This window comes from Lethenteron reissneri, chromosome 48, assembly GCF_015708825.2.
Source record: "Lethenteron reissneri isolate LAM-NWPU_2019-01 chromosome 48, ASM1570882v1, whole genome shotgun sequence".
In the NCBI taxonomy this organism is placed as follows: domain Eukaryota; kingdom Metazoa; phylum Chordata; class Hyperoartia; order Petromyzontiformes; family Petromyzontidae; genus Lethenteron; species Lethenteron reissneri.
This window is the reverse complement of record NC_083826.1, coordinates 884,786-1,028,964: the sequence shown is the minus strand read 5'-3', so window position 1 is coordinate 1,028,964 and position 144,179 is coordinate 884,786. Positions and strand designations below refer to the sequence as shown.

At 51.8% G+C, this 144,179-nt stretch overlaps 2 protein-coding genes and 1 long non-coding RNA gene across 11 annotated transcripts; 2 read left to right on the top strand and 1 right to left on the bottom strand.

The window, feature by feature from the left end:
* Window positions 1-29,560: 29,560 nt before the first annotated feature.
* On the bottom strand, window positions 29,561-116,083 carry SARDH (sarcosine dehydrogenase). Of its 5 annotated transcripts, none has more exons than XM_061571712.1 (23): window positions 115,612-116,078; window positions 114,286-114,379; window positions 112,588-112,700; window positions 110,770-111,634; window positions 108,966-109,144; window positions 105,342-105,521; window positions 104,143-104,266; window positions 102,708-102,808; window positions 101,849-101,953; window positions 100,757-100,886; window positions 94,713-94,799; window positions 91,666-91,756; window positions 91,169-91,310; window positions 82,387-82,470; window positions 77,481-77,594; window positions 76,837-76,975; window positions 71,896-72,009; window positions 69,356-69,503; window positions 68,254-68,347; window positions 66,360-66,522; window positions 65,623-65,791; window positions 56,108-56,243; window positions 29,561-32,004 (listed from the first exon to the last, which is right to left on the bottom strand). In XM_061571712.1, exons 4-23 carry the CDS (start codon window positions 111,116-111,118, stop codon window positions 31,876-31,878), a joined length of 2,778 nt encoding a protein of 925 aa, XP_061427696.1. In that variant the 5' UTR covers window positions 111,119-111,634; window positions 112,588-112,700; window positions 114,286-114,379; window positions 115,612-116,078; the 3' UTR covers window positions 29,561-31,875. The 5 variants fall into 5 exon arrangements, with proteins under 5 accessions (XP_061427696.1, XP_061427697.1, XP_061427699.1 ...); XM_061571713.1 differs by having other exon boundaries at window positions 114,286-114,360; XM_061571715.1 differs by lacking the exon at window positions 112,588-112,700.
* On the top strand, window positions 59,642-67,907 carry LOC133354674 (uncharacterized). The gene is made up of 4 exons (XR_009756610.1): window positions 59,642-59,959; window positions 64,375-65,724; window positions 65,928-66,011; window positions 66,270-67,907. It is a non-coding gene; the product is annotated as an uncharacterized LOC133354674 (long non-coding RNA).
* Window positions 116,084-118,052: 1,969 nt separating the features above from the next.
* Window positions 118,053-143,744, top strand: LOC133354769 (zinc finger protein on ecdysone puffs-like). 5 transcript variants are annotated; one of them, XM_061571874.1, is made up of 19 exons: window positions 118,053-118,393; window positions 119,908-119,981; window positions 120,343-120,546; window positions 120,857-121,611; window positions 122,672-122,776; window positions 124,217-124,370; window positions 125,852-125,939; window positions 127,259-127,329; window positions 128,308-128,357; window positions 128,753-128,908; window positions 130,394-130,539; window positions 131,594-131,684; window positions 132,304-132,417; window positions 133,175-133,531; window positions 134,098-134,155; window positions 136,071-136,192; window positions 139,867-139,953; window positions 140,601-140,679; window positions 141,409-143,744. In XM_061571874.1, the coding sequence occupies exons 2-19, from the start codon at window positions 119,918-119,920 to the stop codon at window positions 141,570-141,572; spliced, it is 2,865 nt and encodes a 954-aa protein (XP_061427858.1). In that variant the 5' UTR covers window positions 118,053-118,393; window positions 119,908-119,917; the 3' UTR covers window positions 141,573-143,744. The 5 variants fall into 5 exon arrangements, 4 of the variants coding, with proteins under 4 accessions (XP_061427858.1, XP_061427857.1, XP_061427856.1 ...); XM_061571873.1 differs by having other exon boundaries at window positions 122,657-122,776; window positions 128,756-128,908; XM_061571872.1 differs by having other exon boundaries at window positions 122,657-122,776.
* Window positions 143,745-144,179: the final 435 nt, after the last annotated feature.

Below are 144,179 nucleotides of genomic sequence, written 5' to 3'. Positions count from 1 at the left end.
CGGGTTGTTACGCACGTATGTTGAACTTCTTTCGCATCGTATGAAGCCAACCGTGCTAATCGGAGATGTCGTGAGTTGATATTCTCAGCCCTGCGAAAACCACGTTGAGAACTGTCGAGCAGACTGATTGGCTAATAGGATTATGATGCGACAGTTTTTTTTTATCTGATGATATTTGTTAATGGTGAAGATCTTGCTGCTGCTGATGTTTCGTCCCATCCACACTCTGTTCAACCACAACACTCCTGCTCACCCACTCACCCAGTCACTCGCCCACCCACCCACTCACCCACCCACTCGCCCATCCACTCACTCTCCCACCCACTCACCCACCCACTCACTGACACACCAATCCTCCCGCTCACTCAACCACTCACTCACCCACCCACTCACTCACCCACTCACTCACTCACACATCAATCCTCCCGCTCACTCACTCACCCACTCGCTCACTTACCCACCCACCCCCACCACAGCTCACGACGTTTCCTTCCACCATCGTCTTTTCCCAAGCTCTTGTAATAATAATAACAATCTTGCTTGATTCAAGAAACGAGTGGCACTCTTATCGATTACAACTTCACAATCGCTGCTTGTTGCTGGCCACGTCGTGTTTTGGGGCCTTTAATTCTGTGCTCAGCAACCTTGACACAAAAAAAGACCGTACAAAAAAACCCTTCATGTTAAATTCTATTACGTTTGTCACCGAATGTAACATTATACAGTTCGAATGAGGGATACATTTGTTGGTTTGTTTGCCCTTCTATGGAGGTGACAGACACTTATAGGCGTCTGCTGTGGAGGTGACGGGCGCCTCGGGTGAATACGAGGCAATGCAGAAAGGGACCTTGGGAGGAGGTCTCTGACGTCACCTTCCAGAGGACATCCTCTGCGCTGAAATGGTGCATTGCTTTCTGGGACGTTTTGTCTCATGAAAACACGAGAAATGTTGACTACCTCGCCTGGTATACAGGAGGTCGTGAGTTAGATCCCGACCCTTGACGTCTGTATATTTGGAGTTTGCGGTGTCTCTCTCTCTCCCTGTGGTAGCTTGATGTTTCTCTGGATCCTCCGTTTTTTCCCTCCACATTTAGAATCAACGTCACGCATTTAGAGTATTTGGCAGCTATAAATGTCCACACGATGCTAAGCCACTTCGTTGAGCTATCATTTGTGGCCAGGTCGCTTCTATACAGCTCAGTGGGCCTTACTTGGTAAAATACGAAAAATAGTTTGTAGTTTTATTTATAAAAACAAATTGGATAAAACAATTGTATTACCGCTGTGGTGAATCATCTCAGAGTTATGGTTATAGTTCAAATTAGGATTTGCTCAGTGGTCAGAGCTTGCCATAGTGCGAGTTTGTCCAGAGCCAATGGTTGCATTTTCCCCTTCCAGCACCTGGGAAGTTTTTATATGGAATTACCAAAGCATGCCCTCACTTAGAAAATGTAAATTAATGACCCTGTGACATCGCTGTAAGATGTAGGAATCGTATGAGGGGCTAGTTTAACAACTAATATCGAGTGTAACTGTTATTGAGCCAAGCATAGCAATGTTGAGAAAATGTACACCACAAATTACCGTAAAAACCTTGCAGGATCCTCCTGAAAAATGGCCATGAGGATCAGTCAGGCGCTTCTGGGTAAGCGGAATGATGATTATCTCAATAGTCAGTTTAACATGTCGGCTTTCGTGACCAAAATCATCCATAAGACAGGTTTTTTTGGGTTTGATAGCGTAACTTTATAGATGTCGCTAAACCCACCACCACCCGACACAGCCAATTAGTAAGGTTGGTCACGTAAACAGAACGTGCCAATTCGTTACTCGTGTAATGAGCGACTTCCACGACACGTCGTATCGAGGGTACTTCTTCATTATCTCTCACACTGGGCACAACACAGGCCAACACTGGTCACACTGAATATTACTCGAGGCAGTAACACCTCTACCGGCTACACGCACAGCCGATCACTCGGCGAGGTCCCCCCTCTCGTCTCCGCCGCTGGCTGGCGACGACGGCGATGGAACCCACGCAGGAGATCTTCCACGTGGCCGGGCGACGGAGAGAGATGTCGGTGAACAGCGACGCAGCCAGGACTCAGGCCCCCCCACACGAGCTCCGGGTCCGCCCCCCCCCCTTACATCCCCCCAGGCCCCGCCCCCCCCTTACATCCCCCCCAGGTGTGGCTAAGCCCCGCCCCCCCCCTTACACCCCCCCAGGCGTGGCTGGGCCCCGTCTCTGGCCACGCCCTCTCGTGGAACCTTCCAGCAGGTTCCCGGAGTATCTCGGCTCGCCCCGCCTGTTACCTTTGCCCCAGATACGCCTCCTTCCCTGATTGGCTGTTACCTCTATGCCTGTACCCGTGATTCCCTGCCCAGGCCAGCAGGTGTCACCCTGTCACAGCACACCGGTGTGTAGGAGAGCAAATCCACAACGTTTTAGATGTTGTGTTTGTAAATGTTGTGGCTTTTATCTACAGCACACCGGTTAGTGCTGTACTAGTGACGAATTGGCACGTTCTGTTCACTTGACAAGCCTTACTAATTGGCTGTGTCGGGTGGTGGCGGGTTTAACGACACATTTATATATTTACGCGATCTAACCCAAAGAAACCTGTATTATGAATCGTAATAATATTACAGTCAAACGCCTACGTTTAATGTCATTCGTAAATATTCACATTCACCTCGTCTCTTGTAATCGTTTCTGTAAAGATATCTGTTGTCCGCAAAACAAACACAAATGAACACCCCGTGAGCAAGTGTACCCCCTCCTCCTGCTGCCGCTGTGGCTCGTAGTGCCGACGGCGTGGGCAGCTTCAAGCTCACGTGGCTGTCGGGCCCGTCTCTCGCAGAGTTCGTGTTCAATGCCGCACGGGGCCGAAGCAGGAATTAATTTGCCGGCCGAGTCAACCTTGGGGCGGGGGAGTGGGTTGTGGGGAGGGCTGCCCAAGGCAAAGCGAGGTGCACGTACTAATTGGACACTGGTGATGTGTACCGTGGCCTGAAGTCGACCCCAGGTTACCCAGATTGCAGCGCAGTGTGTCAAACGCCATCTATCACTACCCACAAATATAAAATAAGATCCCAAGCACGGCCTCATCGGCTGCTGTTGGCCAAGTGCTGTTATCAGGCGCCAATTACGGCTGGCATGGTGCACCGAGGCGGTGATGTGGCCAGCAGCAAGCCCAGACGCATATATCTCCCCAGGTATTCATATAAGGCTGAGTCGACCTAGAGGAGGCCAAGAACCGGTTGAGATAATCGTCACCGGTGTTGGCCGTGAGCGAGAATCGAACCCGGGTCGCCGGGTTCCTAGCGCAGCGTAGCGCTAACCGCTACACCACCGCTCCCCCGCACTCACACTCAAAGACAAATGTCCCCCAAGTGCTGTTTGCGAGCACCTATGAACACACCAGGCAGGCACACCACACACAGGCAGGCACACACGCAGATATGCACACACGACATCTGCATCGTACTCACGTGTGCAGCGCTCACGAACGTCCGTCTCTGGAGAGTTTCACAGCATGGGGCATGCGTGTAGAAATGGGGGCCGAGCACGTGGTGGTGGTGGTGGTGATGGTTGATGGTGATGGTGGTGATGGTGGTGATGATTGGTGGTGATGATTGATGGTGATGATGGTGGTGGTGGTGGTGATGATGGTGATGATGGTGGTGATGGTGGTGATGGTTGATGTTGATGGTGGTGGTGATGGTGGTGATGATGGTTCATGGCCCGGGTAACACGACACCACTCTAGACCACTGTAGACCACTCTAGACGTGCAGCAGAAGTTGACGGCAGAGAGCAAGTGGGATTCAGAAACATCTTTTGAAGTCTTTTTTTTGGCAATTCAGTCCCGCTCGCGATATCGCCACATCACAAGACGAGGCTTACATTTGGATCTCCCTCAGAGCTGTCACAAACCTTCGTGTTAGACAGCGGCCCACGAAAGTGGGAGTCATAGAACTACCGTTGAGGACTCCGAATTCGAGTCCAGCAGCTCTGTGCTCTGATCTCTGAACCATCGCGGCCACCCTCGTCTCTGCAGACGCCTGAGCGTGATGTCCTGGGGGCTCGTGTTGCTCCATGTGTCACACACACACTCCTTCTAAATAACGATTGGCTCGCATGTGCCGCTGTGGCTCAGGAATTGGAGGACTGAGCGAGCACCGCTGAGATTCTGGGTTCAAATCGAGGATCTCAGTGGTAGTTCTGCGATTAAAAGGAACGTTCGCACAGATCCGAATCAGAATGTTTTGAGACTGCAGGTGGAATCCGATGAGCTGTAAAGCTCTTTACTCACAGATGTCCAGTAGGGGCGGGTCAGAACGTTACAAAAACAAACAATAGAAAAACACAGGAGTGCAAAGTATAGGAACGGTAAACAAGTCGCTAAACAATAATAGAAATAAAACAAGACAATGTTGTATTTTAGTTGATGCTCTCAGCCTGATGCCGAGTGATTTCACGACAAAAAGAAGCTGCATTCAATTTGGGTTGCCACTTGAGTTGTGTAAATTCCAGCTCTTGAGAATAAAAAAAAATCACATTAGTTTGACTTTCATTGTTTTTACGCAATATGCAAAACGCACAACTGGAAACCACAGACCAGTGGGCAGGCAGCCAGAGCCGTTGCTGCCAACATTTGCCCAAGCTCTGTGGTTCTCTATTTGGATGTTTGGCCAGCTCCAACTTCCCACGCAACATTTTCCCGATGCCGGGCACGTGGGGGGAAGGTGTGGCGCGTTCCTCGTGCGTGGGTCACAGACGGTCACAGCCTGTTGGGATCTCGGAATCAGTTCCGCGACTTCTCAGTCCTGCGAGAGCTCCCCATCGACACGCCCCCCCACACCATGTGACGGGCAGAGGAGTGAAAATGGAAGCAAATTGAGAAAGCACAAAATACTTTTATATTTTTAGAAAGGCTAAACGTCCCAAAGCAGGATCTTCCTGAAAGGTGTTTTTAGACTCGGCCAGGCTCTCAGATAAACGACGTCACTGTGTTTTGTCCATTACACGAAGCACATTGTGCAACATTATGCACTGCCGTTGCCACCTGTCCAGATCTGACCTGGAGTCCGTGGATTTGCAGCTGCTGTTGTGTTCGGGTGGCAGGAATGAATGTTCACCCCAGACATGCACCCTTCTAGCGAGTCGTGATCAGAGGTCGCAACCGGGTACCCGATACCCGTACCCTACCCGATACCCGGCTACCCGTACCCGGCCGGGTACGGGTACGGGTACCCGTTTGCGACCCTGGTGCGGCCGGGTACGGGTAGACCGTGAGTCACCGGTGAGTAACCGTTTGTCACTCATTTCCCAACGTCTTGTCTCTTGGCTGTTACCTCTGTGCCTGTACCCGTGATTCTAGAATCAACCCACCCGCGCCTGCAACATGGCTTCATCCCAGAGGTCGCAATCGGGTACCCGATACTCGTACCCTACCCATACCCTACCCGGCCGGGTACGGGTAGAGTACGGGTACGGCCGGGTACGGGTACCCGTTTGCGACCCTGGTGCGGCCGGGTACGGGGTACGGGTAAGGAATAAAAACCCGTTTGCGGCCTCTGGTCGTGATGCAACTTGCCCATCCCTGCGATTACCCCTCCAGGCCGACAGGTGGCACCCTGTCACTGGTTACTCGGCTGAAATTAAGCCTTGTCCACTTCACCGCCCAACATGTCGACCTTGCTACCCACTCAGCGGGTAATATTTATGTCTGTAATCACGTTAATGTGTTCGTGACTCTCTCAGTGTGTCAGCCGCAGCACTCGAGAGTAACTCATTGGACTGGGCTGATGATCCCTCGTGACCAGAATAAACCGGGGACCGATGGCATTGAATTTAGACCTTTGGTGACCGATGACCTTTCAGAACGAGCCCTTCCTCAACTCTGCACAATGACAATGGTTCAGTGTGTTGTAACCGACAGACTCGCATATGATCAAATGACGTCTTGTTGTGTCGCGTTGCCAATCGGGGTCGCCACCTCTTCCGCTGCGGAGAAAACCTCGGCACGTCTCTTGGCCTGGGTCTATCAACACCGCACAGTCTCCCGTCATAAAGTTAAGCACAATGCCGGCACCAGATCCCGGTCCAAATCGATCGCTGCCACCTGACACACAGACGCCAATTCCCTGCGATGTACAGGGTCAAACCCAGACAAGCTGGCGGCCCTCGTGACAAGGCAGCCGTGACAACATCGGTGCCACCACCGTCCCCATCGCATCCATCCGTAGGCCCTGACCTGTCGACCCTTCCCACGGTGACCACAATCACAACTCACATCCCTCACCTGGCACTCGCCCCTCAGCGGACACAACGCCGCCACTCACTCGCTTGACGCACACTCGCAAAACACACAACTCACCCCCACTCACCTGGAACTACACACTCACCTCACCAATCTCTCACCTGACACCACTCACCAGATACTCACCACTCACCTGGCAACACATTGCCCATCTCACACCGGTCATCGCCACTCGCTTCTCCATTACAGTTTGGGACAACGCGTAAAGTTTTAACTTCTGCTACTTTGTAGACGATCAACACGTTCTGGAAAAAAATCCAAGAATATTTCAGATTCATACGAATTGTGACGTCACGGAAACGTGACGTCACGCCCACTGCCAACAGTGACGTCACTTTTGTTATCGCGAAGGCATGTTATTTACAAAACGGCAATAATTCGATAATCTGAATATTTGATAAAAAATATTACAAAGTTGTTCGTAAAGATTCCGAAGCAAAGCCCGACTATACTCAACACATTCATCAATAACACGGTGGCCTCAAAATGGAAAATATAAGAGGTGACGTTTCGGGCAATTACCCTTCTTCATTGCCCCGACGTAGAAAAGGCATCCCACGTGTCACGATGTGGATGGCGCACCTTCGTCCAGCAGGCGGCGCGTCACTCAATGCGATGACCACTTTGGCCTTTTAGAAGAATTTACTGCATTAGGTCAAAAGCCATAGGGCGTACAGAGGTCAACTTCAACACCGAAGATTCCTGGATTATTCTGGTCAAAACAAGAGGGCTCAATTTAGCTCCTCCCAACTCCATCATTCACCCTTGTGAACTATTTTAATTTTTACCACGAAGGGCCTACTGAGCAGTATCGCTCTTTTTCAGAAGCGACGTGGCCACAAATGACAAAAACTCTGAACGCATGTTTCTAAATGTGGAGGGAAAAACCGGAGGACCCGGAGAAAAAATCCACACGACCATGGAGAGAGAGACACGCAAACTCCAAATATACAGCAGGCATCAGGGTCGGGATCGAACCCAAGACCGCATGTATACGAGGCGAGGTAGTTAACACCTCGCCTCAATCACAGTCCACTAACTGGGCCCCAGGTTTGTTGATGAGAGTCACGGTCACTCGTTGTACACAGATCATCTTCCTGCAGCGTCTGGCAGGAGAAGCACAGAAGTGATGCCGTGGAAGTGACGTCACTTCGACATCACATTCCAGATCATTTTGAATTAGTTGTTTTTCTACAGATAATTCAAAATTTCGTATCCACGCAATGGACAAAGAGCTCCCGTGTAGCATGAACAGACTGTTGGGCCAAGTGCTGTACTCGTGTGCACAGACACGAGCTATTCGCCTGGCCAGTTCCTGCACACTAAATTATTTCACGACTCCATCTCCATGCTAAACGTAGCCTCGAATGCATTCTCGCCCATCGGCCATCAACCCTTGGGATGCAAATCTTCTGCCCAACTCTATTTTTCTTAACAGTCAAAACGATGTAATGTCAACCTGCAATGTCAACCTGCGTATGTTGTCTAATTCCACGTGTTCCTCGCTGTAGCGAAGCAGCGTCATCCCAGCTTCGTTGCCCACTTGTAAGATGCTGTGGTCGATGACACATCGTCGTGGTCAATGTCCAAGTTTCTGATCCAAATCTTACAAGCTGATGATACTGTTACCCACGCAAGTATTCAACACAAACCACACACCCCTAGACAGCGATTACTCCTCACCCGTGTCGCCTTTCAGCAGCCTGTGGTGGCAAGTGCTGTGGTGAACCTGCAGCACCTAAGAAGGCCAACACGGGCCACGAGGGAGTGGCGTTGCCAATAGCACGTCCACGGCCGCCTTTGTCTCCCCAGTCCTGTTTACACATCGTGCCAGGTTCTCATTTAAGGCCGAGTTAGCCTAAGAGATGCCCACAACCGGTTCAATCAGAATACTCGTCAGAATGGGAATCTTTATTTGGACTGCTGGAATCCGATGAGCTCTGAAGCTGTTTTTCACAGAATATTTGCAATAGCTATGGGTCATCGCAGATACAACACAATACCCACAACACACACGGACGCACATGCACCATACTGTGCACGCATATATTACACACAAATACAATAATACACACACACAATATCAGCACACATGCAGAAACATACTTTACAGGGAAAACATACAATGCAAACACAGACTCACATTACACCCAAATAGACACAACGCACAATGCTCACACGCCGTCACACATAGTACACCGATCCACAGACACGAGCCGCATGGAGACAGGCACACAGACTCACAGTCGGCACATACAAGACACACAGACCGTGCCTACCACACACGGAACACACACAGACAGATGGCAATCACACAGACAGATGGCAATCACACAGACACACAGTCGGCACATACAAGACACACAGACCGTGCCTACCACACACGGACCACACACAGACAGATGGCAATCACACAGACAGATGGCAATCACACAGACACACAGTCGGCACATACAAGACACACAGACCGTGCCTACCACACACGGAACACACACAGACAGATGGCAATGACACAGAAAGATGGCAATCACACAGACTCACAGTCGGCACATACAAGACACACAGACCGTGCCTACCACACACGGAACACACACAGACAGATGGCAATGACACAGAAAGATGGCAATCACACAGACTCACAGTCGGCACATACAAGACACACAGACCGTGCCTACCACACACGGAACACACACAGACAGATGGCAATGACACAGACAGATGGCAATCACACAGACACACAGTCGGCACATACAAGACACACAGACCGTGCCTACCACACACGGAACACACACAGACAGATGTCAATGACACAGACAGATGGCAATCACACAGACTCACAGTCGGCACATACAAGACACACAGACCGTGTCTACCACACACGGAACACACACAGACAGATGGCAATCACACAGACAGATGGCAATCACACAGACTCACAGTCGGCACATACAAGACACACAGACCGTGCCTACCACACACGGAACACACACAGACAGATGGCAATCACACAGACACACAGTCGGCACATACAAGACACACAGACCGTGCCTACCACACACGGAACACACACAGACAGATGGCAATGACACAGAAAGATGGCAATCACACAGACTCACAGTCGGCACATACAAGACACACAGACCGTGCCTACCACACACGGAACACACACAGACAGATGGCAATCACACAGACAGATGGCAATCACACAGACTCACAGTCGGCACATACAAGACACACAGACCGTGCCTACCACACACGGACCACACACAGACAGATGGCAATGACACAGAAAGATGTCAATCACACATACAGATGGCAATCACACAGACAGATGGCAATCACACAGACACACAGTCGGCACATACAAGACACACAGACCGTGCCTACCACACACGGACCACACACAGACAGATGGCAATCACACAGACAGATGGCAATCACACAGACACACCAAATGCAAAGACACAATACGCTGCTGATACAGGACACAACACGTACCGCTAAGAATACACAATTACATATAAAGACAAAGATCCCCCCCCCGTCCCTGTAGCCTACACAGATTGTCGGGGCAAGTGCTGTTAGCGAGCACCTACCAAGGCCAGCGCACTGGGGGTGGGGTAGCCAGCACAACGCCCGGCCGCCTTTGTCTCCCCAGTGGCGATGTTTATAGAGCGCACCAGGTACTCATTGGATGCAGTCGACCTTCATATACAAACACATGCCAACGTGTAGCAATTCTTTCGCACCGTACGTAGCCGACCGTACGAGACTTACATACAACCCCCTTGTCCACACAAACGCGCACACACCACCATCCAAATCACATTAGACACACGCACACGCACGTTCATATAGAAATCTTCGTTTTTAAATGCGAGATTTAAAAAAAGCATCATCTCAATCCAAGCTGAAACCGCGACTGCCTAGTACAAAGAGCATCATCTGCATGCTCCGACTCCACACACACACACACAAGGACTGCGTGTGCCCTGTGTGTGCGCGTGTGTACAGCAGCAGCATCGCGGGGTGGGTGACAGGGGAAGAGGCGAGAGGGGAAGAGACGAGGAGGATGATGATCTCTCCTTACCCGGAGCAGCATCTCGCGCGCTCTCTTAGCTCTGCGACATCCCGGAGCCAGAGACGAACGCGTCACGTGACGCACGCGGGGGTCTCGGAATCAGCACTCACATCGCAGCTGCAGCAGGAGCAGCAGCAGCTGTAGCTGCAGCAGTGCGTGTGGGTGCTGCTGCACGAGGCACCAGCAGCAGCACCACCACCGCCGTCGTCATCGTCGTCATCATCGGCAGCATCTCCCCTCTCCCGACACGCGCCGCGTGTGTCCGTGTTGCACCTTTGTCCTGATGATGGAATGCGGCGGGCGGCGTTGCTGCTGCTGCTCTCTGATTCCAGTCCAATGGCGCGAGCGAGTCAACGTCGCAGATGCATCCGTCCGGCTCACACGCTGCCGATTTCACGCGCTGATGATTGAACACGAGACATTCATTCGCCTTAAACTTTCACCGCGTTGTGCCGCGCCTGTGTATTTATACACACACATACAACAATAAGAATTATAATGCTCCTGAAATAGTCTGCAGGGTTTTTTTGTGGGTGAGTTTTCGCAGATATCCCCTTTTACATCGCCGGGTTCATCACGACTTCATCCAGTGGGAGACGTCGACATCACCTTCCTGCTGGGCGCTGCTGCTGCTGATGATGTTTTTGTTGCTGATGATGATGATGTTGTTGCTGATGATGATGATGATGTTGTTGCTGATGATGATGTTGATGGTGTCGATGTTGCTGATGATGTTGATGCTGTCGATGTCCACACGTTTCCTGTGTGCACGGCGTCTTCTTGTCCGAGCGGCCGCTTCGATGCAATCCTCTCGTCTCTCTCGTCTGTCTCTCTCTTTCTCTCGTCTCTCTCGTCTGTCTCTCTCGGCTCTCTCCTCTCGTCTGTCTCTCTCTCGCCGTCTCTCGCGGGCGCCGTGAGACGGCACCTCGCCCAGCCTCACTCAGCCTCACTCAGCCAGCGCGATGGCGGAGCCTGCGACTTGGGAGCCTCCCCAGCGTCCAAGACGACGACGACTCGAGGCGGACGACTGTGTGCAGGATGTCTGCCGCTAGCTCGCAGCGGGGGGGGGGGCAGCGGGGGGGGGCAGCGGGGGGGGCAGCGGGGGGGGGGCAGCTGGGGGGGGCAGCTGGGAGGGGGCAGCTGGGGGGGGCAGCTGGGGGGGGGGGCAGCGGTGCCTCCCCAGCACCAGCACGGCCGTTCACGGCTTGCACGCTCGCAGCAGCAGCACCACCAGCACCACCACTAGCAGCAGAACCACCACCACCAGCACCACCAGCAGCAGCACCACCACTTGCAGCACCACCAGCACCACCACTAGCAGCAGAACCACCAGCACCACCACTAGCAGCACCACCACCAGCAGCACAACCAGCACCACCAGCAGCAGAACCACCACTACCACCAGCACCACCACTAGCACCACCAGCACCACCACTAGCACCACCAGCACCAGCACCACCAGCAGAAGCACCACCACCAGCAGCAGAACCACCACTACCACCAGCAGCAGAACCACCACTACCACCAGCACCACCACTAGCACCACCAGCACCAGCACCACCAGCAGCAGAACCACCACTACCACTAGCAGCACCACCAGCAGCACCAACAGCAGCGCGTCTCTGTGTCCCTACCGCCCGTCTCGCCGCACCGCTGAGCGGGATTCGTCTCCACTGCGTCTCGACTCGCGGCGGCGGCGGCGATGCAGGGAGGTGCCCCGGTGCTGGGTGGGTGGGAACCCGAGTCGGGGGTGGGGAGCAGAGGGATGGAGCTGAGCCCGTCGTGCTGGGAGTGGTTCGATGTGGGGGGGTGGTGAGTGGAGGAGAAGGGGTGGGGTGAGCGGGGTGAGTGCGGGATGGATTGGTCCGTCGGTGGATGGGGTGAGTGGAGGGGTGGTGAGTGGAGAGGGGGGGTCGCTGGGTGGAGGAAAGGGTTGGGTTGAGGGGGAAGGAGGGAGCGGGTGGGTGGATGGGTGGACAGAGGGGGTGGGTGGAGAAAGGTGGTGGGTGGGTGGTGGATTGTGGTAAAGAGGAGCGAGGCATGAGATAGATGGGGGGAGGAGGGTGGGGGGTTAGGTGAGTGGAGGAGATGGATGGGCGAGTGGGTTGGTGAGTGGAGGGCAGCGGAAACGAGAATGGGTAGACGCGATGGAGAGGATGGGGGGGGGCAAAGTGAATTTTGATGACTCCTAACAATGATGACGCCGCCATACAGTCGCCTCCTGGATGGAAGTGATGAGCGGTGACACACATTGTGCAGCAGCGGGGGGAGCCGTGGAGGAAGGGAGGGATCGAGTGGGGTGATGGGAGCGGTGGACAAGGGGGAGGGCGAGTGGGGTGATGGGAGTGGTGGACGAGGGGGAGGTCGAGTGGGGGGTGATGGGAGTGGTGGTGTATCCCAGGGGTCAGCAACCTGCGTCTCTGGAGAGGCAGGCGCCTCTTTCAGGGCTGCCTTGAGACTCTTGCAACATTGAGGGGTTTTATTGGCGAGTTCGAAAAGCATGTCTTCTCTTGTTATTTTGGTTGCCGACCCCTCACCAAGGTGGTCCAGTTCACCATGATTCAATATTCACTCCATCTCCTCGTGAGACCGCAGGAGAGATGGTGGAGACGAGAGAAATAGATGCAGTGCGACACGAGCATAGAGAGCGAATGTGAGAATTCATGCAGATGTGATGCCGCCGCCACGAAGCCGTTCGGCAGGCGCCCAAATCCCCGACCTCGCCACCACCAAGCAACGGAGCCAACCCCGCGTCCCCCTCACCTCACACGAACACACCCGCACGCATTCCCCCCCCCCCCCATAGAGCTCCGAGGGGAGGTCACCTGGCCGACCGGTTTTTATCCGAGAAACCCTTATCGGGGTTAACTTTCACGGTTTCCGGCGATCAGGGAATTGGATGACCTCCCCCGTGCTACGTGGTACCGCGGCGCTGCGACCAGCCTTAATATCGTGTGGTCGCGGCATGGGGCATTCGGCCACCGCGGTTGAGGCGCATTTCCCCCCACACACACCCCCACGGGTCGACGGGGCAAGCAGGGGAGGGACGGGACAGCATGAATAGCGGGACCGCAGGAGCTGTTGCGCATAGTCATGGAGGGTTGGGATAATTACGCTTGAGCGCGCAGGCCCCATTGTTAGGAAGGGTAAGGGATTAACTAGGATTTACGCCTTGCACGCCGCACACTGATTAGCATATCAACAGCGCCCGGAACCGCCGTGCGCGGGCTCGAGGTGCACGAGCCCATTGTTCAGCGCAGCATCCCCTTTGAGGTAGGGAGGATAAATAGAGGGGCGGAGAGGGGAAATCGCTCTCTTCTCTCCAGGCCAGCGGACCAGCAGCAGCTCCAGCCAGCGACCCGGACGTCCGTGAGACGCATCGAGGTACGTTGTTAGCGCAGGGAGCAGCGAACCTCCGCGGGCGCCAAACAGGGAGTGGGGAGGTGAAGTAAGATAATAGCCGATAAATAGGGAATAGGTGCCGGTTTAGGGGAATAGGCCAGCCTCGTCGACTCACTGATTCAACATTAGTACCAGGTAATAAATCATTAATAGCGAAGCGTGGTCTCGCGTGATCTTGTCGTGCAGTGTGAGCGTGTGGGAACGCGTGTGGTACTGTGTGTGCGTAAGCTCGCGGCGTGCGTAATCGGCGTACCCCAGGTGCGCGATCATAACGTAAGCGGCCAGCAGGCGGCGAGCGCTGCGCAGAGCGGCGCAAGAGTGGGTATCGCGTGTGGAGCTGTATGCGTGTGCGCGCGCACGTTCACTACGTATATAATACAGGTGCGCGATCCTAACGTGAGTGGTCGGTATTGAGTGAGTGCCGCACAGAGCTGTGTGTGGGTGTGCGCGTACGTAATTAACCATGCCTATTACGCGGACCCGCGGGGGAGGGGAATCCTCGAGCGACGGCTCTCACCCCATGGGTGAAGAACCCAACAGCGGTTCGCCTAGTAGCGAGGGGGCGAGTAATGAGGTTAATAATGAGGTTAACCCGACCGTTAGCGGTACAGAGGGAGGGATCTCGGGGGCCAGCGACCCCGACACAGATACGAAATCGAATCGCGGCGAGGTGAAAGATGCAGACGAGACAGATGCAGTGCGACGGGAGGAGGGATGTAGCCGAGCTTGAGATGTCGCGAGTTGATAGAGATAACGATGGGAAAGGTATCGTGACATTAGAGAGATGTCGACAACAGAGATGCAGCGAGATGAGAGTTTTAGGCAACAGTGAAAGACGGAGTAAGATGAGAGATGGGAACTACAGACAATTTAGGGATGAGAGACGGAGCATGAACCATCATCACGCGAACTCCGATCATCACAGCAGCGGCTCTTGGCTAACCGGTCGCCGCATCACGCACTTTCAGATGCGCTTCTGCGGCCGTCTGGAACGCTCTTCCTTGTGATATTAGGAAGCCACTGGAGCGAGGCACTTTTAAATCATCCAGATTTAAAACTAATATATTTAGAGCTGCTTTTAGTGTTTACTTTGTTGCACTTCCCCCACACGTCCGATTAGCACGGTTGGCTAGTACGGTGCGAAATAAGTTCAAAGCTACATGCATTAATTAACGTGTTTTATGTTAATTTTAACGTTTACTGTGATATTAATTTGAGCTGATATTGGGTTCGGCTTTGGCGCACTCCGATTTTATTTTTCCTGAACTCGGGGGCCCCTTGAGCTGCTCGGGGCCCTGAGCCCTTTGCTTGCTTCGCTTGGGCTCCGTGCCACGAGCAGCAGGCGAGCGCGTGGGTGGTGGATGGACAGCGACTGGCTGCTGGAACTTTCTTTCGTGGTTCCGCTGGGGAGGCCGGGTGGATTGTGTGCTGAGCGGAGGGGGCGAGTCGGGGTGGGGGTGACCCCTTCTCAGTGAGCAGCCTCCTCACCCCCGAGAGGCTGACGCTTCGTGCAGAGTGGCACCTCACAAAAGCCGGCGTCTGCTACCGCTGTGTGGGTGTTTCTGCGAGGACGTCGCTCAGTACATCGGGTGAAGAGGTGGCTCCGGTGGTTATTGTGAACCCGGCGACCTGAGTTCGATTCCCGGCAACAGCTCACTTCAGTGGCGTGTCAATATCTACACCTATCCTGAGGTCTCATCCCCTTATCGCCTGCCCCCCTTTCCAATGCCGTGGCTTGATCTTCATCAAAGGGGGGGGGGGGGGGGGGGTTACAAGCAAGAAACATCACACGGTCACGGAATACATTAAACATCTTCAAAAGCTGGCTAGGTAATCCACACGATCCTAGCACAAAATGTTAAACTAATTATGATTAAATATTTGAACATGTTACGTGTCCGCGCGATTCCAGGTGATTGTGTAAGAATAACAGAGTAATGATCACACTATACTACAGCATACATATCGATGTCCCTTTATTTAACCAGCGAGAGTCAACCGGCACAAAAAAGTCCACGGGCTAACACAAGCCGGGGACGGTGCGCTGCATACCAACAAGGTGTTCGTGGCTTAGATATTCGTGCGTGTTGCTGCCACAGCGTGGCACTGACGTCCCCCTGCACACGTTCAACATTCACCCTGCACGGTATCCATGCCACAGCCTGCGACGACCCTAAAAACCATGGGTGCCACGGTGGCTAGGAGATGTTAACCACCTCGCCTGGTGTACAGGAGGTCGTGGGTTCGATCCTGACCCTGACGCCTGCTGCTGTATATTTGGAGCTTGCGTGTCTCTCCCCGTGGTCGCGTGGATTATTTCTGAGGGTCTTCAGGTTTTTCCCTCGACATTTAGCAACACGTGTCTTGACTAGTTGGCTTCTATAAGCTTAACACGTCGGCTTTCGTGACCAATATCATCCATAATACAGGGTTTTTTTGAGGGGTTAGATCGTGTAAATATATGTCGTTAAACCCGCCACCACCCGACACAGCCAATTAGTAAGGTTTGTCACGTAATCAGAACAGGCCACAGCGGGCCACAGGGGGCCACAGGGGGTCACAGGGGGTCACAGGGGGCCACAGGGGGTCACAGGGGGCCACAGGGGGTCACAGGGGGTCACAGGGGGCCACAAGGGGTCACAGGGGGTCACAGGGGGCCACAGGGGGTCACAGGGGGTCACAGGGAGTCACAGGGGGCCACAGGGGGCCACAGGGGGTCACAGGGGGGCACAATGGGTCACAGGGAGCCACAGGGGGTCACAGGGGCCACATGAGGTCACAGGGGTCACAGGGGGTCACAAGGGGTCACAGGGGGGCACAAGGGGTCACAGGGAGCCACAGGGGGCACAGGGGGCACAGGGGGGCACAGGGGGCCACAGGGGGCTCGAGGGACACGCGACTGGGAGCCGAGAGCTCCTGGCAGGATCGAGAGGGGGGCTCGTCTGTGGAATGAACCATGGGCCCCGCGTCTCGTCGTCTTCGGTCTTCGTGCAAGACATCGTCGACAAGGCAGCGTGTTAGCCGACCTGGGCCGATTGTTCAGTTAACCCCAAGTCGTTATCCTGTCGAGTGGTTATGTAGTTACGCGTGGTGGTTACCGCCCTATATCGTTATCCCGTCGAGTGGTTATATGGTGACCCTGTTGTGTTAAGAAATCAACGTGTTGTCTCCAAGTTCGAGTGTGCGCCCTGTGGAACCCACTACACCTGGTAATATAAAATAATAATATAGAATCGAAAATGTGCTCGCTGACAGGACTTGTCCCCAACAGTCCGCTCAGCTCAGGCTATAACGGGGGGGGGGGGGCAGGAGATCTTTGTGTTTGTGCGAGCGTGCGGTTTGTACGCAGCGCGTTTACACTGCTGGCTCGAATGAAACATTGCGACAACTTCGCAATTAGTGGCGGTCACACCTTACCTGGTAAAATAATACAACAACATTTTTATTTTTAAATTTCAAAAGTATGGGCTCATCGCGCGGGTTGAACCCACCGGCTTCGTGGCACCACCCAGCCTCGAGAATGACCTCAGCCGAGAGACTCCATCACTGGCCTCGACTCCGGCCTCGTCCTCAGAGGTCCCCCCCGGCCTGAAAGCCTCAAATAGAAGTACCGTCTTCTTGGTTCTTTCGGTAAAGTCACGTAGAAGGGAAGTAATTAAATAATAAAAATAAAACATAATAAAATAATAAATTAATAAAATAATAAAATAATATAATAATATAATATAAATAATATAATATAAATATGAAATAATATAAATATAAATAATATAATATAATAATATAATCTTTATTTTTATTATTTTATTACTTCCCTTCTACGTGACTTTACCGAAAGAACCAAGAAGATGGATCCCTGCAGTCACGAAAGCTTTAAATCGAAAAATAGAAGTACCGTCACCAAATAGAAGAAGAGGGGAACGCTGACAAAACCCACACTACCCATGATAGCTGTTAGGTGAAGTGTATTTCTTCCCACTTTCACAGCGCTGAGGGTCGAGCGAGTGACGGGGCCGCCCTGCTGATCTTGTTGGGTCTCTCGCTCCAGATATGGGCAATGGGAGCTTCATCCAACACCCTGGCTTCAATCAACATCACCGAGCAAGATCCTGCCTTGACAGTTGCATTTCCCCTGATGAGATTTCGTGGTGAGGTGAGCCACTGCGCGGAGGCTGAGACCCCCCCACCCCCAGCTGAAACAAATTGACACGTGGACTAATGCAATTACTCGTACGACGTATGTAGCACCCATTTATGTCCAGAATATACACGAAGTGATCACGAAACATGTTGCAACATACGGCGAGTGGAGGCGTCAGGCACAGAAATATACAGACGTGAAAAGACACAACGACACACACAGAGGCAGTGACACAGACCAACACAGAGAGACACGCACAGTCACACACAGACACAGAGACACAGACCAACACAGAGACACACACAGACACAGAGACACACGCGTGCAGACACACACAGACACAGTGACACACACCAACACAGAGACACAGGCCAACACAGAGACACACACAGACACAGTCACACACACCAACACAGAGACACAGACCAACACAGAGACACAGACCTACACAGTCACACACAGACACAGTGACACAGACCAACACAGAGACACACACAGACACAGTCACACACAGACACAGTCACACACAGACACAGCGACACAGACCAACACAGAGACACACACAGACACAGTCACACACAGACAGAGACACAGACCAACACAGAGACACACAGACACAGAGACACAGACCAACACAGAGACACACAGACACAGCGACACAGACCAACACAGAGACACACACAGACACAGTCACACACAGACAGAGACACAGACCAACACAGAGACACACAGACACAGAGACACAGACCAACACAGAGACACACAGACACAGCGACACAGACCAACACAGAGACACACACAGACACAGTCACACACAGACAGAGACACAGACCAACACAGAGACACACAGACACAGTGACACAGACCAACACAGAGACACACACAGACACAGTCACACACAGACAGAGACACAGACCAACACAGAGACACACAGACACAGAGACACAGACCAACACAGAGACACACAGACACAGCGACACAGACCAACACAGAGACACACACAGACACAGTCACACACAGACAGAGACACAGACCAACACAGAGACACACAGACACAGCGACACAGACCAACACCGAGACACACAGACACAGCGACACATACCAACACCGAGACACACAGACACAGCGACACAGACCAACACCGAGACACAGACCAACACCGAGACACACAGACACAGCGACACAGACCAACACAGAGACACAGACCAACACGAGACACAGACCAACACAGAGACACACAGACACAGAGACACAGACCAACACCGAGACACACAGACACAGCGACACAGACCAACACCGAGACACACAGACCAACACAGAGACACACAGACACAGCGACACAGACCAACACCGAGACACACAGACACAGAGACACAGACCAACACGAGACACACAGACACAGTGACACAGACCAACACAGAGACACACAGACACAGCGACACAGACCAACACCGAGACACACAGACACAGCGACACAGACCAACACCGAGACACAGACCAACACCGAGACACACAGACACAGCGACACAGACCAACACCGAGACACAGACCAACACCGAGACACACAGACACAGCGACACAGACCAACACAGAGACACAGACCAACACGAGACACAGACCAACACAGAGACACACAGACACAGAGACACAGACCAACACCGAGACACACAGACACAGCGACACAGACCAACACCGAGACACACAGACACAGCGACACAGACCAACACAGAGACACACAGACACAGCGACACAGACCAACACCGAGACACACAGACACAGAGACACAGACCAACACGAGACACACGCGTGCAGACACACACAGACACAGCGACACACAGACACAGCGACACAGACCAACACAGAGACACAGACCAACACGAGACACACGCGTGCAGACACACACAGACACAGCGACACACAGACACAGCGACACAGACCAACACAGAGACACACAGACACAGAGACACAGACCAACACAGAGACACACAGACACAGCGACACAGACCAACACAGAGACACACACAGACACAGTCACACACAGACAGAGACACAGACCAACACAGAGACACACAGACACAGCGACACAGACCAACACCGAGACACACAGACACAGCGACACAGACCAACACCGAGACACACAGACACAGCGACACAGACCAACACCGAGACACAGACCAACACCGAGACACACAGACACAGCGACACAGACCAACACAGAGACACAGACCAACACGAGACACAGACCAACACAGAGACACACAGACACAGAGACACAGACCAACACCGAGACACACAGACACAGCGACACAGACCAACACCGAGACACACAGACCAACACAGAGACACACAGACACAGCGACACAGACCAACACCGAGACACACAGACACAGAGACACAGACCAACACGAGACACACAGACACAGTGACACAGACCAACACAGAGACACACAGACACAGCGACACAGACCAACACCGAGACACACAGACACAGCGACACAGACCAACACCGAGACACAGACCAACACCGAGACACACAGACACAGCGACACAGACCAACACCGAGACACAGACCAACACCGAGACACACAGACACAGCGACACAGACCAACACAGAGACACAGACCAACACGAGACACAGACCAACACAGAGACACACAGACACAGAGACACAGACCAACACCGAGACACACAGACACAGCGACACAGACCAACACCGAGACACACAGACACAGCGACACAGACCAACACCGAGACACACAGACACAGAGACACAGACCAACACGAGACACACGCGTGCAGACACACACAGACACAGCGACACACAGACACAGCGACACAGACCAACACAGAGACACAGACCAACACGAGACACACGCGTGCAGACACACACAGACACAGCGACACACAGACACAGCGACACAGACCAACACAGAGACACACAGACACAGAGACACAGACCAACACGAGACACACGCGTGCAGACACACACAGACGCGGTGACGAGGAGACACACGAGGAGACACGAACAAGGACAATGACCCCCCGTGTCGGGCTGAACGATTTGGGGGAAATATCTAATTGCGATTTTTATGACATTGCGATTTTATTTGCGATTACATTTTTAAAGTCAAGCTTCAGTTCAATATTCACTGTGTAATAGATTTTTAAACATGTGATGGAGCATTACCACATGATAACATCAAAATATGAACTGCTCTATATATTCTAATGCAAGGATAAGAACTAAAAAAAGATATGAATTGCTTCCAACATGTATTTGTTAAAATGTTTTAATTGAAATAGAACAATCAAACATAGAACAATTGTTAAGTTAAATAAATAAAGTTATAATAATAAAAAATAAAACAATTCCAATAAGAAAGTAAGAGGACTTTTCAAATCGCAAAAAATCGCAGCCTTTACGATTTGCTAATCGCATGGTTTCAAATTGCGATTTCGATTTGAAATCGATTAATCGTTCAGCCCTATCCCTGTGTAGCCTTCACAGACTGTTGGGGCAAGTGCTGTTAGCGAGCAGCACCTATGAAGGCCGGCACGGCACACAAGGGGGTGGGTGGCAGCACCACTCCCGGCCGCCTTTGTCTCCCGAGTGACGATTTTTACACATTCCAACGCAGCAGTTAGCGTCACCAAACAATTTGTTGAATTGGATTTTACATCGCAATCATCGCCCCCCGAACTGCAACAATACCTTGGCAGGACCCTCCTGCGAGAGAGTCGTGAGACTCAGCGGTTTGCCATCCGGTCCATTTATTTCTGGGTGGCATGGACACAATCGCGCCACCGTGGCTCCATCTTGTGCCGTTAATTTCCCCATTCATGAAGGGGACGCGCGCACCGCGGGGCCTGTCGAGGTCTCCGACGCGGCTATCGGATTCCACCACCGCTGTCTTCAAGCTGCTGAGTCTGCGGAACGCCACCGTAGCCCCCCCCCCCCCCCCCCCCCCCACGTGGCGCTGCTGCCCAGCCTCGTGGCTCTGAGATTCAGGGCCCCGTCTTTATCGCACGACCTTGTTCTCGGCCCTTGATTGTGATGGATTCCTCTGTCAAAAAGCCGCCACCGCCTCGAAAGCTGCGTCAAATTGTAACGAGCCTGGCAGCCAACAGCTTGCGTCCCCCCCCCCCCCGCCCGTCCTCCACAGGTATATTCCCATCGTGCTATCGGCATTGTGTCACGAGACGGGGAAAAAATTCCAATCGGAACGGCGGCAGCAGAAAGCAGCGCGTCACCCCGTGCTGATGAGAGAGAAGGGCCGTCTGTAAAAGGTGACATCGCGAAACCGCTGCGGATACGTTTCTCTCCTTCAAATGTCCTCGCGCGCACGTTGTAGCAACACGCAACGCATCACACTCATCAATAACACGACGTGGCCTCGAATGGAAAACAAATATAGCGGGTGAAATTAATGACAATGGCAATTTTCGTAGCACGCAAATGTGCTTTGTTAATTGTGCTCGTGCACCACTTGAACGGCTACAACTGCTTTGTTGTGCTTAGTGTTGTTGTCCTTCCCCCGCACCTCCGACTAGCACGGTTGGCTACGTGCGGTGCGAAAGAAGTTCAACATACTTACTTGCCAACGCAGCAACACCAAATTACGTGTTTACTTCCATATGCGCAGTCTGTGATGCACCTCCTAGCATGCCCTGCTACAGGGGTGTGTGTGTGTCACACGGCAATCAAAGTCAACTTGCTCTGGGTCCCGCAGTTGCTCCAGGGCAGAGGCCACGTTGACGGTGAAGTCCAGTGGGGTCGAGCAGGCTGAGCTCATCGCCATTCGCTCCACTCGAGACTCCTCTTTAAGCTTGTGTGCTATGTCCTATGAAGACGGGCCATGGCCCGAAACGTCATGTCTCGAGTGTTTGAGCCGGCTGGCCGGCCAGGATTAGGCAAAGACTGAGCTCACAATCAGCCAGGCGAGCGGAGAGCGCCGTCGAGATGAATGTATGAGAACTAGGAAGAGGTTTGGCCATTTCTGGCAATATAACAGGAGGTGTCAAGATGTTCAAACACCAAATAAAGGAGTCAAGTACTGCATGAACCAGACGCACTTGTGGTGAACAGGCAAACAACCACGTGGATCTGATAATGGATGATGCGTTGTCCTTGAAGCTGATTGGCCTACACCAGACACAGCAGCCTTCCTCACGGCCCAATCTCACCACCAGTGTCAGAGCAGCGAACAACGCCAAAGGCGGACAGCGCAGAGACAACGCCACGCGTGTCAGAGCGTGTGTAGCTCGGGGTGAGCAGCGACAGCAGCCATACAGAACAAGGCTGAAGCTGTCTCTGGTGTAGGCCGATCAGCTTCAAAGGCAACGCATCAAATATGATCAGAGCCACGTGTTTGTTTGCATGTTCAGCACAAGTGCGTCTGGTTAATGCAGACAAGATTCCTTGCAAAAGGAATCTATTTGGTGTTTGAACATCTTAAAATCACCTGTTTTATTGCCACGAAGGGTAAAACCGCTTCTTATTTCTCATACTTTGATACTGGTAAAAAACAGGCCCCATGATAGATAGAATGTGTTGAGGTTTCTGTTTAATCTCGGGTGGCTAAACCTTGAAGTTGAACCCAAGAAGACCTCAGCGCTGCTGGCTCAGAGTGCTTTGGCGCAGGCTTAACCCCTTGAGCCACGCAGAAACCCTCCGTTCGCTGGCTTCCTTCTCTCCTGCACAAGCCACACCGATGAATACTCAACAGTGGCTGTCCTATAAACTGCCCCCCCCCCCCCGTCATATGAACGTAGACTTTCCAATGCCGTTTCAGAGGTGTCACACCACGCTTATTATAGCCGGATGATGCTTGAACTTTTTATTTTTAAAGAAAGTATTTGTCGAAAGATCCCCAACAGTACCTCCTTGCCGATGAGTATCGGAGCGCCTGTAAGGGCTTGCTGAGTTACTGTGCACGAGTAATATTTGATCGCCTGCAATGTCACGGTTACCCAAGCGCGATTTCACAGCCCTTTGTCAATCCACTGCTGGATGAAGCCCCCCCCCCCCCCCAACGATGAATCGGTTTTGGGGGTTGTTTGACTATACCTCACCTTGTCTACCAATCTCCCAGCGCCACGCGCTACAGTGACTCATTCAATCTCACTACAAATGGTTACTGTAACGCAATTTTTCCATAAAAGCGGTGTTCTTCAGGAATGCGACGAACACGTTATGGGAGAACAAGACTGTAATACAAGACTGTAATACAATGATCTCAACGTGCAGCGTGCTGCCGCACGGCATTCTCTTTCTAAATAAAGAAGTAAAGAAAGAGAGAGACCCACTCGGAGGCGCCAGGACAAGGAGGCACCGACAAGCAGGAAGGCAGCAACGGCAGCCACGCGTTGAGCCGGTGCCAACAATTTCCCAAGCTCCGCGGTCCTTTACCTATTATTGCATCATCAGGCAATTGCATATAATCGGCGGATTACTTTGTTACCATTACTTTTGATCGTAATATTTTTTAAAAGTACGTGTGTATATCTGACGATTGCAGAAGCAGATCGGGTCAACGTGAGGGCAGCAGGAGCAGCAGCAGCTCGGGTAACAGATCACGGCCACGCAGCCTCAGTCACAGATTCACAGCACTGTTGTTTATGAGTTTAACATTAACCATGTGTGGTTATTTATGAGCAATCATGAAAGTAATCAGGCGATTCAAGTAAGTTAAATTACGAAGAACAAATATGGGGTGGCCTGTAAGATCGGCAGTTGGCCAGCGTTGATTCAATGGGGCCTGACTCAGCTGATGAGACACCTACGTCGGAACTGGCCCAGACTTTTGCTTGTACTGAATAAATGCTGCTGAAATGACGCACTCCCAGAAGGCCGTGAGGCTGATCGATTGTTTATCGGTAATATTTTGTAAATACTTTACATTACTTCCAAAACCTAAAGTCCTCAGCCACCAGATTCGTTTTCAAAAGTTCCCCTTTCTCAGCACTGGATATGAAGATGACGGAATAAATCTGTAGTGTAATAGTGTTGCCTGGCGCACAGCAGCGGCAGCTGTGGTGGACAGACGGCGCACACGCCGGTGAGGGCGTGAGCACGGGGTGTGGGCAGAGCGGAGGAACTGGGGCAAGGGTCACGGAGGACCCCGTCTGGAGGCCCCTGGAACCTGCCGGCGGGTTCGAGAAGGGGGCGCGGTCAGGGCGGAGCCAGGCCGCGCTGCCGGGAGCATAAAAGGAGCCGAGAGCGGGGGGCTCAGGGCTGCCGGTGCTGGGAGTGGACTCGTCTCGTCGTCTCGTCGTCGTCGTCGCTAAACGTCTCCGCTAGACATCGCGCTACGAAGGAGAGTAGTTGGCTATCTCAGTCAGCGCCATCAGTGTTAGATGGCCGGTGTTGTGTACAGGCTGGGCTACTGTGGAGAGTGTGTGGACGAGACTACGGAAGTTGACACTACGAATGAAAAAAAAATTACATTCTAATGGCGTTATTATTGGTGCGGTGATGTGTGGCGCAGTGGTTCGCGCACTGGGCTATGAATCCGACCACCTTTAGTTCGATTCCTGGCCAAGGCTTACATCAGTGGCAAGAAATATCTGAACCCAGACCCGTGCTGGTCACAAACCTGACCATCTTGGGGAAGTAGAGGCCAAGGGAACCCATGAATGATACTGCACAAGAGTCCTTCATCCAGCAGTGGATTGACAATGGGGATGTGAATTCATTTTCATCAGCTATCCACTGCTGGAAGAAGGCTTCCAAAAACTGCTGCCAATTATCACGATCCCGCAATCCATGGAGCACCTGTACACAGCAACTGATCTCATCGCTCCATCTCCACGGTGTACGTCCTCCGTTTTAGTTCCATACATCAAATACATATTTCAGTATCATTATTCTGATTGTCACTGACACGCCTGCAAACAAAGATTAATATCCCCCACGTGGACTTTAACACTGTTGGGGCAAGTGCTATTAGCGAGCACCGATGAAGGCCGGCACGGCACGAGAGCGAGTGGCTAATAACACACCCGGCAGCCTTGGTCTCCCCAGTGCTGATTCTCACACACTGCCAATAGGCACTCATTTAATGTTGAGTTGACAGAGGGAAGGCTCCAGGAACAGTTCATATATTCGTCACCGATGTTGGCCATGAGCTCGGCATTTCAGTGCAGCGTGCTAACCACTGCACTAATGCTCAAAATATATAAAGACAAAGATACCCCGTATAGCCTTAACATACTGTTGGGACAAGTGCTGTTAGCGAATAGCACCTATGAAGGCTGCACGGTATACGAGGGGGTGGGTGGCCAATACCACGCCCGGCCGCCTTTGTCTCCCAAGTGGCGATATTTCCACATCGCATCAGGTACTCATTTTAGGCTGAGTCGATCCAGTGGAGGCCCAGGACCGGTTCGGATAATCGTCACTGGTGCTGGCCGTGAGCGGCAATCGAACTAGGATCCCACTGGTTCGTAGCACAGCGTGCTAACCGCTACACTACCGCTCAAAACATACACACACAGACACATACGCATTTATATCAGTGTCGGGAAATATTTTGCAATTTAGGCAAAACATATTTCCAAGCAGCTGGTGTTATTTGAAGGATAATTTATTTTCTGATCTTCCAGCCAGATTTCAAAACATTCGAGCAGAGCCGAGCCACTGAAGGCAGAATCCAGAGGCGAATTTTTCTGCATACCGAAGCATTTTTTTAATATCCAAAATCATATCAGGGGGCAGCGCTGACCTCAACTCCTCATGTCCTCTTACCCGGTGGGCGCGGTGGGGTTATCATTATCTGGGCAGACGGTGCGAGATGTTCTCATCCGCAGAAACACGTGGCTGGGTCTGACGCGACGCGCCTGGGTTTCGGCACAGGACCAAGTTTCTCCTGCGCCAGCGAACGCATAGCTCCACACACACCACACGCACCACACCACGCTCCACACGCACCACACCACGCACCACACCACGCACCACACACCACACGCACCACACGCACCACACCACGCTCCACACGCACCACGCACCACACCACGCGCCACACCACGCACCACACACCACACCACGACGATACCACGCACCACACGCACCACACGCACCACACCACGCTCCACACGCACCACACCACGCACCACACCACGCACTACACACCACACACACCACACCAAGCACCACACCACGCTCCACACGCACCACACCACACACCACGCACCACACGAACCACACACACCACACCACGCACCATACAGACCACACCACGCACCACACGCACCCCACGAACCACACCAAGCACCACCCCACGGACAACACACGGACCACACGCACCACACGAACCACCACACGCACCACACGCACCACACGCGAAGCAACGATGTACAAACACATTGCCAACGAGACGCGGCCGACTCGTACGGAACACACAGGGACGACAAATTCTGTAAGTGAGCGCCTATTAAGGCTGGCGCAGCAATGCGGAGGGGGGGGGGCAGGGAGGAGTGTGCTCCACGCCACGCAATCCCAGCCAGTTGTGGCTCTCACGGCTGTAGGAACACATACCGCTAGTTTAAGGCCGAGTCGACCTAAGGGAGGACCAGGACAGGTCGCCACCAGGAACGGCACCCAGGTGGCCAGGGCGAGGGGCGCTGTGCGCTAGTTTAAGGCCGAGTCGACCTAAGGGAGGACCAGGACAGGTCGCCACCAGGAATGGCACCAGGTGGCCAGGGCGAGGGGCGCTGTGCGCTAGTTTAAGGCCGAGTCGACCTAAGGGAGGACCAGGACAGGTCGCCAGCAGGAATGGCACCCAGGTGGCCAGGGCGAGGGGCGCTGTACGCTAGTTTAAGGCCGAGTCGACCTAAGGGAGGACCAAGACAGGTCGCCAGCAGGAATGGCACCCAGGTGGCCAGGGCGAGGTGCGCTGTGCGTGACCACCGCGGCTCTCGTGCCGTGGAGCGCGGCGCCAAGTCCGCGATGGTTTCGGCTCGCGGGTGAAGTTCGAGAGCGACCGCCACGAGCTGTGTCGGGTAGCGGACGGTCTTGACGACACGAATTGATGCCAGATTGCTACGTGGGACTGACCCAAAATGATGCATCTTAAAGGGTGTATCTACAGATTCCAAGCGGGCCCCTTTTATAAACGGGGCTTGGCACTCAGCCGTCGTTGAGTGATTAATGAAGGCATTATTACTCACATGTATATAAATTCGTGCTCCAAACTCATAACTAAAAAGGCAATTAATGGAAACTCTCACGAGGGCCAAAGCCGCGAGAGGAGTAAATGCAAACGCAGCTGCATTCGCCCTCCAAGCCGCGCAATCTAATTAATAAACGCACACACTCGGAAATCGCCAAACAAATAATCGCGTTCCCGGCCGCTCCGATGGTGCGGGTCGGCGCGGCCGCAATGTTCAAGCCACGATCACCAAAGACGCCACGGGGTCGGGGGGGTCAGCCGTCGTGACCCCGAGAGGGCTTCTGTTAGCCCTGTGTCATTTTCTTCAGAGGAAGGGCAGGGGAGGTCAGTGGGGTCGGTGGGGTAGAGGGGGGGTGGGAGTCATTTCCGTGGCATTGGGACGTGATGTACCCCACGGCATGGGGGGTCACGGGGAGGCAGAATGTGGAGCATCGATTACCGCTGAAGATGCGAGAAGCAAACCCGCGGCACCGTTGTGTTGGATTGCACATCAGCCGTACGCCCAACGTTCGTAACGAATCTCTCGTCCCGAGCAATAATTCTAATAAATAAAATGACAATTACTTAGTTACCCAACGACAATTCTCACGAGCAAATCGAACGATAAAGTATTTAATTCAATTCGTTCTTCCATGCTGGTGGCGATGTAATACAGTAACATTTGGCTCGTCGCTAGGCGCTTGGACGCCGACGGCAATTTAATTTGTTTTGGCCAAGTCGGGTGATGGAGGTCCTTGGTGGCACACGTTTGGTCAAGATCATTTGCGTGGCCTAATCCGAAAATAAATCATGAATCGGAGCGAATGCATTTCCACTTTCCACCTTAATTGGGAAGCATAAAAGAGCGTAATAAAGTTGTTTTTATTTTGTGTATTTGGCCTCGGGTGCAGGTGCAAGATGGATGGATTGTTGCATCAAAAGGACGACTGCGAGGAATGGCAACAGTTTGGGTAGGCCTTCATCTAGCAGTGGTTAGATCATGGCAGGTAGCGATGATGATGACAAATCGAATATTTCTCAATGTTTTGAGCGACTGACAGAACGCGAAGAGGCGCCCTCTAGTGTTGGGTGAGAAAGGCCAATTGAAGGGACTCAGACGTAGTTCTGTGGCGTCAACTTCCAGGGCCGGTTGACGAAACGACAGCGAGGCTGTGCCTGCTGTAGCACAATTGTCACTAAAGTTTGAATGATATAATCAATGTCACTTCCACAGTGGTGGAAGAAGGAATGCCCTTTGGTGGGGTTTTAAGGGAGCTTTGCCTCAGCCCACAACTGGCAAAAGTTCAATAAATCCCTTACAGATGAAGCAATGACATCCATTCAATACCCGTCGGGAGCTTACGCCTAGCACTCCACTCGCAGTGGTTAATTACCGTATTGAAATCATCCCAAACGGCCAATTCCAACCACATTAACAAACACGGACAAGGGTGCAATAATTAACATAATATTTTATGTAATCACACGTTCACGATACACGCATAAAAGAAGCCAATGACCTACGGAAATTAGTACGTTATGAGTAAGTAAATGTTGCTGAGAATTAAACCTGAAGAAATCAAGTGGAGATGGGGCAGAATTACGCACGAGAATAACCCGACGAGAGATGAGAAACGGAATTAACAAACGAGCGGAGCCCGCGAGAGAAGGGCAAGCCGAGCCGAGAGAGACCGCAGAAGAGACGGTAGCAACGAGACAGGACCGTAGAGTTGGGAGGCCGCTAAAAAGTAAACTATTTTTATTTTACAAGGTAAGGCCCACTGAGCTATGTAGCTCTTTTTCAGAAGCGGACCTCGCCACAAATGATAGCTCAATAAAGCGGATTAATACGTGGAAATGTATTGCAGCCACAAATACTTTAATTGTGGATGTAAAAACCGGAGGACCTGGAGAAAATCCATGTGACCATGGCGAGAGAGACACGTAAACTCCAAGTATACAGCAGCAGGCGCTAGGGTCGGGATCGAGCCCGCGACCTCCTGTACACCAGGCGAGGGAGTTAACATCTCGCCATCGTGGCGCCCTGGACAGGAGCAACTGGGGTAAGGAAGGAATGTGAGGCCTTGTCCCAGCAATGAGACGTTACCGGCTGACAGCAACAAGCGCAGGATTTATTTACGATTCGCACATTCGGGTCGATTCCACGATGACGGAAGTACGGCGCGGGAAATGGAACCCAACCACAGACACGAAAAGCGCCATTTTGTTACCAGGGTGATTTCAAGGCAAACTCCACACTTTTCGTTGTAGAATATCTTAAGTGAGAGCGAAATGAAGGAAACTTCCCCTGTCGGTCTCAAAGACTCCACCAGCGACACAGCACTCACTTTGTGTCTTATCGCCGTCATAACACCGGTTAGTGCTGTACTAGTAATGAATTGGCACGTTCTGTTTACGTGACAACCCTTACTAGTTGGCTGTGTCGGGTGGTGGCGGGTTTAACGACACATTTATATTTACGCGATCTATCCCAAAAAGCCTCTTGAAATGAATCGGGTTATCAAGTAATTCATTTGTATTAGTTACAGAAATAAATCGATGCGACAAAGGTTTCTTATCTATGTTGTCCTTAATTATAAGTGTTGTGAGGTTACTCGTCAACACACTGCTGTGTTGAAGTAGTAACTAACTGTGTACCTGTCAACCCATACGGTTTATCCGTATTATTGGACAGGTGAAATTGATTTTTCAGGTTCATACGGCGTACAGCCGTTTCAATACGGGCAAATCTTTTTTTGTCTATTTATTGTGTTTCTCCCTTGTGGTGATGGGTCTTTGTAGGATGAACGTTGAGATGTGTAAGGGCACGGGGTGACCAATAAGGTCTGAATTGGTCTATAATAAGGTAGGGCACTGATTAGGGGTTGACAGGTATGTAGTAGCACGTTTTGTTCATGTGACGCACCTTACTAATTCCCTGTGTCGGGTGGTGGTGGATTAACGGCACATTTATATTTATGCGATCTAACCTAAAAACCTTTCTTATTGATTATTATTGCCTATGTGGTACACATTTCCGCTGCTCTGGCCCACTGACTAACAGCTCACAGCTCACCGTTCTCCATATTAGCAAATATCCAGCCTGCTTTGCAGTAAAGATTCATCGACTCGTCAATGTGAGTCTGTTCTAGTTTTTTCATACGCGTGTGAACCAACTACTTACGATTCGTGCTAGTTATACGCTAATGTTATTTTTCTTGTCATATCCTTCAACTTTATCCAGAATTTTACGAGGCATCCTTTCAGATCTCTCGCAGGGCAGTGTGGTTAACCCTTGGTGTTGGAGAACGGCCCACAGACGCGGACACTACAGAGCAACCTCTGAGACCCGCTTCAACCCTTCAACCGACCAATGGTCTACACATAGCAGAGGGCACCATTTTCCCACTCGCTCTGCATATGAAAGTGATGTTCGTCGCACGACGGTCAAACCGATATTCAACATTCTCGGAGCTGGGATTTAGGGAAACAAGGGCTACGATGAGATTGAATGGAGCAAACGAGGCAGACAGCACAGGCTGAAGGCACGATACGTAAAATACAAACGCCTCGCTAAGATTGAGATGGAAAACCATTGATTCTCGAATAGAATTGCAACGTGAATTGCGACAATTTGTCTAGCCGTGCGGGCGGGGCCGAGGGGGCAAATCGCCGCAGGCCTTAGCGATCGCGCTTTGTGTAGGCCGTACGTCACGGGCGACGCTTCGAGATGAGCGACTGCTGGTGGCAGCGGTGGGCGCGGTGTGAGCGGCGCGCGTCACTCGTAATTCCCGCGCACGCGCTTGTTTTCGGGGTCGAAGGGAGACTTGAGGTGCAACTTGGCCGGGTATTTGACGCCCATCCTCTCGATGGCATAGTCCCCGTTGCGCAGGAAGTCTGTGGTCACCTGAAAACGACAATCACGCAGTAGATAGTTGGTCACCACCAGAATCATCACGAATATTTAACCAAACTGAACTATGCAACTCTTTTTCAGAAGCGACCTGGCCACAAATGATAGCTCAACGAAGTGGCTTATCACGCAGACATGTATGGCAGCCACATACTCTAAATGTGGAGCGAAAAAACGGAGAAAAATCCACACGACCAGGGGGTAGAACATTCAAACTCCAAATAGACAGCAGACAGCAGGCATCAGGGTCAGGATAGAGGCCACGACTTCCTGCATACCAGGCGAGGGAGTTAACATCTCAAGACCGCGAGACGCTGAGACAGCACGGGTCCACACACAGGCGGAGCCGTGCTGTGAGGTGACCTCCCAGGTGACCTCCCAGCACAGAGGTGACCTCCCAGCACAGAGGTGACCAAGTGGCTCAGAGCAACGAGTGGAGATCACCGACACGCTTGAAGATGGTTTTCAGTCAAACGTAATTCTACAGTTTCTCAAGTGGCATGAGTCGATAGCCTCAACCCGGTCACCAACGACCACTTAACGCAAACACCAGAACATTTACCCCGTGTGTGCGAGTACAGCGGGGAGCAGGAGTGAAGTGGTTTGAACACTGTGGTATGAACCCGGACAACCGAGTCAGATTCACAGCCACTGGTGCAGAGTGTGAACATCAGCACTGGGGAGACAAAGGCGACGGGGCGTGGTGGCTGGTCACATCACCCTCTCATGCGCCGCTCCGGCCTTGTATGCACGTTGAACTTCTATCGCACCGTACGTCGCCAAACGTGCCAATCAGAGGTTAACACGACGCTCACTTACAGCACTTTCCCCAAGAGTCGGTGTAGGCGACACACGGGGGATCTTTGTCTTCATGTAGGCACAACATGTCTCTACATCTACTACACACATGCCTGCAAGCTGGGTGTAGCGCTGGTGCAGTGGATCGCTCACTGCGCTGCGAACTTGACTTCAAACCCTACGAGGCAAATTAGTTTGTTCTCCCCCCCCCTCTCCGCCACCCCCCTTCTCTGCTCTGGTTTTTAAGAAACAGAAGAGCTGGCGAGGCTGGAGACCGCGCTAAGCACACGCTAAGCACACGCTAAGCACACGCCACTCGACGATGTGCCTCGAGACAAAGGCGCGCCATGCTCGAGAAAGGCGACAGTCAGCGGCCAAAGCCGCTGGCGTTGAGCGGTGATCCACGGCCGAGGGTTGCAGCTGCTTTTGAGGCCGGCTGAAAAGAGGCCGGACGCAACAGCAGGGACTGAAGGGTGTTGGGCCGAGTGTCCTGTGAGGAGAGGCACACTCAAGTCACTCGCACGCGGAGGTGTTGACGTGAGGCTCGCATTCTCACACCTCCTGCTTGCAAGCACTTTTGGTGAAAATAATTACGATAATAAAAATATTTAATGTTTAGATCGCGTCGTTCCTGCCAAACTGCATCTCACACTGCTCTCGTCAAAGATCATGAACTATGATGACAAACTCCGGTCATCCTCGCAGCGGCTTTTGCCTGGCCATCGAATAAAGGTGGTCAATGCGTCGTACACTTTCAGATGCATTGGAGCTCTGCACTTTTAAATCTAGATTGAAAACTAATTTCTTTAGAACTGAGTTTTATTTTTAGTTTGTTGTCCTTCCTTTGCACCTCAGATTAGCACGGTTGGCTATGTACGGTGAAAAAGAAGTTCAACATACATACATTAATTAACGTGCTTATGTTAATTTACTTTTAAGAATGAAAAGCAATACAATAAACAAAGAAAGCATGCTGCACCTCGCAAGACACTGAGGGCACCCATACCAAGGTAAACTCCAGTCAACGTCGAAGTTAACAAAACTAGGTTTGTAGATGGGAACTCGAGCAGTGGAAGGGGAATTGATTCGGCGAATGTGGATTGGGATCGCGTTCCGCGCCGCGTAGGTGGAACTCCGACTCCACCGGCGAGCACTGAACCAGGGGTGGGGAACGTCCGCCCCGCGGGCCGTATGAGGTCCGCGGAATCATTTGGTGTGGCCCTGCCAAGGCAAACGCAAGCGGGACTCGAAATTCAATAAATCTAGGAGCAAACCTGGAAAAGGAGTTGCGAGTAGCAACATCATCAATACCAACGAACATCACACGCCTCGCCAAAGAGAAGCAGTTCCAGCCCATCGCGTTAGGGGCGAGTTAATTGAATGTTTGACTAAATCTAACGGGCTAATTTTAAATTCATAATTTTGTATGGCCCGCGAATGCAATTTTGTACAAAGGTGCAGCCCTGCAATGTTTTGCGTACGACGCTGCTGACGGTAAGGGGCCTCCACAAGCGGGAGCTGTAGAGAGCGTCTCCCCGTAGGAGGGAACTTTGGCCTACTCTTCCACGCTGGGCAGACATCATGGGGGGCAGGGGGGGGGATGAGCAAAACTAAAGGTACGTGTGTACAAACACAACTTGTGTGTACACGCACAACTTGTGTACAAACACAGTGTGTGTGTACACACACAGCGCGTGTACCTCGAGCTAAATCAGCGCACACCGCTCGGGCGTGACAGCTCATTCACAGGGACGGCTGCACGAGGCACGAGGTCAAACGCCGGAATTGAAAGGGCGGCGTGCATATTCAGTTAGAAACGTACCACACACACACACGTGTGTGTGTGTACAAGACAAAGGCAACGATCTCCACCCCCCGTGGTGCCGACAGAGGCTGTTGGGGCGAGCGCTGCCAGTACGCAGCTGTGGAGGCTGGCACGGCACACGAGGGGGTGGGTGTTGGCCAGTCACCGTGCCCGGGCCGCCTTTGTCTCCCCCAGTGCCGATGTTTACGCACACCCCACCAGCGGCTGATTTTCGGCAGAGTGGACCTAGGCAAGGCTCAGGACCAGCGGAGACATTCTCTGAGCGGGATGTGACATCGGCTCGCCTGGGCTGCAGCTTGGTGTTGCGCCCGAAACGTCGTGATTTAATTTAGTTGTTTTATTTTATTTTTTACCTACGTGACTTTACCGAAAAAACCAAAGAGTATGAATCCTTGCAGTCGCGAAAGCTTCAAATCTAGAATTATTATAGTTTCTTCATTACTTCATTACCCGCGATCCGCAAAGGCGGTGGTATTGATTCTGTTGCACGGTGCCTGTTGCTGTACTGCACTGACGGGGCCCCACGGAGTGATCTGAGCAATGACAACAGGCAACCCAGCAGACATTTGTGTAGCGGATTTCACATAGTGTGCGTGATGTAACAAGTGCCGTTGCATCACGGCGCACTGGGGCAGTGGTCGTCTCCTAGTCACACCCCGGATGAACCAGTGGTGGAAATTCCACAATTCTATGACTGCGGTGAGTCTCTCTGTAAGACAACCACTGTTGACTTTCTCACAAAGTGGTACTAATTTTATAGACCCCAAAATGATGATGGGTTGAGTCGACCCCTCCCCTCACCCCCAACTAGAATTTCAGCTCACAACCTTCCAATTGTGAGTCGTTCACTCTGCCGCTGAGCCACCGGGCTACAAGTAACAGCGGAAGGCTAAAGCCGCGATTTGACCCCAGGATCGAGGTGATGCAACCTCTGTCCCTGGCGTGGCCATTGTGAGCTCCCCGTGTGGGAGACTCAGATCCAGGCCTTGAACCCAGGATCGCAGCGGTGCCATTTAAAAGTCTGACAGCCTTGAGTGAGCCCCCTGGAGACGCCCAACAGACCCAGGGCTACAACTTATTCCTCGGCATCGCTGGCTCAGCACCGGGCGGTGGTGGCGACGCACGTGGCCTGCAATCCAGCACTGTGCAGGCAGCGGCGAGGGTTGGTGGGTCATCCGCACAATGGTGACCAAATGTTGCGAGACTCTCTCCCCGTGGGTATCGAGGTGCCAGACCGTTGCTTGCCAGCAGAATGCGGCACAGCAAAGGGTGGACTGATGTCACCTGTCCCTTCTCTGTGGGATGGAGCAGGGGTGGCCAACCTCTAATAATCAAAGAGCCAAAGCATACCCAGGAGTTCTGAAAAGAGCCAAGTGTATATATATTTAAATGTGTATATATATATAAATGTGTGTGTATATTGACAGTTTTCGGCACAGCACGGGAGACACTCACTATTGTTTGCTACGACTGTGATAGTGAATTCTACGTTACGCCCCTTCGATAGAGCCGCATGTGGTGATTAAAGAGCCGTATGCGGCTCGGGACACGCCACTTGGCCACCGCTGGGATACAGTGTTGCCCCCTCGCATTCGTGAGTTTTCTCCGGGTGCTCCGTTTTCCTTCCACGTATGTAAACACTTATTAATTGGCCAAAACATTTTACCATGTAGACAACTGCATTGTTGTTGCCGGCTCCCTGGCTGTCAGCCTTGTCTTATGAGAGATGCAATTTACATGAACGAGGCTATGGTATGTAAAATGAATCATGAGATGTTTAAACATTCATGTATTACCTCTGAAAAAGCTGTTAATGAGCCCTCTGAGAGAGAGATGCGCAGACTCAGTGCGTGAACTCGGAATCTCATCTGCGCCGACTTCGAGTCTCTGACACAGCCATTAACGTGTCTCCGATGAGACGCTCAGCCACCTCACATCTTTGCAAATGTCCGAGCCAATCAGCCGCCAGCGCTCTAATGGGACGCTTAAAGAGTCACGGTTAATATCGTCAAGACAGTTTATGTAAAATGCGTTTGTAGGCAATAAGTAATTTTGCGGAATGGGGTGAAATTAAATTGGATTTTGATTACGAGGGGCGGCATCTGCTTTTTGTGTCAGGCCAGACGGCGCCGGTATAATACGTAAACTCGGGGTCAAAGCGCCTAATTGCTTCCCAAGGAAATGCATCGCAAACACGTTCAAAAAGAAACGAATCATCGCAAAATGTCTGATTAAAACTCTTGCCCTTTCGCATCGAAATAAAATCACGCTTTCCCCCGGTGAACACGCAACACGATTCTTCAGTGAATTTGTGTTTGTGGGGTTTTTTCTTTCCCGGGATTACACACAAACGTGTGGACCGTTTCATCGTCCTGTGGCTCAATCACCCGTCGTAATTAGTGCCACACGGCCAGTTTCTCCTCTATCGAATTGCACCCTTTCCCGCGTCGTAGTTTTTACACACACGTCATCGGAATGGAATCAGATAACTTAACTTAATTGGTACGTCAGATCAGAAGATGTACCGACGCTCCCACAAGGCCACGCGGGAGGGCACGTGCCACAGTTTGGCGCCATCTATAGTAGAGTGCGGTCGTGTCGTTACAGTTTTCTCCGGTGAGTACGATGTCTTTAAAAAGACAGCGGTGCTACGACGCCTCTCTAAATAAAATTACCGTTGAGCCGCTTGCACGTTCTGAGATTCAGCGGTAAACGGGACACCCACCCTGCGACTTGCAGACGTCTCGGAACGGTAAAGGGTTAATGTCTGAATCACGTTCAAGAAAACTTTTACAAACCGATTCGAGTGAAATGTAGCATGCCGCTTTGCGTAGGGCCTCAAATCTATCGCCGTCTGCTGAAGCGGCACAGTGTCCCGCAGATTTATGTAATCATTTTATACGAAAAAGAATTTATAATTATAAAAAAAAAAGTTTGGTACACTTTGGAAAAACAAATTAATATATCTGCTTATACTGGCCATAAGACATTGTCAACGTAGGTTAGTATTTTATAAGTTTTGCTCAAACGATGATAAATAAATCCATCCTTCTCTCCAAGTACCTGCAATAGGCATGCCCCCCCCCACCCCCCATCTTGTAGATAATTTATGAACCAAAATGAATAAAACATTTTACATAATTCACTGTGTCACTCCACTGCTGAAGCCCTGCCCACGCTGTGTGCGCCATGGGGATTGCATGACCATACTTCACCACGCTGGGCAGCGGGGGTTGGTGGAAGGAGGGGGGGTTCCAGGATGGTTTTATAACTTGCTGGCCACTGACGCTATTAATCGCAACCAGGCATCTCATTGAGGTCACTGGGGTCACAGCGCGGTTTGTGCGACTCACTGCACCAACAGCTTCCCCCAAATCCAATCTATGTTATTTGACGATGGTAATCGTGCCGACGACACTCGGACTAAGTTGACCATAACTGGAGCTAGGACTCACGCTCTCAGCGACGAGAGCTCGGTAGCGACACACTCTGAGCTGCATCGCAGGGGGTCTCGGGAGTGTAATGGAGGTGCAACGATTCGCCCCCCGCGTGGCTCGATGGATCGTCTCACTCCGGGGTCACGGCTCTTTGGCCCCTCGTGGTGCACAGGGGAATCCATAGCGGACGCAGCGTCTCCGTTAGCCAGTCGCAAACAATGGTAGCATTACCATAGTACAATTGGAAATAATCGATCCTTGCAGGCGCCATTCAATGCAGGTATCTTGAGAGAGAGAATTTATTTTAATCGCTCAAATTGGTACCAATTCCGAGTGACGGAAACACGCACGTTACCGATTGACTTCATCGAACAAAATGTTAAGGTTGCGAGTCGGGGCCCAACGCTAAATGGATATCCAGCTCACAAAAACTGTCAGCCGAAGCCTGTGGCGAGCCACCGTTGTCCACAGCGGGCGGTCGGAGGACTGTGAGTGGGAACGAAATTGGGCCCCGTGACGCATTCACGCGCAAAAATAAAACACCGCCGAAAATTCCGCTGCGTCACGCGTGGCGTTACTTAGGAGCATCGGGGCCTGCGTGGGGGATGAGACACGGCTAAGTTCCCTGATCGATCGCAGAGTCCCGGGGGGATCACGGGCCGAGCGAGGGTGGAGGGGGTTGGTGGCAGTGAAGCCGGAGAGCGCGGCGGGGGGGGAGGACCAGGGGTGGGGGCGGGGGGGAGGACCAGGGGTGGGGGCGGGGGGGAGGACCAGGGGTGGGGGCGGGGGGGGAGGACCAGGGTTGGGGGGGGGGGGGAAACGGTGAGGAAAGCGCCGGCAGCTCTGCGAGCCGTAAACTGCGCGGCGGTGATTTGACGTGGAGGCCGCTGATATTTCGCGGCGTCAGCGCGGGTTAACCCTTGTGGATGTTTCATCCGTTTCCGACCGACGCTCGCGAATTCGCGTTCAGCGCCATCTGCTTGCTCGACACCACGAGCCAGAGGTGGTGACCTCCAAGTGGCTCGGAGCAACGAGCCGGGATTTGCTGAGATCCTGGGTTTCAAGTTGGGTTTTGGGCCAAATGACATGAAACAGCTCACTCAAGTTCGGTGAGTTTGTGAGTCTCTATCTGGTCACCAATAAACGCACAAATTAAGCCATCTCATTAAATTTGGATGTCTGCTTAAAATCATAATTTTCCAGCTCCACTGGCGAACATTAATTTGCCTTGAACGCTGCTGCACAATGAACAACCTGCGCAGAAGGCCACCGTCTCATCGGCACTGCACAGAGGGCACACTCGGAAGTAGTTCTGCGATGTCCTCTTCTAGGTGTCATCTCGTGACACGAGGCGGTGCTCTGCTCACTGCTCGAGTTCTGAATGTAAGTGTCGTGGACTCAATGACACGACGCTGTACTTCTTTGGTTTTTTCGGTAAAGTCACGTAGGTGAAAAATATAAAATAAAAATAAATTAAATCACGATGTTTCGGAGACAACACAAGCTTCCATCTTCAGGTGGCACCATCACAGCAACATTACTGTATCAAGTGGAGAGAACTCTAAGAGACACGAGACTATATACAGGTTAAGGGGGGGGAGGAGCCAGGATGGACCGGGGGGGGGGTTAGAGTTCTCTTCACTTGATACAGTAATGTTGCTGTGACGGTGCCACCTGAAGACGGAAGCTTGTGTTGCCTCCGAAACGTCGTGATTTACATTTTTATTTGATCTTTTCACCTACATGACTTTACCGAAAAAACCAAAGAGTATGGACCCTTGCAGTCACGAAAACTTAAAATCTAGAATAGACGCGACGCTGATTTACGTGACGTAGAGCCCTTTTGCCAATCCACTGCTGGATGATGGCCTCCCCATATCGAATCGGGAGTTATATCACAATACTTCACCACGATGCTGACTGCACAATTCAAAGCCAATTGGGAGGGGACTGAAACATTTTTTAACCTTAGGCATTGGTAGCCAATGCAATGATCCATATTTGTTTTTGAGTCAGGGCCACGTGGTCGTAGTTTTGCGCCAAAAACCTTACCATTAAACCCTCCCCTACCAGATTGTCACGTCTACACTAATATTATTATTTATAGAGACCGCGTCGCGTTTCACCAGGGAGCGAACTCCGGGGGGTCGAATTTAAAGTCTCCGCCGCCTGATGAAGCTCGGAGCAGCGTCAGCGAAACGGCGCCCGACGTCAATTGCCGAATTCAGTCGCGGAAGCCTCGAGCCACCGTCGAGGAAGAGCGTCACAGGTCAGACTTTGATGAATGTATAAATAGAAAGCACAATACCCGCGCACAGGAGGCGACCTCGCCGGGGGGTGGAGTGTTGGCAAACTACCACCACGTGGCCCGACTGCGCGCGCACGAGCCGGAGGGCCTGGCGAGAGGCGGAGATGAGAGGCGGCGTTTGAAGTTAGCGGAGGGGGGCAGTGAGGGGGGGGGGCGGGGGGTTCGTGCGATCTTTTCGCGAGCCGCCGACGCGTTTGCAGCTCGCGCTTTCGCTGAAAAGTCTCCGTTGAAGACGCCGCGACAACGCCGCCCGCGGAAGTAGCCCATCGCGATGGCTCGCCGCGGGGCCGCGACGCGCCGGCCCCCCGCGAGGATCGTGGCAGACGGTGGCGGCTTACGGAAGCCCCTTCTCACCCGGCAGCGGATGGACCACGGCTGCTGATGATGACAATGAACCCACTGCACTCGGTGTGAACCGGCGTGTTCACCAGGCGCGGACGCACGCTGCGTTCTGACCCCAACGCCTCTCCTCCTCTCATCGCCGGTCCTTCCCCACTCAGCCGCATCTATCGATGCCTCATCCGTTCCCAGCTGCCATGAAAAGGTCAGGGGGAATTAATATCGTCGAGTGACTTAAAAAACACGCCAATAACCCCTCGCGTGCACCACGTGCGAGCCAGTGGCTATGAAGGCCCGAGCCCCGCACGGTGATGGTGGTGGTGGTGAGGGTGGTGAGGGTGGTGGTGGTGAGGGTGGTGAGGGTGGTGAGGGTGGTGAGGATGGTGAGGATGGTGAGGATGGTGAGAGTGGTGAGGGTGGTGAGGATGGTGAGGGTGGTGAGGGTGGTGAGGGTGGTGGTGGTGAGGGTGGTGAGGATGGTGAGGATGGTGAGGGTGGTGAGGGTGGTGAGGGTGGTGAGGATGGTGAGGATGGTGAGGGTGGTGAGGGTGGTGATGGTGAGGGTGGTGAGGGTGGTGAGGGTGGCGAGGGTGGTGAGGGTGGTGAGGGTGGTGAGGGTGGCGAGGGTGGTGAGGGTGGTGAGGGTGGTGAGGATGGTGAGGATGGTGAGAGTGGTGAGGGTGGTGAGGATGGTGAGGGTGGTGAGGATGGTGAGGGTGGTGAGGATGGTGACCGTGGTGAGGGTGGCGAGGGTGGCGAGGGTGGCGAGGGTGGCGAGGGTGGTGAGGATGGCGAGGATGGTGAGAATGGCGAGGGTGGTGAGGGTGGTGAGGATGGTGAGGATGGTGAGAGTGGTGAGGATGGTGAGGGTGGTGAGGGTGGTGAGGATGGTGAGGGTGGTGAGGGTGGTGAGGGTGGCGAGGGTGGCGAGGGTGGCGAGGATGGCGAGGATGGTGAGAGTGGCGAGGGTGGCGAGGGTGGTGAGGATGGTGAGGATGGTGAGAGTGGTGAGGGTGGTGAGGGTGGTGAGGATGGTGAGGGTGGTGAGGGTGGCGAGGGTGGCGAGGGTGGTGAGGATGGTGAGAGTGGTGAGGGTGGCGAGGGTGGCGAGGGTGGCGAGGGTGGCGAGGGTGGTGAGGGTGGCGAGGGTGGTGAGGGTGGCGAGGGTGGCGAGGGTGGCGAGGGTGGCGAGGGTGGCGAGGGTGGTGAGGATGGCGAGGGTGGTGAGGATGGCGAGGATGGTGATAGTGGTGAGGGTGGTGAGGGTGGTGAGGATGGTGAGGGTGGTGAGGATGGCGAGGGTGGCGAGGGTGGCGAGGGTGGCGAGGGTGGCGAGGGTGGCGAGGGTGGCGAGGGTGGCGAGGGTGGCGAGGGTGGTGAGGGTGGCGAGGGTGGTGAGGGTGGTGAGGGTGGCGAGGATGGCGAGGGTGGCGAGGATGGTGAGAGTGGTGAGAGTGGTGAGGGTGGTGAGGGTGGTGAGGGTGGCGAGGATGGCGAGGGTGGTGAGGGTGGTGAGGGTGGTGAGGGTGGCGAGGGTGGCGAGGGTGGCGAGAGTGGTGAGGGTGGTGAGGGTGGTGAGGATGGTGAGGGTGGTGAGGGTGGCGAGGGTGGTGAGGGTGGTGAGGGTGGTGAGGATGGTGAGGGTGGTGAGGATGGTGAGGGTGGTGAGGGTGGTGCAGCCGGCACCTGGGGAGCGGTGGTGGAGCGGTCAGCGCGCTACGCTTTGAACCTGGGAACCCGAGTTCGATTCCTGCTCACGGCCAACCCCAGTGACAATTATTTGAAACGGTCCTGGGCCTCCGCTAGGTCAACTCAGTCTCAAATGAGTACCTGGTACGGTGTATAAACATCACCACTGGGGAGACAAAGGCAGCCGGGCGAGGTTCTGGATACCCATCCCCTCATGTGCCATTCCGGCCTTCATAGGTGCTTGCTAACAGCACTTGCCCCAACAGTCTGTTAAGCCTATTTGGGGGATCTTTGTCTTTGTGGCCAGCACCTCCGATTACAGTTGGCCAAGTACGGTGCAAATCAAAATACATACAGCACTATGTCCTGGGTACTCGTCTAAGGCTGAGTTGACCTAGGGGAGGCTTAGGACCGGTTCAGATCGTCGTTGGCCGAGCTAAGACGGGAGTGCTCACACTGTGCCCCACCACACGCCGATCAACCGTGGGTGAACCCATTCTGAATTCTGCTTATGTCGAAGGACTCCTGCACACCGTGTCGCGTGTGGGAGCTGTTTGACCATACTTCACCACCCTGGTCAGTGCTGGTTGGTGAAAGCGGAGCCCGGGACCGGTTCGGATATCACCCGCCACCGATGTTAGCCGTAGCCGGGAATCGAACTCGGGTCGACGGGTTCACAGGGCGGTGCGCGGAAACCACTGCGCCGCCACTCACCGTACAAAGGCGTAACTCGCGCACACGACTGTTCATTACGTCGTGAAAATATTTCGGCAGCCGGGATGCGAGGTGATTTCTTTCTCTCATTAGAGAAGAAACAAAACAAGAACGCGACCGGGGACATTCCGAGCTCACGGGCCCTCCACTGCAGCACCGCCAGCGCGGTGACGCGGCCCAGCAGGTTTGCAGTGCGAGCGACCGTCGAACGGCCTTTTGTTCGATGGTTGATCGCAGAGGTTCGTGGTTCAACTGATGCCACCACCCCGATTATCACCGCGGGTGTAATAACCGCGGTGACTCTACGCCGCTGTCTGCGTTCGTAGCGCAGCGCGCTGACCGCTACACCACCGCTGGCCAGGTCCTGGCCACACCACCCTCACCACCCTCCCCACCCTCGCAACCCACACAACTCAAACCACCCTCGCCACCCTCGCCACCCTCACCACCCTCCCCACCCTCGCCACCCACACAACTCAAACCACCCTCGCCACCCACGGCACCGACACCACCCTCGCCACCCTCGCCACCCTCCCCACCCTCGCCACCCTCGCCACCCACACAACTCAAACCACCCTCGCCACCCTCCCCACCCTCCCCACCCTCGCCACCCACACAACTCAAACCACCCTCGCCACCCTCGCCACCCTCGCCACCCACACAACTCAAACCACCCTCGCCACCCTCACCACCCTCGCCACCCTCCCCACCCTCGCCACCCACACAACTCAAACCACCCTCGCCACCCTCGCCACCCTCCCCACCCTCCCCACCCTCGCCACCCACACAACTCAAACCACCCTCGCCACCCTCGCCACCCTCCCCACCCTCCCCACCCTCGCCACCCACACAACTCAAACCACCCTCGCCACCCTCGCCACCCTCGCCACCCACACAACTCAAACCACCCTCGCCACCCTCGCCACCCTCCCCACCCTCGCCACCCTCCCCACCCTCGCCACCCACACCAACCAAACCACCCTCGCCACCCTCGCCACCCTCCCCACCCTCCCCACCCTCGCCACCCACACAACTCAAACCACCCTCGCCACCCTCGCCACCCTCCCCACCCTCGCCACCCACACAACTCAAACCACCCTCGCCACCCTCGCCACCCTCCCCACCCTCCCCACCCTCGCCACCCTCGCCACCCACACAACTCAAACCACCCTCGCCACCCTCGCCACCCTCGCCACCCTCGCCACCCTCGCCACCCTCGCCACCCTCCCCACCCTCCCCACCCTCGCCACCCTCGCCACCCACACAACTCAAACCACCCTCGCCACCCTCGCCACCCTCGCCACCCACACAACTCAAACCACCCTCGCCACCCACGGCACCGACACCACCCTCGCCACCCTCGCCACCCTCGCCACCCTCCCCACCCTCGCCACCCACACAACTCAAACCACCCTCGCCACCCTCCCCACCCTCGCCACCCACACAACTCAAACCACCCTCGCCACCCTCGCCACCCACACAACTCAAACCACCCTCGCCACCCTCACCACCCTCGCCACCCTCCCCACCCTCCCCACCCTCGCCACCCACACAACTCAAACCACCCTCGCCACCCTCGCCACCCTCCCCACCCTCCCCACCCTCGCCACCCACACAACTCAAACCACCCTCGCCACCCTCGCCACCCACACAACTCAAACCACCCTCGCCACCCTCACCACCCTCGCCACCCTCCCCACCCTCCCCACCCTCGCCACCCACACAACTCAAACCACCCTCGCCACCCTCGCCACCCTCCCCACCCTCCCCACCCTCGCCACCCACACAACTCAAACCACCCTCGCCACCCTCGCCACCCTCCCCACCCTCCCCACCCTCGCCACCCACACAACTCAAACCACCCTCGCCACCCTCGCCACCCACACAACTCAAACCACCCTCGCCACCCTCGCCACCCTCCCCACCCTCGCCACCCTCCCCACCCTCGCCACCCACACCAACCAAACCACCCTCGCCACCCTCGCCACCCTCCCCACCCTCCCCACCCTCGCCACCCACACAACTCAAACCACCCTCGCCACCCTCGCCACCCTCCCCACCCTCGCCACCCACACAACTCAAACCACCCTCGCCACCCTCGCCACCCTCGCCACCCTCGCCACCCTCGCCACCCTCGCCACCCTCACCACCCTCGCCACCCTCGCCACCCTCGCCACCCTCGCCACCCTCGCCACCCTCGCCACCCTCGCCACCCTCGCCACCCTCCCCACCCTCGCCACCCTCGCCACCCTCGCCACCCTCGCCACCCTCGCCACCCTCGCCACCCACACAACTCAAACCACCCTCGCCACCCACGGCACCGACACCACCCTCGCCACCCTCGCCACCCTCGCCACCCTCCCCACCCTCGCCACCCACACAACTCAAACCACCCTCGCCACCCTCCCCACCCTCGCCACCCACACAACTCAAACCACCCTCGCCACCCTCGCCACCCACACAACTCAAACCACCCTCGCCACCCTCACCACCCTCGCCACCCTCCCCACCCTCCCCACCCTCGCCACCCACACAACTCAAACCACCCTCGCCACCCTCGCCACCCTCCCCACCCTCCCCACCCTCGCCACCCACACAACTCAAACCACCCTCGCCACCCTCGCCACCCACACCAACCAAACCACCCACACCCCGTGTGGCGCTCGGCCATCGCAGGCGCTCACTATCACGCGGCGGACGCGAGGGGGTCGACCTCAGGGACTGGTTCAGATAATCGTCATTTCCACCAGCACCCAAACACATGCACACAAGACAAAGATCCCCCGTATAGCCTTAACGGACTGTTGGAGCAAGTGCTGTTAGCACACGAGGAGATGGGTGGCCAGCACCACGCGCTGCACCCACGCACACACGCACATTCAAGGCACTGACGAAAGGCCCACCGACAGACAGAGAGCTCGCTCGCGACGAAAGAGATGATACAATCTATAAGGCTGCCCCGCATAATTGTGTGGGATCCTTGAGGGATAATTATCAAGCAGCTTGTCGCGTGAGAGCGATCGGAGATTGAGAGGAATCCCAGAGGAGGCACGGAACGCCGGAGGCCAAACCACGGCGCTCAACACGACGACGAAGACGGCGACCCGAGTTCGATTCCACCCTCACGGCCAACACCGGCGACGATTACCTGAACCGGTCATGGGCCTCCCCTAAGTCGACTCAGCCTCCAATAAGTACCTGGTGCGGTGTGTCAACATCGCCACTAGGGAGACAAAGGCGGCCGGGCGTGGTGCTGGGCACCCACCCCCCGTGTGCCGTGCCGGCCTTCAAAGGGGCTGCTCACTCACAGCACTTGCCCCACAATCCCTTGGATAGCAATATGGGGATCAGTCTTTGTGTGTTTAACGTTGGCACATGTCCGGGATTAAACCAGACAGTCTGAGCATGTATAACAGTGTTCAGGTAACAGGAATGGATTTGTGCTGACATCTGCTGGTATTGTGTACAGGGTGTAGTGGGAGTGCTGTTAGCGAGCACCTATTAAGGCCGGAGCGGCAGACGAGGGGGTGTGTGGCCAGCACCACGCCCGGCCACCTTTGTCTCCCTAGTGGCGGTTTACACACCGTACCAGGTACTTATTTGAGGCTGAGTCGACCTAGGGGAGGCCCGGACCGGTTCAGATAATCGTCACCGGTGTTGGCCGATGCGCCACCGCTCCATGTACACACACACACACACAGGAATAGAGCCGGCAGGGCAATGCGTAGAACTGGCATTAAAAGCTCTCCGATCGATGCTATTGAATGGGGGCAGCTGGGAAGCGTCCCCCCCACCCCCCTCCCCTGGTGAACGCTGGGGGAGCGCGGCTCATGCACCGAGAGCATTGTTATGCGAGGCGAATGTGCACATCGCATCATGCCGTCGGATACAAAGCCGCGTGCACGACGACGCACGCAGATGCTCGCGTGAATCCCTCCGTCCGTCCGTCCCTCCGTCCGTCCGTGCCGCGTCCTTTCTCAAAGACGTCGGCGGTCGTGGCCTTCGTCCTTACACTTCGCTCTGTCCGCGATGTTCACTCGGGAACTTTGCATCGGATACCCCCTCCCGGTCGCATGCAACGGTTCCAATTGCCGATGTAACTTATTCACGACGAAGGTGATTTCAGTGAATGTGAACGACTGACAGGGGCAGCAGCAGCAGCAGCGATGCGGCGACAGACAACTGCGGCCGGGCAATCGACCCGATTGACGCGGGCCTCACTCTCCAACACGCCGCTGTGCTCACGTAGTCACGGATTGGCACGTTTTTGGTGATGTAACAAACCTTGCTCGTTGGCTGTGTCGAGTGGTGGTGGGTTAACGACACATTCATATTTACACGATCTCACACATACAACCTTTGTTACGAATTCAACTGGTCGCGACAGCTTTGTGTGTTCGACTTCTTCTTCTTTAGTGCTGCCTAACGGCGTGTGCGACTTCACGATGATATTGGTCCCGGTCTAGCACGGCGTGTAGAGTTTGTGCTGTTGTTAATTGTAGCCATGTTTTGATGTTACTGAGCCATGTCGTTTTTGGCCGTCCTGGTCGTTTTTTCCCTTCGATTTTTCCTTCCAGGATTTGCTTTAATAGCTGGTATTTGTGGTCGTTTCGGGCAATGTGGCCTAGGTAGTAACACTTCCTGCTAATGATGGTCTTCAGCAGTTGCCTGTCAGTGCCCATATCTTGCAGAACTTGTGTATTGGTGGTTTTGGCTGTCCATGGGATTTTCAGCATCCTTCGATACAGCCACATCTCGAAAGCTTCGAGCCTTTTTGTTGCTGTTGTTGTCAATGTCCACGTCTCTACTCCGTACAGCAAAATTGACCAGATGTAGCATTTCAGTGTGCGCAGTTTCAGTGATGTACTCAAGTTGCGGTCTGCAAGGAGTGTTTTCCATTTAATAAATGCTTGCCTTGCTTGTTCAATTCTGCTCTTGATTTCGACTTCATGGTTCAACTGATCGTCAATGATTACACCAAGGTATTTAAATCGGTGTACTTGTTCCAATTTTTCGCTGCCAAGCTTGATTGTTATTTTCCTTGTAGTTCGGCTGACCTTCATAACCTTTGTTTTCTTTTTATTAATTCGTAAGCCCCATATTTGACTCTCTGTGGCAACCTCGTCCAAGATTTGTTGTAGGTCTTGTTCCGAATCGGCCAGCAGTGCAGTGTCGTCGGCATACCTGATGTTGTTGATGTATTGTCCATTGACTTTAATACCAATGTTTTTATCTGCTAGTGTTCGATCAAAAATCTGCTCCGAGTAGATGTTGAAAAGACTGGGTGAAAGTGGGCAGCCTTGTCGTACACCTTTTTGTATTGGTGTTGGGTCTGTCAATTCGTTGTCATATCGGAGTTGGGCTGTTTGCTTCCAATAAAGAGCAATGATGAAGTTGATGTCGTTTTTATCTAGTCCCAGTTGTTTTAATAGAGCTGCTAGTCGGTCGTGGTCGACTGAGTCAAAGGCTTTCTCGTAATCTATGAAGCAGATGTACACTTCTTTCTGATGTTCGTAGCATCGCTGTAGTAGTATCTGTAGACAGAAGATTGCTTCTCTTGTGCCTAGTCCTTTGCAGAAGCCAAACTGTGTGTTCTTCAATGCTCGACTGACGTCACTTAATTTTCTGTCTTCCCCCGGATTTTTTGTGCCAAGAATTTTCCGAGTCAAAAAATATCTAATTCATTCTCTTGTGGTCCCATTTGACATGTCTAAAAAAAAAAATGACACATATACATAAACAAATATAAACACGCGTGCCTCCGTGTGTGCGTATATATCTGTATGTACAGTGTTGCTTTTTGTCAATCCACTGCTGGATGAGGGCCTTCCCATGCCGTGCAGTGTCACGTGGGGGGTTTTCTCACCGTTAAATGTACTACGTACACAAAACGTATGTAACTAATACATGTTTCTGATTGTGTGTCTGTTTGTGCCCGTGTGTATGTGGGGAGCGGTCGTCTAGCGGTTAGCACATTGCACTATGAACCCGGCGTCCCGACTTCGATTCCCGCTCATGGCCAACACCAATGACAATTATCTCAACCGGTCATGGGCCTCCTCTAGGTCGACTCAGACTCAAATGTGTACCTGCTTCGATGTGTAAACATGGCCACTAGGGAGACAAAGGCGGCCGGGCGTGGTGCTGGCAACCCACCCCCTCGTGTGCCGTGCTGGCCTTCAAAGGGGCTCGCTAACAGCACTTGCCCCAACAGTATGTTAAGGCTATACGGGGGATCTTTATCTTTGTATATAAACGTATGTATCTCTCTCTCTTTCTGTGTGCACGCTACTCGTGCAGAAATGAGTGACCAGTGACACAGGCAGTGGCGTTTTAGAAAAAAACTATTGGGAGGCCACAGGTTCACATCCCGGTTCGCGGGTCAACTTAGACCCTCATCCCTTGAAGGTTAACAAGGCCACGGCAAGGTGACAGTGAACACGCTACACATAGACTGGAACACTTTCAGGGACCACCCAACCACAAACCCCACACTCTGCCAAACCCCATTAACTATTTTCCAGAACTCAGCCCTGGACAGCTCCGGCCACAATTATTCTCTGCACTGGCTCCCCAAAATCAGTCAATGAGCCAGTACAGGGACGAATGAAAGAGACCCCTATGGGATGTGCTAAATATTGTCATAGCGACGTCGCATGTGTCACTCCATTGTGGTAGAGAGAGTGAGAAAGACGGACGAGCAGCATCCCACGCTTTGTTTGAGCGGGGGAGGTGCACTTTGACTCAACTGCACCGTTCCTCAACCATCCTCTCCCTGGGCACACACCGGGGCCGCCCCACCCCGAGGCTTTTAAGGCGCATCAGAGGAACTTCAAGCGGCGCGAGGAGCACTTCCCACGTGCGCGGCGGAGCGAGCGAGCCCCGCTGGGGGTCAGCGAGTGGGTTCGCGTTGATCGGGCGAGTCGACACGAATTCCGCTTGAAACGTCCGGTGCGGCGAGGGGTACGAGGCTTTTAGGGCTCGGCGGGCGGGCGGCAAGAGGTCGGCGGGCGGGCGAGAACAGGCCGAAATAAAAATTAAAATCAATGAAACAAGGCAGCCGGGAAAGCCGGCGCGGGACATTTCTCTCGACGTTCAAAGGATTCGCTTCCACAGAGATGGATTCTCATCATTTGGGCGCTGCGATTCGATTCACAAATTGATTGTTTTTCGTTCCATCTTTACCGTCGTGTTTATGGGGTTTCCCCCCCCCCCCACAAGTTATTCTGTCCCATCTATTCCCTCTCGTTCGGTAGTATTTTAATAAAATTTGCACCAATCGTAAAAAAATATTATAATCTCATGCACGTGAGTCTACACGTGTTACGAGCATAAGAATCGGCTTTGATCCGATGCCAAAACTCCTTCCAAATGACTGATCCAGAGATCTCTAGAGCTGGGCTCTCTGGTTACTCAATGAATCGATTCCTTATTAATCGACTACTAAATAAATAGATGACTTAATCAATCGATTACTCTCCTAATTAATTATCCGTTCTGTTACGCGACTAACCGTATGACGTGGAAATAGTTGGGCTAAAACATAGTGTCTCCACTGTTCCCACCGGACAGAAATTTTGCCAGAGCATTCCATGACCTAACCCAAACATCAATTATTAATCCGGTACATATCGCTAGGGTTTTATATTTTAGTTTTCTTATTTTCGCACATGCCGAGGTCTGGCCCGACAGGTCCCTGAATGACAAACCGCCCCGGGTCCTACTCCTACCCATAATCCCACTCGTGTGCACGGCAAATAATGCATGGGCGCGCGCACAAACCCATTCTATGTTTTACGTGCCCCACTGATAATATTCCTTTTGAGCTCACGGGACGCAAATAGATTTCTTCAAAATAAGTAAAAAAGAAAACTCAAACGTTATCAATTTGCAATTGTGGTGGATCCAGCAAATGGCAGCGGCAGCTTTCATTTGACACCGAGGTTAAAATCCGTTGTGGCTCTGGAGCCCCCCGATTTCCACTGACTGTCGCAATCTCCTCTCAGCAGGCGATTGAATGTTGTGAGAGTGATGGGCGATGTGTTGGACAACGTGTATCAGCAGAGTGTTCAACGAGTTAATACGAAACGGAAATTATTTGGTCGCTGCTGCTGCTGCTTTGGCAGTGGTGCAAAAGCACAAACTAACAACGAAAACGGACCACATCTGTCAATAACGCTGTGTGGCCTTAAAAGGGGGGAAATACATTTAAGAGGCGATGTTTCAGTAAACGGCTGTTCATTATAGCACGTGAAAACAGCTTCAATTTTATTTGCTAAATGAGTAAGGGCTTTCGATGTAAAGCTTTCGTGACTGCAGGGATTCATCTTCTTGGTTCTTTCGGTAAAGTCACGTAGAATGGAAATAATACAATAATAAAAATTATTCATAATAAAATTATATTAAATAATATACTAATATGATATAATATATTATTTAATGTTTCATTTTTATTATTTTATTATTTCCATTCTACGTGACTTTACCGAAAGAACCAAAAAGAGGAAGGCCTTATTGTCCAAAACGTCACCTCTTAAAAATTTGTCTTTTTAAGGCCGGAATGTAATTGATGAATGTGTTGAGTTTTTAAAAATAATAATATAATTTATATTCGTTGGGAGATGTGTAGAGGCTCTGAATTGAAATGCTGTTTTCTGTATAATTTATATTATTATCTAAGCGGGGTAACTATAAACCGGCCACGTGGTACAGGCAAAAGAGTGAGTGGCTCACAATCACAAGTTCAGATCCCGGTTGAGAGTTGACTCAGCCCATCACTTTTTAGGGAAGTCATTAGTGATTGCCCTTTAGCAAGACTTCCCCCGCCATAGGAATGTGGAATTTCCACCACTGGCTCAGGACTGCAAACGGGAAATGAGCGCCGCGTCGATGCTCCCGTTCCGTACGGCGTCGTGGTGACGCTCGCATCTCTGACGATGGCACAATGGCTGAGGCGATGCTGCACGGCTTTCCGATGCGTGCTTGGGCTGCGTCCCATGTGTCGTTCGGCAAGAATGTCCGACGTTTCGCCCCACGTACCGAGAGCTTCTTCGGGAACTGAAGCTATTGCAGGGGGGGTACAAGCTGGAAGCGCACTCGAGAACGAAGCAAGGCAACCGCGGCAACCAACCCCATGCAGGCGCCGCTGTGTTTTGGCTGCTGTGTGTGCGTCTGGCACTTCAACTATCGTCTTGTGAACAAGGGTGTTGAAGACCCTGTCACGTGGTTCGCAACAGGAGGCTGCCGAGTGCCGTCGCCACGACCCAAAGCGTGGAACCCGACTTCAAACGTTGATTGCGCAAGCCACCAGGGCTCTCGCTTCCCCCGTAAACGCCGCACCACGGCGCATCGTCGCGGTCGGACACCGCCCGCGACGATGGTGCCATCTCCTGCGCGAGTGGAAGCCCCGAGGCGGCTCCACCTGCGGCCGCGGAGGGGAACAGACGACGGCAAGCGGCAACCGCCGCCCGTCCACCAAGGGCCATCGAACGACGGCACCAAAGCATCCACCGGCTCACGGCCGGCGCCGTCGAGTGGCTCAAGAACCTGGACACCGTTTAGAACATTCGTGGCGGTTACACAAATCAGGTGGTTCATCGTTGCAATGCGCCGTGTGCCAGAAGAAGGACAGGGTTAACATACTCTCTGGTTCTTTCGGTAAAGTCACAAAGGTATAAAATAAATCACAACGTGCAACACAAGCGTCCGTCACCTGATGACGGATGCTTGTGTTGCGCCCGAAACGTCGCGATCTATGTTATTGTCTACCCACGTGACTTCACCGAAAGAACCAAAGAGTGTGGATTCCTGCAGTCACGAAAGCCTGAAATCAAGATTGAACAGGGTTAACGTTGTGCTTTCTATTTAATTATTTATTATTCTTGTTCTTAGCACTGTTCCCAGGTTAGGGTGCCCCATAAATTGACCACACTTCTGTACGCAGCAGAAGCTGTCTCACAGATGACCAGGGGAGGCCATGAATTATTAGTGAACAGAGTGGCTCAGGCGGCAGAGCGCATGAGACGCGGGCGGCACACGGAGTTTCGTCTCGCCTGCCACACACGGGGTCGTTCTCTTCACGCGTGAACTCGTGGGAACTTGACTATAGGAAAATAAATAAATCTAAACGTAGGACACATTTTCTCCGAGGGCGCCCGCTGCAATAACAGAATTTATATTAGCCGAGCAAATGTTCCCCTAAGACTAAAACATACATTGGAATATGCGCACACGTGCATGGGTTGTGTGTGTACACGTGCGTGTGTGTGTGTATTGGGAGCAGTAGTGTAGCGGTTAGCGCGCTGTACTACGAACCTGGCGACCCGACTTCGATTCCCGCTAACGGCCAACACCGGTGACGATTATATAAACCGGTCCCGGGCCTCCCCTAGGTCGATTCAGCCTCAAATGAGTACCTGGTGCGGTGTGTAAACATCACCACTGGGGAGACAAACGCGGCCGGGCGTGGTGCCGTGCTAGCCTTCATATGCGTTTGCTAACTGCACTTGCCCCAACAACATGTTAAGGCTATACGGGGGATCGTTGTCTTTGTTTTGTTCTGTGTGTCAAAGCAAGTGTTTTGATGAAGGCCTCCCCACAATGTGTCAGTTACGCAGGAGTTAATATTATTATTATATCTGATTAACTTTAACCATACTTCACCACGCTGGTCAGTGTGGGAACACAAGTCCAGACACAGACGCAGGGGGGGGGGGGGGGGTTTGTGGACGGCACTGTTCAGCAATGTTAAGCTTTATAAATAGAGCCCTACATTAATAAGAAAAGACATCAAAGTGTGTTCTGTGGCATGTATCAATAAGCCCCCCCCCCCAGCCTCGTCACGTGGATCCACCACAGTTCGTGTGGCACTCGGCACGGGCCACCGGGGCTCGACGTGCGGTGCGCTAACCACAGCGCCACCACTCCCCGCCACTACGCTGATATAAACGCTGCAACGTGAACATCTGACGCGTGTCCTTAGTGACGAACTCAAACAACAACAGCAGCAGCAGCGCTGAGTGGGACACCTCGTGCACCCGAGTGTGGTGAGTGTGGTGAGTGTAGGGGGTGTGGTGAGTGTGGTGAGCGTGGTGAGCGTGGTGAGCGTGGTGAGTGTGGTGAGTGTGGTGAGTGTGGTGAGCGTGAGGAGTGTGGTGAGTGTAGTGAGTGTGGTGAGCTTGGTGAGTGTGGTGAGTGTGGTGAGCGTGGTGAGTGTGGTGAGTGTGGTGAGTGTAGTGAGTGTGGGGAGTGTGGTGAGTGTGGTGAGCGTGGTGAGCGTGAGGAGTGTGGTGAGTGTGGTGAGTGTGGTGAGCTTGGTAAGTGTGGTGAGTGTGGTGAGTGTGGTGAGCGTGAGGAGTGTGGTGAGTGTAGTGAGTGTAAGGAGTGTGGTGAGTATGGTGAGCGTGGTGAGCGTGGTGAGCGTGGTGAGTGTGGTGAGTGTGGTGAGTGTGGTGAGTGTGGTGAGCGTGAGGAGTGTGGTGAGTGTAGTGAGTGTGGTGAGCTTGGTGAGTGTGGTGAGTGTGGTGAGCGTGGTGAGTGTGGTGAGTGTGGTGAGTGTAGTGAGTGTGGGGAGTGTGGTGAGTGTGGTGAGCGTGGTGAGCGTGAGGAGTGTGGTGAGTGTGGTGAGTGTGGTGAGCTTGGTAAGTGTGAGGAGTGCGGTGAGTGTGGTGAGCATGGTGAGCGTGGTGAGTGTGGTGAGCGTGGTGAGTGTGGTGAGTGTGGTGAGTGTGAGGAGTGTGGTGAGTGTGGTGAGCATGGTGAGCGTGGTGAGTGTGGTGAGCGTGGTGAGCGTGGTGAGTGTGGTGAGTGTGGTGAGTGTGGTGAGTGTGGGGAGTGTGGTGAGTGTGGTGAGTGTGGTGAGTGTGAGGAGTGTGGTGAGTGTGGTGAGTGTGGTGGGTGTGGTGAGCGTGGTGAGCGTGGTGAGTGTGAGGCGTGTGGTGAGTGTGGTGAGTGTGGTGAGCGTGGTGAGTGTGGTGAGTGTGAGGCGTGTGGTGAGTGTGGTGAGTGTGGTGAGCGTGGTGAGTGTGGTGAGTGTGGTGAGTGTGGTGAGTGTAGTGAGTGTGGGGAGTGTGGTGAGCGTGGTGAGCGTGGTGAGCGTGGTGAGCGTGGTGAGCGTGGTGAGCGTGGTGAGTGTGGTGAGTGTGGTGAGTGTGGGGAGTGTGAGGCGTGTGGTGAGTGTGGTGAGTGTGGTGAGTGTGGTGAGTGTAGTGAGCGTGGTGAGCGTGGTGAGCGTGGTGAGCGTGGTGAGTGTAGTGAGTGTGGTGAGTGTGGTGAGTGTGGTGAGTGTGGTGAGTGTGGTGAGTGTAGTGAGTGTGGTGAGTGTGGTGAGTGTGGTGAGTGTAGTGAGTGTGGTGAGTGTGGTGAGTGTGTTGAGTGTAGTGAGTGTGGTGAGTGTACGTGTGGTGAGTGGTGAGCGTGGTGAGCGTGGTGAGTGTGGTGAGTGTGGTGAGTGTGGTGAGTGTAGTGAGTGGTGGTGAGTGTGGTGAGTGTGGTGAGTGTGGTGAGTGTAGTGAGTGTGGTGAGTGTGGTGAGTGTGTTGAGTGTGTTGAGTGTAGTGAGTGTGGGGAGTGTGGGGAGTGTAGTGAGTGTGGTGAGTGTGGTGAGTGTGGTGAGCGTGGTGAGTGTGAGGAGTGCGGTGAGTGTGGTGAGTGTGGTGAGCGTGGTGAGTGTGGTGAGTGTGGTGAGCGTGGTGAGTGTGAGGAGTGCGGTGAGTGTGGTGAGTGTGGTGAGTGTGGTGAGTGTGAGGCGTGTGCAGTGTGGGAGCAGTGAGGGGGGTGAGGAGGAGTGTGTACGTCTGTGCTCGCTAACAGCACTTGCCCCAGCAGTCTGTTAAGACTTTACGGGGGTTCTTTGTCTTTGTACGTCTGTATGTACGTAGTCGTAGTTAGCCAACCACGCCAATCGGAGTGTGTGAGGAGGAGTGCGAGGTGGAGTACGAGGAGGAGTGTGAGGTGGAGTTGGAGGAGTGTGGGGTGGTGGGGTACTCACAGCGATGCCCGCGGGGTCCTGCACGTACCCGTACGCGAGGCTGCGGTCGATGTGGAAGCCGAAGTCGGCTCGCCGCACGTGCCCCACGGCGCGGCCGTCCCTCCAGACCGCCTCGAGACCCAGCAGTGGCACGCGCCTGACACACGCACAGAGGGCCCAACACGAACGTTGGTGCAGAATCACAAACGAGACCCAGCAGTGGCACGCGCCTGACACACGCACAGAGGGCCCAACACAAACGTTGGTGCAGAATCACAAACGAGACCCAGCAGTGGCACGCGCCTGACACACGCGCAGAGGGCCCAACACAAACGTTGGTGCAGAATCACAAACGAGACCCAGCAGTGGCACGCGCCTGACACACGCGCAGAGGGCCCAACACAAACGTTGGTGCAGAATCACAAACGACCGAGTTGACCGACAGCTCGAACTTGACCTCACGATGTTGTGGGTTTACTCTCTTTACAATCTACAGCTGTGGATGTTGTGGGTTTACTCTCTTTACAATTTACAGCTGTGAATGTTGTGGGTTTACGTGACAACACACAGGTGCTGCACTAGTCACGAATTGGGAGGTTCTGTTTACCAATTGGCTGTGTCGGGTGGTGGCGGGTTTAACGACACATTTATATTTACACGATCTAACCCAAAATCCTCTCTTATGGAGAATATTGGTTGCAAAAGCTTATGCGTTAAACTTATGTTCTGACTGCAAGCAGCCCATTACTCACCACACCAACCCCCCCCCCCCCCCCCCGGGACACTGTTCCATCCAAGAAGACCCCTTCTCAATTTTACGAGTTGAAAATTATAGTTTTATTGTACACGGGTGACTCAGTAAAATTAAACACTGAAAACGCAACGACAGGAAGCGGCTAAGAAATAAAACATTACTGCGGACAGCGACCACCCCGTGCCGCCGCGGGTCACGCTGCTCGTCCATGAGCCACGCGGATCTCGTGACTTCGCGAATGTATTTTAGTTTTGCAGACAAATAGAAAGGGTACCGGACTTTAAGTTAAAGTGTAAACGGTCACTTTTGTAGATTCTTTTTCAGGTTTGCTGGCTAATTAAAATTATATCGCGTAGCAAATTAATTATTTTAGGAACGTATTTAGGAATGTTCCGGCAGATTGCCGATTTTACATAAGAGGAAACACTTGTACAAAGGCTATTCCCAGGGAATATTAATGGGGCTATGTAATATTTAACTTAAACAGAACACGGGGTTGGGTGAATCGATATTACTTTTAAAGTGCCACGTTAGTTAGCGCGAGATCCTCAAAGTCAGCGGACATGAGCAGCCCTTGTTTACAGCCTCGCGCGAGTGTTGGGAACTCCGCAAACCTGCGGAGGGGGAGAGCTCATCCCGAGATATGGTCAAATCACTCAGATGGCAGCGGTGGCGGCTCCCAATTCCAGCTGGAGTCGCTGACGACATCTGCCTTCATTTGTACTTACCAGCCTCAACATTCTTCCCCCTGTTTAACACGTAGGCTTTCGCGACCAATGTTATTCATAATCAACGTTTTTGGGTTTAGATCGCGTTTATTTATAAATGTGTCGTAACCCTCCACCACCCGACACGGCCAATCAGTAAAAAAGTGTCACGTTGACAAAGACAAATAGTTCACTGCTTTAGCCCACCGGTGTGTTGTAAATGTTGTGGCTTCAACACACCGGTGGAGGGTTACGACACATTTATAAATAAACGCGATCTAAACCCAAAAACGTTGATAATGGATTCTTCCCCCTCCTCCTCCTCCTCCCCTCGTCTACCCCCTCGTCTACCCCCTCGTCTACCCCCTCGTCTACCCCCTCGTCTACCCCCTCGTCTACCCCCTCGTCTACCCCCTCGTCTACCCCCTCTACTCTCCTGCTTCGAAGCTTCACTCGAGCAGCTGTCGCCTCCTGATGAATGGCACCATCACCCCCCCATCACCCCCCATCCCCCCCCCCCACCACCCTCTACCACCCTCCACCACCCTCCATCACCCCCCATCACACCCCATCACCCCCCACCACCCCCCACCACCCCCCACCACCCCCATCACCCCCCACCACCCCCATCACCCCCCACCACCCCCACCACCCCCACCACCCCCACCACCCCCCCCCATCACCCTCCATCACAACTCCACCACCTCCGGGGAGGTTCCTTCTTCTCCTCTGCTACCGTGGCAAATTTGGCAAATTTGGGACCATTGACGCTGGCACATTCAACGGCCTAATAATGTCTCCCTCCTTGCACCCCTCCACTGAAATCAACTTCCCCTGTACATTGATTAGCACCATCCATGAACTCAACACTGCCCATATACTCAGCACTACCCATAGACACAGCACTGCCCATAGACCCAACACTGCCCGTAGACTCAACACTGCCTCTGTACATTAATCAGTCCCCCTCCTTAACCGCCTTCCGTTCCTCTCTCAAAGCCTCGCCTCTTTTCTATCGCCCATTCCCTTCCTCTTCCCTCCCCTCGCCCCTCCACTCCTCCCCATCCCTCCCCTGCCCTTTCGTGACCTCGAAATACCCCTCAATCGCGGTCACTCATTGCCCGATCCGTGTACGCCCCTGCTCTCTAAATCATTAAATTCTGCGTCACCGTTTTGTAAGCTATGTCAAGTGCCTCGCGTGAAGGCGTCCCATAAATATTAATGAGATGAGATGTAGAGTCCACTGCGAGAGAAGCAGACTGGTACAGTTACGGTTCCGACACTACCGCGGTAATGACCAGGGCAGCCGCTGGGTTCGAACCGTGAACCTCGACAACAAGCGGCGCATGCGCGAGCCTGCTCGGCCGCGTCACGGCGAGCGAGTGTACGTTCATCAGCACCATCCATACGTAGCCAACCGTACTAATCGTATCGCTTGGTGATGCAAGTAGCGAGCATGCGAGTGATGCTGATGGCGGTGGTGAATCTGATGAATGTGACGATACTAGGACAGAGAGCTTGGTGGATGGATGCTATATGTATGAATGTTGAACTTCTCTCACACGGCACGTAGCCTGCCGTGTTAATCAGCGGTGTGGGGGAAGGATAACAAACTAAGCACAGCAAGGAGGAGTCCCGTGGAGGGAAACAGAGGGCCGGCTTCTTCCTCCCGCGGGGCTGGCTCCATCACCTCCCTTCCACCGGCCACAGCTTCATGGGGAGGTCTGGTACTGGCCACTCATTCCCTCCGTCGATTAGAAGGAGGATCGGAATGAGAATCTTTATTGAGACTCGAGGAATCCGATGAGCTATGAAGCTCTTGCTCACAGATGTCGAGTCGCAGGAGGGGGGGGGGGGGCAGTGGCCAGCAGCAGCAGCCGTGAACAACTTCTTTATTTTTCTTCGTTCTTTCGGTAAAGTCACATTTCGGGTCTTAATTGATTGTGTTCACGCTTACGGTGACTTTCAGACCGCCTTCCATTCTCTTCCTATCCCCCCTCCTCTTTTCCGAACACAGATGGACTCGTCCATCTGACCAACTGCCAAATCGCTGTCCGTGGTGCTGACGTTAATAAAAAACCGCCACTTTTTTCAAATTTTCTTGCCGTGTTTTTTCACACCTGATGACGATTGCTTGTGTTGCGGTCGAAACGTCGTGAGAATTTAATTGTTTTATATTTTTTATGATTTTATTTTTTCCCTTCTACGTGACTTTACCGAAAGAACCGAGAATATGAATCCCTGCAGTCACAAAATCTTTAAATCAAAATGTAACTTCTTCATTCTCGCAATCTTCAACAAGCGGCCAAGACCAAGGCTCTTGCGCGCTTGAACGCGAAGCGAAGTGGATGATCCTTACTTCCGCAAGGGTACGAATGCCAGGTGCACCCTCAAGATGAGCAAGCTCAATGGGTCAGTGGACGACATATCAGCTTCACAGCAGCTGCTCGCGTCAAAGGCGAGGGTTTGCATTCTCGCTCTTCTGCTACGAGCGGATGCTCGCGCTCAGCGCCGGGATGATGCACCCAAGGTGCTGTGTACATTGGCCGGCGCGTCGTGATAATTACTTGCCCGTGGGCAGCGCACACAAATCCTGAAGCCTCCTGCCATTATTATTACCGAGCTGATACGACCCTATGCCTTTCAATCACTCCTCCCCAACTGATAACATCGAGACTAAGACGGAAATCCCCTCATGTCGCCTACGACAGACTCTGCTGAGGCAAGTGCTGCTAAAGCACTATGGGGTGGAAGGCCAGCACCACGCCCGGCCGCCTTTGTCTCCCCAGTGGCCATGTTTAGAACACCACGCTGGGGTACTCATTTGAGGCTGAGTCGACCTAGGGGAGGCCCATAACTGGCTGAGATATCATCACCGGTGTTAGCCGTGAGCGGGAATCCAACTCGAGTCACCAGGTTCATAGCGAATTGCGCGAACCGCTACACTACCGCTGCCCAGGATATGACACACACACACGGTGCACACACACACGGTGCATACACACACACGCACAAACGCGTCCTCCGTGTGTGCCTCAGCACTCAACCCACAGCCGGGTTCATCGAGAGCCCTCGCCACGCACACACACGCGTGGCGCGCACACACGCACGTGGCGCGCACACACGCACGTGGCCTGCAAACACACGCACCCGGCACGAGTGGACACACACGTGGCACGCACACATGGCACACACCGACACACGGTGCACACACACACACGGTGCGCACACACACACGGTGCACACTCACACACACGGTGCACACACACACACAGTGCACACACACACACACACGGTGCACACACACAACACACACACACGGTGCGCACACACAGACGGTGCACACACACACACGGTGCACACACACACGGTGCAGAAACACACACGGTGCACACACACCCACACAGTGACTCACACGGTGCACACACACACGGTGCACACACACACACACGGTGCACACACACACACGGTGCACACACACACACACGGTGCACACACACACACACGGTGCACACACGCACACACACGGTGACACACACGGTGCACACACACACGCACACACACGGTGACACACACGGTGCACACACGCACACACACACGGTGCACACACACACGGTGCACACACGCACACAGTGCACACACACACGCGCACACACGAGGCTGGAAGGGGATTTACTCTGCAAGCAGCAGGGGTCGCGACGACGCATGCAGTGGCAGGGGCGCTGCGAGCGTGACCCATGGGCCCCCCCCTCTCTTCCCTCTCACCCCCTTCTCTCCCTCCCTCTCTCTCTGCCCTCTCTCGCTCCTTCCTCTCACGTGTTGTCTCTCCCCTCTCTCTCTCATCTCTCTATTTCCTCTCATGCTCTTCTCACTCTCTCTCTATCTTTCCTCCCTCTCTGTTTCTGTAGCATGCCTCTCCCCCATCTCTCGCTCTCTCTCTCTCTCATTTCTGACGCACTCTGCCCCCGTTGCTGGCTCTTCCTTGAATTTCTCTCTCTCTCTCTCCGCTGTCTCTAATGCACCTCTCTCGTGCCTCCCTCACTCTCCCCCTTGACATCTCCCTCCCAAAACTCTCCCCCCCTCCCTCCCCCCTCCCTCCCATCTCCCTCCCATCTCTCCCCCGCTCTGCCTCTGGGGACCCTCTGAGCCACGTTGTCTTTACGGGCGCCGGGGCTTCGTGTGGCCGTGGACTGCGGTGGTGATGCTAATGTGAGTGGATTAATAACTTCACGCACACTGAGCTGCCAAACACAGGCTGCAGCGCTGCTGTGCGTGTGTGTGCATGTGTGCGGGTGTGTGGGTGTGCGTGTGCATGTGTGTGTGGGTGTGGGTGTGTGGGTGTGCGTGTGCGTGTGCATGTGTGTGGGTGTGTGCGTGTGCATGTGTGCGGGTGTGTGGGTGTGCGTGTGCATGTGTGTGTGGGTGTGCGTGTGCATGTGTGTGGGTGTGTGCGTGTGCATGTGTGCGGGTGTGTGTGTGTGCAAGTGTGCGGGTGTGTGTGCATGTGTGTGCGTGTGTGTGTGCGTGTGTGTACGCGTGCGTGTGTGTGCGTGTACGCGTGCGTGTGTGTGCGTGTGTGCGCGTGTGTGCGCGTGTGTGGGTTTGTGTACGCGTGCGTGTGTTGAGAGTGGAGGTGCAGTGGTTAGCGCGCTGCGCTATGAATCTGGCAATCCCAGGTTCGATTCCCGCTCACGGCCAACAACAGTGACGATTATCTGAATCGGTCCCGGGCCTCCCCTAGGTCGACTCGGCCTCAAATGAGCACCTGGTGCGGTGCGTAAAAACATCGCCACTGGGGAGACAAAGGCGGCCGGGCCTGGTGCTGGCTACACACCCCATCCTGTGCCGTTCTGCCGTTCATAGGTGCTCGCTAACAGCACTTACCCCAACAGTCTGTTAAGGCTACACGGGGCATATTTGTCTGTGTATACGTCTGTGTGCGGAGTGGTGGCGCGGTGGTTAACGCTCTGCGCTTTGCAAACTCGTGACCCGAGTTTGATCCCCGGCCTGGGCTCACATCGAAGGCACCGGCATTGGAAATAGGCGCTGGGCCTGAAACGAGCATCGAGATGCGTCAACATCGCCAAAGACCAGAGAGCCGCTGGGTGCTGCAGTGCTGCCACTCACCTACCCACTCACCCCTTGGTGCGTGCCGACCTTTAATAGGCGCTCGCTAACGCCACTGGGGGGGTCCCTACGGTCTCGCTCCCTCCATGCGTTCGCTCGCTCGCGTCGGTCAAGATGTTTCCGAATGTTTTTTTTCTAAACACATCCTTGACGCAACACCCCCTCCGGGAGCCATCGCCTCCTCGTCTGCGAAGGGGAGCAACGTTAATGACGTTCCGTGGTTCTGAGTCACTCCGCAGATACCCCGGGTAACGAGGAGGGCACGGGGCGGAGGCGGCTCCCCGCTTAACGTCGCCGCGTCATCAGCCTTCCCCGCACGTCGCAAACGCGACGCCAGGAATAAACAAAGATAAAGATCCCCCCGCGTGTAGCCTCGGCAGGGGCAAGTGCCGTTAGCAAGCACCTATGAAGGCCGGCACGGCACACGAGGGGGCGGGTGGCCAGCGCCACGCCCGGGCCCCTTTAGTCTCCCCAGTGGCGATGTTTTGACACACCGCACCGGGTACTCAATTGAGGCCGAGTCGACCTAGGGGAGGCCCAGGACCGGGTCAGATAAGTAATCGTCACCGGTGTTGACCCGTGAGCGGGAATCGAACCCGGGTCGCCGGGATCACAGCCGCAGCGCGCTGACTGCTGCAGCACTGCCGCTCCTCTAGAACAAACACGCACACACACACGTGCACACACACACACGTGCACATACACGCGCGTGCACACACGCTGCGGTCATGAATAATGAACGCGTACAGACGCCACGAGGCGTGTACGCGTGAATCATTGAGCACAGCTGGAGACAGCGGGGGGCAGCGAGAAGGGGGGGGCTGGGGGTTTGGGGGGGGGCGTTTGGTGAACACCGCTGCCGCTCGCTCGTGCGTCATTCCAGCAGTGGCGCTGGCCCACTGTGGGGGGGGGGGGCGGGGAGAGGGGCGGGGAGAGGGGGGGAGAGGGGGGGGCGACAGATCAGGAATTATGATTGCCACCCCCCCAAAGAAAAAGATCCCCGGTACAGTATAGCCTCAACAGACTGTTGGGGCAAGTGCTGTCAGCGAGCAGCACCTATGAACGCCACAACGGCACACGAGGGCGTGGGTGTCCAGCACCGCGCCCGGCCGCCTTTGTCTCCCTCGTGGCGACGTTGCTAAACACTGCACCAGGTACTCGGTTGAGGCTGAGTCGCCTCGCTCCCCTCCCCCCACAATCTTCTACATTCTCCGTCGAGAGAAGACGGACGAGAGGCGACATGAGAGCAATGTGGCTCAGCGGTAGAGCGAGCGGCATTGAAGCTTTGCGAGTTACAAATCTTGGTTGGGGGGGGGTCGACTCAGCCCATCATCTCTCCGGGGTGGATAAAATTGAGGACACTTTGCAGGGAAGTAAAAAGTGGCTGCCCGATAGAGGGACTCGTCCCAGCCATAGGAATATCCACTGCTGGAATATCCACCAGGGCCGTAAACGGGTGATGTTCACCACCTCAATGCTCATTTGAGCAAGAAACCATTTGAACTGTTTGAGATGAGAGCTGCAAAAATATCTACATGGCACCAAATACCCCCCCCCCCCCCAAGCTCTGGGGGTCCTCTAAATATGAAGGTGTTATCGGCCAATTAATGAGTGTGTATACACGTGTGAGGACACCGGAGTGCCTGCAAAAAACCCACGCGTGCAAGGGGGCAACACTCTATCCTGTGCTGATGGAACAGATGGAGCCCACCGTTGCTGTACCGCCTTCTCCTGGCCAGCCAGCCACAGCTCTGCCTGGGATCCACGAACTCTCGCTGCTGCCTCGGCAGTCCAGGATTGCAGGCTGCCACCTGCAGCGTGGCCTCCACCGCCCGCGATCCACGTGAACCACGGTCGGCGCCGTTACGGGTCTCGCCTGGCATACAGGAGGTTGTGGGTTCAATCCCGACCCTGACGCCTGTATAGTCGGAGTTTGTGGAGTCTCACCTCCAATGGTCGCGTGGATTTTTCTCCGGGTTCTCCTTTTTTCCCTTCACATTTAGAATCATCACGCATTTAGAGTATTTGCCTGCTATAAATGTCCACGTGACAAGCCACTTTGTTGAGCTGTCATTTGTGGCCAGGTCGCTTCTGAAAGAGAGCTACATAGCTCAGTGGGCCTTACCTGGTAAAATAAAAAAAATTGTTAAGCGTTTAGCAGTTTTTCTTTCAACGGCGGTAGGAACAGCAACGACACAAGATTCCTACAAGGCCGTCTTCGTCAGCGAGCATTAGCGCTGATTGCGAACGAATCCCAACGACTCAGTGAAGCTTTCCTGGATTTTGAAAAAAGAAAGAAATAAAAAGGCGAGGGACCTGCGCATCGGAGAGACGTTTAAGGGGAGGTGAATAATGAATGTAAGGAGCCGCTCGCTCTGAAAGGGTTTTTAGGGAGCGGTGAGTTTGACTCGGCCCAACCATCCCTGACCGCACTCTCTCAAAGCCGACGCGGCAGCACTTAAGCCTTTTACACGCACGCACGGACACGGCACGGACAGACGCAGACACGGCACAGACAGACGCACTCACGGGCACGGTACAGACAGACACACACACAGACACAACACAGACAGACACACTCACGGACACGGTACAGACAGACGCACTCACAGACACAGTACAGACAGACACACTAACAGACACGGCACAGACAGACACACTCATAGACACGGCACAGACAGACACACTCACAGACACGGCAGAGACAGACGCGGGCACGGACACCGTGCGTGACGACGCCATGGCTAATGACGATGGTGCCCGCAGTATTAACCAGGGTGGCCGCTCTACCCGAACCGCAAACCTCTGCAGGGAGCGAGTGGCAAAAGCGCAAATTCTCTGCTCCGTCAGCGCCCAGGTGCGGCGTGTTTCTATTCTTTACCGCCGTTGGTACCGGGGCGGCGAGAGCAGCCGTGGGATCGGAGAGACGCGGCACCCGTGGGACTCACTCGTCGATGGTGAAGCAGGCGATGCGCTTGGCCAGCCCACGCCGGCGCTGCTCCTCCAGCGCGCCGCGGCCCAGGAACGAGACGGACGACTTGAGCTTGCAGGTGAAAGCCAGGCCGGCCTCGAGCGGAGAGTCGTCCGTGCGGAGGTCGGCGTGCCAGTGGCGGTAGCCTGGGGGGGGGGGGGGGGGGGACACGGCGGGTAAACGGCGGTGCCGGAGCGGCAGAGCGGCCCTCCTCAACTCACGCGCTTCGGTTTGTACCAACGGCGTCACGAAACGCAGCGACCGTGTGGCTCTCTCTCACAGAGCAGTTCAAGCGATTCGTGGAAGTGGATATCGCAGAGCTACCTCCGAGATCTCTTCTTCACGTGACCTCTGGCCCACCGCACAGTAGGGGACAGCACTTTCCCACCCCGTCTGCCATGCGAACTACTTTTTTGCGTTTAGTTTGTTGTCCTTCTCCCGCACCACCGATTTACACGGTTGGCTACGTACGGTGCTAAAGAAGTTCAACATAGGTACATATACGTACGTGACAGTAATGTTCATCGCGTGAGACAAATTAAAGCGATGGGGTTTTTTTTGCAGAATCGTTGGTGGAGGCCATCGACTCAACTAGACTTGAGAATCAGTTTTGTTTCATCACAGGCGGCTGAAACCTGGATTCGAGCCCAGGTCCTGAGCCCTGACGGGGGTGGGGGACCCTGGGAAAGAACGGTCAGCCCATCGCCGGCTCACCCTTCTCGATGGAGAGCGAGTCGATGGCGCGGTAGCCGGCGTTGACGATGCCCAGGGGCCGCCCGGCCTCCATCACCGCCGCGTAGACGGCACCGCACGCGGCCGCCGGCACGTGCAGCTCCCAGCCCAGCTCCCCCACGAACGACACGCGCATGGCGCGCACCTGCTTCCGCGACAGGGGGGGGGGGGACACGGTGGTCATTCCGTTAGCGCAGGGGTCGGCATCCAATAACTAACGACAAGAGCCCTTTTTGTTCGAATTGGGTACACGGTTTAATGTTTCAAGAGCCGCCATGCTCGTGAAAGCGAGACGCTCGTTTGTAAATAACGTCACGAGGCAGCGCTTTGAAGAGCTGCGTGCGCACCCGTAGCCACGGGTTGCGGACCCCTGCGTGAGCGAAATCGGTGGCAGCAATGTCCACGTTGTTCACGGGTGGCTCTGTGTGTGTAGCGTGGGTGAAAACCGTCGAGCGTGACGATGGCCTGCGACTTCATCTACTTCACAGTACGGTGATGAGAGCAACAGCTGTAATTTTATATTGAGTTGGTTGATTGGTTCGCAAAAGCCCAGCTTGATTGATTGGGCCTAGACAAAAAGATTTTTGTACAATAATTTGTTTTTGTTTAGGATCGATTTGAAAGCATGCCGTCACGGGGAGTGACGTCACGAATATTTACGTCCCGCCCACGCCAAGTGGCATCGAGTGACATACCTTTGGTAAGCACGAAGACAAACGTTCAAATAATACAAATCCAAAACTCATTCCTAGGGGGTGGTATGGGAGAGTATGAACCCAGGAAGCCTCACTGCTTAACGAGCATGGCGACCAGGGCGTGTGGAAGTTCTCAGCGCATCCCTGGGTTGTTCTTGAGCCGACCCGGCCCGACCCGGCTCCAAGTGTTTGCAGAAACGACGCAAACTCGCAAGGCTCTCCCAGGCGAGCGAGCGAACGAACGAACGAACGAACGAACGAGCGAACGAACGAACGAACGAGCGAACGAACGAACGAGCGAACGAACGAACGAACGAACGAGCGAACGAACGAACGAACGAACGAACGAACGAACGAGCGAACGAAGCGAACGCAAGGGAGGCAAAGTTGCCGGCTGCCAAGGCGGCGTCGACTGACGATAATCGGGATAACGAACCCAGGGCCAAGGGGCGGCGGCTTCCCACACCTCCGAGTATGACGCCCGCACGGCTGCCAAGGGGGGACTTGTTACGCCGAGGTCGGCGCCGGGCTCGAGGCTCGTTAGGGGGCAGAGCGCGCTGCCTAAAGGAGTCCGAGCGGAGACGTGGCGCGCGTGTCCGCGTGCCGTGTGTGGCGCGCATGGAAAGACAGCGCACTGGAGCGGTGGCGCGGCGGTTAGCGCGCTGCGCTGCGAACCCGGCGACCCGAATTGGATTCCCGGCCAAAGCTAATGTCACGTGACGAATATCTGAGCCAGTCCTTGGCCTCTTCTGGATTCGCCCAGAATTAAATTAGTTGCTGGTGTGGTGAGTCGGCAAAGGCAGCCGGGAGCGATGCTGGCCACACCACCCTCTCATGCGGTCTTCATGGGTTCTTACTAATAGCACCTGCCCCCACAAGGACGCTATATCAGGGATCATTCTCTTTGTATAGGTGTGGGAAGCAGTAGCGTAGTGGTTAGCGCACTGTACTATGAAGCCAGCGACCTAGATTCAGATTTTCGGCCACGGCTAACATCAGCGGTATCAGAAACGATCCTGGGTTATCCCTCGGTGAAGGCAGCCTACAATGAGACCCTAGTGCCTCCGATGTAAGCACGGTTGACTACGTACGGTGCGAAAGAAGCTCAGCATACAAGCGCAGTGTGCAAACAAGTTCAAAATACAAGTGCCGTAAGTGAACAGCTGGCATCACACACTCACCTCGTGCCCAGCCGCCTTGACGAGCTTGTGCGTGGAGAAGGGGAAGCTCTCGTTGCTGAGATCAGCATCCAGAACCTTTTCCAAGACTTCCCGGCTGCAGACACACACGGCATCCTGGTCACCTACGGTCACCTCCTCGTCACTCTGCTATTGCTACTGCCATGGTTGCTGGTCCTGTGAACTGTCCACTCTTTGGTTGCTCCACCCCATGTCGGCGACTTATTCTACTGGACCGTTTTCAGAATCACAAGTTGAGTATCCGAGTCAATTACCCGCTGAGCTACCTTGGCTCTGTTTCAAGGGTGAATTTATACAGTAAATTTAGCTGTGACGGTCCCACCTGATGACGGAGACTTGTGTTGCCTCCAAAACGTCGTGATTTATTATTTTATTTCTATTATTATTTCTATTATTTTTATTTTTTATTTTTTCCTACGTGACTTTACCAAAAAAACCTAAGAGAGAGGAACTAGGACTAGTTAATATGTCATTGATGCTGGCTGTGGCCGCAAATTTAAATCCAGTTGCTGGGTTGACAGTGCGGTAAGTCAACCACTGCGCCACCACTCCCTCCACTATGGAAACATTCAATAGACAGACGTCCATATCTCCACAATGACGCAAAATAAATTCTGATTCTGATTCAATCAGTCATTCAACAGTGAAAGTCCATGGAGAATAACAAATACACTGTGCCTCTTTGTCAGCGATAACTTAGACAGTGTACGCACGTATACGTACATAATCCATAATAGAGGTGTTTGGGTTAGATCGCATACATATCAATGTGTTGTTAAACCCGCCACCACCCGACACAGCTAATTTAGTACGGTGCATCACATAAACAAACATGCATATGCAATTAGTGTAAATATGCTTAAGTGTGTGTGTATGTGTGTGCAGATGAGTACCTGGAGCGGTGTGTAACTAGCAACACCCGCTCATGTGCCGTGCCGGCCTTCACAGGTGCTCACTAACAGCACCTGCCCCAACACTCTGTTCAAGGCTACACGGGGGGGGGGGGGGGGGGGCCTCTGTCGTTGTACGAACGCCGTCAAGTCCGGAAACACGTCAAGCCACGTTGCGCTTTGTCCGACCGCACCTGCGAGGGCCCTGCACGCTGAGGAGTCCCAAGCGGGGCGAGGCGTCGACGAGGCGACACCTGAAGGCGCCGTCCTGCAGCACGGAGCTCACGTAGGACCAGGCGTGCTGCGCCGCAGCGCCGCCCACCGCCAGGTAGAAGCCGTCACCTGTGGCGCACGCAGACGGCGCACGCGGGGGGGGCGGTGTCGTAGCCACCGTGGCAGTCGCCAATACCGGAATGTCACAAGGTCGGAATCGTAATATTTGTTTATGCTGGAGGAAAACATGAATACACGTGTGTTGCTTGGGGAACAATGCACGTGTGTTGTTTGGGGAACAATGCACGTGTGTTGCTTGGGGAACAATGCACGTGTGTTGTTTGGGGAACAATGCACGTGTGTTGTTTGGGGAACAATGCACGTGTGTTGTTTGAGGAACAATGCACGTGTGTTGTTTGGGGAACAATGCACGTGTGTTGTTTGGGGAACAATGGAAGGAAGCGGAAAGAGAGGAAGACCTCACGGAGAGTGGATTGACGACGATGACGACGACGACTGGTGCCAGACAGATGTGGCACTACTGTGAGCATAACGCAATTCGTGCTTGGATACTTTATGTATTATATTTAGTGACTTGATTACCTTTCCTATCGATTTGTGTACTGTTTGTGGTTGTAACTTTGCTGACTCCTGGACATCTGTGAAAAAGAGCTTCATAGCTCATCGGATTCCTCCTCCTCCTGCAAATGAAGATTCCGATTCTGCCCTGGCGACACGTAAAACGGGAGCGCGTGTATCACGTGTTGAATGTTTCGAGAAGTCAATTGGGCAGGACGCGCCAGAAGTGGCGTGAGCGAGAGGTTGCGGGGCTGCGCCTGTACCTTCACCGTTGCATGACAACCGCAATGCTTAACGTCAGCTTCGCAAGCTCCATCATAAGCCACGCCAAAGCTATCGCCCCCATCTGGCAGACTCAGGGTGCAGAGCAATAGAGCTGAGCTCGCCCACACAATATGCGCGAGGGCAGCGGCGCGGCTGATGGACAGGAAGAGTAGCAGCCAATAGACCCAATCGTGTACGTGTGCACGTACTGTTGAACTTCTTTCGCACCGTGCGTAGCCTTACTGTGCTAATCGGAGGTGCGGGGGAAGGACAACAAACTAAACACAAAAAGCAGCTCTAACGAAATGAGTTTTCAACCTTGATGATGACTTAAAAGTGCATAGCTCCAGTGGCTTCCTAATATCGGAAGCAGGAGCGTTCCAGACGGCCGCAGAAGCGCACATGAAAGCGCCGCGCGATGCGGTGACCGCCGCCTTTGTGCGATGGCAGCAGCCAAGAGCTGCTGCTGTTGATGATGATGATGCTGCTGCTGTTGCTGATGATGATGATGATGCTGCTGCTGTTGCTGCCGCTGCTGCTGCTGTGAGGATGACCACCGGAGGAGTTTGCGTGACGATGGTTTGTGCTCCTTGACGAGATCATCACGGTAACAGCTCTCCGTTGCGTGTCACCAATGGAAACGAGGTGCAGCCCTGCCGTTGCTCCGATGAGGTGCATTTGGGTACCCTGGGAAGAGGTGTGAGTACCCACACTCTACCCCACCACATCTATTCAGACTCGCCTCTACATAAAATAAAAAATATATTTTAAATAAAACTGTCTCTTTATTCGTTATTTATTTTACATTTTGTTATTTACTACTTACCTTTCTAATGCTATACGTTGTGCACGGTTGCACTTTATTGTGCGCGCTGTTGTAATCGACTCTGCTCAGTCGGCGTTAGCCACTGAGATCATGACGGGTTTCTCTTCCGGCTCCGGCTGCTCCGTGCCCTCCCTGCCACCGCTCCCTTCCGTTGTCATGTGCACTGATGCATACTTCATTGGTGCCTGGCTATAGTGGCGCGTACAATAAAGATTGATCGATTGATTGATTGATGTGATCTGCTGGGTGACCAACTGTGATGTATCCATTTATACTGCTGGCCGATGAGGATGATGAGGAGAATGAGGAGGGGGAGGAGGAGGAGGATGATGACCGCTGTGCCATGGCACGGCGAAGGGGAGGCGACGCCGCTGTGGAGCGTCCGACTGCTTGTTGCACAGATTCACGGTTAAAATCCTGCAGGAGGCTCTGATTATATCTTATTACTGCTGTATATTCGAATCAAACGCACGTCGCTCTCATCATTAACACTTTCCCATTCCGATGACGTACTTGCACATCATCACCGTTTCTTCCGATTCCATTCCGATGACGTACACATACGTCATGGGCGTGTGGCACAGGTTGACGCTGGCTATCATAGAGTGCGGTCGTGTCGCTACAGTTCTCTGCGATGAGTATGATGTCTTTAAAAACAACGGCGCTACTACACCTCTCTCAATTAAATTAATGGTAACCGCTTGTGCGTTTCGCGATTCAGCGGTCAAAGGGACACCCACCCTGCAACTTGCAGTCATTTCAGAATGGGTAAAGGGTCAACAATGCTGCTGAGAATGGTGATGATGATGATGACAACGACAATGACGATGCTGATGATGCTGTTGCTCTTACCCTCGAACTCGGGAGCGAGTGGGTCGTCTCCTTTCCCGGGTGCCACGCGGCTCACAGTGAGGTCGCCCTCCACCCCGCCACGAGCGTTCAGCAGACACGTGTACACGGTGGCACCTGGCAAATCACGAGTGTTCATCAGACACGTGTACACGGTGGCACCTGGCAAACCACGAGTGTTCATCAGACACGTGTACACGGTGGCACCTGGCAAACCACGAGTGTTCATCAGACACGTGTGCACCGTGCCGCCTGGAAAACCACGAGCGTTCATCAGACACGTGTGCACGGTGGCACCCGGCAAATCACGAGTGTTCATCAGACACGTGTACACGGTGGCACCTGGCAAACCACGAGTGTTCATCAGACACGTGTACACGGTGGCACCTGGCAAACCACGAGTGTTCATCAGACACGTGTGCACGGTGGCACCTGGCAAACCACGAGTGTTCATCAGACACGTGTACACGGTGCCACCTGGCAAACCACGAGTGTTCATCAGACACGTGTACACGGTGCCACCTGGCAAACCACGAGTGTTCATCAGACACGTGTACACGGTGGCACCTGGCAAACCACGAGTGTTCATCAGACACGTGTGCACCGTGCCACCTGGCAAACCACGAGTGTTCATCAGACACGTGTGCACGGTGGCACCTGGCAAACCGCTCACACGCAGGAACACAAAACATGCGACACGAGACGCAACCACAATAGACAAGCCCGGGATGTCAGCGGTTGCCAGCCCAGCGCTCCGACCTCCGAGCCATCCGGTTATCACCGCGCCATTTCACGCTGTAACGGCGCAATGGCACAAGTGCGGGGTGGGTTCACGAGATAAATTGGATTGAACGAGGCTTACGATGGAGTCGGTATATTTATTTCATCCAGCAACACACACACTCACACACGAGTCCTCGCAGCTTAGAAGCATCTGGAGGGTAATGGGGCACAGTCGTTCCGAGAGTGGACCGGCAATTACAAAGTAGAAGAAAAAAAAAACAACCTCCAACCTCTGATGATAACGACACAGTTAACTGCACTAATTCCCAGGAGGAATGGCATCTTGACATTCTTCGCACTAAAAATAATAATAATCATAACTCCCACATAGCAGCTGTGCTACCCAGAAATCCTGCACGTGTCTGCAAATTACAAGCAGAGTGCAATTCGTGTCGCATAAACATAATATAAAACTGGAGTCCCTCGGGAGAGATTTAAGAGCAAAGTCTGAATCCAGGTCTCAGTCGCGATGATTACACCAGCGAGGTGATGGTCTCGGTCGAGTCAAGGTTAACTGCAAAAAAAATCCTACAAGAGTAAATTAGTTTTTTTCAATCAACCCTTTCCCATTCCAATGACGTACACATACACATACGTGTATGTACGTGTACGTCATCAAAAAAAAAAGAATAACTTCATTGGTATCGACGCTCCCACAAGGCCGTTCAGGAGTGCGTGCGGCACAGTTTGGTGCCAGCTATCGTAGAGTGCGGTCGTGTCGCTACAGTTTACTGCGGTGAGTAACAATGTCTTTAAAAACAATGGCACTACGCCTCTCTAAATAAAATTCACGCTGAGCGGCTTGCGCGCTCCGAGATTCAGACGTCTCGGGAGGGGAAAGGATGAATTGTACCGGACCCTGCTCTGAGAGGCAAGCTGTATTAGACGATTGGCACGAGGAGAACCGCTATTCCACCACAAGAAGGAGAAACTCTGTAGTGTCGAGTGATAGAGGCCTACTGAAGCGACTCAGCAGTAGTTCTTTATGGGACATGTCTGTCGACCTCCTAAAATAACTCAGAAAAAGTCAAATTGTTGATTTTTCCATTTTTCCAAAAAAAGCGGTATTAATTTGATCGATTCCAGAGGGATGATGGTCCATGGTGATCGCCAGCCAGGAATTGAACTCGTACATTTTACGATTGCGAGTTGGGTGCCCATTCCACTGTGCCAACTCTCATCGAAGGCAGAGTTTATGAATCATTGTCATCAAACAACGTGGACTTCGCACCCAGAGAAAATCATTCAATCAACCGGTGGCTATGAGATGTTAACTACCTCGCCTGGTATGAGTTTGCATGTTATCCGCGGGGTCACGTGGATTTTCTCTCTGGCTTTTCCCTCCACATTTAGAAACATGCGTTTAAGTTACTTAGATAATTTGGCTGCTATAAATGTCCACATGATGAGCCACTTCGTTGAGCTCTCATTTATGACCGGCTCGCTTCTGAAAAAGAAGCTAATAGCTCAGTGGGCTTTGCCTGGTAACATTAAAATAGTTTAGTTTTATTTGTATTTCTTTGAGTGATTTGCTTACCTTTCATATACTTTGCACTCATATCGTGTTTTTGTATTGTTTGTTGTTGTAACGTTCTGACCCGGTAGCCCTTACTGGACATCTGTGACAAAAGAGCTTTATAGTTCATCAGATTGCTCCAGTATAAATAAATATTCTAATTCTCACGAAATAAAGATTCTGATTCTGAGTCGCCGTGCAGACGGGGATTTGAACCCCGTGAGGCGGGTTCTCCGATCGTCGAGCCGCCCTCTGCTGGATGGCAGCGCCACCCACCTCGGATAAAAGCCGGCGGTAAAAAACAAAACATCAAAAAGCACGGGGCAAAAGTGGACGACTGGTAAATAAGTAAACGACGTTAAAAATGGGACAGACGGAGCTTGGCGAGTGATCAATGGCGTCGATACCCGGCGGTGATTAAACACCTGGTGCCAAAGGCGAGTTAACGAGGGCCGCCGCTGCTGCTGGGGAAGGGGCCCATCGATCAGCGGTGGGCGGCACGCGGACGTCACGACGGGGTCCCCGAGGCAGCGCGACAATCAACGGGGGCCCGGCCACAGAGGGAGGCTCCAGAGACAGACGTGGAGACAGAGAACGTACACCGAGGGAGACGCGGAGAGAGAGACACGGACAGATAGAGGGAGACATGGAGACAGAGAACACACACCGAGGGAGACGCGGAGAGAGAGACACACGGACAGATAGAGGGAGACATGGAGACAGAGAACACACACCGAGGGAGACGCGGAGAGAGAGACACACGGACAGATAGAGGGAGACATGGAGACAGAGAACACACACCGAGGGAGACGCGGAGAGAGAGACACGGACAGATAGAGGGAGACATGGAGACAGAGAACACACACCGAGGGAGACGCGGAGAGAGAGACACACGGACAGATAGAGGGAGACATGGAGACAGAGAACACACACCGAGGGAGACGCGGAGAGAGAGACACGGACAGATAGAGACAGACGTGGATACAGAGAACGTACACCGAGGGAGACGCGGAGAGAGAGACACGGACAGATAGAGGGAGACATGGAGACAGAGAACGTACACCGAGGGAGACGCGGAGAGAGAGACACAGACAGATAGAGGGAGACAAACACTGAGAGAAAGCAGGAGCCATATGTGTGTACATGTATAATGATTTTAAGTTGAACTTCTTTCGCACAGCATGTAGCTAACCGTGCTAATCGGAGGTGCGGTAACTCCCACCTCTTGAGATGTGCACCGAGACAGACAAGCAGAGAGATACCGAGAGAGATACAGAGACAGACAGTGAGACTTGGAGAGAGACGTGGAGAGATATATGGAGGTAAGTCCCACTGAGCTAGATCGCTCTTTTTCACAAGTGACCTGGCCACAAATAATAGCTCAACGAGGTGGTTTATCACGTGTAAATTTATAGCAGCAAAATACTCTAAACGCGTGATGTTGATTCTAAATGTGGAGGGAAAAACCGGAGGACCCAGAGAAAAATCTACTCGACCACGGTCGGGGTGTAACCAAGACCTCCTGTATACCAGGCGAGGTAGTTAACATCTCCTAGCCACCGTGGCACCCGTTAACATCTCAACACTGGCGCGGAACTGGAGTCTTGTCAGCCCAGGCGAAGCCCAGTTTCCCTAACCCATCCAAATGCTCGTGCCATCTGTCTCCCTGCTCGATACGCAAATGAGGCTCTGTTTAGCTCAGCGCCTGCCACGTTGATGAGCTGCTTTCAATTATTCAAGTTTGGCTTTCCGAACGCACCCCGACCCGATCTCGTGCGCAGCATCTTTATTCCGATCGCTTAGATCCCCCGGATCCACCGTCACCGCCTGCCCTAGGCACGCACAACTCTTGACGCGTGCGCGCTCTTATCCAGATCGCACGGTGAAGAGGGATCTCCAAATGGCACCGGGCGACACAGACGGGCACGGCAGAGAGAAGAGAGAGGAGCACGTGGATGTGAGGATGTGCGCAAGTTTCGGGGACGTGGGATTGACCGTCAAGGAGAGGACGTGGGTCGTGGGGTTTGAACCGGGTTGATGGCCGGCGGCGGAGGCCGACCCTAGAAATCCGCTCGCGTTTCAGCTGCTCCCGTTTCGGGCAGGAGGTTGACGGTTGCATCACGGGACCATGAGGGATGACGGCCTCCATCAAGCAGTGCACATCCACACACGCATGCACACTCGTACACACTCACGCAAAATCAAAAGATCCCACCGAATAGCCTTGAAAAGACTGCTGGGGCAAGTGCTGTTAAGCGAGTACCTGTCAAGGCCGGCACGGCACACGAGGGGGTGGGTGGCCAGCACCATGCCTGGCCGCCTTTGTCTCCCCAGTGGTTAAGTGTACGCATCGCACCAAGTGCTCATTTGACACTGAGTCAACCTAGGAGAGGCCCAAGATCGGTTCAGATAATCGTCACTGGTGTTGGCCATAAGCGGGAATCAAACTCGGGTCACCGAATTCGTAGTGCGGTGCGCTAACCGCGACACCACTGCTCCCTCTTAAACACACATACAAAGACAAAGATCCCCCATACAGCCTGAGTAGACTGTTGGGGCAAGTGGTGTTAGCGAGCAGCACCTATGAAGGCCGGCACGGCGCTACGAGGGGGTGGGTGGCGAGCAGCACGCCCGGCCACACTCACCCACTGGCTTGGAGACGTCAGCTGTGAAGAGCCAGTCGGCAGCTTTCTGAGCGTCGGGGCCCACGAGGTAGAACTTGCCGAAGTACGACATGCTGAACACCGCGACGGCGTTCCGGCACGACACACACTCGTCTCGGATCTACACGCGATGCGAGCGATAGTACAATGACCTCATCGCCATCATCATCATCATCGTCGTCGTCACCAACATCATCAACGAAATCATCACCGACATAGCAACATTAGCACAGCACCATCTCCATGATTAAATCTTCCTGATCACCATCATCACCATCGTCGTCGAATGCATCTTCATCATGAACAGCATCAACACCATTATCCCCATCAATCACCATAAAACTATCATGACACTGCTGGTAGAGCGTGGTAGAGGTTCTGCTAATGAAGCTGTTGCTGCTTTCGCTGATGATAATGATGGAACTGCCAGTGGCAATGGTAGTACTGCTGGCGACGCTGTTTCTGCTGCTGCTGAAGATGATGGTAACACTGCTGGTGGTGAAGCTGCCATTATTGATACAACTGCCAGTAATAGTGGTGCTGATGATGACGATGCTGTTGCTGATGATGATGAACACGCTGGTGGTAGTGGTGCTGATGATGACGATGGTACACGGGGGACTCACCACGTGGTGATGGGGAGGGAAGTCGAATGTGTACTCGTCCGACAGGAGGCTCTTGTATTTGTAATCCTGGTGGGGCTTGTGGCCGTAGGAGCCATAATAGTCGTAGGGGAGAACCTGCAGCATGCGACACACACACAGCATCACTGAGACACGGGGAGAGTCTACAGCATGCGACACACACACAGCATCACTGAGACATGGGGAGAGTCTACAGCATGCGACACACACACAGCATCACTGTGACATGGGGAGAGTCTACAGCATGCGACACACACACAGCATCACTGTGACATGGGGAGAGTCTACAGCATGCGACACACACACAGCGTCACTGTGACATGGGGAGAGTCTACAGCATGCGACACACACACAGCATCACTGAGACATGGGGAGAGTCTACAGCATGCGACACACACACAGCATCACTGAGACATGGGGAGAGTCTACAGCATGCGACACACACACAGCATCACTGTGACATGGGGAGAGTCTACAGCATGCGACACACACACAGCGTCACTGTGACATGGGGAGAGTCTACAGTATGCGACACACACACAGCATCACTGTGACATGGGGAGAGTCTACAGCATGCGACACACACACAGCATCACTGTGACATGGGGAGAGTCTACAGTATGCGACACACACACAGCGTCACTGAGACATGGGGAGAGTCTACAGCATGCGACGCACACACAGCGTCACTGTGACATGGGAGAGCCTTCAGCATGCGACACACACACAGCGTCACTGAGACACGGGGAGAGTCTACAGCATGCGACACACACACAGCGTCACTGAGACACGGCAAAGGGGCTGGAAGACCCAACGGTAGACCTCATTGCTACTTCTCAAGGATTGATGGTTACTGGTGTTACCATCAATCGCATCAGAACATCAACAGAACTCAGTGCAACCAACACTATGGACTATATAATAGACCGACAGAGACCCACAGAGACCCATAGAGACCCAGAGACACATATATACTTATAGAGACCCACAGAGACGCAGAGATGAATTAAAAACCAGTCACAATGCAATTGTGGGCCACGGTGTCTATCTTGTCACACGTCACCACGTTGGTGAGTGCGGATTGATGAACATGAAGCAAAGACGTGGGAGAATATTGGTACAGCACAACCATTGCTTTTCTGCAATGCCCCATGCTACCCGCAAGCAAAGCCTACAGCCTATAGCACCTGTCATGCAAGATCGTTGCCCATCCAATCACTATCCATCATCAACCCCGCTCAGCTTCCAGGATCGGAGGCGATCGGCGCGTTCCGTAATTTGCCGACATTATTTACGTGGCTCGTTAAAAATTCAAAGATGCTGCCCCCCACCCCCTGTCACGAGCGCTGTTTATTGTCGCAGCAGTTGGCTCATTACTGCCGCCAGTGTCCCACGCGCAGCGACAATGAAGTCGTGATCAAAACGGGACGCTTGGAGTTTGAGCCGCGCTGTCATCCCTCAAGGTCGGTGCGCGGACGAAGCCGGTTGCCTTAGATGCGTCCTCACAAGAGCGTGGGAGTGTGCCTGCCTGCCTGCCTGCGTGCGTGTGTGCGCATGGTTGGCGCGCTGCGCTACGAGCCCGGCGACCCGAGTTCGATTCCCGTATCAGTGATTCCTGTGAGCAGAGACACAAAGAAATAGATCCCCTGTGTAGCCCTAACAGGCTGTTGGGGTAAGTGCTGTTAGCGAGCATTTATGAAGGCGGGCATGGCACACGAGTGGATAGGTGGCCAACACCAAGCCCGACCGCCTTTGTCTCTCTAGTAACGATGTTTACACACCACATCAGGTACTCATTGAGGCTGAGTGGATCTAAGGGAGGCCCAGGACCGGTTCAGATAATCGTCACTGGTGTTGTTAATCGAACCCGGGTGGCCGGGTTCACAGCGCAGCGCGCTAACCGCTACACCACCGCTCCCCCTTTTATAAAATTCGACCTCGCATCAGCGATTCCCGTGAGCAGAGACAAACACACACACACATCCCATCCCACCCACTCGGTAAGCACTGTAATATTTATCACAGATGTGAACCTCGCTTATATCAGCTTCTGTTACAGTGCTTATACTGTGCTCACGGCTCAATGTGGCACAAGTAAAACAAAGCATTTTGAGACTTTGTTTGCACCTGCGGTTTACGTTTTGAGGATGACGCAAATAGGATTGACACTGCGACTCCGAATGTTCGAGGGCCACATGGCTGGATGTGCGGGCGAGAATGGGGGCCCCCCGATTAACACCGCTGCCACACACCGAGGGCCGGACGCACGGCTGGCCAAAGGGGACAGAACGCATCACCGTGGCGATGTCGTTTCGTCGGTGGCAGCGGGCGTGACGGCAAGTTTTCACAAGTCGGATCGTTGGCTGCATGCGGTGCAAAATAATTTCAACGTCGTACAAAAAGATGACGAGGAAATTCATCGACGTGGAAAAACGGTTGCTTATACAGTCACACCCCGATTCGCGTCTCGCCCTTATGGCGTTTCACAAATATGTCGTCGTTGTGTGTGAACACTGCTCCCTGATGAACGTCGCCTCAAACCACACTTGCGTCGCTAACAGCATCGTCCATCCTCTCTCAGTAAGCCGTCACCCACTACCCTGTACACGAACCACTTTAAGAAATGCACCGTACTGTAGAGTGCTATATATTATTGGCGTGCGGTGTTTTGGTAATTTAAACAATTTGCTTTAATTTACGATATATGTCGCGCCTTTCAGGAACGCATCGCCAACATGAACCGGTATTGCTCCAGTTGGTTATTTGCAGTCGCACTGTGCATTGGTTTAAGAGGCCAGACCGTGCTGATGAGGCCCAGATTAGCTGGAAACCACTCCAGCATTTCCTTGTGCAAGTAAAAACCTTATCGGGATAAACTGATCCGGAAGACTCATCGGTCGACGAGTTGAACATGATTTTGTCTTGAAAATAACCAATTCAAAGTCAAAGTGCCCCTTATCTCAAATACACATTGGGGTTGGCAAGGCTGTGATGGTGGCCCTTAAGGCAGTTGTGGAAATTGTCCATGTTGGCATTTCGATCTAGATCTTGAGTGATTCAGGTAAGCCAGACTCTGCCGATGCCAAATCGGGTCCAGGGTTTGCTTATATTCAAACAGTGCTGCTGAAATAATGCACTCCCAGAAGGCCGTGCCGCCGATAGGTTGCGTACGAATAATTTTTCATATTTTTTGAAGCGGAGAGGCGGATTTGTTAAGGAGCACACACACACATATATTGTCTATTCATTTATATTCTCCAAAATGATGCTTGTGATTATATTGTGTCACAACAGAGTAATTCCCAGCTCTCTGCTGCCTGCATGGTCTTATCGTAATTGCGCCATCATGATGGGATTGGTGTCCACTAATTTCCCACACCCCTGGTGGCGCCATATGATTAACAGTGGAATGAGCCAATCAATAATTAATTAATTAATTTCTCCTGCGGAAAAACGTTGGCCGCGAACGCCGCTTTGGCTGCGACGGACTTTGCCAAATCGCAGTCGCCAGCAGGGAAATCAATCCAGCTCACCGGGTCTCCAGCTCTGCGCTCGTTCTGCCGCTCCTCGCACAATACGGTAACACGCAACATTTACGAACGATGTCTTCTTCCAGGGGTGGGGTTGGCGGTCATTGGGGATGATTGGCGTGCGGCCGGGGTCTCTGTGCTTCGGCCCTCGCTGCGCTTGCCACGGCGTCACTCGGTAACGGAGGGGACAAAGCTCCGGGTGCACGCCACTCGGAGCTTCGTTCCCGCCGATTCCATGCAGGTCGGTGAACCAGTGAAATATTCCCGTGCCCGGCGCACAACATCCCCTTTGCCTCTCCCCATGGCTTTGGCTATGAGTCTTGTACGCCTGTACGTTGAGCTGCATTCTCACCGTACGTAGTCAGCCGTGCTAATCGGAGGTGCCGCCATACTCCAGTATATCGGTGACCAGGCAAATGTTCAGCGAGTGCTCAAGCTCTGCTATGGTCATGAGGACGGGGAATGATCAGAGCACGCCAACTCCTGCGAAGTGGAATAACATCACGTGAGTGGCCGTCAGAAACCCGGCGACAATCGCCGTTTGAATGATGAAGGCGTTGCTGGCGGAAGAGCTCGCCACCGATGCATCGCTGGCACTTCACTCAAAACACTTTGAGGAGTGGTCCCCCTATACCAAAACCCAGACAACCCACACACGCACCCTTACACGTGGCAGCATGCGCACGGACGTACGCACGCGATTTCCTATCCGTACCAATTGCGTTGCGATGAACCAGTACCCAGTGGCCAAGAAGTGCCGGTATGCGGTGGTAGGCCACGCCGGTCACGGTCCACAACACCAAACTCTTTTATTTAAAACAGTTGTGTTGTGTTTAGTTTGTTGTCCTTCCCACCGCACCTTAGATTAGCACGGTTGGCTACGTGCGGTGAAGCTCAACGTACGTGCGCACGCGTGAATACCGGCACGTTGACAGAACGCCTCCTACACCCGTGGCACCAAGCGTTCCCGTGGAGGGGGAACGGGGTGAGCATGGCCTACACTAGTGACGCGATCTAACTCAAAAACCGCTATTATGAACCTCTTAGTTTGTAAGAGCGCAGTTTTTATTAATGAGAACAAAAAGGACTTTAAAGTGAACTACATATTAAATATTTATACATATTTACAAATACGTAGTCACGAGCAAAAGAGCTGTGCAGCTCAATGGGCTTTACTCAGGTGGGAGACTTCGGCCTTCTGTGCTGCCCCATTGCTCGATAGCGATACACATTTTGTATTTTGCACAGAGCGGCGTCATGCACGCAAAATTGCGTCTCAAAGCGCCGCAAGAATTGCAACTGCGACGGCGCGGGGTCGTGACGGAGGGAAATGAGACGTAAAACAATTGAACACGTACGTCAGCGGCTCCTTCCAAGTTGAACCATCCGGGTCTTTCCCACCCGTGGCGCTCTTGGAACACGCAGCCTTGCTGCTGCAGCACCTGTTCAGAGTCAACAAAGAGAACGACCATGAGCAATCACGTGGTCATCATCAGCATCATCATCATCATCGGCAGGAGCAGCAGTGGCATAACCGTCATCAACACAATCATTCAACATTTCTTCATCAACACAACAATAATTACCACCACCAGCATCGTTATCATGACCATTAGCAACATCATAACTATCAACTTCGAATAACACTATTATTGTCATCACAACTAACACCACATTCATCATCAGCACCACCGCCATTATAATCAACATTACCACCATCATCGACTACGACCATCATCATCGTCGTCGTCAATATGACTGCCAGTGTTCATCGTTCAACACCACTAAAATCACCATCACAACTACAACAACCTTAACCACCATCAACAACCTTTACCACCCCTACCACCCCTACCACCGTCATTGTCATCACTATCAACCACCATAAACGTCGACACCACCATCTTTATCATGACCATCATCATCATAACGACTACCACCATTCTCATGATCAACATGACCATCATTATTATAACCGCCATCTTTGGCTTCACCAATACCACGACCACCACGACGAAATAATATCATCATCCCACAATCATCATCGTTTTAGAGGCAGGCCAAGAGATGTGACGTGAAATGTCCCTATTATTTTTCAATGCCACCGGAAAACGACCGTGACCCGCAACGGCCAAGGCCACAACCTCCTCCCAGGGTGCCACCCCGTCCTGCTTTGTAATCGAGGACATAACGAGCGACGCCAGGGGATTAAATGAATTGCGAAAAATTAGGAGCCACTGAACCAACAAAATGGTTCAACGGAGAAGTGCTAAGAAATGTGAAGAAGTGCGAAGAATCTTCTTGGTTCTTGCGGTAAAGTCACGTAGAAGGGAAATAATAAAATAATAAAAATAAAACATAATAAAATACAATTCTCACGACGTTTCGGCTGCTTGCGTTGTGGCCGAAACGTCGTGAGATTTGTATGTTATTATGTTTTATTTTTTTTATTTTATTATTTCCCTTCTACGTGACTTTACCGAAAGAACCAAGAAGATAAATCCCTGCAGTCACGAAAGCTTTAAAGCGAAATTTAAGTGCTAAGAAGAAGTAGAGAGCGCAGGGAAACCTCCACAACATCTGTTCTCCTGTGGGGAGCAGCGTTAAGTATCCACGCACGCTCCCTAAGCTGGCGAGAACTTCAAGAGGCATGCACCGCTGACATTTGGCTGTGTTTGGATTTCAGTGCAAGGTCCCTTTTAGCTCCTCTAATTAAGCGGGAACAATAATTCAGCTCGTGCAGTGGCCGCCAATGTCACGAATGAGCCGGCAATTAAACTCAAAGCTTTGGCGAGGATTATGGGCATCACGACAACAATCCTCGACATTATTTTAGGAAAAGCATAATATTTTAACAAATTTAATATCACCGTGTTTTCAAGCATCTGTTGTGCATCTGTTTAAAACGTTTGTAATGTCTCACGAAGCGTTTGGCTATCTGTGTGCGTGTGTCCCGTGACACCCTTGGACACCCGTGTAAAAAAGATCAATTAAGGGATCGTGCAAGGAAATCATAAAACATAATCATGCATTGCTCTTTTATACACACTCGTAATAATAATTACAAATAATGTCAGCCACGCTAGTTAATGGCGTTGTTTGACCATACTTCACCACGCTAGTCGGTACGGGTTGGTGAACCAGTGGGGCAGATGTCCAGGACCGGCTCGGATATCACTTGCGCCACGACGCTAGCCGTGCTCAGGAATTGAACTCGGCTCACCGGATTTGTGGTGCGGCGCGCTCACCACACTGCTCCACCATACGCCCTCCCACCCCTCGCACCACTTAACCGGTGAAGTGCCGTGACAAAGCTTAGGACTCCTCAGTGGGGCGGACCCACTGGTGGTCTAACTGATGCTCGCCATCCACACACACACACAAGGGGGACCTCGGCCGACTTCGCACCGTTTTTATAATCCCTGGACATCAACCGTCGACCCGCGGGGGAATGGGCTGTCGGGTGTGACTCAAGCAACTTGCACTGACCCTCGGTTGTTCAGCATATGAATGCATACACCGCTCGTGAAGGTGTCTGTGTGGGCTGCAGGGTGGTGCAGTGGTAACACCTTGTACCTCACGGCAAGAAGCGCCTGGGTTCGATACCCAACTGGGATCCCTTGCTGTGTCGAGTGTGCATGTTCTCCCCGTGTTCTGCGTGGGTCTCCTACGGCATCTCCGGTTTCTGCGCATTCACTACGATAATGAACCGAGAATGTCTGTGTGTCTCGCGTGTGACGTCACTCCACGTCGAACAGCCCCCCTCATTAATAATCATGAACAGGTGACGTCTTCCAAATGGACAGCCCTCCATTAATAATAATTAGCGGGTGACGTCACTCCACATGGGGGGGGGGCGAGGCGCCTCCTCCCCCCTCCTCGGCGTCAACTCACAACCCTCACTACAAAGGCAGAACCCTCACGTCACGCAATCTCCATAACGCTGTTGAGACATCGAAGTAAAAAGGACGTCGTGATGAACAAGGGATTATAACCTTTAAATGAGATAAGTCTGTGTCCCCGCGGCCTTACAAATTGCACACGAATTGATGCAATGAATATATCACGTCGCGGTCTGCTTTTTGCTTGCAAGTTTCAGATTTACTGCAATACACCCGTCGTCCTTGGACTGGCAAAAAGCAAGTATCTAATAAAACCTACACAAGGTAACTGACATTGGCCAAAAATCTCAACGCTGATCAATGGCATTGCCCCCTACTTTAACAGTTTGAGACTCAATGAGGCTTTCCTGGGTATATACACGCACAAATAATAACTAGTTCTGAATCATATTTGGAATAGAATCCAAACTAATTAATTGGCACCGTACAACAACAATAAAAAGACAAAGATCCCCTGCGTAGCTTTTTAGACCGTTTGGGTCAAGTGCTGTGAGCGAGCACCTATGAAGGCAGGCACGGTGCACCAGGGGGTGGTGTGGCCTGACCACCACGCCCGCCCGCCTTTGTCTCCCCAGTCACACACACAGATACACATGAAATTAAACAAAAGCACTGACACACTGACACACTCACCCGCTCGCTGTCTGGGCAAAGCCAGCCGTGAAGAGCCAGCCAGCAGTATTTTGTGCATCGGGTTCGGACCAACGTCAGGAATGATCACTGTTGGGTCGAGTATTGGCTTTGAATTTATTTGATTTATTTTTCATTTATTAGGTATAACCCTGTGAGCCATGCAGCTCTTGACTCGGGTACTGGGTTCCAGCCAACTGTGAATCGACGTGGGGTTTTCCAATGGAGCGGTATAAAGATCTTGGCCCGCTCACCGATGACTGTCAAAACAAACCCCCCCCCCCCACTCCCACAGCCCCCGTTATTGATATCTGTGAGTCACTTAAACTGTCTGACTGCAGCTCAAGAGAAGTCGACATTTCAGTTCGACTGGCGTGTGACCAACACATCCATCGAGGAGCCAGCGAGGAGGCGACACGGCCTCGTGTGGAGAGAAGGCAACCGGGGAAAGGTCGGGAAATACGTTCCCGCGAAATCAAATTTCACAGGCTGTCATTGCAGACGGAGAGGGCATGGAGGAGAATTGGACTGAGTTCAGGGTAGAGAGGCAGGAGAGTGCGTGGAGGGGAGGAGAGTGAGATGAGAGGGGAGTGAGATGTGAGGGGAGTGGAGTGAGATGAGAGGGGAGAGGTAGGAGAGTGCGTGGAGGGGAGGAGAGTGAGATGAGAGGGGAGAGGTAGGAGAGTGTGTGGAGGGGAGGAGAGTGAGATGAGATGAGAGGGGAGAGGTAGGAGAGTGCGTGGAGGGGAGGAGAGTGAGATGAGAGGGGAGAGGTAGGAGAGTCAGCGGAGGGGAGTAGAGTGAGATGAGAGGGGAGAGGCAGGAGAGAGCGTGGAGGGGAGTGGAGCAAGAGGAGAGCAATAGATTAACCACCCCAGAAGGGATCACGAGGCGAGGTGCCGACTGAGCCGGATTTGAACCCACACACGTCTGGATGTGAATCACGCTCTCTAACCACAGTGGCGCCTGGCCACGTGTAATGTAAAGATAATTTAATGAATTAAGGAATTAATTAACTTCCCCCACCCCAGCGCCTAACCTTGGCATCACTTCAAGCTAAATTCCACACCCTGACACAAGCATTAATGGCAGAGAGATTCTCCATCCCCTTCACAAGATCATTTAAATCCTCTTGCAATCAGCTCGGCATCTCATCTCATTAGGGCCTGATTAAATGTCAACTCAACTCGCCCGGAGCTCTCACTACGGCTGCTCGACCCCCCCCCCCCCTCCACCGCCCCCCAGACTCCCCCATCACAAACGGGCGCTCTTTGCGTACCCAACATTGTGGCCGAGTGCTGCTGTCGTCGGAGCGTTTGACACGCAAATGAAATGTCAAGGGGTTTAAATGTTGATGCCTCGCCCCGCGCTCCCTCTCTCCTGCGGCCCTCCCGTTACCTCCGACTCGGTCGGCCCCTGCTGCCGGGAGACGGCGTCTGACCCCCTACTGCTGCCGGGAGATGGCGTCTGACCCCCTGCTGCTGCTGGGAGATGGCGTCTGAGCCCCTACTGCTGCTGGGAGACGTCGTCTGACCCCCTGCTGCTGCAGGGAGATGGCGTCTGAGCCCCTACTGCTGCCGGGAGACGTCGTCTGACCCCCTGCTGCTGCTGGGAGATGGCGTCTGAGCCCCTACTGCTGCCGGGAGACGTCGTCTGACCCCCTGCTGCTGCTGGGAGATGGCGTCTGAGCCCCTACTGCTGCCGGGAGACGGCGTCTGACCCCCTACTGCTACTGGGAGACGTCGTCTGACCCCCTACTGCTGCCGGGAGACGGCGTCTGACCCCCTACTGCTGCCGGGAGACGGCGTCTGACCCCCTACTGCTGCTGCCTGGGAGACGGCGTCTGACCCCCTACTGCTGCTGCTGGGAGACGGCGTCTGACCCCCTGCTGCTGCCGGGAGACGGCGTCTGACCCCCTACTGCTGCTGCCGGGAGACGGCGTCTGACCCCCTACTGCTGCTGCTGGGAGATGGCGTCTGACCCCCTACTGCTGCCGGGAGACGGCGTCTGACCCCCTACTGCTGCTGCCGGGAGACGGCGTCTGACCCCCTACTGCTGCCGGGAGACGTCGTCTGACCCCCTGCTGCTGCTGTTGGGAGACGGCGTCTGACCCCCTACTGCTGCTGCTGGGAGACGTCGTCTGACCTCCTACTGCTGCTGGGAGACGGCGTCTGACCCCCTGCTGCTGCTGGGAGACGGCGTCTGAGCCCCTACTGCTGCCGGGAGACAGGCGTCTGAGCCCCTACTGCTGCCGGGAGACGGCGTCTGACCCCCTACTGCTGCCGGGAGACGGCGTCTGACCCCCTACTGCTGCCGGGAGACGGCGTCTGAGCCCCTACTGCTGCCGGGAGACGGCGTCTGACCCCCTACTGCTGCTGGGAGACGGCGTCTGACCCCCTGCTGCTGCTGTCGGGAGACGGCGTCTGAGCCCCTACTGCTGCCGGGAGACGGCGTCTGACCCCCTACTGCCGCCGGGAGACGGCGTCTGACCCCCTGCTGCTACTGTCGGGAGACGGCGTCTGACCCCCTACTGCTGCTGGGAGACGGCGTCTGACCCCCTGCTGCTGCTGTCGGGAGACGGCGTCTGAGCCCCTACTGCTGCCGGGAGACGGCGTCTGACCCCCTACTGCTGCCGGGAGACGTCGTCTGACCACCTGCTGCTGCCGGGAGACGGCGTCTGACCCCCTACTGCTGCCGGGAGACGGCGTCTGACCCCCTACTGCTGCTGCCGGGAGACGTCGTCTGACCCCCTACTGCTGCCGGGAGACGGCGTCTGACCCCCTACTGCTGCTGCCGGGAGACGTCGTCTGACCCCCTACTGCTGCTGCCGGGAGACGGCGTCTGACCCCCTACTGCTGCCGGGAGACGGCGTCTTACCCCCTACTGCTGCTGCCGGGAGACGTCGTCTGACCCCCTACTGCTGCCGGGAGACGGCGTCTGACCCCCTACTGCTGCTGCCGGGAGACGTCGTCTGACCCCCTACTGCTGCTGCTGGGAGACGTCGTCTGACCTCCTACTGCTGCTGGGAGACGGCGTCTGACCCCCTGCTGCTGCTGGGAGACGGCGTCTGACCCCCTACTGCTGCTGGGAGACGTCGTCTGACCCCCTGCTGCTGCTGGGAGACGGCATCTGACCCCCTGCTGCTGCTGGGAGACGGCATCTGACCTCCTACTGCTGCTGGGAGACGTCGTCTGACCCCCTGCTGCTGCTGGGAGACGGCATCTGACCCCCTGCTGCTGCTGGGAGACGGCGTCTGACCTCCTACTGCTGCTGGGAGACGGCATCTGACCCCCTGCTGCTGCTGGGAGACGGCATCTGACCTCCTACTGCTGCTGGGAGACGGCATCTGACCCCCTACTGCTGCTGGGAGACGGCGTCTGACCCCCTACTGCTGCTGGGAGACGGCGTCTGACCCCCTACTGCTGCTGGGAGACGTCGTCTGACCCCCTGCTGCTGCCGGGAGACGTCGTCTGACCCCGCTGCTACTGGGAGACGGCGTCTGAGCCCCTGCTGCTGCCGGGAGACGTCGTCTGACCCCCTACTGCTGCCGGGAGACGTCGTCTGACCCCCTACTGCTGCCGGGAGACGTCGTCTGACCCCCTACTGCTGCCGGGAGACGGCGTCTGACCCCCTACTGCTGCCGGGAGACGGCGTCTGACCCCCTGCTGTGCATGTCAGCTCAGGGAGACGAGCACCACCGCTCCCTGTGGTCACTGTTGCATTGTTGTTGTTGTTGTAAACACATTGTTTTGTTTTTTAAGTTCCAAGTTCGACATGAGGCACCATCAACAGTGGATGTCTTACGGACATGTCCGTCCCCCGCCATAGGAACGTGGACCTTGACACCGTAAAGACAAACCAGTGCAGGACCAACGATCGTGTAAGCGGAGCTGCACTGACTGCCTTCGCCCAACCGGGGGTATTTCTGACGGGGGGGATACAAATGCTGTATTGATACGACGGCTTTGATCATCTCAGATTATCTGGGATATGAAAAGCAGGATTGTCTCAGGCCATCTCGGATGCTTGATAGATTAACAGACACATCAAGATCCCCTCTTTCCTCTCCCCACCCCTCCCTCGGCCTTCCCTCTCCCTCTCCGTATAAATCCTCCAAGTCCCCTGCGCGTGGTTCCCCACTTGGCCGGGACAGCGAGTCCGATCCCCGCCGCCCTGCAGACTGGTCCTGCCGCGCCCAATTCGAGTTGCCGCTCGCCGAATTTCTGTTCCCTTCCAATGGCGATCGGCGGCATCGCACCGGGCTCCCGTTGTGTCACAATGAAAAAAAAAAAAAATCAGATGCATCAAAGGCTTTCGAGCCGGCTTGCTAGCTACGCACGCCCACGATCCAGTGCCTCGCACGCAGGCGGCTGGTGGATCACGCACATTTGCAAAATCCCCCGAGACAAATTGGCCGCAAAGTGGCCAGGAGGTGGAAGTACAGCAAGTGGGGTTCGTGAACCCATCTGTGTGGACGTTAGAGAGTCTTATGACCGCACCGCTGGGTATTCGGTTTATGCCCATGCACAAAACAAAACACAAAAGAAAGTTACCAAACATCCCAACCCAGTGCAGTTCTGGGGGGAAAAGATCAACTTTGAGGCTTTGCTTTGCAGGAAATTAGACAACTTATCCGAGCGTATTTTAAATAATAAACGAGGAACATCTCCAAAACACAAACGGTGACTATAGGGAGAGTGCACGTCGACAAAACTGACACATTAAACGCGGAATAAACACATGCACGGTGATTCAAAGGAACATTCTAAAACAGCAATAAAAACTATCTCAGTTATCTACTCCGCTGAGGTGTGTCACGCTACATTACGTATTCGCAGTTTTTATCTATTGCGCAGACATGCGCCCACTGGGTTTATTCAGGCCTCCTTCCGTTAGTCGTCGCCCCCTCCGCCGCTCGATTGGCCCCTGTGAAGGTTTTCACTAATTTTGGGGGACACGTGGAGGGAGCCTGGGGCTCACCGGACCGGATTCTCCGAGCATGAAATTATTCCCGACGACCGGCGCGCCGTGACCTTTAACGGCCGCAGCGCCGCCGACTCCTCGCATTGCACCGGGCAGGGTCACGTGACCGGGGCTGGATGCTTGTTGCTTTATTTTTGTTCAAGCGAGCTCTTCATAAAGCCTTGATCCGTTGATTATTTCGGGAAAACACGCGTCCCGGGAAGGTCAAGAACTACAAGTTTATCTTCTTGGTTCTTTCGGTAAAGACACGTAGAAGGAAATAATAAAAGAATAAAAATAAAAACATAATAAAATACAATTCTCACGACGTTTCGGCCACAACGCAAGCAGCCGTCCTCAGGTGAAGAACAGGGCTGTTGGAAAGACAGCGTCTGACGGAAAGACAGCATATTTTCATTCAGACGCTGTCTTTCCGACAGCTTTGGCCAATAGCAGTTCCATTGTGCATGCTGTTTATGTTTTAGCTATGGGAGGAAGCCAGAGAAACAGGACAAAACTCCATGCAGAACAGGGGGGGGGGGAAGAGGACATCCCAACTCCCGCAAGCTGGGAATCGAACCCAGGCTCTTAATGCAGCGAGGCAACAACGGGTTCCCGCTGCGCTGCCGCCCCAGCGCGAGCCGACCTTGTGGAAGGGGTCGAGGCGAGCGTTGCGGAAGGCCAGCGGCTCGTCGTGCGGGAAGACCACCGAGTAGTTCTTGGCATACGATTCGTGACTCCGCTCGCGAATCCAGCGGTTGTCATTCGTCATGGAGCCGTGGAAACGTCTGGCGGGGCGAGGCAGGGAGAGGGGGGAACACGCGCCGCACGTACGTATTGAGGGTGCCGCAGTGGTGAGATGTATGTACGTACGTTGAACTTCTTTGGCGCCGTACGTAGCCAACCGAGCGAATCGGAGGTGCGGGGGGAAGGATAACAAACTAAACACAAAAATCAGTTCTAAAGAGATTCGTTTTCAATCAAGATTTAGAAGTGCATAGCTCCAGTGGTTTCCTAATAGGTGCAGGCGATATTCACGTATCTGACCTTTTCACATATCCGCCCACAGCCTCAGGCCCCAGGGAATCGGATATGCGACGTTGTACTGCATCGTCTCGTGTGACAATGCGTTGCGTTCCCTACCGTATGTCGTAGCTGAACATGTCTTTCTCTGGGCGTCCATGAATGATCCAGTGAGCCAGCTCCTGGCCACAGCCACCTCCCAGCATCATCCCTTCGCAAGCATCAACGCAAAACGTACACCGCACCACACCACGCATCAAATGCACCGAGTGGCGGTGATGTCACCACGGCTCCGTACACCGAGTGCCGCGGGCTCACCAGCAAGAGATCACGTGACAGACCCAGGTGTGGAGGGTTAAGAGACTCCAGTGACTGGGAGATTCGCCATCCTACATTGCCCACCACTCGTTGTGCCAGCTGCACATCCGAGGCTGCTGCCTGAGTGACCAGACGCTGCAGAGGGCTCAACATTTGCCAGCCCGCCTGTGGCTATGCTGCACTTGACCTGTAATCCAGCACTGTGGAGGTGAGGGTTGGTGCATCACGCACACACCGGTGAAACGCCATCTCCACCCGTGGGAGTTGAGGTCGCCAACTTACGGTTTGGCCAGGATGTGATTGCAGTACAGCAAGTGGGTCAATTTCTACCTGTGCAGGGATTGAGGGTCACTCCCCTCACTCACACGTGTGGGTCTTCTCCAGGTACTCCGGTTTCCCCCCACACGTATGAAACGCTCATGAGTGGAGTTGGAACATCATGTCAATATAGGACCACAGAGCTAGAGCAATTGTTGGTGCGGGTTCTGGCTGCCTTTGCGCGCTGTATTACAAACTCCACGAATCTCTGTGATCTCTGTAGTTAGACCTCCTGCTGTCCACACGGAGACATAGGCACTAGCCTACGTTTGTATTTTACACATTTGTAGTGATACACTTTGAGACACTAGGAGTAGGAGGCACTCTATGTATTACAGCCTTCACAGGGTAACTACACTTCAGCGAGGACAGCTAACAGACTGCCTGACTGACAGAGAAGGTGAACACGAAGACTCCAGCAGCACGACGAGGGATCCACTCCGGACGATCGGGGTCCCTCTTCTCCTCCTGGCGTGGCCTCGCTCAGCCCCCGGTCATGCCCCCCTTCTGGAACCTGCTCGTGGGTCCCGGGCTGACCTCACGTGACCCCTCTCTCACCTTTGCCCTGCATCCCTCTCTCTCTCTGCTTATCACGTGACCTGCTGACAGACAGGGCTGCTGCACCTGCAGATCGCCTTCTCTGCCAGCAACCAGCGTTATGCTACGTGGTGACCCATTCCATGTCACTACACGTTTACCAAGGCATTACTAATCATCTTCTTGGTTCTTTCGGTAAAGTCACGTAGAAGGGAAGTAATAAAATAATAAAAATAAAACATGATAAAATAAAATAATTCTCACGACGTTTCGGCTACAACACAAGCAGGCCGTCTTCAGGTCACTATGCTCCATAGTGACCTGAAGCAGCAGTCTTCAGGTGAAGACGGCTGCTTGCGTTGTAGCCGAAACGTCGTGAGAATTATTTTATGCTTTATTTTTATTATTTTATTACTTCCCTTCTACGTGACTTTACCGAAAGAACCAAGAAGATGAATCCCTGCAGTCACGAAAGCTTTAAATCGAAACATTACTAACCAGTTCATCTGCATCAATACAGTTCCACGATTAACTATTTTAAGACATGTCTCGAAGTTTTCTGCCTTACGTCCCAAAAGTAAATTCTAAATCTTGAGACGATTCGTTCTTCCATAGTGCAGTTCATCGCGAGCAAAACACTGCATCTAATTTTCCTCTTAAACTTATTCCCACAAGTGACATTTAATGAGCAATTAAAACTTTTAGCTTGGTCGAATATGAACGTAAGAGGCTACGATGAATCAAAGCTTCTGCCTCAATTAAAATTAATCTCACTGAAAATTTTAATTCTGTTTCAAACATCATGCCAAAAACATGTTCACTTGAATCTGTTCACTCTTTATGCGTATCTTCACTGAATGATATGTAAAACATTTATTTTTATTTGCAAGTAAACATTTGGGGCTTCTGAGGATACACATTTTACTTCGCCTGCATTTTGAAAAACTCCTCTGTGATGCAAGACCCTGTTGAATATTACTGGAATGCACTTGTTATTAAGTTTCAACTCTATTCACAGATGTTGTATAATAAGAAGACATTTTACTGGTAGGAACCCACTGGTTCCACCAGCCCACAAGGGATTATTGTGTCCGTCCATCGTGAAGGGAGGGGCTGGGTGGGGAGGGAGGGAGGGGCTGGGTGGGGAGGGTGGGGAGGGGCTGGGCGGGGAGGGTGGGGAGGGTGGGGAGGGGCTGGGTGGGGAGGGTGGGGAGGGCTGGGTGGGGAGGGTGGGGCTGGGTGGGGGGTGGGAGGGGTGGGGCTGGGTGGGGGTGGGAGGGGTGGGGCTGGGTGGGGAGGGGCTGGTCACCCCGTGGTGCCCTTATAAAACTCAACGCTTAACTTACTCACGCCGGCTTGTGTCCACCTTCACAGTCGGGCATATTTGCGGAATACACCACGCCGCCGTTGATCCTGGCCATTGACCGAGCAACCCAACGTTCCTACTAGCTCCCTCCGCAGGAATGTGTTTTTTTATTAAGCGCTCAGTTTTTGTTCCTTTTCAGAGAATGAGTGATTTAGAGGCATGTAGAATCACAGGCGAATGGGAAGGCAATGCAGAACCGGGTGCCAAGAATGTCCCAAGCTCTGTAGTCCTAGTTTGGTTTGTTTGACAAACTCGATTTCATGAGTCGATTATAGACGCGGGAGTAAACTGGCGAAAACCTGGAGAAATTCGCGTGTGCGTGTGGGGTAAACGCACAATCCCCGTACAGATGGAAACAGGTGGAAATAAACCCTCTTGCTGTGTACTGCCATCATACCCTGGCAAGCCAGGAGATTGTGACTTTGATGCCACACGGGTGGGGCATTTGTGTGATTAGTTTCACGAGTTTGTGTTATCCACCAACACTCACTGCCTCTACAGCGCTGGACTACAGGACTGTACGAGCCAACATGCAGCCTGTTCAAGAAGTCCGTGGTTCGAGGCCCGCGGCTGCTCTGGTTCATGTGTGTACGTGAGTGCATGAGTGTGAGCGCTTGAGAGCGCTCACCTGCGCTGTTGAAGCCGCAGCCAAGAAAAAATCCACGCACTTCCGGCGACTCTCCCAGCAGAGGCTTGTGGTCTGCAGTGAAGGATTCTGGGAGAACACGTGCACAATGTTTCACAGCGTTAAAGCAACAATGTCCCAAGTGCCTCACTCTTTCACACGAGCACGTGGTGGTGCTGGTCTCGAAAAAGCATGCAGCAATACTAAGCCCGTGGTGGAAATTCCACATTGCCATGTCCAAAGGAAAAACAATGTCAACTTTTCACAAAGTAGAAATATTTTGTATTATTATTGCAATTTTCCCCAATGTAATCCCAATTGTGTTATTGCCATTAGGTCTTGAGGCGAAATGCCTGTTGGTCTCAGAGCGGTGCAGCCCTTTCGTGTCAGAGATTGGCCCACAGATGTAGATGTAACAGAGCTACCTCTGAGGTCCCTTCTGCAAGTGACCTCTGGTCCATATAGTAAAGCAGTGGGGGGCAACCTGCGACCCGTGGGTCCCCTCCTGGTGGCCTGGTCTAGGGGTGCCCAGGGTGGGTCGTGGTGGCCTGGTCTAGGGGTGTCTCCAGGGTGGAGCTCCACGTGGTGGCGTGGTCTAGGGGTGTCCAGGGTGGAGCTCCACGTGGTGGCCTGGTCTCGGGGTGTCCATGGTGGAGCTCCACGTGGTGGCCTGGTCTTGGGGTGTCTCCAGGGTGGAGTTCCACGTGGTGGCGTGGTCTCGGGGTGTCCATGGTGGAGCTCCACGTGGTGGCCTGGTCTAGGGGTGTCCAGGGTGGAGCTCCTCGTGGTGGCCTGGTCTAGGGGTGTCCATGGTGGAGCTCCACGTGGTGGCCTGGTCTAGGGGTGTCCATGGTGGAGCTCCACGTGGTGGCCTGGTCTAGGGGTGTCCAGCGTGGGTCCCCTCATCGTGGCCTGGTCTAGGGGTGTCTGGGGTGGGTCCCCTCGTGGTGGCCTGGTCTAGGTGAGTCCAGGGTGGAGCTCCACGTGGTGGCCTGGTCTAGGGGTTTCAGGGTGATGCCTGAGGTCATGATGATGAGTGCACAAGCACCACGTCAAGCTTGCAGCCCACTGAGGTGAAGGAAGGCTGCCCACGTGGCCCACTAACTAGTCTAGGTTGCCCATCACTGAACTAACGGGCAGCACTTTTCCACTCGCTCAGCCATAAATGAGAAAATCATTAAAAGGTATTCTTTGGGTCTTTCGGTAAAGTCACGTAGAACAAAAAAATTAACAAAAAACTACGACGATCGCAACACAAGCAATCGTCATCAGGTTGTGATCGAAACGTCGTAGTTTTTTGTTTTATGAATTCCTGCAGTCACGAAAGCTTTAAGTCAAGATCATTAAAAGATTTGACCAAACTCTAAAGACACACAAACCAGCACTAAAAGCATAAGTAGCAATGAGCAAACGCATTTTGTCCCGGGTACCGCAAATAAATATTTCCAAATAAACACTTCCAAAGACAAGCGCATGTTGGAACTGCGTTACGGAATCGACGCGTATCCGTGATCCTTCTATCTCGTTTTGGTTTCCATCTTCGACAAAACAGCGTAGCAGGGCTGAGGACTCATCACGCCTGTACATTGGTCTCTAGGTGGCCCCGGGGGATGATTACGTGGTGACAAGCCGGCACACACACACACGTACGCACGCACGCAATGATCTGTGACATTTAATCTGGCCAAGGGAGTGCGACGTTCTTTAATATCCATGCAATGTGGCCAGCCCACACCGCTGAGCACACCCAGAGGGCACGGTTTCGCCTCTCAGCTCACCATCCCTGCCATGGTGCCCCATCTCCTGATATTCCTGAGTCGTCATTAGAAGGGACGATGGTCGATGGTCAACATTAGTCACGGAGTGGAGGCCAGAGGAACTGGACGCGTCCGACGGGACGTCTGCCGGTGAGACGGTGCGATGAGACTCGGCTCTTGTGCAGGTGTGCCGCGTTACTACGGCGAGGGTCGTGCGAGGTGACGGCAGCTTGGGGGGAGACCGTCATCCAGCAGTGGATTGCACACGGCTGATTACGACGACTGAGTTGTTGATTCAAGCTCGCTGACGATGATGAAACTCTGCGAGTGGTCTTTGAATGGCGCGTGGACTGCGTTGACAGCGTCCCCCACTTGCGCCACCCTGCCGCCCAAAGTCGATACGGCAAGAAGGGTCTGTGTTCAATTCCCGACCGGGGAGCCTTTGTGCGTGTAGTGTGTACATTCTCCTATTGATCTCCTATTGTCTCCTCCGAGTTCTCCGCTTTCCACCCATAACTAAAAAAGAAAACCATACAATGTAGCTGATACTGGGCAAAAACAACATCCCGATGCTGCAAAATGACACTGAAAATTAGCCTACATAGCTCATCGGATTCTTCCAGTCTAAATAATTATTCTGATTCTGACTAAATTGGGATTGCACACAGCAGCCAGCAACATTGCCCCGGACTGAAAAACTTGACAGGACCCTCCTGACAAAGAGTCTTGAGACTCGGCGGGGCTCGCTCGGGTAAACGAGCGCAATAACAAGACGGGTGGTGAACTACATCAAGCTGGAGACGAGGATGTAACAGTGGTCCTTGAAGGACACGCTGACTGTGTCACAAACAGGAAGAAGTAAAGTTTCAAGTTGATTTTGTTGAACCGGGTGAGGGCTCATGAGACCAGCGTGAGTGCCATCCACAAGAGTGACTCGGGGCACGAGTGTGTGACCATGGGCACGTCGGTCGCTCTACATAGGGTCCCAAATGAGCAATTTGTGGTGCAATTTTTCAAAATTTGACAAATGCGGACTCTGGTGCCAGCACACGGTGGGCCGGCTCCTGCATAATTACACCAGGGGGTCTCGAACGTCCACTGTGAAGCCTACGGCGGGTCGTGTTGTTATGGTTCATGTGCACAGCGCAGTAAGAACCAGGGCGGCCGGTGAATTCGAACCGTGAACCTCTGCAACAAGCGGCGAACGCCGCTACCAAACCTTAATAGCGACTGAACGAGGCAGCAATACTGGCTACAGAATTAAATTTAGTTGCTTTCATTTATTTTATTCTATTTTTTATCTCCGTGACTTTACCGAAAAAACCAAAGAGTATAAAATACAGATCTTTGGGTAATTGCCTTATAAATGAATATCGCTCATGAGCTTGCAGCAGAATGGACACGTGATGGTGATCGAGATGTCACTCCTTGGAGGAGAGTTGTCGACGGTACAACAGTGGTGGGAATCTGGCAGAAAGAAGGGAGGGATGGCTGCATCAACGGCAGTGGCCGAGATGACCTCTTGACCTTGCTGCCTATTGCACCGCATTATTCGACTTGTAACCACATCACACTTTTGCTCCGGGCGTCGAGGAGTCAGAATTAAATAAATGAGGCTTCTGGTGACCTTTCCGATTCCACACCGCAATCTATTCACCAGAGTAATTAACCCACCGCACACAGGTGCCTCAGCCCGGATATAAAATGTTAAAGACGCCCACAAATAAACGAACGTGCCAGGTACACCACAGCTAGTAAGTTTATAACAGAAGCAGCTGCGTGCCACCCAGTGGACCCAATGAGTTCCTGGTGTTTGATTTTCGGTTTCAGCCGCCCACGATAGATTTGGGTTGTCCGGTGTGGGCGGCGAGCTGATAGCCACAGCTCAGTCGCCCGGTGGTTGCGCGGTATATTAAATTCGGTTAATCACCTAATTTGGCAATTTCTTATTGAGAACTCAAATGACACTTCTCTACGTAACGTTCTTTACAGGGGTATGGAAACGAATCTGAGAGGTCATCCGCCTCGGAGATGGTGGGATTGTGAAAGGTGGTGGCAATTTGGAGAGGGGCCTTAATCCAATTGTGGATTGACCATGCCTGCTGCTGCTGCTGCTGATGATGATGATGATGACAAATTGATGTGGTATCTCGTGTGGATAGGAGGCAATTGAAGTAACTCCAGGGCTGTGTTTGTGCCATCATCTTTCAGGACCATTGTCTGACACAAAATGACTAAACTATTTTACTTACCAAGCAAAGCCCACTGGGCTATTCGCTCTTTATTAGTGGCGACCTGGCCACACACTAGATAGTTCGTCAAAGTGGCTGATCTAATAATAATTCTACTTTAATGTTATATAACGTCATTCAAACTAATAGCATCCAATAACGCTGTACATTAATTATATATAAGGACCAAATCCTGTATACGGCCACTACCAAGCAAATGAAAAGCCTACTATCAAGCAAAATAAATTGAAAAAAACGAATTAAGAAATGGCACCAAAACAAGAAGGATCGTATCTGTAGCAGCCAAATAATCTCAACGTATATTTCGAAATGTGGAGGGAAAACCCAGAAGAACCTGGAGAACAATCCATGCGACCCACGTGGGGAGAGAGAACACGCCGACTCCAAACATACAACAGGCAGCTGGGATGGAACCCGCGAACCTCCCGCGTACCGGGCGAGGGAGATAACATCTCGCCACAAAGTGATGCACTGCCCAGGGTCAAAATTTCCTTCGGGGGGAAATTGTCATTTGGCACGACACTAAATTATTATCCATAATAGGATCAACGTAATTACGTTTATAGACCGCTATGCCAGAGATAATGGGTCTCACTGGAACTTGATCTATTAAATGAGTCGAGCCCAAGATAAAAGCATATCTCTGTCATAGGAATGTTGAATTTCAACCACTGGGTCAAGTTTACTAACAGAGATGCACACCACCACATGATCGTGGAAACAAGTTCAGCTTTACATTTATAGTGATTTGATTTGGTATTTGTGCTATTCTTATAGCACAAGGATGTCAAGAAGGTGCTGTGTCACAGATGGATAAAGTCCTCCATTAGGGGGGAGGAGGAGGGGGTGTGGACATTGCTTTGTTGTTTTACCCGAATCAATAATTTGGGAGTATTTTTTTTTTCAAACTTGGACAATTTGAACCGTGACGCCGGCACACCTTGCCCACTCTTCTTCGAACAACGTCACGGGATTTTTCGATGTAAAGCTTTCGTGACTGCAGGGATTCATCTTCTTGGTTCTTTCGGTAAAGTCACGTAGAAGGGAAGTAATAAAATAATAAAAATAAAACATAATAAAATAAAATAATTCTCACGACGTTTCGGCTACAACGCAAGCAGCCGTCTTCAGAAAACATCACGGGATCTTTAGCGTTGCCTGTGAAAGCAGAGGGCGTGCATTTTTTTAGTCAATACACTCACGGTATTAACCATGGCAGCTGCTGGGTTCAAACCACGAACTCTGCAACTTAGCAGAAAACGCGCCACTATTCGACCACATCACTGCCGAAGTACAGTCTTTGGATACTGAATCTCGGAGCCACTGGGGCAAAGCTACGAACTCAAGGACCACGTGCAGGATGTGCCATCTACTGGCCAAGAAGGCCACGTTCCCGTGCGCTCTGATCAAGTGTGGGAGCATCGCCATTGAGTGGGGAAGCCTTCATCCAGCAGCGGATTAGCAATGGGCTGTAGAGAATGCCGGTCTGCAATCGGAAGGTTGAGAGTTCAATTCCTGGTTGAGGGTTGACTCAGCCAATCATCCGTTTGTGCTCGATAAAATGAGCACCACTTTGTAGGGGAGTCAACAGTGGATAGGCTCGCCCCCACCATAGGAGTATGGAGCTTCCACCATTATCTCAGGGGTGTAACAGGGCATGAGCACTGTCATAATCCTCGTTCGAACAGGAAATCAGTGTAATATTGCATCGTCATTATTGGTCAGGCAAAAATCCTCTTTCCACGACTTTCCAGAGGTCACAGTGGGAGGATCTGACGCGAGATGGAGCGGATTCGATTTCAAAAAACAAACCGTTCTTGTTTCGGTGTAAATTCACTCTCCGAGGTTTCGCGGCGATCAGGCCCCAGGTGCTCGCTCGGGATGTCGGTACTCGGCCAAACCCGTCGCCGCCGTTTTCCTCCGAAACACCGAAGCCCGAAGTTTCACGGGCTCCGTGGCCGCGCCGGAGACCGCGCGAGCGCGCCAAGCCAGCCGGGCCACCGCCAATCCCCCCCGGTACGCCACGACCGAGCCTCACCGGGGCCGCACACGGTGGACTTGATGCCGGTGTTGGCGAGCGTGGGCACGCGGTTGACGGCGCCCTCGATGTGCTGCGCGAAGACGTCCCAGTCGAGGTCGAACAGTCCGAACGCGAAGCTGTCGGAGACCTACGCTCGACGCAGGAGAGAGAGAGAGAGAATTATAATCAATCAGAATGTTTATTTAGATGGCAGGAGGAGGAATCCGATGAGCTATGAAGCTCCTGTTTCACAAATGTCCAGTATGGGCACGGGGTCAGAAAGGTTACAGCAGTGCAAAATAGAGAAAATAGTAAGAAAGTAACAAAAAAAGAGTAAATATATAATGTATTCATGATAAAGTCCGATTTATCAAGCTTGGGAAAAAGCAGCAAAAACAACAACAATGCAGTCCCAGACCACAGCAAGGTAACGCCACACAGCAGGAGTCCATCAATACAACGGCACATTAACATTGAACTACCGATACACGGGTAATGATCACAGTTACTAATCACGTTTGCAAATGTGACTGTGTCCAGCACTAATATCCTGCTTCAGGATATTTTTTGATGGAAAATGTACGATGTTAAGTAGGCAACAAGGTTGTTCCAAAACGGTGCTGCAACGGCAAAGGCTTTGTCACCTTTTACAATTCTTAATTCCAGGGATATTTAAAAGGCGATTCGACAGACGTCTGAGGTTTCTTGGGCTTGACAATGGGGACAATGAATGAGCCAAGTACAGCGCAGGTTTGCCAATCAGAATATTGTGGATGAACAGGACGCAACGTAGACTTCTTCTCTGATCAGTCGAGAGAGGCCCCTCGCCCACTGAACAGCGACGTGTTGCACCGGGGCTACGACGACGACGACGACGAGGCGAGAGAGGCGAGAGCGGTGCCGCACGCCCCCCGCGACCCGCCGCTTTCGGAGACCACAGCAGCAGCAGCAGCAGCAACTCCACACGCCCCTCGGTGACGCGCCCCGAAACGCGTAGCGCGACTTGCCGCGCCGTGCTGAATTGTGCGCGTGTTATAACTCGTACTAGTCATTGTCAATGTGTGGCTACGTCGGGCGATGTGGGGTGGGGGCGGGTAACGGGCTCCGTACCTCCTCCCAGAAGACGGGGTTGGACTCGTAGCCCCCCACGGACAACGCGTCGCCCTGCAGGCGCAGGTACACGGAGGCGTCGTGGTCTCGGACGTTGGGCATGTTCTAGGGCAAACGCACACAACAAGAAACATCGCGCTCTCATCGCTTCAAATGAGAAACAAAAGGCAGCTGCTATTAAACCATGTTTGTTAATATATTTTAATATATTTTAATAGGGAAGGTACACTGAGCTATATAGCTCTTAGAAGCGACCTCAATGAAGTGGCTTATGACGTGGACATTTATAGCAGCCAAATACTCGAAACGCGTCATGGAGTTTATAAACGTGGAGGGATCAACCAGAATACCCGGAGAAAAATCCACGTGACCATGGGGAGAGAGACACCCAATCCCCAAATATACAGCAGACGTCAGGGTCGGGATCGAACCCACGACCCCCTGTACACCAGGCGAGGTTGTTAACATCTCCTAGCCACCGTGGCATGCTGGTCTATCCTTTAACCATGGTGAGGCCTGACGAGGTCAGAATGGAGTGTCATTGCTCGTGTGCCCGCATAGCCTAAACAGACGACTGTCTTGGGGGAAGCACCGTTAGTGAGCACGGCACACGAGAGGGTGGGTGGCCAGCACCACGTCGGGCTACTTTTGTCTCCCGAGTGGAGAGATTTACACACCGCACCACGTACTCATCTGAGGCTAAGTCGACCTAAGAGAGGCCCCAGGACCGGTTCAGATAATCGTCACCGGTGTTCGCCGTGAGCAGGAATGAATTCGGGTCCCCGAGTTCGTAGAGCAGCGTGCTAACCACTGCACTACCGCTCCCCACACACACACACACACTCGCCGCAAGGGTTACCTGGATTCCCTCAATGCGCTCCGTCACCACGTACGCGTGGTGCATGGCGCAGAGAGGCACATTCACGCCCGCCATTCGTCCCAACTTCCTTGCCCACACCCCTGCAAAGAGGAGAGCACCCATTGAGGCTGGCATGCCACGCAGGTGGACGGGGGTGGGGCGGTGAACTCCACCAGAGCCGGCCGCAGTTTCGAGTCAGATCGCGTGAGTAAAAATGTGCGTAGTGATCCCTCCTCCACCCGACATGGCCAATAAATACAGTTGCCACGTGGCAAACAATCACGATGAACAAACGCGGCGCGTAGCAGCGCAGGTGGGTGTTGTGAAGCGGTTGTTAAACGTGCGCGGACGGCTCTGCAACACCACGCAGTGCAAGTCTCTCTTGCGGGTCAGTCCTGCGGTCAGTCGCATCGATGCAGTGGGTGAGCACACGGCCTCGCGCAAGCTCCACTCCCCCACGGGGCCGGAGCGGGGCCCTCTCCTCATCATCTATCTGTCCCCATGTGCCCCCGCCCCACGCCCCCTCGGTCTGTGAGGAGTGTACATGCCTCCCCATCTATCATAGAGCTCTCAAGGTGCAAGAAGTAGAACACGCTCTGATTTACTTTAACCCTTCTAACTCAGCTCGTCCCAATGGGATTCCACTGAAAAAAGAAATCCTGACATGGGCATCAAGTTCCATGGCAGTCCCGATGAAGGAACCCTTTTTGACCCATTAATTGTACCAAATAGACTGCCTAACGACCGGAACGTGGAATTTCCACCAAAGGCTCAGAGCACTGTAAACGGGAGATGAACTCCAAACTCAATGCTCATATGAGCAGATCACCACTTTGACTTGCCTACGAACACGAATTAAACGATGTTAAACTACATAATTTAGTTTTTATACGGTGAGGTCCACTGAGCTATTGACTCTGTTTGAGGAGCGACCTGGCCACAAATGATTCATCCACTAAAGAGGGTTTACAACGTGGAAATGTAAAGCAGCCAAATGCCCTAAATGCTTCTTCTTGGTTCTTTCGGTAAAGTCACGTAGAAGGGAAATAATAAAATAAAATAAATCGAACATATATTTTAATTTTATTTTATTATGTTTCATTTGTATTTTATTATTTCCCTTCTACGTGACTTTACCGAAAGAACCAAGAAGATGAATCCCTGCAGTCACGAAAGCTTTAAATCGATACTCTAAATGCTTGTTGATTCTAAATGTGGAGGGAAAAACCGGAGGACCCAGAGAAATCCACACGACCACAGGAAGAGAGAGAGAGACACGCAAACTCCAAATATACAGCAGGCGTCAGGGTCTGGATCGAACCCACGACTTCCTGTATACCAGGCGAGGTAGTTAACATCTCGGCACCGCAGCGCCCCATTCACACTGGTGGCGGCGTGACGGTCATTACCGCACACTGTCACTGGAGGCTGTTACCGGCACAGTTGACGACGCAGGGCGTGTGGATGACGCCGTGCTGCGTCTCCACGGCGCGCACCCTCGCTACGCCCATGTCGTCCTCCTCCACGCGCACGCCGGTCACCGCGCAGTTCTCTATCACCTGCAGCACCAGCAGCAGCAGCACACAGGGTCGCATGGTGTTCACACAACGCCTTGTCGCTAAAACGTGGTTCTATCACGAGGGAACACTTTTCGCACAATGTGGAACGCGCACCGCTATAACGCGGCTTCTGAGCAGTCGACGACGAACTACTTTCTTGAGCTGCGCGGCTGAGCGGTCTGACACAGTACGCAGAATGACACAGTAACGCGGCGGCGTACCCTCAGTTATTTGTCCCGCTATCTCACTGCGTGAGCGTTTGTCGCACCTCGTCCAAACTTTATCGTTACACTATTTATTGGGCAATGATTTTTGCTTCAAGCGGCACTTTTCAGGAAGGTATCTACCACCGCGTTAAACGGGGACTTGCCGTACCACCTTCTGCTGCAGCAGCAGCAGCAGCCACGCACACCACGGAGGGATGCCACATTCCACCCAGCTACTGCCGATGTCTCCGACAAAGAGCCTGTGTCTCGCATACTCAACCCCATTGTCTCTGTTCGTCTCCCTCATTCATCCCCCGTGAGTCCCTCACACTCAGACCCGAATCCATCCTTTCCGTGTCTCCCACACGGGCCTCTTGTGCCTCCCTCGTTCTATGTCTAAACTTAAACTAAACAATGTTATTTCACCAGGTAAGGCCCACTGAGCTATGTAGCTTTTTTCAGAAGCAACCTGGCTATCGTAAATTATAGCTCAACGAAGTGGCTTAGCATGTGGAAATTCATAGCAGGCAAATACTCGCACGTTGATTCTAGATGTGGAGGGAAAAACGAGAGGATCCGGGGAAAAATTCACGTGACTACAGGGAGAACACGCAAACACCAAATATACAGGTATCAGGGTTGGGATCGAAACCGACGAGCTCCTCCGTACCAGGCGAGGTAGTGAACATCTCGCCACCGCGTCGCCGGTACTCAACTCTGCATCTGTGCAGACTCAACACCTTCTCGTTGCGCCGCACCCACCCTCAACACCGGGCCTCCCACACACCGGGACCTGCGCCCCCTTCTGTCGTCCGCCACACCTCTCACCCTCGCCGCCCACTGCCAGGGGGATGCCGGAGTCTACCGACCTGGGCTCCGCGTGCCGTGGCGGCGCGGGCCAGGGTGGAGCACGTGCCGGCGGGGTCCATGGTGCCGTCGCCCGGCACGTACAGCGTCCCGTAAAGGTCGTCAACGTTCATGAGCGGGTAGAGCGCCTTGGTGTCGGCGGGAGACAGCACGTGCGACTCGATGCCGTACGCCTTGCCCAGCTGGGGGCACGGAGGGGGGGGACGTGGAGGAGGGTCAGTGCCGTCCGCTGCGATCACCGCCACCGCCGTCGTCGACGTCGTCATCGTCACCGTGGAGCAGACCGTTTCGTAAATCTATTTAATGTCATTTCAAATGCGGATCGACAAACTTCCCTGGGTGGCGGTGACAGTTACAAAAGTTCAAGTTTTTTTAAATAGGGCCCTACAACAACAACAACAACAACATTAATAATAATAATTGCCAACGTATTTTCAGGCAAATATAACAAAAAAATATCAATTGCTGAGGTCTCAAGGGGGAGGTGATCTCCCCATCACCCCCCTCCCCACTCCAAAGAAAGCGGATATATACAAAGGGTGGGCAGCGGGGGTTACCAGGACAAGATTATTATTTTTCTTCTTCGCTGAGTTGACTTTGAGTACAACACTGTTCATGTAAAGAGAGAAAAGAGAGTGGATCCACGATCTGAGGCTTCAGGAACTCCTCCTCCACGGCCGCCAGACAGTCCAATGAATTGTTTCTAAATGTTCCGCAAGATTACTTGAGAACACGTCTAATTTTTTGTTTACGAGATATAAGCAGAACTTTAATAAAGAAGCAAAGCTATATCTCAGTCCAACCAGCCTATCAGCTTTCCAGACAAATATTATCAAGAGACATTCATTCAAGGGAGCAAACTCAGGACCGGTTTTGACATTCTGGTTCTCATCAGCAGTCAGCCTTGTTAATCAATGCAGCTGGATTAGCTGATCACACTGGCATCTGAGTCTGTGGCGGCGTTATTGCCACCACCACCACAGAGTATCTGCGTGGAGATTAGAAAGTGAATTATTTATCATGTCAAAGGCTATTTATTTGAGTCAACATATACAACCAAACATTTGCCTCCTCTCTAAAACAAGGTTACATGAGGTTACATCATTTAAAACTGTCATGGTAGCTGACAGTACTCGGTGCCGAAATCGGGTTGCTTTAAATGTTAGATGATACTGCCTCAAATGAAGGAATACATTGGTTTTTTTTACTTCCTCTCCCGAAATTATGTTTTTAATGTAATTTTCATTGATTGGATGACAGAGATGTGGTGGTCGGGATCGAACCCACAACCTCCTGTATAACCGGCAAGGCAGTCAACATCTCCTAGCCACCGTGGCACCCGCTCCGGGTACTCCAGTTTCCTCCAACATATAAAACATTAAATATAATATAAAACATGAAATATAAAACATGAAATATAATATAAAATATTATATAAAATGTAATATAAAACATGAAATATAATATAAAACATGAAATATAAAACATGAAATATTATATAAAATATTATATAAAATGTAATATAAAACATGAAATATAATATAAAACGTGAAATATATTATAAAACATGCGTTAATAATCAACTGGCAAGAATAACATACCAGTGCAGGATCCTCCTGTAAAAATGTCTTAATACTTAAGAGATTATCTACGTCTGTAAATCAGGTGACACCTCCCGCTAATCACGTGACTTCTGCGTAGCCACTCCCATTCTGAATCGCTCCCCTCGCCCCGCCCCCCGTGGAAACAGACTCCGCCGCTCCTCAGTGCAGCAGCAGCAGCATCATCGCTGCCCTCGCCCCGCCCCCCGTGGAAACAGACTCCGCCGCTCCTCAGTGCAGCAGCAGCAGCAGCATCGCTGCCCTCGCGGAGCCTCTTCCTCCCATCCTCATCATCCCACACCTTTTGGCCCCTTTTTACATCCATTCCCTCATTATGTGTGTTTCTCTCTGCCCTTTCCAATTCCTTTTGTGTTTTGATTTAAAGCTTTCGTGACTGCATTGTATTGTATTTTGTTATGTTTTATTTTTATTATTTTATTAATTCCCTTCTACGTGACTTTACCGAAAGAACCAAAAAAAATCATTTTGCGTTTTCCATCCTTGACTCTCCTTCCTGTGGTGTGCCACGAGTAATAGGTTGCTCGCTTCACCGATTACACCTGGTTATTAACATTGTCTTTATAGTAAGACAGCACAGGCATGCGTGCTGTGTTGACTCCACCACCCTCTCGAGATGGGCCACTGTGGACAGGCTCACACGAGCAGCACCCGACCCGGCAGTCTGGAGGCTAAACACGGGAGTCCGTGTGTGCATGCGCGAGTGTTGATGCTTGTGTACAGCCAAGTAATAACGACAAGTGGATGGTTTAAGAGTGCAAGGTCACTGTTAGCTCTTTGGATGCAAATATTGATCCAGTTGGTTAATGGTTCAACACAATACAAACAAATGGATAAGCACTTCATTATATAAATACACCAGTGGGCTAAATGTGCTGACTCCACAGTGAAGACAAAGTGCCCTTTTCATCTGCGTAGACTCCTAAGAGTTATGAAGGCAACAGGGGAACCACTTTGCATGGAAGAAAATGGGAAATCGTTATTCACACGAACAGGTTGAACAGAGAAAATCCGACAATGTTACTTTCAAAGTAAAGGCGCAGTCCTGCAATTACCTCCCCACTGCTGGTGGAAGGGCTTCAGCTAGGAGGAGCTGCTGATGTCTGATGTAGACAAGTGGATCTTGTTTATTTAAACTTTTATTTGACCAGTTAAGGCCCACTGAGCTATGCAGCTCTTTTTCAGATGTGATCTGGCCACAAATGATCGCTCAATGAAGTGGCTCGTCACGTGTAAATTTCTAGCAGCTAAATACTCGAAATGCGTGATGTTGATTCTAAATGTGGAGGGAAATACCGGAGAAAAACCAGCGAAACCTCCACGCGACCACAGGGAGAATATGAAAACTCCAAATATACAGGTGTCATGGTCGGAATCGAACCCACGACCTCCTGCACTCTAGGCGAGGCAGATGTGGAGCGCGCTTTTGTCTGGGAGGAATCCAGAGTGCCTAGAGGCAGCCCATCAATGTTTTTATAAACGTGATTAAACTGGAGCTTTCTTCAGTTCCTGATGAAGCGCCCAGAATGTGGACTGAAACGTCGGACATCGTGCCGAACAACACGCAGTACAACCAAAATACGTGTCCTACACAGAAGAAGAGAAGTCAGTGTTGGAGATAGTCGGTGCTGGAGATAGCAGTCAGTGTTCGAGACAGGAGGCAACATTGGAGATGTGAGTCAGTGTCATTAATATGTGTTAGAGATAGGACTTGGTGCTAGAGAGGGTAGATGGTGTTAGATATATAGCATAGATCATAGATAATAGCAAACAGTTATGGATATGGTAGACAGCGGTAGAGATAGGAGGAATTGAATTGGAACTCTAATCAGTTTCCGAACAAGCCCCCAAGCATGTGAATGGAAACGTCGCACATCGTGTCCGCACGCGGCAAAAACCCAAAAACGCCGCACAGAGCCGCGCAGCAAAACCCGCAAAACCCCCACGCGGCGGAGGCGTTTGGGAATGAGCGCGCGGACAGCGGCGGTGGCCGTGCCCCTCACGTACAGACATGAGGCGCTTGTACTCGTCGAGGCGCTGGCGGTTGGAGGCGATGAAGAGCCCCCCATTCTGGATCCAGCCGGTGTGCAGGCCCGTCTCGCGCTCCAGGTCTTCCGAGACGACGCGGCGCGTGTGCCTCAGCAGCTCCACCTCCGTGTCGCTCGGCCGCAGCTGCCATAGCAAGCCTGGGGCCCGGGCAACATCATCATCGTCGTCATCATCGGTGCCTCTGTCACCACGGCCTCTACGCTCGGTCGTCCGCCGTGTCTCTCTCTCTCCGCCTCCCGTCACCCTGCGCTTTGTTCGTATGGCTGATGTAGATGCAGCGCAACGACTACAATTTCACATTCCGGTGGGTCAAGTGAGACAACCGAGTCAGGAGTAGCGGAGTGAGATGTCTCCTTCGTATTTGTGGATCGGGCATGGCGTCGTTATGCGTTTGTACCGGTCAGTCCTGGATGACCGCAGTCGCAACACTCCTAGAGAGTTTTACATTTTCTATTCTGCATCATCAGGCATCCGCATCTGCTGCTGCCATGGCTTGTGCAGTGGATGCGATTTTGCGGTGGACCATGAAGAGAAAAAGAAGACCCTGCACTATGGCTCGCACCAGCACGACTCACAACCTCCTCCTGCTCTTTGCACCGAGGAGCAATTACGCCACTGCCGGGCGTCGATTCTCCACGGCAGCCCCCTGCCGTGTGGAACGCGGCCACTGTCATCCGTGCTGCTGCTACTCCTGCTGCTGCTGCTGCACATTCACAGCAGTAAGCGTTCAACCCACGCCGACTTTGAAGAGACATTAAAGGGCTTCCACCTCTATCCCTTGGCTTTTCGAGCCACGCTGAGCTTGACTCCGCAACTCAGTCGTGGTCATCTATATACGTTAAATATTGCGCACATTATGCATTGCATTATTATTATTATCAGCGTCATCATCATCATCATCATTTTTCGATGAGTTTCCGAGTTGCCCCAATTGTTGTTTGGCATGATGTCTGACTTTTCCTTCCATGTGCTGTAAATTAATTCAGTTCCTGAAGAGCGATACAGCACAGCTGCGATAACCTATGCATCAGTATCATACAATATTGATTTGAAGCTTTCGTGACTGCAGGAATCCATACTCTTTGCTTCTGTCGGTAAAGTCACGCAAGTATAAAATCAATAGATCACGACGTTTCGATCGCAACGCAAGCAACCATCATCAGGTTAAACAAACGCAGCAGGAGAACTGTTGACGTACAGTCACCACTGCACACAAGGGCACGGATGTTGCTCAATTGTGATCCTAACCCCGTTGGTTGCAATGGCAAGGGCCAGACTCTTCAGAGGACAACTGTTGACTTACCAATGCAAAGCACTGCCACTGAATCTATCTTACTGTGAAAGATATGGATAAGGATTTTAATGTAAATGATGCTTAAACGTCTAAGAAACTCACAGCACCCTACGCCGCATCTCAACCATTCCCAAGCCCTGCCGCAGTCTTGCCAAGCGGACCCCCGGAGGCAGCTGCCCCCCCCTCAACACAGGATTCCTGTGGTGCGGCTGGCAGGGGGACATTGGCCTGCCGGTGGGAGGAATGTCACCTTGCAGTTTTGTCTTTCTTCTTCAATATCAACGAGAATAATTAGCACCAAATTAACCATTGTGATGACACGATTAGCACGGTTGGCTACATACGGGGCGATAGAAGTCCAACAACACACATATTGACAATGATGATATTGGCGACAATGCCGATGACCATAATGATTACAACGATGATAACGATGATAACGACGATGACAATGATGAGCCCACTCACCGGCCGTGTGCCAGGTGGTGCCGGCCGTGAGCCGGTCCCTCTCGAGCAGCACGGCGTCCGTCACGCCGGCCTTGGCCAGGTGGTAGAGCGTCTGGCAGCCCAGGCTACCGCCGCCCACCACCACGACGCTCGCGTGCCGCGGCAGCGCTTTGCTGGGAGCGCCGGGAACCTTCGCCCCGCCACCGCCGTCCTCCTCCTTCAGCGTCTTGGCGTACGGCACGGCCTTCTCTGCCGACGGTGGCGACGATGACGACGACGATGATGACGACGAGGCCGCCGCGGACAGGCCACGCGTTCCCCTGCTCAGCGAGCCCGGGGCCCGCGATAGGATCCGGCAAACCTGCGCCATCTCTCCTCGTTGTCAGTGACAGCGACAGATCAGTCCTCTTACTCCACAGACTCTGGTTTTCCTGCCACGTGTTCAGCTCTTTGGTGTTGTTACTGCGTGTTACTTTATGCCGTTTTTGTTTTACCAGTTTCGTGATTGCTTGATTTTGTTGATCGTCCTCTCTTCCTACCTTCTCACCTTGCCTGGTATCTTCTTGTCTCGTGACTCTTTGTCTGCTTGTGCTTTGTTAAAATCTATTTGCTTGATCTTCTTTTATAGATTTTAATTTCATTTCCTTGCATCACAGTTAATCCTACATTTAATAGAATCTTCTACCAAATGGTTACTTAAATTTGTATTATAGTTCTATTCTTGTTTCCCTGTCTCTCTTACCTTCTTTAGTTATTATTGCACATTTTCTTTATCTTGTATTTCTGTGTTGTTCTAACTTTAAATTGTTTCCGTCTTCTGCTTCTTCCCTTGATTCTCGTCCTGTTGTTCCACTCACCTTTCCTCCTCTGTCTTCCAAGGCTCAATCTGAAAAAATCAACAAACATTATTTCATGAGCTCAAAGAGTTTTTCATTGTTGTGTCCAAAGAGTTTGAACTATATTAGGACCAAACAGGTCCACACATTAGAGTTTGGTATAGCAAATACGGCACCTAACACATTTCTAAGAGACACTATTAACCCGTTCCCGTTTCGAGACGTCTGCAAGTGGCAGGATGAGTGTCCCGATCACCGCTGAATCTCACAACGTGCAAGCCGCTCAGCGTTAATATGATTTAGAGAGAATTACTAACGACGTTGTTTTTAAAGACATTGTTACTCACCGCAGTAAACCGTAGTGACACGACCGCACTTTGCATAGTGGTTATGTAATGTATCATAATTTTAGTGTGCCTTATTATACAACGTGTTTTATGTAGTTGGTTTATTACGTGATGTGGGTAATGCGTGCATTGTACGTATGGGTTAGTTTTATGCATTGTTTATTATGTGCATGAAACATTGTGCGTACAGTATGCAATTATGAATAGTTTGTTGTGTGTGTGTGTCTGTTATAATACTTTCCAAGCAGGCATTTGCCCGTAGCCTGCATTGCTGTTTTTATTTCCAATGCTGGCCAGGGAATATTTGCAATGGAACTTCGTGTAAAGATGCTAGATTGGGTAAAATGCATGTCTGAGCAAGAAAATAGCCTCAAGACATGTATGCTGTCCACGTCTCTCTCTGAGAAGGCCACAGCTTGGCATCATGCCAGTGACCAATCACAGCCGAAGCTGCTGCTGCTGCTGCTACGCTCCACAAAATCGCAACTGCAATCCGTCTCCTCCGATTAGCACGGTTGGTTACATACAGTGCGAAAGTAGTTCAACACACATGCATACTGCCCATAGACTTACACTACCCATAGACTCAACACTACACCTCCCATTAGCATGGTTGGCTATGTACGGCGCGAAAGAGGTTCAACATGCATACATACACAGGCCTGAGATGTGGATTTTTTTCAGATTAGTCCGGCAAACGGGAGTGCATCCTGCACACGTCAGTGAGCATGAGGCACCCTGAGTGGAGTTCAACCGGCATAAGAGCTGCCTACACAGATGCAGAGACAAACAGGGGTAGCAAGTGGCACGCGTGCACAGAATATTGTGATGAAGAGCAGTAGGGCTGGAGCGATGCATCAACGAAAATTGATTATTTATCCAATTGATGCAAGCATGGGAGATAGAAAATCACTTTGATTTACTAAACTCTATTTAGCGATGCAAGTATTAAAATCGGCATTAATTATTATACCATTGTGCCTGAAGAGGAAAGTGTATAGTAATAGTACAATTTACACAACCTATAAGCCCTACATCCTTTTGGGAGGACATACATTCAGTAGCACGGATTGAACACAAGCAGAGTCTGGACTGGTTTTGACTTGCAGTATCCCATCAGCAGAGCCAGGCTTGCTTGTGTAGCAACACGCTGCTTAGTCAACTAAGTTGCCTCCGTTTCTCCAAACAAGCAGCGGAATGGTTAAAACATTACCTCTCTTCTCGCACCCAAACTGTCTTCACAGATGGTTGGAGGTCAAACAGTGTTAAGATGACAAAAGGGGTTCCACAGGGTTCCATCCTCGGCCCCCTCTTGTTCTCTCTTTATGTCAATGACTTGGGCAATGACCTGGATCATTCCAGGGTAAATCTGTTGCAGATGACACGATACTGATTGCTGCTGGCCACTCTCTGGATGACGTGTTGCTAGGCTCCAGGGTGATTTCAACAAACTACAACATCAGCGAGTTGCTCTTAAACTAGTCCTGAATATCTCCAACACCAAGGTGCTACGCTTCTCACCAGGACTAAAGCAGGAAGTTATTTTTCTTCAATAGCATTCCTGAAATAACTATTAAATAGAGCAAGCCAAGATCTATCTTGGGATCATCTTGATTCAAAACTAAATTTTCAAGATCACATTCATTATATTGGTCAAAATAAAAAATGTGGTTTTCTGGATAATAACTCTTTTTCAGAAGCGGCCTGGCCACACGTGATAGCCCAATTAAGTAGCATTATCGTCTCGAAATTTCTAGCGGCCAAATACTCGAAACGCATGTCCATTCTAAATGTGGAGGGGAAAACCGGAGGACCCGGAGAGAGGACGACCACAACCACATAGAAGATATGTTGATGAGCTCACGTGCAGCAGGAGCGCGGTTGGATTGTGGCGACGCAATAGGCCGGTGGGGCTGATGGTGAATCATTGTTTTCGGCGTGCACCACGTTACAGAGCGCAATGGCCACGGGGAAGACGCAGACACGTAACACCGAGCAGTGACCGGTCAAGTTTAAAGTTGCTTTTAGTTTAAAGTTGCGTTTAGTTTAAAGTTGCTTTTAGTTTAAAGTTGTTTTTTGTTTAAAGTTGCTTTTAGTTTACAGTTGCGTTTAGTTTAAAGTTGCGTTTAGTTTAAAGTTGCTTTTAGTTGAAAGTTGTTTTTTGTTGAACCAGGCGAGGGAACTCAAAGAGACCAAGAAGAGACTCATTTGCAAACGTGGCCTGGGTCAACAAAATGACACAATCGTGAACAAAGTCGAGCACTGCTCCAGCAATGAAGTATAGCAATCAGAACAAACACAAAAATACGTGAACTGCGAGATGCACTCATCAATAGATAGTGGAGTGAACACACCAGCGTAGTGTGCCGAGCAGGAGCTTAATCTTGTGGACCAGGTGGCCATGAGAAACAGCTGCATGCACACCGAGTCTGCAGAACACACCGATTGCTGTTGAAGATTTAAAAATATCAGTGTCGCATAAATAACATTAACAATGTGAAGATGTATCCCTCCTCAAACAAGCATGGCCAATACTCATTGTTGGCGATGGTGGAAATTCCATATTTCCATGGTGTTGGATATTCGCATTTACTGCAACGATATCCTGTTTTATTTTTCGATTTAAAGCTTTCGTGACTGCAGGGATTCATCTTCTTGGTTCTTTCGGTAAAGTCACGTAGAAGGGAAGTAATAAAATAATAAAAACAAAACATAATAAAATAATTGTCACGACGTTACCAGGAAAGGTTCACTGAGCTATAAAACTAATTTTCATAAGCGACCTGGGCACAAATGATTGCTTAACAAAGAGAATTATCATGTAAACATTTATAGCAGCCAAACACTCAAACACGTTTCTAAACGTGTAGGGTATAGAACCGGAGGACCCGGAGAAATATCCACTCGACTACAGGGGAGAGAGACCCCGCAAACTCCAACAAATATACAGCAGCAGCATGCGCCAGGGTCGGGATCGAACCCACGACCTCCTGTACACCAGGCGAGGTAGTTAACATCTCCTAGCCACCGTGGCGCCCATCATATAAAGCAGAGGTTCAGCTGACGGAATACTATACTGCAGTCATATCTGGGGTATGGCACCCAAATCCTAACGACCTCAGAATTCAGCATCCAGCAGTCAGGGTGACTCCAGGCACTTGGACAGCCGCCTCCACGTCACTCTTATTGCTACTACGTTGGGAAACAACGTTCCCAGCACCAAACAGTTTAAATACCACAGCGAATTGACCATGGACGCATGGTACACAGTCATCCAATTCATGGTCAACAGGGGTTGCTTGCTTGCTTGCTGTATATGAGCGCGATCTGTTGCTTTCTAAACCGGGCAACTTCGAGTGTCTGCTTGCACGTGGACGTCTGACTCGTTGCATGCGCAATCTTCCACGCAGACGCGCTTCAGTTTCATAAATAAAGTTGCGCGCAACCAAAGTCGCGCGCAACTGATCGCTCCAAGTGTGGAACCCGCACGAAGCGAGTGTCGCCGTTGGAGGCGAGAACACGAGCTCTGGGCTCGTCTGACTTTACGGAGGACTGCAAGAGCTCAACAACTTCGTGTTTGCGTATCGTCTGCCAGCCCGTCTCCCCGCATCTCCGATGAGCACGGTCGCCTACGCACGGAGCGACAGACGTTTAGTAGAGAGGCGTTCTTAACAACTTACCGTGCTGGAATCTCGCTCGCTCGCCCGCCCGTCTGCCAGCACGGAGCGAGCGGTGGTGGATACGTCGGGGTCCACGACTACAACAACAACAACCACCATCACCACCACCACCCTGGGGAGCCGGGGGAGTGAGGACGGAGCTCTTCAGACCAATGCCACTCCCCGGGGCTGCTGGGGGGGGGGGGGGGGGGAGTGCCCCGTGCTCTTTGCGACCATTGGTGGAAGCCAGGAATTAGATAACTCGCTGTTGCTGTTGCAGCAGCTGCTGCTGAGTTGGCGGTGGTGCTGAGTGGTGCACCGAGAGAGAGAGAGGCGGGTTCTCAGGCGCGCTGCTCCGCGTCTCCCCGCATCGCTGCACACGCGCCAGGCCGAGAATGCGGCTCCCGCGAGACAAACGCAGCAGCAGCAACGCGCGCGTGGCTCTCATCCTTGCACAGCACAGGCGAGGATCCCCCGGTACGACATGCTGCTGCAGCCCTGTGCCAGACTTCTGTTTGACCCTCATGCGGGAATCTCGCAGCGGAGAGAGCGCCTCGTAGCGGCCAGAGGCTAAAGAAACAAAATAAGCGGAGATTTTAATTTATTAAATTTTTCAAAAAAATATTAACGTGGCCGCGTGTATTTTTCTTCGGGTCCTCCGATGTTTCCCTCCACATTTAGAAAAATACGTTTAGATTATGTCGCTGCTGCGATACATTTCCACATGATGATGATGATGGTGGTGGTGATAAATCACTTGGATGAGCTACATCATGAGTGGCCGGGCCGCCTCTGAACACGAGCTGATCGCCCAGTGGGTGGCTCCTTGCCGTATCCCACCTCCTTCGAAGGCAACGAGGGTTGGTGGTGGTGGAACACGACAAACCGGCCATGCCCCCTTCCGTGCGTATCGAGAGGAGTCGCCACACACCTGGCTCGCCAGGAGATGGCGGTGCCAGCACGTGTGGACGAATGCCATCTGTTCCTTCTGCCACTGAGTAGCTCAGTGAGGGGGGGGGGGGTCGACAGGTCGGAGGGCATCAGCTGAGCAGTCCCAGGCCGCTCCTGCAAGTTTGTGGGTGGCAAGCGGTCGCCTTTTAGCGGTCTTCTTCTCCTCCTGTCGTATGGCGGCTGCTGCTGCTGCTGTAGATGCAGAGCAACAACTAAGACGTCACGTCCAGGCGGTCAAGCCCCGTGCGGTGTCTCCTTCCTATCTGTGGACGGGGCATCGCGTCGTGATCACGTGGTGTGCGTCGTGATCACGTGGTGTGCGTCGTGATCACGTGGTGTGCGGTCTGTCCGGGATGACCGCAGTCGTCACACTGCGTCGTTTTAAACTTTACATTTGTGCACCATCCGTAATCCGCATCTACTGCTGCTGCTGCCATGGCTTGTGCAGTGGATGCGATTTAGGGTGGACCGTGAGCTTCGTGGAAGGTCGAACCCCAGGCATCCCGCCGTGTTTTGTCTTCCACGAGCGGTGTTTGTCTGGGAGCTCTTTTGAACTCCATGCAGCTCGACATTTTCGCGGTGGCCAACCTCTTTCGTGGTGCTTCGTGTCACCTGAAGCTCACCCTCATCCAGGCGAAATGGACGTCATGTATATATATCGCACTTATATAATACATTAATTTGTATTTAGATTTAGTGACTTGCTTACCCATTTTATATATTTTACACTCCTATCGTTGTTGTTGTATTGTTGGCTGTTGTAACTTTGCTGACCCGCCCCGACTGGATGTCTGTGGAACAAGAGCTTCATGGCTCATCAGATTCCTCCTCCCCAAGTCGAAATCAAGATTATAAACACCCCCCTTCTAAAGCGTGTTGGACCAGTCGATCCCAATATGACCCGCCCTCATAGTCAACCCCACGCCCCTTGTGGCGCTGCGCTATTGGTATCACCCGTCCACCCATAGTCAACCCCACGCCCCTTGTGGCGCTGCGCAGTTGGTATGACCCGCCCACCCCATCGTCAACCCCACGCCCCTTGTGGCGCTGCGCAATGGTATCATCCGCCCACCCCATAGTCAACCCCACGCCCCTTGTGGCGCTGCGCAGTTGGTATCACCCACCCACCCCATAGTCAACCCCACGCCCCTTGTGGCGCTGCGCAGTTGGTATCACCCGCCCACCCCATAGTCAACCCCACGCCCCTTGTGGCGCTGCGCAGTTGGTATCACCCACCCACCCCATAGTCAACCCCACGCCCCTTGTGGCATTGCGCAGTTGGTATCACCCACCCACCCCATAGTCAACCCCACGCCCCTTGTGGCGCTGCGCAGTTGGTATCACCCACCCACCCCATAGTCAACCCCACGCCCCTTGTGGCGCTGCGCAGTTGGTATCACCCACCCACCCCATAGTCTACCCCACGCCCCTTGTGGCGCTGCGCAGTTGGTATCACCCACCCACCCCATAGTCAACCCCACGCCCCTTGTGGCGCTGCGCAGTTGGTACGACCCGCCCGCCGACTCCTCTTGCTGGACGGAAGCCATCTCTCTCTCCCTGCCAGGGGCAGAGCGCGCAGGCAGTTTACCTTCTAAAAACAATCATTAGTTGCGATAAAAATTACTCACAAAGTTTAGTATCTGAACAACGCCACTCATTCGTGCCCGCCGGTGCAGAGGCTGTGGGAGTAGCGGACCCCAGAGGACCCCAGAGGACCCCAAGGGGGACCCCCGCTCGTGGTCGGCCGTTGCGGGACCTCGATCTAGTCGAGTTTCCCTGCAGGACATCCCCTTGCGTCTCTCGTTAGGACTGTCCCGGTGTCTCTGCTCGACCTCCCAGCCACCTACTTACGGTAAACATTTGCGATAATCTTTCTTCTTTGTAAGCGAACATAATTCTAAAATACCAAATCTGCGATCCCTGTGCTGGATGTAGGCCACCGTTCACGGGGGTTGGCAGCTAGGCCCAGGCTCGGCTCAGACGCTGATCGCCGCGGCCACGAGTCGTGCCGCGATGTGTGCCCCGCCGCGTCGAGTTTAAACAATGTGCATTTGAACAGGTTCATTTCAGACATTCACTGTGAACCCTTGGTACCCACAAGGCCTGGACTTGTGCGCCTGAGGTAATACGATTGCGCCATGTGGCTTTGTGAAGCGCCTTAGAGGTGCCGCCTTCGTCTCGCTCTCTGGAGCCCGAGGAAATGGCATTGGACCCCGAGAATATTAAATATGTTTGTGCATTATTATTGCATCAATTGATGTGTGCATGTCGGGTGTATATTGACAATTACAGACTCTCCGCCACATTTCGTGATACTGTACTGAACTCCAAAAATCCGCGCTCCGTGTAAACAATCTTGGGCTTGATTCTTTTCGATGCGAACTCGATTAATTATGCAAATGTGTAATTTTTGTATATCGATTAATGAGAGTATTTAAAAGAATGCGCGTTGCAAATAGGCAGCTGCCTTTGCAATTATCTGCACGTGTTAAATTGTCTCATTCGGTGACGATGGAAGAACATTGATTTAAGAGTTGGTGGTGCTGCTGTTTGGGCAGTGGTGCACAAGGACATCTTATTTCTTAGACTTCCTCAGGAATGTGGGGCGGTTAATCCTTCTTTTGAAATGGTCATTCGGCCCAGGAATGCATTGCTTAGGTGCGTTGTACCTTGAATAAACATCCCATCAATGCATTGCAATGTATATATTTTTTACGTAAATTCGTTTATTTTGGGTCGGTTATTAAGTAGCTACTATAAGGTAACTTATTCATGTGCCCTTTTAAGGGATTACATCTTGAATCATTGCCTCACTTGATGCAGCTAATCCGGCTGTGACGGTCCCACCTGATGACGGAGACTTGTGTTGCCTCTGAAACGTCGTGATTTTTGTTTTATTTTATTTTTATTAATTTTAATGTTTTACCTACGTGACTTTACCGAAAAAACCTAAGAAAATGTTTTAAAAGTTAACTATCACGCCACGCGTCTTTTGGACGTGTGCGGGTTTACCCGCTCCAAAAATAAGAGAGACCTTTTTTTAAATCTTGACTTAAAGCTTTCGTGACTGCAGGAATTCATGTTCTTGGGTCTTTCGGTAAAGTCACGTAGCTGTACGACCATCCCCCAATCACCTTGCAACCCAAGCCGACAACAACACCTGGTTTAAAGTACTCTGCCTTCCAAGTATGAACCAGGCTTAACCTGCTTAGCTTCTGAGGTCTGGTTGTTTGACCAGCCACTGATGACATGAGCTGCCGTAACAATTCACACGCTGGCTGAGATTTGTGGCCTACCAAGGTTGTGGCAATTTACTCGTTGAGTGGCCTGGTGTGTGTGTGTAACGTGTGTAACGTGTGCCTGCAGGATTGCAGTTATGGCGAAACGAATTCCCAGCCTCCTTGACAACATGTTTTCAATTCAGCTGCCCAGCAAAAAAGGTAATTGGGGATAATTTTACTCCTGTGTAGATGTTTTATATGTGTGCTTTATTGCTGCGCGGCGTGTTCCATGTTTTACTGCAGCTTATTTGGCGTTACATCTGACATGTCGCTCCAGTGCAGCGTGAAAACACATTGGCGACGGGACAGTTCACACCTTTTCACTTGTGTTGTTTGCAGAAGTGAACCATTCAGAATGATAATCTTTATTTACCCTGGAGAAACCCGATGAGCTACGGAGCTCTTTTTTCACACACAAGGATTCAACATAAGGATATTCACGTGAAATCGCAGCTTCTTTCTACTAGACGCAGAACACATACTAACCATGCTCACCGTGATGGTGGCCACGAATCTCCAGGGGAAGGGATCCTGGGACCGGTGCCAGGGCACGAGGAGCTCTTCCCGCACTCCGACGAGCAGCCGCCGCTGGGTTTTGGGCGCCCACCGATCCTCGGCAGGCCGCCGAGGGAAATGCTTCCGCGGCAAGCGCACCCACTCAGCGCCGCTGCAATGGGTGGGAGACACCACGTTGAGTTCTCCGGAATGCCAGACCCGCGATCCGGTACGCTAGCACGGCAACCGCACGGCAACCACGTCAGACAACGTAATAATGCGTAATCGGAGAAAACGGCACAGCGCACAATATACAATGCGCACCATACTTGGCACACGACCTCCACTCCAATCGCGCCGAACTATATACAACATGCACTGTACATAGAACACACCGAACCAAACTATATACACCGCTTCTTACCCAGTAAACAGCACACTATACACAACACACACCGTACTCTTCGCAGCACAGCATACATAGCACACGCACCACTATTTATGCTGTACACAGCACACAATCTGCGCTTTATCTCCAGGAGTGGGCATCCTGGGGCCGGCTCCTGGGCAGGAGGACCTCTACCTGCACTCCTCCACCTTCGGCGGAAGGGAGTTGCCTCCGCGGCAAGGGCGCGCACTGAGCCCTCCTCCCCCGCTGGGCCTGCGCCCCCCGCCGAACGACCAGCCCCGGCCCATGCTTCTGAAACACCGCATGGCCGCCCGCGACGAAGACTACGGTGGGCGTGGCGACGACGCACCCGTGTACAGAGAGGTGCAAGACTCGCACTCTTACGACTGTGTGCCCTCCAACGATGACTACGTTACGCAGCATCACACGCAGCAACGCTTTGAGTACGGCCACCAAGCGACACCGCTGGATGGCGGCAGCATAGCGGGAGACCCCTACGATCGTAAAAACTACGATTGCGACACCTACGAACGCGAGCAGTACGATCGAGACCGCTACCAACGCGACCCCTACCGACGCGACGCGTACGACCGTGAAAGCTACGCGCCTGCCGCGGACGGCGGCGAGTACGAGATAACGAGGCCCGACCCGTACGAGAGAGCGTCGGCACCATATGGGACGGCCTACGAGCAGGCTCCAGAGGCGCCGCATTCCGGGCGGGGGCTGCTCGGTTCGCCACCACCCCTGGTGCCGCCACCGCAGTTAAACCCGTACCCGCAGACGAGCCTGCTGGGGGACCCCTACATGCCACGGCCGACGGTGGCGCCACCGGTGCTGCCTTTGCTGCACACCCCCCTGCCCTTGCCAGTGCGCAGACATGTCGGGGTAAGTGGCTGATTTACGGTTGGCAACTGCATGTTGAAAGCTTGTTATTGTTGTTGTCGGCCTCAAACTTCCAATTGTTAGAAAAAATCTTCCTTGGTTTTCTTTCGTTCCTTTACTAAGTTGTGCCTGACCAGGAGTGGCCTATGAACTCATTGATTTCATCTCACCACTATCTCTTACACGGTCTTTCCATGCTTATTTTGCCTTGCGCAGTTAATTGTGTCCATCTCTCATTAGTTCTCATGACATGGCCTGGCATTTTCCACTTTTTTTTACTTTAGCAAAAGCTAAAGTTGCCAGGCATGATACTTGCCACACCCCTTTCTTGTGGGTTTTTTGACACTTTATTTTTAATAGGTTCTCACGTAGAGGAGAGAAATACGCGGTGCACACAGTTAAACGGGTGCAGCAGAGGGCAAACAGGTATGCGCGTTGCGACATGAGGTTTGCACAGACAAACCACCAGTAAAAAAGGGGGAAACCGGGTGCAGCTGAGGTCGAACAGGTGCTACGCTGTGACCGAGACGGGAGATGGGGGGTGATAAGAGGTTAATGGGACAACTGGCGCCGGCCTGGCGGCAGCTTAAGTGAAAGCACGTGAGGACTAGGGATGAGCAGAGGGATATAAGCAGGAGTGTGTGTGAGCGGAGCGGGGAGTTGTTGCCGAGAACCAAGAGTGAAGTCATCTCACCGCTGCCATTCCAGCCATCAACGGGACCTCAACCCTCACGCCGTCGCTGGGCGGGTGTTGGCTGAACCCCCCGCCCGGGACAGGCGGGAGAGTGGGTCTGAGGGAGTGTAGGTGAGGACAGCGGTGAAGATGCGAAGTTGCTGTGTGCAGAATCGCTGAGTGCAAAGACGCTGTGTGCGGAGTCGCTGAGTGCAGGATAAGTGAGGTGCAGAATAGATAATAGCGGGGAGAAGTTAAGTATATGTGACCGTACAGATAGTTATAGGAGTGCCTACTATAACTGGCGCAAGAATAGGTGAATAAAGTGTAAGCAGGTGACTTGTTACAACGTGTCGTTGTGAGTCATTTTTGAAGACCCTACACCCGCAGACGAGCCTGCTGGGGGACCCCGACATGCCGCGGCCGGCAGTGGCGCCGCCAGTGCTGCCTTTGCTGCAAACCCCCCTGCCTTTGCCAGTGCGCAGACGCGTCGGGGTAAGTGGCTGATTTACAGTTGGCAGCTGCATGTTGAAAGCTTGTTATTGTTGTTGTCGGCCTCAAACTTTCAATTTCTGCAAAAAATCTTCCCCAGTTTTCTTTCGTTCCTTTACTAAGTTGCGCCTGACCAGGAGTGGCCTATGAACTCGTTGATTTCATCTCACCACTATCTCTTACACGGTCCTCCTATGCTTAATGAACTTTAATTTGCTTTCTGCAGTTTATTGTGTCCATCAGTTCTCATGACATGGCCTGGAATTTTCCACTTGTTTTTGCTTTAGCAACAGCTAAAAGTTGCCAGGCATGATACTTGCCACATCACTCCCTTGTGGGCTTTTTGACACTTTATTTATTTTAATAGGTTCTCACTGACAGCATTTTAAAGAGTGATGTAGGCTACACAGGTATCTGTATCGATGTATATACTTGCGTATGTGAATTGGAGTGATGATTCGAGTGAAATGGATTGCCGCATCAAAGAATGGAGAGGGATGGCGATGGCATGGGGAGGCCTTCATTGAGCAGTGGCTAGAAAAAGTCTCATGCTGATGTAAAGGACAGTGGTTAGACAATGTCTCATCATGATGGTGAAGGAGGTACAGTCAAACCTCATTGTTTTGGTTTTTGGTAATTCATAATTGGGGATAATTCGGCATGGCTGCGCCTTCGGCACATACGCTGTATTAGTAATTCGCCATGAGCCGAATTGCTGTACCGAATAGTCCAATTTCGGCATACACTTGGAGCGACGCCACTCGCCACGACCAAAACAGTGACTCAGTCTGGTGGCGGCGCGCCTGGTGAGCGTCAGTGCAGACACCTTGCTTTGGATTTTACCTTGTTTATGCACTCTGTGCAAGCCAACCCTCTCAGAAATGTCGTCTACACCTACATGAAGTAATAGAAAGGGACTGGAGTATAAATCCCTTAGTCTGTGAGACAAATCCAAAGTTTTGGGATAGAATTGATGCAGGTATGTCAATGCGTATGGTGTGTGAACAGTTTGACATAAAATCAAGCACCTGTTACGACATCAAGAAAGGCCGGGAAAAGATTAGGGAGCCTTAACCTTGGAGGATCCTAGCAGCTCCACAAAGGTACAGAAGAGGATCAACGCTGCAGAGTTTGTTGATTTGATGGTGCGGCATATTAGTGGTACACACAGGAGCGTGCAGCTGGCGTTCATGTCCGCGGTGTGGACATTCAACACGCCTGGCAGGAAGCACTGGGGAGTACCATTGTACATAATTCGGAGTATTGGACAATTCGGCAAGACCAGAACTCCAGTGTCGAACTACCAAGGGTTACTGTATCTTCATCCACCAGTGGAGAGACAATATAATAGCGGAGGACAATGGAGTACGAGACATCTCCGTGGATAATGTCATGTGATCAGCATTTAGTTTTTCCTCCGCACTGTCACTGCTGTCGTCACAGCCTTACGAGCGGGACAACCGTGTCGCGTCTCGTAGCCGTGCCCGCGGTGGGCAGACGCGCAGCAGCAGAGGCCGACTCAACACGTCTGCCGCGAACAAGCGGTCACAGTCTGCCAACGGGCACGGGGGCACCGCCTCCAGAGGAAGAACGCATGGTAGGTGCGGCGGGGTGGGTGAGTTAAGGCTGCCGGAGGTGTAGAGATGTTGACGCATTTATACAAGAACAAGAATGCGATGAGGTGCAAAAGCCTTTGCCATTGCAGCACCAACGTTTTGGAACAACCTTGTTTCCTCCCTTAACGTCGTAAATCTTCCTTCTAAAAATATCCTGAAGCAGAAGATTAGTGCTGGATACAACAATCCTTTGCAATTGTGATTTGTAACTTTCATCCTTGCTCATGTATCGATTGTTAAATATTTCCGTGGAATTTTATTGACGGCGACTGTGTGTTGTCTGGTCTGGGACTGCCTTCGCTGTTGTTTTGCTGTCTTGCGCAAGTTTGGGAATTGGTGTACTTGTGCAATTTGAACTCGTATACTTTATTTTACATATTTATGTTTAGTGATTTGCTTACCTTTTATATACTTTGCACTAGAATTGTGTTTTGTATTGTTGTTGTAACTTTCTGACCCGGCCCAACTGGCCATCTCAAAAGGAGCTTCATAGCTCATCGGATTTCTCCAGGATAAATAATGATTCTGATACCAGTGGCCAAGCGTGGTTGGAATAGCCCCTGGTGCAAGGAATGAAATGGGGGCCCTCCCTCTGTCAAATTTTCCCCTACCCGCCTTTTCGCAGCCCTTTGACATATATACTAATGTAAGCATGTTGCACTTCTTTCGCACCGTACGTAGCCAACTGTGCTCATCAACGTGCGGGAGGACAACAAACTGAAGACAAAAAGCAATTCTAAACAAATGAGTTTTCAATCTAGATTTAAAAGTGGGATAGCTCCTATGGCTTCCGAATATCAGAAGGAAGAGCGTTCCAGACGGCCGCAAGAAGCGCATCTGAAATGAAGCAATGCAGTGACCGTCTTTGTTCTATGGCTAGCCAAAAGCTGCTGCTGCTGCTGCGCGGATGATCAGAGTTTGTGTGATGGTTTATGCTCCTTGACGAGATCAGAAATATATTTTGGTTCATTTGTAGCATGCCCTTTGTGTGTAATGAGTGCGACCTTACAACGTCTTTTTTCGGCAACCGGAAACCAATGCAGCTGGGCGAGCACTGGACGACCACCCCCATGCAGTCATTCCGCTGCTCATTCGCAAGCGATGCCACCGGTTTGCGCGTCTCGCTGCCTTCCCTGTGTTCGTTTGCTTGCTCGCTCTGTCTCGCGCAATCGTGTCCTATACCACTGGGGCTTGCGTTACAAAATAATCTCCCATTAGGGGCCCCTCGTCTACACAATTGTGCTCTGAGGCATCTTGTTAAGTTGTGGGTGCAATATAAATGCCATTTGTAGAGAAGGAAGATCGAGGGCACCCCAAAGCTGATGGGCTGCTGGCCATTGTATTGTGAGAGGTGAGCTTGTCAATGTCGCTACCGCCACAGCGAGGCCTGAGATGGGTGCAGCCCAAGGATAGCTGCTTTATGGTAACCTGATTTGTGTCTTGCTGTGTCTGTGTTGGTCAGGTGTTGGGGGCACTGGGGATTCTCAGATAAGCACAGCAGGAAAACATGGCTCAGAAGCACCCCCAGAAAAGAAAGCCAAGCTACAGACGTAAGATTCACACATCCCAATCCACTTCCTCTTTGTAAACCAGCCATTCTGTGTTTTATAAACACCCATACATCACCACGTTTTCTTTTTGTAGCCCATTGTAGTCCAACCAGTAATGTTTCATGATAATGTCCATGTTACATGGCAGGACTTTCTCATTTGGGAGGACAGATTGTGAAAATAGGAGTTCAGTTCTGACCAGCATCATCTCGGTTGAACATATTTGACTTTGATCATCATTTGCCATTTCTTTATTTGTTTATTCTTTTAGTATTTTGCCTGATAGTAGGATTTTCCTTTGCTTGGTAGTGGCTGTATACTGGATTTGGGTCCTTATATATAATTAATGTACAGCGTTATGGGATCCTATTAGCATGAATGAAACTTTATAAAATGAAAGTATTCTTATTATCTTAGGTCAGTAATATGGCGGAATGTGGTCGAGTCGCTTGACTTAATTCAAAGAAGTTGACGGTGACGATCTAATTTCAGCAGAGGTTACCCTCACACTTAGTCATGTGGATCTTCGCTCTCTGGCTCCAGGTAAATTGCGAAGGTTAACTTCACTCAATGCATTTGTGAGCTTAGCAATGCTAATGCTTCTCAGAGAGGCTTCTCAGAATGGTAATAATATGTTTTTGTACCCAGGAAAACCTAATTTTTTAGAAGTCAAAATAATCAATACCGTCTTTGTTGAAAAAATATGTAGCAACAGAGACAAGAAGACAATCTCCTTGATATATATCTGTCTCCACAAAACAACATAAAAGTTATTATGTGCACAATCCATCGGCCCTACGGCCTACTGAGGGTAAATAATTTCAACACCATTGATTCAACAAACTGGACTGGTTTCATCACCGTGGCTTATCAGCAGTCATGCTTGCTTGCAAAAATGCTGTTGAACAGGCCAGATTTTGAAGATAAGGACCGTCTCTTTAAAACATGGGTCCAAATTTTTTGTACAATTACAAAAAAAATAACTCAAAATAATCATTTGCATTGTTGTGGAGAATATAAATAACAGACAACAAAACAATGTCTCCTTCATATGGCCTTCTGGGAGTGAATAATATCAGCAGTCACGAACCAAGAAGATAAATCCCTGCAGTCACGAAAGCTTTAAATCGAAATTTAATTTCAGCAGCATTGATTAAGTGCAAACAAACTGGACTGGTTTCCACACAGCGTCCCATTAAAGTCTTGGCTTCCTTGGAACAATGCTGGTAAACTGCCAGATATTAGAGACCAGGATCATTTCAACGATCCGTTGAACAGAATCGTTTGCAGGTTTTTTTATTTTGTTGTAATGTTCACAGTCGCGACGGAGCGAAGGATTTGGAGAAGCATTCCGACGCCTCGGCCAAAGATGGGAACAAAGGCGACAACGGTGGGGGAAATGAAACCTCTTGACACAAGCGTAAACATCTATGCGCACACACACCCCGCATACACGTACACATTGGTCTAACTTAGTTCGTATGATGCACGCAAAATTAATTAATTAATCGCTCATGTTCGCATCGATGCACTGATACGTACATGATTTGTACAGCTACACTGGCAATTTGAGACCCAAACATTGTACCTCCTGGCTCTTGACAGCGCTTTGAGATCCTTGATGAAAAGCGCTACGTAAATGTAATTATTATTACATCAACAGGCCGTTGCGCATAACTCCTTCATAAATGGAAATTAAAGTCAAGCCACACTGCGATTGTGGTAACTGCGACTCAAACTATGGCCCATATTTAGTAAACCACTGTCTTCTGCATTCCTTCAACGGAGAGATAGCAAACCTTCACGTACTGTTGTGCTCAAGCCCTGCAGTGACTGGCAGATCTCGAAATTGCAAGTTAGTTCCTGTACATATTGCCAAACACAAGAATAGAACTGGCAATTGGGGACTATTTTCTGGCAGTAGAACATCGCCACAGTGCACCGTGCTTTTGAGTTTGGTGCGCGGCCTCGGCTCATAGCGGTGTGACACAAGACACCTGAACCAGTCCTGGACGTTGCCCCCCTTTGCCAACCTTATTCTGACCAGTGTGGTGAAGTATGGTCAAACAGCCCCCATAACCAACGAAGTATATGGGACACGTGTCCACTAGTGGATTGAAAAAGGGCTCTAAATCGTTGTTATAGGGTCTCAGGCTAAACACTGAGGTTGTAAAAGTAGATTTTTTGTAATTAAGTCAGTGGCATTACTCTGAAAATGTACACTACCATCCACAGTTAAATATATGCATATACATAACTTGTGCTGCAATCTACATGTAGAATATGCTTGCATGTACAGAGCCTATCGGCATATGTGCTATATATATAATAAGAATGTATGGGAAATGAATTCTGTATGTGTTAACAGAGAGCAGCACTGAGGCTGCTGCCGATGGAAATGACAAGAACAGTTCAGAGGTAGGAGGCTCTTGCCTACTTAGCTACTTCCGTGCCGACCTAGCTACTTGCTACCTCCTTACCTGCCTGCCTTCCTAACAGCCTACTACCCAGCTCCCTTTTTGTCTGCCTGCTTATGTATCTGACTTTGCCTGCCTATCCAACTACTTTTCTTCCTGCCTACCTTCCAGCCTGTCTACTTACCTACCTGCATTCCTGTCTGTCTACTTGCTTGGCTGTTCACATACATAATAACGTATTCACTGACTTATCCACTCGCTCATCAAACGACCCACCTGCCCGTGTACCCTCCACCATTCCTAGCCGCCGTGATAGTGGTCGATCTTGCTCGGTGAAATTCCTTCCCATCCATCTCCCTCATTGTGTATTCGTCCTCTGCATGGCCTTTGCCGCAGAAGAGCCTGCTGACAATGACGATTCAGCGCGGAGAGAGCAGCAGAGCCTTCAAGGGTGGCAGTCCGAGCCAGAAGCATACAGAAAAGAGCGACGCGGTGGAAGACAAAGTTCCCATCACGTGCCACCTCTGCAACGTCACCTGCGCCAACAATCGGGTGCCGCCTGCACTCCTCTGCATTCGTGTCAGACTGCTGGGCATCATGTTGTCTTGGTTATCATCGGGGCAGTGACGCGGTCGAGCGGTAGCGCGTCCGCCACTTGTTGCAGCACTAATGCATTCCGCTTGCTTCACAGTGGACGTCAACGATGCCGTTACGTTATTCAAAAATAATAATCCGTTTAATGCCGGTGTCATAGTCCAAATTAGAACATTTTCCCACAACGTACTTAATTGGGAATAACATTGTATCATTGCCCTCTACTGAAACTACAGAAGGCTGAAGCATGGTGCCTTCATGATCGCCTTGCAGCGCTATAACTAAGGCACAAATATATGGACTTGATTTAGTTTGTTCATCACTAGAACGATTGTCATTGGGTTATTCTGGTAGAACAAGGTATGGGTTGTGATGTTGTTTGGTCATTTCCTAAGTATTGGCCTGTGTCCCTTGACAGGGAGGCATTACAATCATTGACTTAAACATTCTAGAGCAGTGCATTATTACTGTTATAGTGAAGTGCAGGATTATGAATTTGGATTTAAGCATTGGAAATTGTCATTTTCCAATATAGAAATTTTGTCTTCTTTGTAAAGAGTACATTTCTGGATAAATATACATTACTGTATACACATTAATGCTGTTACTTAGAGTTCAACTTTTTGGTCTTCACAGTTACAGACACTTGTCTGTTAACACCGGAGTTGACCTGTCTTCCCTTCCAAAGTGGTAAAATGTTTGTGCTGACACGGAACATCTCTTCATCCCAACCTCCTGCATTGCTCACACGACTGGCCTAATGGATAAACTCCCCTAGCGCCTCTGATTATTCCTACTGAGAACCACTCCTAACTACAGTTGGCAGCTTCGTTTCGAAAAAGCTGCAACGCAGGCCCCCAGTGCCCAGCTTCAGTAACGAAAACTGCCAAAAAAACAGCAATGCCCCAGCCAAGTGTCTTGGCTGATAAAGACCACATCAGTTGCATCCTCCAAGTCACTGGAAAATAGCCCATTGGGATTCCTTTGCACTGTTTTGGTAAACACATTTGGACACGGCTGTGAACAAAGTGGGTAACCTGACACACTCGCCCATCAATTGGCACTCGCCGCATGATATTGTTTTAGTTTGTCTAAGTTGCATGTCATAACCAATTAATGTGGATGTTTATACTCGTGGTGAATGCATTGAATTATTGACATGAAACTCGATTATATATGCAAAAAACATGCCAATCGACACTTTGGATCGAACAAACAAAAAAAAACTCCACAAACGAGAGCAAAACACTCCAAGAAACGGTGCAAATTAGACGGTACATACAGCACAATAAGAATAGACAATTCGTGACGAGTTATTGAATCATCATGCAGATTAACTCTTTGGGTCCTTCTAGTTTTTTGTTTGTTTACCGATTCGTCTTTTTCCTGCTTTGCTGCTCGGCTGATGCGGGAGCGTTGTGCGCCCATGCTCTCACCCCGCAGCATTTCAAGAACCACATGAACGGTGCGATGCACGCACGCTGCATGCAGGAGGTGCAGCAGAAAAGCAGCGTGCAGGTCGCCATGCTGCTCGCCCAGGATGGCTCCAAATCAGCTGAACACTGCCTCCTCAGCGTCGTGTCGCCTGAGTGAGTCCCACCAGCGCTGCCCTACCACCCTCCAACCCTCCCGCCCACTCCCCCACGGTGTATGTAATCGATTAAAAAAAACTTATTTTTTAACCGGGTAATGCCCACTGAGCTATTAGCTTTTTTTCAGAGGCGACCTGGCCACAAATAATAGCTCAACAAAGTGGATTTTATGCGGCCAAATACTCTATAACTCGTGTTTTTAAATGTGGAGGGGAAAATCGGGAGGACCCGGAGAAAAATCCACGTGACCACAGGCAGAGAGACATGCAAACTCCAAATATACAGCAGGCGTCAGGGTCGGGATCGAACCCACAACCTCCTATATACTGGATGAGGCAGTTAACATCTCACCACTTAAACCAGTTCGAAGCTAGGCTTGGGTTTTAATAACATGGTATCCATCCACTTAAGGTGATATTCAACGTTCAAGTGTGCTTCTCTGGATTGGCCTTCGTATTGAGTGTGAATTTTCTCAAGCTTTAGCCATGCACTGCTTCGGGCCTTCTTAGGATTTGAATCAGGATTTCTGCAGCAGTGCAGGCAAATTCCTTTCAAGTTGGCGCATTCCAAAATGTTTCCGTAGTAATTCGCAGGCAGGTGTACTATGTCTTTTTTGTGGCTTGTTTAGGTGACTTCATTATTTTTTGTGTAACTGACACATTCTTCATTGTCAGCATTGGAGGTTGCACAGTTGCACCCTTTTGGGATAATTATCAGGGTTTCAAACTTAGTGCACTGTAATTGAGGAACTTTTAAGTCATGTTTATTTGTACTGAAGTATAGACATAACGAAAACAATACAGTTAAAATGTTAAATATAATTTAACTTTTATGGGCAATTGATATCACAATAAATGTAATATTGAAATTGATGCCATTGTATTGTGAAAAATAATTTCGCAGAAACCCTAGTTCCTACTGAAAGCGGAAAGCAGGCATCCAGGATCTATTTGGTGTAGGCGTAGTGCTTCGATATGAGTCGTGTAGCCCCTTGACCCACGGTTGGTTTGTGTTAATGTTGGCACGTGTGTTGCGTGTGTGTTTGCCACAGTCTCGGCAAGCCAGCCTCCCGCTGGTGCAGCACGTGCAAGGAATACTTCACCTGCAACGTGGTGGAACATCGGCGCAGCCAGATACATAAGGTAGATGCTCTCGCGTGCACAGCCACTGGGAGAGCACGCTGGCACGCGCACACTGGCTACTCGACACGGACACAGCTTCCCGGTCAGCCCAACGCCAACGGCCTCGGGAGCTGAGCTTCCAAAACGCTCTCATGTTGCCCAGTTTTACCAGGGCCGATGTAATTGTCACCACTAATACAAGCCTGTGTTGATAAAAAAAAAACTGGATTTCAGGGTGTCTTAAAACAAAGCTGCATCTCAAGATGCTATATAGATGCAGTGTGCATCGTAGTTTTATAGAGAGAGGCAGCCGAGCAACCATTATTAAAAACAAACTTTAATGAAGATCTTTTCTTGAGCATAGAGAGTAGGGAGGTGTAGGGGTCATGGGAGATCGAGCAGGAATTGCTGAGCCTTTGGAACGTCAAGACTTGTGGAGTATGGGAGCGTGGACCTGGGTCATACTGCTCATCCTGCGATGAAACTGGGGCTGTTCCTTTTTCTGGAAGTGTTTGTAAAATCATAGCATAATGCTCTACAAAGCCTCAATGCGTACTTAACCTGGCATGTGCATCATTGTAATGTTACCGCCACATGGTGACAAACCCTGGCTGCTGCTGCTGTTGTTGTGTGCGTGCAGAAAGCCAAGAACTCGACCAGACCGTACTGCACCATCTGCAGGTGGAACACACGTTCTGTGCGCAAGTTCGTGGAGCACATGAGCTCGGAGGAGCACAGACAGCGCGCACAGCTGGTAAGTAGGGGAACGCCGGCTACGTACGGTGCGATAAAAGTTCAACATGCATACATACATACAGATGTAGTGGGTTCACTTGAGAGACACACTAATTCAGGAGGCAACAAGTTTATTCTACGACCACAACGGGGTAACTACATAACCAGTAACCACCACGGGATAACTACATAACTGGTAACCACCGCGGGGTAACTATATAAACGGGTCAGGTCAGTCGGCACACTGCCTGACCCACGATGCCGAGCACGAAGACCGGAGACCGAGGAGAAGACATAACACGGCGGGTTCCATTCGAGCAGACAGCCCCGGGACTCCCCTTTTATGCCCCTCGGCGTGGCCCTCTGCGCCCTCGGACACGCCCTCTTGTGGAACCGACTAGAAGGTTCTGGGCCCTACAACACGTGTCCCTTCTGTCACCATTGGCCTACATCCTCACCTTGCCCTATCACGTGATCTTGCCAGCCAATCTGGCTACTACATCCTCAAATGCCCCCTACTCTGCCAGCCCCCAGAACCATGCTCCCTTAGAGACCTCTCCCGTGACATCGTGTACTCTGCTGGCAGAGAGAGTTTCTACACATGCAACTCCTCTCTCTGTCGGTAGATGGCGTTAGGCGCCATAGTGACCCATGATATGTCACAACACATACAACAAGCAGAAATGTGCTACCGCTTGGCTGCGTTTTGTCACCAGTTTATGAATTCAAACCACGTTAGCGTTTTTTGTAGGAATATTATTTTAATCTTTCGACAGGTGCAGAGCGGCAATGCAGGGAAATCTGGACAGAGCCCAGGGCCAACGGAGGAGCTGATAACGGTGGACGCCGTGGGCTGCTTCGAGGATGGAGATGAGGAGGACGAGGAAGAGGACGAAGAAGAGGACGAGGAGGATGAGGATAATGAGGAGTCCGCCGGGGATTGTGCCATCAAGAAGCTGAGAAAAGTCGTGAGGCCGGCAAGTGACAGCGCTGCATCCCACGACGAGCATAATGATGATGACGATGACCGCGAGGAGGAGAAGTTCCACGTCAAAGAGAAAGATGAGGACATCGGCAAGATAGGAGGAAGCCAATCGGGCACGGAGATCGTCAAAGAAAAATTCAACAAAAAGGTGATTCAGTTTTTTTTTGCTGCCAGCATAGTTTTTCAGATTTTTGTATTGAGAGCGGTGACATCGTGGGTCGCACATTGTGCTCCCAATCGACAACTGGGGTTCAGCTGTGGACCTTGATGTACATCCATCACTTTCCGTTGGAATAAACCTGGACTGGGTCTGGCCTCGTTCGACTCGGCCTTAAATGACGACTTGGTGTGGTGTGTAAACAGCACTAGGGAACAGAATGTCTGTCGGGCGTAATACTGGTCACGCCAATCTCTTTCGCACCGTACCGATCTGAATGTGCTCAATGATTAGCTCTTAACCCTTAGGGGCTGGAAGACTAGATGGGGGAATTGTGATCACTTTGTGAGTGCGTGGCACTTGTGCGGCCTGGGAACAGTTTCTAGAATGCCACATCTGTGTGTGTTGCTCAATAATTGTGGCGACGCCTCTGAGCTGGGCCCACTAGCGTTGACAAACTCGCCACAACGCGAGCATTCACAGGGTTTACTAACGGCGCTCGCCCCAGTCGAGCCCGACTAACACTGATCAATTTACCTGTGTGTCTGTGTATGTAGGCGATGGGTGTTGGGGGAAATGCTGCGGAGATGGAATTTAACCCCAAGGTGGCGTACGGTAAGACACGAGACGTGGAGCTGCCTGCTTTGTTACCTCATTGAGTTCAAAGATTTTCGGCCGAGGATTTATGGCCTTGGGTTCCTGCACATTACTTAACACACCTCCTTGTGGTTCTCCACAAACAGGGAAAGCCTTTTCCCCATTTTGGGCAGCAGCTAAAATTCAAGTAATTTTTGGATAACGCCTAACGTAGTATTGGCTTCTCTTAAGTGATCAATTAGTGTTTCTCGCACTCTTTACGTGAGAGCTAGGCAATGCAATTAATGGCTTGATGCTGATGTGATGCCTGTTAGTTCGTGCTTGATATGAGGTATCACTCAATAATTAAATAGTAAAGCTATAATCCGTATTGCATTCTCCTGCCGTAGTGAGATAAATAGTGATGAATACCACATCTTATTTTTGTAAGACCGTAAATCAAGGGTCACCCTCTTTAGCAAGGTATCGGTCAATATGGCACTTGACGCTAGCAATATTGCCCATACTATGAATCACCTATACTGTGTTGTGTAGTGCGTTATGTAGATAGTACCAAATAACTACAGAGGTCCTAAAATTCATATTTTTATTATAACTTCTGGGGTTATAAAACTCCTATCAAACACATCTTACATATGGAAGAATCGTCATCTAAATCCGAGTGTAAGAACTAGCCGGATTTTTTCACACGCGTGATGTGTGGATGCTGTGTGCATTTACTGCAGTGGTTGTGTGCGAGTGCGTGAAACTGTGTTGAGTTTAGCACTGGTTTATTCCAGTGCTCTCGCAAGAAGTTGCAAGTGAACAAGGCCTCGTCCTAAAATAAGCATCTGATGCAATGGTGTTGTCCACATGACCACCTCGTACATATTGCTGGCCTTAGCAGATTTTTTTGTTAATCACAGAACTTGCCTCTGCAGTATATACAGACGAAAGGAGGGTTGTTGATTTAACATCTTAACTGTTTTTTTCCAATTGCCTTCATACCCTAATGATGGCTTTTGCTTGTAATGTCCAGGCATCCTGATGCCGTTGGGGTATTTCAATCAGCTGTGACTTATTCATTGGTGCTAAAATCATGACTCAATCTAAGTTCCTCGTGCTCCATAATGCTCCATGTAAAACATTGTTGTTCATGGCCTGCTGGCCAAAAAGTTAATTATTTTTTTCTGTCAAAGGAATAATTTGTAATAGTTAATTTGTACACAGTATATGTAATTTTCAAATCCCAGACATGGCGAACGTAACCCCACCCACAGCCAGTTAAACCAGCACAATGCTGAGTACCAATCTGTGGCTGGTCAACGCTGGATAAGATTGAGAAGATGACATGAGCACCAACCATCCAGTACTCACGATGAGGGAGGTCAACAGGCATTGCCGGGGTTATGGAATAGTTTTGGACCGCTTGGCGTGTGCGAGGGTATGTTCTGTCCATATAACCACATTCCTCTCTGAGAAGTCACTTCTATGATTCCACGAGCCAGGAGGAGGATTTTCCTGCCATGTCTGTCAGCCCACGGCTGTTCCTTCCCTCACTGCAGCTGGGCTGGTGGCTGCTCATCGTATTAACAATCCCGTCTGCGCGCCCACCCACAGATCTCCGTGTCCCCCCCTCTTATCCACCCTTCCTGTGATCCCATCTTCTCTCCGTCTTTGTGTTTTTCGCGTCTTCCTTCACACGCAAAACGCCATCCTTTGGCAAGCACTCTCAACTCTGGAACTTTCACGATTTAAATGAGAAGCCTTTCGCCACCACTGCCTTCAATCTCCTGCTATCGTCGGATCGCTTTAAAGGGAGCAGTCGTTTCCTTTTTTCACTTCACGCACGAGGAACTCCCCCGATCTTTCCACCTCCTTCCTCGCACGCACACCCAACGCTCTCTCGTGCCTTCCCTTGCTCTGCCCTCCCTCTCCCTGTCCCCCCCAACAGGCGAGGAGTTTGTCGTCACCGTCAGTGGCTTGCTCTGCCACCTGTGTCAAAAATTCTACCGCGCGGAGCCCTCGGCGAGGCTGGCTCACTGCCGCTCGCGCGCTCACTTTCTCAAACTTCAGGTATACGCGCGGGAAGGCCCGGCCGAGTGCAGCGTCCCCCACGCACCCTCATGCCACCAGTTCTCACGCCCCTCCTGAACAAACGCCCCGGACGCTTCGTCGCTGCACCCAACGCGGACTTTCCCAACCGCCGGTCCCACTTGGCTTCCCTGCGCCGAGATTTGCCCCCCCCTCCCGCACGCATTTTCGCCCACACGCGTGGTTGTTGCGCCACGGCCTAAGTGGCAAAACAATCGGCCGGCACCAGAGCCTTCAACATTTTCCCCTGCCCTGGCCTACGAGTTGAATTTATATTGATCCCTTGGTAGTGTTGAAGGCCCCAGATGTGTTGTTGGTAAGCAACAAGCGATCACTGCGTGGAGTCTAAATGATCGCTATTGCCGAAGAAAGGTGCAGCTGAGTCTCAAGACCTTTTTTTCCCTCAACAGTCCTGATTTTGAGATGTTTGACCAGTTCCTCCCTGAGTATTGATTATTTGTACCTATAAGTGGTCACATTTATAGATGACCAATACCATTGTTAATGTGCATCTACGTGAAAAAGCCGTTATATATTTTTAACCTGAATAATTATCGGTTTTCAGTCATTCAAGGAGGGTTGGGATTTTTTCCATTTAATTTGAAAAAAAAATGTGCACATGATAGGATACCAGTACAGCAGCAGAAACCCCACAAATGTGAGGGGCTTGCACTCAAATGTCTGCACAGACAGATCCGTGAATCCACTGGCTGGACAGCCATTAGCACGGTTGGCTACGTACGGTGCGAAAGAAGTTCCATCGTACATGCGTACTCGCAGTGCAGCAGGTTTTGAGCATTTCGCAAATATACATGATCTCCCAACCCTTGCCTGCCAAAGTGTTGGATCGCAGTGTGCCTCGACGAAATCCATGCATGACAGGCAATATATCACTCAAACTCGGCTGTACAGGCAACTCCAGAATTGCCCAACCCGGTGTTGCCCTTTTGCCTTCTAGCTGATCCCTGTGTGATCCAGCAACCCTCCAGCAATCACTGTATTAACAGGTGTGTCTCAACACCTGCTAATACACCTTTAACTTAAGTGTTTGGTCATTTTAATTGTTTGAGTTATGCATCCATGCATAAGGTGAATTTATGACATCGAGGGCAATTTTATAGGCTTACATGCACTGATTGCCATATCCAGAGAAGGCAGGATTGGAAGAATTATGTTCAACTTTACACAAATGCCAGAAGAGAAGAGTTAAAAAGTCCCGGTGATTGAACCACTTTCACTCTTACATGGGATCATCAGCAGTGTATAGCCATGCCACTTCACTGCCACACCGGTGCCTATGCTTGTGAAACAGAACACAAAGCCCAGTTGCATTCTCTGTCTTTTAATGGAAGGCAATCTTTTTTTCTGCCAGTTGTCAGGACGTGGTACTTGCACACAAGCGGAGGGAAAGTTCATGGCATTGTGGCTTTTTTCCATCGTGACATCCAACTTCAGCCCTTCACTATACTCTGATTTGACATGCTTACCTCAGCCCACACAGACATTAGAACATATATAATGTTCCCACTAGCTGCATGATCATTAATACGTTATCCAATTCGCAATCCGAAAATAAAAACTAGTTTGTCTCGTGTCCGCTAGGTTCAAACGCCGGTGAACCCAGTCGAACGGGTGACGTGTTCTATGGATTTCATCAACACGTGCACTGTCAGGCTGAAGCACAGCAGCGTGATACAAGTGACACCTCTCCCATCCCACAGTCCCACTTCTCCCTGGAATTCTTGTCTGGCAGCTGAAGAAATTGAACTGTGGCTCATTTGAAGGCCGAATGTAGACATTATTATCGAGGCTTCACCTCCCCCCCCCCCCCCCCCCCGTTTCCTATGCGTACATTGTCAGCAGACCCCCCCCATACGCAAGAGAACGCATTTGAGTTAACCCCCCCTCCATGCGTGCGTACTATATGGATGGCTCCTATCCTTCTATCGTAAGCAGTCGTCCTATAGCGGTGTTTCTCAAACTTGTTTGACCCATGGACCACTCTGCCCCACCCCACCCAAACACATTCACTTCTCTCTCTCAATACCAGTCATACCAAATTATTTATATTACTGGATCATAATTTTTTTACGCAGCCGTAAGGTTTTTTTGGGGGGGGGGGGCATTTAGATCTTAGATAGTTTACCTCATTAAAATGTTAAATTTAATATAAGTAAAATGTTCATGTCTGACACAACAGGTAAAAATGTTGCCATTGTCCAAATTAACCTGCGTTGGCATCACAGCCTGGAGGACCACCGGCGGACCACCATCGGTGGGCACGCTCTGAGAATCCACTGTCCTATGTTCTGGCCATAATTTACGACTGCCTCTTCGCTCCTCTACCCCACACTGTTGTTGTCAATTCAAGATTTGGCCATTGCCTGTGTAGGATCTTTCACCACATACATTCCAAGGCATTTTTGTTTTCTCCAAAAAATCTCAAGCACAAAATGGTCAATTGTATTCAGCCTTCGACTCACACTTGAACCCGAACCGTGATATCTTCAGCTGTGCTTGTACTCAGACTCGGTCACCAATCATTCATCCAAGTCCCCTGTTGACGCAACAAGCCCCAAGAGCCCATGAACACAACAGGTCGCTTGCAAAGGAAACCTCGGGCCTAATATTACCACCATTCATCCAAAGATCACCTTTCCTACCTTACACGGTCAAATTTCAAATGTCCACATTTTCCAATGCCCACATGACAGAGCGTGCCACTTTTAATACACACATGTTCCTGTCCCATGGCCGCAATGGAAGGCGCTCCGATTTTTCCTCGAATGGCGAAGCTCAAGGAGGATGCAGACTCGGCGCGCCCAGCGGAAGAGCTACGGTTTTGTGTGGCAAGCCTTGGGCGAGCCACAACAACTCCCAATTCCTGCAGACGCGGTATCCTGCCTCTAGCCATCTGCCCGTATTGTACGCGTCCTCGCCTCTGTGTGCGTTACTTGTGGAAAACAGTGTTTCCCTTTTTGTGTCCACCAATGAAAAAGAAGACTAGGCGTCTGCGAATGCCCTTGCTGTTTTATTAAGATTGAAAGATAGATGATCCCTAAAGCAGATAAGAGCCCATTCAGACCTGGAGCATCTCTAAGAATTGTCTTATCGGCAATAACAGTTTCGTAGCTTGTCTCTAGGCTCTATAATAGTACGGCGATGTTTTTTTTATTTGACTAATAGCTTATAATATAATAGCATCCAACCGCTTGTCAGGATAGTGAAGGCCTCCACTCTGCGTGAGTCATCGAGATTGTTTGACCATACGTCTTCACCCTGATCAATGCGGATGAAGGTGGTGCGTAGGATATTGCTAGCCGTGGCCCGGTTCGTAGTGCAGCACGTTTTTTAACTCTCCGTGTCACCCCCCCTGGATTATCTTACCGTTTTTTGGAGAGCGCACGAGCAGTTGCGTTTCAAGTTTTGACGATCATGTTCCACTCACCACAGCAAAGCGCGGAGGTAATTAACGACGCGGGTACGCACACAGTGCTGAGCTGAGTAGGTGACAGCAGCTGAGGCGTCTGTTGGGTTCAAGGGTTTAATGCTGTGCGTGCGCGAGTTCTGGGCACGGCGCGTGTGTGCGTGCACGTTTTTCACCTTTGGATTAAATCGTTCTATTGCGCTGCGCTGCTGGATGTACCGCGTTGCAGAAGCACCTGCAGGCTAGCGGCTCCGGGCAGACTTCCCAAGTGCGTGGTGGATCGAGCAAGCGGGGCATGACGAAGGCCCAGAAGCAGGTACGGAGAGTGGGCAGCGTCCCCTGCTGGCAGTGTTGGCTCGGGATTTACTCTTGGGAAAGGAATTGTTTCTCGGATGACGTGGATGTGTGTTTGTATATTTAGGGTGTGCCGTCTATTATGGCCTGTACCTGCTCGGGTCTCGTTTCCTTGAACCTTTTGACCAATTAAATAATGTTGGACAGCTGTACTGAGGTGATGTTTTAATTACAGAACAGTTGATTCCCACCCACCCTGGCCTCCACCCCCGACCCCCCCGTCCACTCCCCATATGGATTAAAACATGTAAAGTTGCAGCCCTGCATTTGCGAAAGAGTTTGCATTGAAGGAAGCACTATTATAAAACATTTGACAATGTCTGGAAAAATGCAAAAACGTGCGGAAGGTTTTTGTTAAGAGTGTTTGCATGAAGTGGCTGGAAGTAAATGAATTGACAAGTTTGGCCACCTGTAGGGGGAGGACGATACGAACTTATCAATCGCAGATTGACAAGTTGCAATGCAACCAGCGTGGGTTACCTTATTTTATATATGTGGGTTGTCAGTATTTTACACGTCACCGATTATTTAATTAGTAAAGTAGAGGTGAGCATGATCCGTGGAGAATGCCTGGTCTGTAGACGGTGTCGGTCTCTGCGCTCATTGCAGCCAGGTGGGGAGAAGGATCCAGAGGGCATGGTTGGTGAACCCAATGAGGTCGACATCCTTGAAGATGCTCCTTCCAAAGGTACACGCACGCACTCCAAATACTGCGATGCTCGATCACACGGTGGTGCAGGGTGTTACAGGCTCATTTAGCCCTGCCAACTGCTTGGGTAGCCCCCGCCCATTACTCAGGTAAGCACCGCCCATCGTCCATATCACGAGTCAAGTATGAGACCAGAACATCTTCACCTGGTTTTGGCGAATGCTTCGGGACACCAGGTCGCACTCATCACACACAAAGTGCGCTTGCCACAAATGAACCACAGTACCTTGATGATCTCGTCAAGGAGCATAAACCATCACGCGAACTCCGGTCATCCTCGCAGCAGAATATTTTGGCTAGCCATAGAACAAAGATGGTCACTGCATTGCTTCCTTTCAGATGTGCTTCTGTGGCCGTCTGGAATGCTCTTCTGATATTCGGAAGCCATAGGAGCTATCCACTTTTAAATCTAGATTGAAAACTCATTTGTTTAGAATAGCCTTTTGTCTTCAGTTGTCCTCCCGCACCTTGATGAGCACGGTTGGCTACGTACGGTGCGAAAGAAGTGCAACATGCGTACAGGACGGCCTTTGTGAAGCTGTCTGATCCAGACCTTAAAACTCACAACAGTATCTGAGACCTTGGCTTTCACCACATAACTTGAGCTCTCACTCTTTCCTCGTGTCTTCACTTTGTAGGACTTCTTTCCACCTACGTCCGCCAGTCCGGGTGTTTGGTAGCTGAAGTTTGTTTGATGTGCCGTTGCAGAAAGTGGCGAGGGAGTTCAAGATAAGGACGACCTCTGGCTGGCTGACCACCAGAGCACGGATGAGGACACGGACTTCTTGGAGGGGCTGCTAGCGCAGGACGATGATTTTGGCTACTCCATTGGCCTCGATAAGGAGGAAGACCTCAATGATTTCCCCATTTAGTTTCCAGCCCAGAGGCATTTGCGCTTGAACAGAGCTCACGAGAGCCACCTTTGTGAAATATTGTGGCAAAGGCATATAACTGAGTTTCAATTAGCGTAGGAGCCCTTTACATTATAATGATTCTATTTTAAAGACCTTTGTCTATCCACTGCTGGATGAAGGCCTCTCCACGCTGTCAGATATGGGGGTTGTTTGACCATACTTCACCAGTCTGGCCACTGTGGGTTGGTAAAGGTGGGGGTCAAGGACCGGCTCGGATAACACTCGCAATGGTTGTTTGCGATGTCTGGCATTTAAATTTGAATCGCTTGCTTCATAGCGAAGTGCGCTAACCATTACGCCACCACCTCCCCCGAATTGCATTATAGCAGCGGCGAGGAAAGTTAAAGCACACAAAAAAAATTAAGTGTACAATTCTGAAAGTCTCGTGATTTTTCTATGAAGGGTCCTGCAAGTTTCAGTGGTGGGCTGATGTATATGTAGTACAATTGACCATTTTGCAGGGCGTTTTTTTTACTCTTAATTCCGACGCCAGCACACGTATGCGTGTGTATATGTACGGAACTGGATAATTTCTGTGCAGCGGTTTGGGATTAAATTGAATGAATGACGCTATATAAAGTGAAATTATTATGTTGGAACTTCTTTTGCGCCATAAGTAGCCAACCGCGCCAATCGGAGGTGCAGGAAATGCTGTCTTGTGAACAACGCACCAGTACAGCGAGTCCGCGATCGACGTCCCGATTTGCATTGAGAAAAAGTAAGAAAGAAATTAGTTTCCAATCTGGATATAAAAGTGCATAGCTGCTGTGGTAATCATTTTAATATTTTTGTGCAAATTTTGACCAAAAAAAGTATCCCAAAAATATGAAGTCAATGGTAAATTCTCTTTTGATTTACATTCAACTTTAAGTCGTGTTTCCCAGGGACGCATCTCCAACGTAAATAAAGGACTTACTGTTTACCGTCAAACTGAAGCAGGCGGCGTATATATATATTTTTGTTTTCTTTATTGGGGATACCCGTTGCATGCGAACCGCAAACACGTGGGAATGAGCGGCGATACGTGCTACCGTCGGGGGCCATGTCCACCGCCCCAATGTGAGAGAATAATGTGCGACGCTTAGCAAGTTAAAGTTATCTTACAAACAAGTGGAAGTTGCCGTTCTTGATCCCCCCCCCCCCCCCCCCACCAGGCCTTTCCACGCCCCCTCTCCTCACTTTGTCCACCTTTTCCCTGGCACCGACGTGCTCTCTTTGTGCACATGGCCATATCTCTTCCCCAACCCTACACGGCGCTCCTCCATAAGCTCAACTGTCTGGCCACCAGACCTCTGCCCCTACCACCCTCCACTTATCCTCATCCATGGCCATTTACAACTTCACGCATGTGCCCCGTACCCCACTGCCTCTCACCCACGCTGCACCCATCAGACACGCGGACTCACATCACACTCCACCTTATTCTGCCTTGCCTACCCCTGCCGCATCAGCGCCAGCCCCTGGCCCTCCATCCATTCCATCACCTTCCTCGCTGAACGCCGCCGTCGGATTTCATCTTAAAGCGTCCTAGAAAGGGCGCTTTATAAATGCGAAAAAAATGTTTATACTCGTTTAGTTTTGGAAATGTTCGTAATTTGATTTTAGGGTTTGTGTTGCTGCAGTGGGAGTGTGAATGAGTGAAGAAAGAAACGGTAAATGCAGAAGTCTCTGTTAAGGGAAATGTCTCCTTGAGAGTTCATCGCCAAGAAGAAGTTATGGAATGCAGTTACCATACGTCTGAGAAAGTTTTTTTTTAATGATTTTATAATGGTAAGTTTTTTGAAGGTCGAAAAGGAGCTTGTGAATACATTTGTTCTCAGGCACAATGTAGAATAATGGGCACGGATATGAATCGGCTTTGCTTACGAGCGTTGACTTTTTAAGTGTTGACATTTAAGTGCTGTACAAAGGTGCGTGTGTTGCTTTGGGCTCTTTTTTTAAGTTGTTACAGGAAAAAAGTGATCAAACCATCAAAGTGCTGTCTTGGCACATTCTTTATATTTTGATGAATTTCAGGTTTAAATGTCGCTGGGTTTCCAATTAGAATTCTAAAATAATCACTGCATTGTAATAAATTGTGCCCCCATTACATTTTACTTTAATTCCGAATAAACGTACGTGTGTGTCTTACTGTTGAGTGGAATAATTTTTTTTATTGTTTTTCTATGTATTGTGTATGCTTTACTCGAATAAACAATTTAAGCATAAAAATACTAAATCCACTCACGCTAAGGCTCCTTTGGAACCCCACCAGGAGACCACAAGGGCCTTGTCATGAAATGTAGTCAATGTTGACACGTGATTAGTGAGTCACAATATAGGCAGAAAGAAGCCACTAAGTGGTGGTGACGTCACCACGGCGCTTGTGCCAGGCTACGTGCACGTTGAGGCCACGTGAAGTGTCGAACATCCGCTGCCATGGGTTGACTGAGATGACTGGCCTCCCTACTGTGCCAACTTGCTGTGCTTTAGCCACCCGGCGCTCCGCTCGTTGTTGTGAGCGTCGCTCCTCTGCCCTCCGTTGCTGGAGGGCGACTGCCTCCAGCTGCCCAGCAGCGTCCTTCA

Coding starts and splice junctions, on each gene's coding strand:
- LOC133354769 (XM_061571872.1), top strand. CDS start 119,918: ATGGCGAAACGAATTCCCAGCCTCCTTGACAACATGTTTTCAATTCAG. Junction 132,418..133,174: donor ACAGACAGCGCGCACAGCTG/GTAAGTAGGGGA, acceptor ATCTTTCGACAG/GTGCAGAGCGGCAATGCAGG. Junction 136,193..139,866: donor CTCACTTTCTCAAACTTCAG/GTATACGCGCGG, acceptor ACCGCGTTGCAG/AAGCACCTGCAGGCTAGCGG.
- SARDH (XM_061571712.1), bottom strand. CDS start 111,118: ATGGCGCAGGTTTGCCGGATCCTATCGCGGGCCCCGGGCTCGCTGAGC. Junction 104,267..105,341: donor CCACGGCACGCGGAGCCCAG/GTCGGTAGACTC, acceptor CTGGTGCTGCAG/GTGATAGAGAACTGCGCGGT. Junction 94,800..100,756: donor GTCCACCGTGTGCGGCCCCG/GTGAGGCTCGGT, acceptor GTGTTCTCCCAG/AATCCTTCACTGCAGACCAC.